The sequence below is a fragment of the Tachypleus tridentatus genome, chromosome 4 (assembly GCF_004210375.1).
Source record: "Tachypleus tridentatus isolate NWPU-2018 chromosome 4, ASM421037v1, whole genome shotgun sequence".
Taxonomy (NCBI): Eukaryota; Metazoa; Arthropoda; class Merostomata; order Xiphosura; family Limulidae; genus Tachypleus; species Tachypleus tridentatus.
In genome coordinates, this window is record NC_134828.1 from 58,964,624 (window position 1) to 59,086,519 (window position 121,896).

Genomic DNA, 121,896 nt, shown 5'->3' on the forward strand with positions numbered 1-121,896 from the left:
AAAGTCCTCGTGAAATGTCATTTCCAAATAATACAACGAAATATTTTTAAAGAAAAATATTTAATGAATATGATAAAAACCACGTTTGATTCTGAAATGGTTTTTACCACTTGCTGGTACTTAGTCCGTTTCGACATTTAGTATAATTGTAAGGCCTAATACGTAAATATGAGTTTTCAACTAGCCCTTTTAAATAATATATTTATATACATTTATCTATATTCAAGATAAAAATTAGTTCTAATCTTTCATTCATAATAATATGAGCAATTACTCCAAAATGCGAATTAAAAATGAGTTATCGCTTATACCGAAACGCTTTAACTTGTAAGTTAGTCAAATCAGGAGGAGGAGTATTTAAAGTTTGAACCTACATGCACCACCAGCTAATTATATGTTTAATTTATATAGAAAAATAACATTGTCTGAACGTTTTTCAACGCAGCAGTGTATAGTTTTGTATGCACATGTTTGCTATTCATGTACAAGTTATGTGAATATTTTTTACTTCTAATGGTAGTTAAGCATCTGTTACTGACAGTTAAACTCTTGTTTACTTCCTTGTTGTGAATACCAAGAAATATGTCCAACTTTATTACAATATGTTTTTGGTTCGTAAAGTTCAAATTACTGATCTTTACTTGGAGTATTAAGGTGTTGCTCCGGATTAGCTAGGAGTTTGGTTTTATAGAATGTCTTTTCACTTAGAGATTTGCGTCGCGAATTTTTTTTCGTTTTCCTGAGAAACAATGAAAGTTCTCGTCTTTAAAATGTTGCAATAATAACTATATACAAATGATAATCTTCAAGGAGATTATACTACATTCTCCAGACAAAATACGATCCATAGGACAATACCGGGTAGAATGGTCATGAAGCCAAGTATATCAGTGATAACAAATCACTACGAGAAACCGTGGCTTGCATTAGCAATATTAAGCCGTCAATTAACATTTATAAATCACTCTTGTCAAATACGATTAACCGTTTATATAAAAAAACAAATATATTTAACTAAAACCTATTAATAATGAAGCTTGTTAATGAAAAACATTAATGTTTAGAATGGCAAGATACTAAAGGTCACCCTTGTTGTCCTTTAATTAGTCAAGTCGTGAACACAATGTCTTAAAATAACCTAATGAAAGCAGAAGTTATTATACCAAAAGCAATATTTCTTAAATGCCAACAACTACGTATAACCTAATGAAGACAAACTGTAGGGTACCGAAACACTTTCTGTAAGTGTAAATAATATACAGAAAAGGTATTAAGAAGTTATGGTCAAAGAAGTATTATAAGCTTTTAACTATCTCACAAACATATATGCTTTTCTACAAATTGTCTGGGAAAGGTAAAGTACAAATGCTTGAATAAAACACATATTTAATGTGTTAAAGACATGCTTGCGCTATAAAAAATTGCACAAGGAAACAAAAATATTTTGCTCTTAAAACAAAAAATGAAGATTTTTAGAGTTCGGAAAACAATATTTATGATAATATAAAAACACAAGAGGAATAATTTAGCTTACTATCACAATTTTGTTATTGTATCGATGATTGTGAAACAATATCATTTGTTATTACTTTCCATTCAGTTTCTTAGTGCAACACTTTATTTGTAATGAATGGGTTAGAAATTATTTTGTGGTTTCCCAGTAATAAACACGAGGACTATTAACACAAAAATTTGGGAATCAGTCTATTATGCAGCTTTGCATTACAAATAAAATACACCTAAATTGTGTGCTGTTGTATGTTTTAACCCTCTTACTAGGTTAAACGTGTAAATTATGTAAAATGAACATATTATACATGATCCAAGACGGTTTGTCCTGTAATCTTAGATATGGTCTTAATTATAACTTTGGAATATGGTGCTAAGAGCAGTCCAAAAAAAAATATCTTGTGTATTATAATACCAAGTTATTAATATGTGAAATATGTAGCGCACTTTACAAAAAGATGAAGGATATTGATATAAAGATTATTAAATGTACTTTATTAACAAAAGATGTTCGGTGTAATTCAGAACAGAATATTCTTTGCTTTCCTTTACATTGTAATATGAAATATGTGACGATTAAGGCACATTGTATTATTTAGAGCAGTGTTTCTCAGCTACCGTTCTGTCACAACCATCTTGTCGGTTTGTGGAATTTCCCGAGAATAAACAAACAAAAATTGTCAGAATATTGATATTTAAACTGTTGTGGTTTTCTGTTGTACTTGCATTTTAATGGCTTGCAATAGTTTAGGAAAGCAGCAAATCTGTTCCTGGTACATAATAGGTTACCCCCATTGGAACAGCGGTAAATCTTTGGATTTACAACGCTAAAATCAGGGGCTAGATTTCCCTCTGTGGACACAGCAGATAGCCTAATGTGGATTTGCTATAAGAAAACACACACACATAATAATCTGAGAGATGCAGACGTAGAACTTTGTGTGCTAATTAGAAAAAGTAATTTAAGTCTGTGCCGTCCACATGAAGCGGTTGCTTTTGCAATATTGTGTTCTGCAATAAACAATGATCCAATACGTAAACTTTTATTCTATATGTATACTCGAGGGTAGGGTAAGATTGATACTTTAGTGTAGAGTGTACATGATAAAGTAATATTCGCACTGTAGTGCACTATAGGCTACAAAATACTGCATATTACTAATAGATTCTAATCAAAAGAAGTTAACTATGAAGGTCAGAAAAATAATTAAGCCAATAAAGAGCATAAATAATCCAACAGATCGTTCTTGTTAGAAGTATGAAAAGTCATACATCATATGTATATATATATTTACATAAAGATTAAAATGTATTGTGTCCTCAATTGAGTGATGATATTTTCGATTGTAATCCCAAAAATGGTCCAGAAGTTTCCGTCATCTTGGGAGTTTTAGCCTAGATTTGAATTTAAACTCTTAGCTAGCAATTCAAGATAATGATTAAAGTAAGAAATATAAATTATGCTTATATACAGATAATGATAAAAATGGACATAAGATATATGTTTTAAACATTTTAATCAATACTAACAAAACATATTACATAGGACATAGAAATCACTTGTCTCACGCAGTATTTTAGGTTTCCTGTCTCACGACACCAGTTTAAGTTAAAACTGTATATAATAATCTTCTCTAAAAATACCTTTTGACTAATAAAAAACACATTCAATTACTCCAACAGTCTAAGTTTAGAGTATCTTAACCACTGAACTAATTACTGTAGTTCATGTTACTTTTTAATTATATAGTTGAGAGATAGGTTGGTACAAACAGTAAGGAAGAAATATGACCGGTAGTTTAATATTAAATGTAACAATATTATTTAAGAAACACTAGATATATAATGAAATGCCAAATGAAAATACTAAGTTAATTGTAATTAACAAATTTATTTACTAGATATAATAAAGGATCTGTCTAATCAAACAAACCATCTGCTACATACATAGTCAATTTGTTAAAAACATAGCCGGAATGTAAAAGCCGTAAAACAGTAGAGAGATCACATTAACTACAGGACTTAACCAGAGAACTAACAACAAGTGTTTAAAAGGCGTGATTTTTATAAATTTCTCAATCTCATAATTGGTAGGAATACCGTTGTTAAATATACCGCAAAAATGGAATAAATCGGGTGTTTAAAATGTGATAAGACAAACTTCGATTCTGTAAAATGAGTTCTTTGCACGAAATCTTGTAACGCTGAATGAATTCTATTGTATTTAATAAGCTGCGAGTAGTAAAGTATATAGAGAAGTGTATTTGGGATATTTTTATACAGAAATTGGAAATTCTTAGCTTCAGACTTAAAAGTGTTTGCTTTATTGGAGATGTTTGTCTTCAACGATGTTATTTCTAAATCAGATAATACTTTGTAACAAAAAAAACATGTTTCTCAGAATCAGTTCTTGTGGATAAATTTGATTCACAGTAGCAAAAAAAACATTAATAATTCGGTAAAACGATATCATCAATGTAATTACAAGAGTAATTCGGTAAAACGATATCATCAATGTAATTACAAGAGTAATTCGGTAAAACGATATCATCGATGTAATTACAAGAGTAATTCGATGAAACGATATCACCAATGTAATTACCAGAGTTATAAATAAAAATTCAAGTGGGTTAAGGATGACACCTGTAAGTATTCCTTGTATTTATTAAAGATGGTTGCATTGCGTAATATGTTTTCAGGTAAGATTTCGTTAATTATAAGATGTTAATAATTTTTATAAATAACATTAGCCAGAGAAATATTCTGTATGTGTCGCATTACAAAATTCTTTACACCTCAAACATAAACATCTGACATTAATGTGTTCTCCACACTTGAAAATAAGATGTTCTTTTTATGTTATTTAATAGTGCCTACCAAAGTAAACTATTATTTATGTTTGATATTAGAATATTCTTTATGCTTCAGGATAAGATGTTCTTTTTATGTTATTTAAGAGTGCTTACCAAAGTAGACTATTCTGTATGTTTGATACTAGAATGTTCTTTATGCTTCAGAATAAGATGTTCTTTTTATGTTATGTAAGAGTGCTTACCAAAGTAGACTATTCTATACATTCAGTTCCAAAGCGTTCTTTACACCCCAAGATAAGATGTTCTTTGTATGTTATTTCAGGATAAACACAAGAGTATGATATTATATATATTCGATACTGGACTGTTTTGCTTATTCTAGGCTTGAATATACCTTATATTTAAAGATAGATTAATTTACGTACTCTGCGGTAGGATATACCTTATATATTTAAATACGTTATTCTTTGTTTTTCTAACAAAAAATTTTTATTTGTAGGAACACATTTAGCTTTCATTTATTCTAGTGTAGAATATTTTACGCATGTACCTATATCTCAGTCTACATTGAATTTCATTTAGAGGTATGATGTTATGTACACTCAGGTTTGGATATATTATGTATTTGATGATTCTTAGTTTAATCCTGATGAAGAAAGACTCACTTTTTGAAAGCATTCGGGTTATATGGAGGGTTTTATAATTTATGCATTATGATAGAATACCCAATTTACTTTAGAGTAAAATTCTCTAACTATATTGTTGTATTTCTCATAATAGAAGAGATATAATTTTCTACCCTCTAAAATAGGTTAGCCTCTGTTCTGTACTTGAAGATGTAGTATTCATAACATTCTATGCTAAACTGATCTATACATCCAGATTATGATAGAATCCATATTTAAGCTTAAACGTTTGTACATCCTACGTCAACATTTAGTGCGTATTTCAAAACAGAATATTTTTGTAAATCAGAACAGAATGTTTTCTACGTGTGAAGGTATATTTTGTGATTTCTAAGCTAAAAATGTACACAAATTGAATAATATAGTAAACTGCAATCTTTAGGGAAGAATGACTTGTGCATTTTTTCAAATAGGAATCTGCACAAGAAACATTACGGTCTATAGATGTCTAAAAAAAAAACAACTCTATTTCACTTAGTTACATCATCCCATATGTTTTAAGCTAGTGTATTAGTACGTAGTCATGATTTCCGTTCGTTCTTGTTGGGAGAAATTTATACGTTTTGATATTGTACTTAATCTATGGTTCGTTGTTATCTATACCACATAATTTTGTGTTTTATGTACTTCAAAGTGAAATATTTGTAAATCCCGCCATAGGGTATTTATGTTCGTTAGAGTATAGTATCAATCTCTGCCAGAAGTAAAGGAAGTTTTCAAGTTTGTGCTAGAATGTGTTTGTTTATTTCAAGTTAAGCACAAAGCTACACAATAAGCTATCTGTATTCTGTTCACCATGAGTATTGAAATCCGATTTATAACGTTGCAACTCTTCAGACATACCGATGGGTCAAGGGTGGGCTTGTACTAGCTTGTATTTGGTTATTGCACAGTAATGTATTTGTTAGTTTACATATTTTTTTCTCCATAGTAGAATTTTAAATAACTCAAATGCTAACTAAAATTTAACAAAAAGCCAATTTTTATTTCTAGAAATGAGAATATTTATTTAATATGTAAATACTACAAGCAAAATTCCAGACGTAACTACGTGCAATGTAGTGATATCAGTCACGTGCTTATAGCCTTAAGGGTTTGATTGTTTGCTTTCGAATTTCGAGCAAAGCTACATGACGTCTATCTGCGCTAGCCGTCCCTAATTTAACAGTGTAAGACTAGAGGGAAGCCAGCTAGTCATCACCCCCCACCGCCAATTTCTTGGGCTACTCTTTTACCAACGAATAGTGAGAATGAACGTCACATTATAACACCCTCACGGCTGAAAGAACGAGCGTGTTTGGTGTGAAGGGCTTTTGAACCCGCGGGAAACGAGTCGAGTACCTAAGCCACCTGGCTATGCTGGGCCACCTTAAGAAGGACAAAGTAGATGATTAAGTTGAACGCAAAACAACACAAAAATGTTTAAAATTCTACCCTTCCAAGAGAGTTCAAGCATCGTTTCTAAATAACGTCAGGTTTTCATTTTTTTGTAGCATACAGTAACTGTTTTGTGTATTATTCATTATTTTAAAAAATCTTTTCAACAATTTAATATTTGTATTTTGCATTTATGGTAACGTTAATAAGGCTATCTGCTGCCGTCTCTAATTTTGACCTACTTACCAGGTAGAAGGTTGCCAGCTGTAGCAATCTAGCAACCACCATTCACAATAAGGGACTGACTGCCACTCTGGTAACGTACAGGCAACTTAAAATGGATGAAATATTTTGTGGTAGTACACGGATTCGAACCCAGCTCAGCAGCTCCGAAATACATAGTTCTAATCATAGGATTTATCTAGTGCTCTAAGCCATAAAGTATTCACATAATATGTACCAAAGCAGGAATTAGTTGTGTAATATATTAGTCAAAATTTAACTAAATGAGAACTTTTGTAGAGTAGTAAGAATGTTCCTTTGCAATTAATAATAATGAAAATTTTACGTGTTTTTTTTTTTCAAACTAATGGGAATAAGTTTATTATATAGGTATGTGTTATTAATTAACAAACTCCCTTTAAAAGTGTAAAAGTGTAGAGTTATGAGAGTTTTCACTTTTACAATAGCTTGTGATATATTAGTTTTAAGAGTTTGAAACGCTTGACAGTTTGGAAATTTTTTGTTTAATATTTCAGCGAAGAAAGCAGAATTTAGGGTTTTCAACTATTCATATATATGACAACCAACTCGCATTGAATTTAGTACAAAGTTCCAAGCAATGATAAAGACAGATTTCAATTTTTCGGTGTTTTTCACGATTTTCTTGTTTCAAAATTGGCCACGTTGGAATTGCGTGGTGGAGACAAATTGCTATTCGCCCGCGAATGTTGGCTTCGTTAAGAGTTAATCCAAATTTCTAATAGCTATGTGCTCACACCTCTTATATTATAAATCACTATTGTTACAGTGCCCTGGTAAAATTACTGTTTAAGATCTTTATCAATAGCATAAAAAATCGAGAGAAAATAAGTTTAGAGGAAAAATTTAATTGGACACAATTATTTGTGAAAAAATTAAAACTCACATAAAGTCAAAGGAATAATCTTTAAGGTACCTGTTTATTATTAAATGCTAATTGTGCTGTTTAATCCAAGCTAAAATTGGAATAAATCTGCCGCTAAGTGTTTGAAAAGGATATCGTAAATTTTATTTGCTAAAATAGTTGTAGTTAATGCTTTGAAAACACAGTTATTCACGTTTAATATCTTACTTTATTAATACTAACGAGTATTATAATGTTTAAGGAGTCGAATTTTTTTGTGTATTTTAATTAGTCTTCGTAATTACATAAGCCGAAATTTCTCTTGGAAATCACAGAACGGTTTCACTTGTTAAACAATAACGTTTTCGTACAATGCTTGCAAAAAGAAAATAATAAATCATTTTCAAACTAGTTGTATTTGTGTAACGTGTTACAGAAGTAAGTGGAAAGTGCTACATATATGAAATGTGCTACATTAAGTAAAAACTGGTACATATGAGCAGAAAACATCTTGTCTCTTGTTGTTGGTAATGGGTCGTTTTCCGACCAGCCTTTCTAACTAGAAGACACAAATTCGAATCCTAGCCACTGTCAGCACAACAGGCTTTCTTCATTAGACAACAAATTAGCAGGAAAAATGTAAGGTATAAAAATTATTAATTAGTAACTAGTGTAAAGTTGAAACTAATTAATAATTATATTTAGATGATCGTATAGCGTTCTAACAATTAAAATGATTGGAAACCGATCGCCCCAAATTTATCATAAGTATTTTATAACTGTAATCAGTTTTGTGTAATACCGTATTAATTTTTGCTGCTTTTTGGTTGTATGTATTTATATTTTTAACTTCAAAACTTAAAATTCGACAAGTTAGGATATTAAATCCTGAAAAAAAATAGCGTGCTTTAAATGTTTCATGTGAAAAGGATGTATAAAATTAGTTGATAAATTTATCCCAAACACCTCTTGATACGACATTGAATTATTCTTGGTTGTAAGACAACAATACATCTTAATACAATGTTAAATTATTCTTGGTTGTAAGACAACAATATATCTTAATACAATGCTAAATTATTCTTGGTTATAAGACACAAATAAATCTTGGTAAAATATTTGTGCCTAGTTCATACTATATCTTTATTCCATTTTGCCACATGCAATCATAAATCATATACCGATAGTAGAGAGTGATTTCGTTTCATGAATCATGACTTATCCTTTTCTTCTGTAACATAGGACCATAACTTTAGTTTGCTTAAAATAATATAATAAAGACATCTTATTCTTGAAATGTACCTTGCTAATGTAGATGTTTTGAAATATCAAGTATAGAAGTTTTACTTTAAATTTTAGTCTTTTTAACTTGTATTACATGAGAAAGAAGTTTCTTCTTTTCATAAACTATTTCACTACAATCGTTACGAGATTGCAACTCAAAGTTTCATGTAAATTTTGTTACTATATAAGTCCCTACAGGAAGCCGTTAGATCACTCTTTTTAAGACTAGTGCTTGTGTTTAAAAAGCTATGTAGTCAAATTCTAAAGTAAAAAAAAGAAATCCATTATGTGACAGGATTTATTTTTATGTACAAGTTGTTTATTAAGCTGAATTTACTTTATTTTGTTTCTGTTAAGGTCACAGTGAATTTCAGAATGACAGCTTCTACAACATAAAACGCGCTGTGTTTTCCTTGCCTTATTGCGTATCTAAATTTAAATCATTATGGTGTTATTTATTTCCAGTTAGATGTCTCTCTCAAAGCAACCTTTAAGATCTTCTTTCACCAGTAACTTTCTTTGTGCATAATTGACTAAACTAGACAAACTGTACGCTTGTTTATTTGCTTTTGAGTAAAGCCATACTGTGTCATCTATTGTGTCTATCGAGGGTAACCGAACCCCGAATTTTAGCGTTATAAAACCTTTAAACTTATCGCTGTCCCACCGTATGATTTAAGTATGTATCCTTTGGTGATAAGCGGCTGTATTAGGAGTACGAGTTTTGATAATAAATGCACATATTTTGGTGACAAGTAGCTAAAACTAGGTGTGCGTGCTTTAGTAAAAAGTGGTTATGTTAGACATTACATGCTTGGTAACAAATGGTTAAATTAGGTGTGCGTACCATGGTAACAAGTGGCTAATGTTAGGTGTGTGTTGCAGATAGATTTATTAGTTTGTCTTTATTGTAATCTGAATAGCTATTTATACTTTATCGTTAGTTCTTTAATTATTGTATTTATTTAAACAACGTTATGGGTCATATTATATTAATAGCTGTTTATAATTTATCGTTAGTTCTTTAATTATTGTCTTTATTTAAACAACGTTATGGGTCACATTATATTAATAGCTGTTTATAATTTATCGTTAGTTCTTTAGATTTTCTTTTCTTAAACAACGTTATGGGTCACATTATTTTAATAACTTTATGGGACCTGGCATGACCTAGCGCGTAAGGCGTGCGACTGGTAATCCGAGGGTCGCTGGTTCGCGCCCGCATCGCGCCAAACATGCTCGCCCTCCCAGCCGTGGGGGCGTTATAATGTGACGGTTAATCTTACTATTCGTTGGTAAAAGAGTAGCCCAAGAGTTGGCGGTGGGTGGTGATGACTAGCTGCCTTCCCTCTAGTCTTACACTGCTAAATTAGGGACGGCTAGCACAGATAGCCCTCGAGTAGCTTTGTGAGAAATTCCAAAACAATAACTTTATATTTTATCGTTAGTGCTTTTGATGTTGTCTTTATTTAAACGGCTTTATGACTCACATTATTTTAATTTCAGTTTATGAAAACTTTATATTTTTATGGTGTATTTTTAAGAAATGGTGATTTCCTACTTCGTAATCTTTTATTTTCAAAAATAGTATTTAAGACTGTTGTTAACAATGGATTACTTCAGAATCATGTCTCTCAGCGCTTTCATTTGGTAGTTTGTTTGTTTGTTTGTCTTTAATTTCGCGCAAAGCTACATGAGGGCTATCTGCACTATCCGTCCCTAATTTTGCAATGTAAGACTAGAGGGAAGGCAGCTAGTAATCACCACCCACCTCCAACTCTTGGGCTACTCTTTTACCAACGAATAGCGGTATTGACCGTCACATTATAATGCCCCCACGGCTAAAAGGGCGAGCATGTTTGGTGCGACCGGGATTCGCACCCTCGACCCTCGGATTACAAATCGAACGCCTTAACACATTTGGCCATGCCGGGCCTCATTTGGTAGTGAAATACTTGGTGAAGATTGCGTGTACTTGTTTCTAAGCAGAAAATATTGTTGATAGTTGTTTCTAGAAATAAAATGAGTTTCAACAATATTATTTAAAATCCAACCATATTTGTTTTATAGAGTCCAAAAACTTGTTCGATCTAAGCATTTCTATAATATCGTTTTTCAACACAAGTTATTCTCTGTTGCCATTCTTCAAGAAACAAAAAATTATTTTGCTTATCTTGCTACAATAGTTTGACTAAAAATGTGTGATAATTTGTGTGCATCTTGTAGTTTTGTAAACAGAAATGTTTTCGGATCGGTTCACACTATCTTCAGGATACACTTGAATGAAGGTGTTACGAGTGACTACACATCCTTTTTCGCCCTGAGCATGCAGACACATGCGATGACGCTTATACACTTTCTTGCGCTATAAAATTACTCAGTCTACAATTATAAACAATTTACTATAGAACTAATACATGATAACATGTTTGATGAACGTTTTACATATTCACCACATTTCTATAGTAAATGCAAGACAATAATTAGAAGTAATAACTTTGATGCAGAATGTGAATCTTCTACCACCATAAACCTACATACGTGCGCAAAGGACGAAGCAGAATGGGTTATAACCGTTAAATGAACTTTGATATAGCCTCACAACAAAATAAAAAAAAAATGTAAATATACTGATGTAGGTAACGAGAAGGAGCGAAAATAGGCTTAAAACGACAGAAGTTGATTTTTTATTTAAGCTAAAAGAGATTTGTTTGTAATAAGATTCTAATTCGTCAGAAGTTCCAAATATGTGTGGCCCGGCAGATAAAATTTTGAAACACGTTGATGGGTTTTGTAGTTTGACTGTGAGTGTAGATGGCAAAAGTACAGGGAGATGATAAAAACTGAACAGTTCTTTATGAAATCGCCATATGTTTTTGAACACTTTCAGTTATACAGCGGCAAGGCATGACCAAGTGGGTTAAGGCGTTCCACTCGTAATCTGAGGGTCGGGTGTTCCAGTCCCTGTTCTGAAAAAACATGCTCACCATTTCAGCCGTTGGGGCGTTTTAGTCCAGTAATTCCTTGCTATGAGAGTTAAGTTAACTATCATTTATACCTTTCTAAACATAATCGCAACTTATTGCAACCAACTGCGTATGCTAATACAGTGACAAGTAGCCGAGTAGCGGACAATAGCGAAAAGCTTGAAAATAAAAAGGAATCGATATAGTAAAGCGTTCATTTAGTCCATTAGTATGTAGAATATGGAATTTTACCCTAATATACTGAATGAGCTCATATTCTTTGAGCAATATTTAAGTTATAGGTGTTTAATTTAATTATTCATATTTCTAGATCTAATTTGTCAAATTTATGCTAATTAATTTGATTTAGCATAATTTTGCTATTTTAAACAATAAACTCAACCAGAGTTATTATGGTGTGAACGCCTTCTCTAAGCGGATAAGACATCATTATAATTCATTATACTTGGATAAAAAATTTAGTGAGAAATGTAATATGTTTAATACTAATGTCTAATTACAAGTATAATTAATAGTAAACTTTACAGAACTGAAAAAAAAATACAATTGATGATGTCTTTACTAGCGATACTGTGGTCGAGATTAAGTGATGTATTTGTGAAACGTACATTTGTTTTTCTTAGTCCTGTAATTAAAACGTTTCACCAAGTACCGACGGTTTCAAATATAAATTAAACATTTAGATTAGCTATTAGCTAAGTTCGTACATAATTTGGTATTACTGAATTTTACTACTGTGTTTGTATATATATCTATTGTTGTATGTATTGCTGTACTGAATTCACTGAAATGTAGAACATCAAGACTCTCATGACCTTCGTGACGTAACAGGCCATTGTTATTTCTGTACCTTAATTATATGATATATCTGATAAAATAGTAAACAACGTTAAACTTCAGAAGAAAGTAATGCTTTAGTTAACGTACCAACACTTATACTTCCCTCTTTATCATGATATAAGATACGAGAAAGAAACAAACTTGAGTACAAGTAATACAGTTTGTTTGTTTGTTTCTGAATTTCGCGCTAAGCTACAAAAGAACTATCTGCGCAAGCCATTTCTAATTTAGCAGTGTAAAGCTACAGGAAAAGCAACTAGCCATCAACACTCGTGGCCAACGAATAGTGGGATTGACCGTCACATTATAACTCACCCACGGCTGAAAGGGCGAGCATGGTTGGTGTGATGGGGCTTCGAACCCGCTATCCTTAGATTACGAGTCAAGCGCCTTGCAAGGCCAAGCGATTAAGAATTAGACTTATTTACAAGTAAAACTGGAAAGAACTGCACTGAGTGTCTCACATCATACCAGATGAGAAATAGCCAAGAAATATTTCATAGGAAGAAAACGTATAAGTTGAAATGTCACGTTCAGATATAGAATTCTTATTAACACATGTTCAAATTACCTTCAAACAATATTTCTTAAGTTAGATTATGCAGTGTAAATGATAATACAAACATTTTCAAGCTGCATTACTAGATCGTAAGGAAAATAAAATTTGATGAGAAATAGATGCATTTAAAAATAGCGTGCAAGTATTAGCTTAAATGTTAAAAATTCGGTGTTGTGCGTTGAGTAAATACTCAAGAAAATAAAATCAAATACGAACGTATGTTATATAAGGCAATGTCAACGAATTCGATGATAAATTATAAAACCAATGAATTACTACATCTTATACTGGCATGGTCAGGTGGTTAGGGCTCTCGACTCGTAATCTAAGGGTTGCGGGTTTGAGTCCCCGTTACACCAAAACATGCTTGCCGTTTCAGACGTGGCATAACGGACAAGAAACCATACAGTATTTATGGATAATAAGGCAGAATTTTACCTAGAACACGTTTCTAAGTGTTAAAGAAGCGACACCGTGGAGACCTGGAACAAAACAATTATTGTAGGTAAAAGTAGCATCATAGGACCTAGAACAAAAGAGTAATTAATCGTGAAGGAGCACCATGGTACCTGGAACAAGATAACAGTAACGGTTGATAAACTGGCTGCATAGGTCTCTAAAACAAGACAGTAATTGTTAACAAGTATGGCGGTACAAGGACTTGTCAGTAACTGTTTACAAATTGACAGCATGGGACTTGGAACTGCTCAGTAATTGTTGATAAAGTGATAGCATGAAACCTGAATAAGACAGTGTTGTTGACAAAGTTATATTTCTTCAAGATGTTATTATCAACTCTGATTCTAGTTAGGCATGCCGAATTAAAACTAATCTATTTTTAACACTAAAATTAGAAGAAGCTGGTGTCCACACAATATGTGTCTGTGCTCAACACTGGTTCTTTGAGGGCCATACTGTTATACAATGGTACTGACTCGACTGATCTGAACTTGATACAGGAAGCTGGTGTCCACACGGCGTCAGTCTGATCCCAGCTCTGATTCATTACAAACTGTACTGTTATACAGCAAGGTAAGTCTGATTTTATTCTGCGATGTGCCATAACACATAAGAAAACGAATCGGAATATATTTTTAGTAAGTGTGTTCAATCAGTGTGATGTTGCTACTGTGTTTGTTTTTCATTTTCCATCAAAAAAGTAAAAATGTTTATTCTTTTAAGTTCATCTTCCTGTTGTAGACAAAAATAGCTTATAAATGTTGTGTGTTTTTTTGACAAATATCTGTATTTAAAACAAATTTGGAAACACGTATATTTCCTACCTTCATATATATTTATTATTATTTTTCTCTTTTGATCTTTTGGTTGTGTTTGTTGTTCAGGTCACATTCATTTAATGTGTAATATAAACAATAAGTACTGAATTTTATTGTAATCAGAGTTAAATAAAAGCCGCTCAACACTTGCTACAGGCGAACAGTAACACAGTCTAATAATATCACAACATTCAATCCACAATAAAATATTGGATTATCGTTGTTATAAGCCGTATAATTATTATGAGATCATAATTATCAGTTAACTTACACCCTATGTTTCAGAGTGAATCCCTCACCTTCCGATGATGGCAGCAGGTGAGAGCCGAAACATAGGATAGACATTTATACAATTTATATCAAATAATAATAAAGCAAGAAACCAATTAAAACTTAGAGTTATGCGATCGTATAAACTGTTAACAACATCAGTTTGCATCCGGTCGCCACAACTTTAGTGTAAGTTTCTAACATGCAACATTGTCATAAAAGTAAGAGCTCACTAGATGAAAATTATTTTAACAAACATTAGACTTATATATATAAAGTTCATATGATTCTCTCGACTACAGAAAAATTGTAATCCAAGATGCAAAACTAGAACAAAACAAGACCGAACAATTCAGAAAATAACTATAAATGTTCCTTACTAAAGCTGAAATAAACTTTTTTGGAAAACACTGGTTTTACGCTGAGCACTAAGATCCAAAAAGCAAAACTGCATAACTTCAGAAGAAAAAGTATACAGGTTTAATTTGCAAAATATGAAAACTAAACCATTTTACGTACACCTGTTAAGCCACCTTAGGACACCTGTAGTGTATTGTTTTTTGTGCTGTTTATTCGTGAACTGATGTATAGTGCAACTAATAATTGTATAATCAATCAAAGTTATGCTCAGCCATTTGCAATAATACACGACTTCTATTCTATAATCATAGCATGTATTACTAAGTTATTGTGTAAAATAACTGACTTCATTATATAAAACCTGTATTCATGTTCGCTTTCAGCCACATATGTAGGAACGTTCAACAGTTGCAGTCGTAAGCCCTTAAAGCATGCAAGGAATGAAGATTTAACGCGGTAAAAATATTAAATCACTTAATTTTATCAATATGCTTTTGTTCAGTTGTTAATGTATTTTATTTTCCGAAACTTTAATTTCAAAGAAAAAGAGATGATGCAGGGACGTATTCCATTCTTTGATTAGCTATAGCAGAATAGTTTAGTTGAATGCACAGTCAGTGCTGTTTGGAAGAGGAAAGCAAATAAACAACATCGGACAAGAGAAGTGAAATGTGACTTGTTTGGTCAATGAATTTAAGATTCACAATATACCTTATTTTAGACTCAAAAATGTAGCCTTTGTACCTTGTACTGATGTATCTACTTGTGTTCATTTTAATATAGATAAGGTTCACATTTTTTGTGAGTTGCAGAACTCTATTGAGTAAAATATAATGTACAGAATATACTGATGCATGATGTTCATTTCTGAATTTCGCGCAAAGCTACACTAGGGCTATCTACGCTAGCCTTTCCTAATTTAGCAGTGTAGGACTAGAGGGAAGGCAGCTAGTCATCACCACTCACCGCCAACTCTTGGGCTGCTCTTTTACCAATGAATAGTGGAAATGACCATCATATTATAACGCCCTCGCAGCTGAGAGGGCGAGCATGCTTGATGTGAGGAGAATTCGAATCTATGACCCTAAAGTTACGAGTCGAACACTCTATCCATCTGGCCATGCCAGGCCACTGATACGTTAGGTTATTAATATTATTGTTAATAATTTATTTATATAATATGATGTCCACCGATGTTAAACTTTTCTCTCAAACAAATTACAGTCTGTTGCATTATGTGTTGAAAGTGTGATATGTGTGTGTGTGTGTATATATATATACATACTGTAATATTCTTTTCTTTTTAACTTTCTAGTAATGTACAACTTCTTGTTGAATACCTTGGATAAAAAGAACGTTTGTATGAGAAGAGCACTTGTTGTTTTATGTGCTTCACTTACAAGTATTGAAGAAAGCGTAGTGAAAGTAAAAACTGTCATATTCGAAAGTAAGATAGGGCTTACAAATATATACCGCATTCCCAGGCTTCAACTTCTCAGATAAGTTCACACAAAGACAATCGTTTATTTATTCCTGTTATGAAAAGCTCAGTGGAAATTACTTATAACTAATGGACCATTCATTAACACTGGATATATCAAATACTTTTTCAATAAGGACATATTGAAACCAGTGTTGTCCTATTAAACATCCATACAGGCAAATTGCACACCAGGAAGTCTTTTGAGACCAAGTTCTGCGTGTGTTTTGCCAAATTCATCTGTGTAAAAGGGAAACAGAAACCACAAGATTCAATCCCCATGAACCAAGCTTTACAAACGCTTCGAGTCCGGTGTTAACAGCTGTTTGAAACACTGGAAAACTAAGTGCGTAAGCGTTGAACGATTCTTACATTTACTGTTATTTTAGTGAAATTAAACAATGGTCAACATGTATGTTACACGGCTATATAAAATCATAAGTAACTAAAGATAACAGGAGAAAAACAAAGACTGATGTATTTTATAAATTACAATCGGTATTACGTAAATATTCAGTAAATACTTTCTATTATCTTCATATTTCTTTAATAAAAACAGATAGTGTGTATTCAGCGGAATTTATAAAGTAGTGATTTAAATGCTGTTTACTGATCGACTGTGGTGTTCAAGTTCATAAAAACATATTTCGAACTGGAAGTAAATAACTGTCCTGTGTGGAAGTCAGCCAGTATGAATTTTTTCATCAATCTTTCCCTTATAAAATTAATCTAACACTACAGAAGAGTCCAAAATCATGCAGTAGAAATTACTTCGTTGAACTTAAAAATTTTAAATTCTATAAACTATAAAACCCTTGATATTTACTACGTTTATTGTGTGTTTGTTTGTTTGTTGTAAATTGCAAAATTGTTAAATGGGCTAACTATGTTGAATTTATAACAGGAATTGAACTCTAAATTTTAGCATTATAAACCCCTCAAGCTTATCGGTAGGTCACAGTGGCAGAGGCGATACTTAATAAACCCTGACTGACCATGTGGCTAGGACAATTAACTTGCAACCTGATAGTTGCGGGTTTGAATCCCGTCCCACCAAACATGCTCGTCCTTTCAGAGTAGCCGAAAAGTTGGGGATGGGTGGCGATGACTAGACTCCTTGCCTTTATTATTACACTGCTAAATTATGGCCGGTAGCGTAGATAGCCCTCGTCTAGCTAAAATTTAAAATGGTAAACAGTTGATCACATGATCTTCTTATTAATTATTCGGGTGTAATAAAACTTAAATCATTTTATTAATCATCTCGGTGATAACCGATAGTCTGCGAATGAAAAAAGACACTTAAGTGCAAATTTTACCCATTCACATTTTATAACATTAATATCAGTAGTGAAGGTAAAGTTTAATTGGAAGAAGAAAAGAAAGAACAATCGGTTTCGAGATCATCTATTATAACCTAATGATAACTTGGAAGTGACTAACAAATAATTATAAATAACGGACTTCATATTGATTAACATAATAATACCTAGATGGATTCACTCCATTACAGCTTTGCATGCATTTTGTACAAGCGTTAAAACTTATCAATATACTTGTATTATTAGTAATACATGCTTTTCACAAACTCATCAAATGGTCGTTACAAAAACAAACAATCCAAGAACCTAGTTAAGCTCACCGAAATTTTTCTCTGTAGTTTGTGTTGCCTTTGTTATTTGCAAATATTTGTCTTTGTAAGACTATTCAGTGTAGACTTCGTGTTAGAACAAGTCCCTACATAAACATACCCATACCCTGAATTGAAATATTTTTTGGACAATCTAGCTTTCCAGTTAAAATTATCTTGGGTTGTGGTGAATATTTTACGTAATATTTGCTCATAAGTGATAAGACATTTTGTATTATGATTTCTGGGAACTAAGGGTTGAAGCTATAACTGTTAGAAACAAATATAAATCATATTGTAGTCTATTATAGATCGAAACTTGTTTAAAATGTAATAACTTTACTTATAGATTAAAAAGTACGTAACATTTTAAAAAGCTTGTTACCTATTTTATATTTTTATAATATCACTGTACAATATAACAATCAACACGATTTAATTGTTTATAACAGACATTAAGAAAGTGAGAATCGTTTTTTTCACAAATATAGTAAGCTGGAATATACTAAACTGGCCAGAAACCGTAGCTTTTGTAATCAGAGTTAACTAGAGTTAACTAACCCATGGTTTTAATATAATTTTGTCTTGAAATATAACTAAACTAAGTTGTTTGCAAATGATTCCTAAACTATAATGTTTATTTGTAGTCCTGCCTTATAAATCAGGTGCTACTTCAACTTTCTCCTACAGTAAGATTTAAGAAATTTAAAGAAATTGTTATTTAAGTACATGATTATCCACAATCAAAATTATTCTGGAATATTGAAATCGTACATTTTTGTTGCTGTCTATTCGGATTACAGTTTGGCGTATTTTTTTACCAGGTTCAAATATAAGACCTTTTAATTCATTACATATATATTCTAGAACTTGCTTCGCACGTTTGGATAATAAATCATGGTAAACTATAGGAGCACATCTCCCATTTCTATTGGCTGAAAGGCCAGAAAGATTGCAAGATATGAGCCCGCCTCTTTCTCCTATACGGCCCGGGAGTCGGCATACTGATAGTGACGGAGAAGGTTCGTGCATTCCACTAGAAAGACGTCAACATTTTAAAATCTAGCTTGACACCAAACTTATTCTGCAGTACTACTTAGTGTACAAATAAATTTGAAAATCTGCAGTCAGATAACATTTGAGAAGTGTTAATTTGACTAATCTTTAAACGTTTAATCTTTGCGCAACGTTCTGAGAAAGCATGTTCGGTAAATGGCAGATGTCCTATCACCCATACAAAGGACTAGGTAGAAGTCTGTCCCATTTACAGCTATGGTGCATTGCAGTAAAGACAATCTATCGACATCCCATTTCGTCAGATCACAAGTGTTCAGCTTTGTCCTGTTGTCCACTCTGACAACTGCGGTATCTCTCGATACCGGCTCATTTAAGACGTGAAGTAGTATTTGCTTAGTCAAAGCTACTGCTTAAAATTGATACTGAGACCATCCACCTAAACCGAAACCGCCTGGAATTCTTAAGGCAAAGGGAAAATTTTCAAACTTATCTTTATGTTTTGGGCTAGTGGTAAGTTGAAATCGTTCACTAATTTTAAGTTATCAAAGAAAACAGAACACCCCACGACTAATACGCCCTAACACTGTCTCTCTTTGACTCCAGTTTTATCTGACTTCCAGTCACTGAAATATTTCGTCCCATATGTAAAAATCAGTACTTATATGTACTCTGTAATATATCATTGCATATTAAAAATATAGCACATTAGAAAATAACATTAAACATGGGCTGCTTTGACTTTTATTTTTTTTGTGTAAGATATGTATATTGAACTGTTTAAAATTGTTCTATAATGGTTGATAAATTTGAATATATAGGTCGTTCTCGTTCTGACTTATTTTAAAAACTAGGTTATGATAAAGGCAAATGGAGACAAACGACTTCGAATGCTGATCATTGGTTCTTTGATTAAGGAATTTTACTTAAAGTTTTAAATTACAATTAATTTAAGGTCGTATATAATTACAAAGCTTGATATAACTGGTCCCCCAGTGGAACAGTAGTAAGTCTTCGGATTTACAACGCTAAAATTAAAGGTTCGATTCCCTTCGGCGAACACAGCAGATAGCACGATGTGACTTTGTTATAAGAAAACACACTGATATAATTGATAGGTTGATTAGTATTTTTCAACAAGTTTGTGCCAAGTGCGTTGCTTTAGTACATTAAGACAGGAAGTTGTGGTTCATACAGCTAAACCTTCTTTATTTATACAAGAGTCGAGCTTATTAGCATGTGTTTTAAAAATTTACAAGCAACAGAGAATACGTAGTAATATGTTAACCACATTATCTCTGCCGTATATACTGCCCACGAATCTTTCGTTCAATATAAGGGCTAATTAGGCTGGCTTGGACACGAGAGACAAAACAATAATCTAAGCGTTATTTATACCATCAATTGCGCGTGATGCCAAAATTAGAACTTCTGCAAAATATGCTTAATATGTAATGAGAATTTATAATACTATACTGGTATTGTATGTACCAACTCCTATATAGAAAAATGCTTGTGCAATGATTGGCCATCGTAAACACATTTTTGTAGAGCACCTGGGTTTTCTATTTTTTAAAAATAGACTACTCATGAGATATGTCAAATAATAGCTTGAACAGTATACATGCAAAGACATACTTTAATCATGTGTAGTTTACAAGACAATAAGTAAGAGCAGGAATACCGGACTTTCAGAGAAGCATGATAATTGGTGTCCGTCTAGTGGGAAAGCTGTTATTGCAATAAACGTTCTTTTGGCAACTTTCCAAAGACTTGTGACATCAAAATCGATCAATAGTGGTATTAAACAAAAAATATACCTGCTACTTGGAAAACTGACCCAACACCACTTTTAACTGATCAAGAAAAGTTGTTAGAGTTAAGGTGTAATTGACGTCACATCGTGTCTCAGTTTACAGAATCCATCAGCAGTGGCCAAGATTCAGTTAATTTTAACCAACCACATGAAAAAACAACAACAATATGGCAACCAATAACCAAGCAACAGACAATAAATGAATTAGTGCGTATGTTATAGTTTAATGCGTTGTCTATCACCTTGGCTGTGCTAACGATACAGTAGTAATATCGGGAAGCTACGAGAGGCATGTTCTGGAATTGGAAGCTGGCGGAAGTGACGTGATAGTATAGGAAAAGAACATACTTGAACGTTTTTGCAGAGTATCTCCATCCAAACATTTGTGTTTTCATCCTTATAGAACTGAGCTTTTCCAAGATGATAATGCAACAACTTTATCGTGTATTCTCCATGATTGGCTCGAAAAGCTTGACGGTGACTTCAGCGAGCTTCAGTTATCAACGCATTCTTCAGACCTGAATCCGACAGAATTTGAAACGTGCATTTTCAACCATAGAGTTCTGTTGACATCTTTGAACAAACGTTAAGACTACTTCTCACCAAACGCCAACAATCGAGTGAGATACATTCCAACATTTTGTGGAACCAAAAACTATATACACCCCAAGTCAAAGATGAATGCATTTAAAACAATAATATGTTGGAATCCTGATCAAGAGAACAATTAGTGTACGTTAGAGAAAGGATTTTAGGTTATAATGCAAACGGTTGAAATTTACGAACGTTAGAGGACTAGTAAATGTTATTTCAAATTATAAAGTAATATTTTTTTATAAAAAGAGAAGTCGTTTTTTTCTTTATTTGCTTACTTCATATGAGTAGGTAAGACGCAAAACCTTATTATATAAATATATAGTAGGAATTAGTTTCAGATCTTTTGACTTGGTAGTTTTGCGTATAATAAAAGCCATAAGTTAACCAAAGTTAACTGGTATGAGTTATACAAAGACTTACTGAAACTGAGGGTGATAAAACCTTTCGTTTTAAATATACGAGAATTTGAAATCAATAACTCGTAAACATTGTTAAGAATATCATTCAAAGTGATATATGTGGAAGTCACATCTTAAAAAGTAAATATATTTTATGAAGTTGTGTGTGTGTTCAGAGAAGTATGATTGACTGTTGCATGCCACCAGTTTCAGATAATTATATTTATTCGTCACTATATCTAGTATTGCTCTTTTCATATGCATAGTTTACAAATCAATTTTATTTATTTCATCTAGATAGATTATTATAATAAATTTCAATTTAATGAATTTCCTCCTTTAAACTAAAAGTTGTTGATTTATGAAGCAGAAGATAAACAAGTATAGTCATGTTAAATATGGGTATTGTATGTAATTCATTGTAAAATACTGCTGTGAAAACAACAGCAACGTTGGACAGGATGGGTTGCCTCTTGGGTTTAGCTTACGTTGTAAAAAGAAAAGTAGGGAAGAAGAAATGAAGCTCAATTGTTCATACTTCCGTCCTACGGGATCAGAATTTTATATACATTCACAAGAATGAATGTGTAACTTGTTTTACACTTGTGACTCACACTAGCCGAGTAGTGAGTAAGTAAGTTTGTTTTTTTTACAGAAGGCTAATTAAAAGAAATGTAATGTTACGTAAAGAACAATATATATTGAAAGGTATATTTGTACGGAGTCCATGCACTTATCCATCGTAAACAACGAACAACTATTGTTGTTCCACCATATTGTCCTGCTTTGTGTTTACCGTAAACACTTATTTCTATTAACTTTCGAAGATCTTTAACTTAAACATCGATTGTAAATTCTCGCTTTAGAAGATCTTTAAATTAATCTTTAACCACACATTCGACTAACTTTGACTTTCAAAGGTCCTTGAACTAAACGTTGATCATTCATTCCATTCATCTCGTGATCATTTTCGTCTTATGTTGCGTAAGTACAGTTAAACGTTCTGTAGAGACAAAATGTTTAGTTATTAAAAAGTTTGCATCATTCTAGGTACGGGATAATTTTACATATTAAAGCAATAGCAGAAGTTTGTGTGTGAAAAGCTGATTTCACTATACTTTTTGTTTCTACTCCATAGTTCGTCTTAAACTTATAAATCCACTGTTTCTGTCCATATTTTTGGTTTCTATATCTTAAGTTTAAAGTTACATTATAAGCTATCTTCTCTGTGTCCACCGCACAGATATTTTAACGTTGTAGGCCTCCTTCAGGCTTACCGCTAATCCACGGGTTAGACACTGTTTTCAAAATAATTTAAAAATGAAATGTTCACTATACTAAGCGACTCTGTTTTTAGTTTGATTCTACCTTCGGAATGAAGCCAATAAGAGGGTGAAATGAAAATAGCTATCAACTGCCATCAACTGATATCTTCTATTCTTGGTGAAAGTTCCCGAACTAGAGAAAACAACTTATGCCAGAGTCATGCTAGACCAGGAACGTTTGTGAAAGATGAAAGGTAGAAAATTCATAACTACGGAAGATATACAATGAGAGCTAAAGAGAATCTGTAAGTATTATACATCTTGCCCCTTCTCCCCACACGCACAATAAAAAAGTTTTATTTGAAGATCTAGTAAAATTTAAAATCGTTTAAAAATGTGAGAACGAAAATATATTAAAGTTCAATCATTATGAAGACAATTGATAAACGTAAAAAGAATGTTAATGAAACTTTTTCAAAAGCAAAATAACATCTTAAAATGTTGTTTAAACTACTTTAGAGGAATTATTAAAAACCCTATTTTGGAAAAATAAGATTATTAACTCTCTTCTTATTTTCAGTACTTAATCAATAGATTTTTTATTGCTTTAAACTAGAGGTAAACTAAATCATTAAAATAAGTCCAAGTTCAATGCCTATTTATTTAATATAAGAAATAGAGCACAACGTTAAATAGGCATTTTAAACCTTCTATTAAATTTACTGTTTTCTTAAATTTTAGAAACCAAACGTATTTGGAATACTTTGAGAAATATTCTTATTTTTATATACTTATAAACGAAAACTGATTTTAATTCATATACATTTCGTAGATTACGTCCATTTTGTTTGTTGTTTTATTATAAATCGACACACTAGGCTACCTGTGCCGTATTCACAAAAGGTAACAACCCCAAATTTTAGTGTTTGAAATTTAAATATACAGAGTGGCCCGTAAGTCCCTACCCATCCATATATCTTATGTATTCAGTGTATCTGTGTACTGTCCCTCATTCTCGCTGCATAATATTATGCGACGCCATGTTCTGTGAAACATTTTCCTCAACATAGCAGGGATTATTGTTCCAAATGCCGCGGTAACAGCTGCCTTCAACTCATCATTAGTATTATTGAATATAACATAATAACATATGGATGGGTAGAGACTTACGGGACACCCTGTATATTGTCTGAAGTTATTGGTAAAAACAATTTTATTAATGAGTCGATTACTCGATTAAATTCCCAGTATCTTCAAGTACGGCAAACAGTGCCCACTGAGACTAGGAAGTTATTTGTACGTCTATATTATTCTTTGGAAACCAAATATTATTCAGGTTAAGGCGTTCGACTCGTAATTTCAGGGCTGCGGGTTCGAATCCCCATCACACCAAACGTGCTTGTCCTTTCAACCATGGGGACGTTATAATGTTATGGTCAATCCCACTATTCGTTGGTAAAAGAGTAGCTAAATTAGGGACGGCTATCGCAGGTAGCCCTCGTGTAGCTTTGCGCGAAATTCAAAAAAGACACAAACAAACCAGAATAATAATTATAGTTACATGTTGTAGAGATTTACTAACATATCAATTCCTATTAAGATTTTTACTTTTATACACATATATACTAAATGAGTTCATCTATTTAGTCTCATATAAACATGTTAAATAACATTTTAATAATCTTTGATGATGAGAAAACCCACTTGTAGAGAAAATTATATATTTAAAAACAACTGGTATGGGTAGAGACAGCACTAGTAAAAAATCAAACAACGTTTCGACCTTCTTCGGTCATCGAAGAAAGTCGAAACGTTGTTCGTTCCTCTACTAGTGCTTTCGCTACCCATACCAGCCGTTTTTAAACATATATTTTAATAAGTTGAAAAGGTGCTACGTGCAAAAGTAGCTGTGAATACTTAAATTATTAATGTTTAACTTAACAGATGCCCGTTTAATGTAGTATTAGGGATTATATTTGAAATAATCTGGATCACCTCATTAGCTATAACATTACGCAATAGACGACAGCTATCTGCGCTAGCTCTCGTGTAGCTATGCGCGAAATTCCAAAAAACAAACAAACACGTCATACTTATTGTTTAAAACTGGACTAAGGTACATCCAATGTTCCCTGTTAAAGTGTCAAAACACTTACAGCAGAACGTTCTAAACAATCCGAAGCAAGATTACAGTTGGCAAAGTGAAGGCTGTGTTTAGGAATGAGAACCTCTTGTCCCCAAAAAGTCATTGAAATGAACTTAGATGAATGTCCTGAGATAGTTAACCAGACAATGAGAAAGAATGTAAAACAAACCGATGAAGATTAACGGGCCAAACGTTCATAGAAAAATGGTCGAAGAATCTGAAACTACAGCAATTACAGTCAAATCACCTGACACAGCTCTGAAAACATTTGTACTTTAGCTCTGCTAAACCGTGATATTTAGAAGCTGACTCCACGTTTATGGCCTAATATTGACTTTTCCGTCCTTCCACAAAACTTTGAAACCACAATAATTGCTACTTCAGCCAGTAATGGATAACCACGACCTTCAGATGCAGAACACTCGACGATGGAAGTAGTTTTAATGGTATAAGAGACAAGAAACCAAACAGTAATTATTGATAAAAAGGCAGAATTTTACCTGAAACAAGTTTCTAAGTGTTGAAGAAGAGGCACCATGGAGACCTGGAACAAAACAATTGTAGGTAAAAGTAGCATCATAGGACCTAGAAAAAAAGAGTAATTAATCAGGAAGGGGCAGCATGGTATCTGGAACAAGATAACAGTAACGGTTGATAAACTGGCTGCATAGGTCTCTAAAACAAGACAGTAATTGCTGACAAATATGGCGGTATAAGGACTTTAAACTTGTCAGTAACTGTTTACAAAATGACAGCATGGGACTTGGAACTGGTCAGTAATTGTTGATAAAGTGGTAGCATGAAACCTGAATAAGACAGTGTTGTTGACAAAGTTACATTTTTTCAAGATGTTATTACGAACTTCTGATCCTAGTTAAACATGCCGAATTAAAACTGGTCTGTTTTTAACACCAAAATTAGAAGAAGCTAGTGTCCATACAATATGTGTCTGAGCTCAACACTGGTTCTTTGAGGGCCATACTGTTATACAATGGTACTGACTCGGCTGATCTGAAGTGAGACGTATACATAAATTCAAATTAATTCCTTATTCTGGCTTAGCAACAATTGACATTGAAGTCAAAATACCTGATATACAGTAGTGGTAATAATTATTGAAATAACGAGAAAAAATATTAAAAATAAATATAAAATAATTCCATTGTAGGTTTGTCTCATGTTGATATTTTACACTGTCATTAGTTATCCAATCAATCAAAAAGCTCCCATACCAGTACAACACCTATAAAAGTACTGGGCTTTCATACAATCCCCAGTAGAAATAGTGGTATTAAGTGTAACCGCTAGTTCTAAACTACCTCATTTCAAGGATGTATAAATTAAACTTTTTGGTTGAGTGTACGTGAAACTAACAGTGTTTATAATATAAGTTGTGGAATAAGAAAACTGAAACTTTTCAAAAGTTAAGTATTTTATGCGAGAAAAACAAAGACCTAGTATAAAACATGTCATCAATCTTGCTCTAAATACAGGTGTGAGTGTTAACCAAATAAATACTTTCAAAAATTTTCCACTGAGAAGAGGTAAACATTCTAAACTGTTTAAATATGTGTCAGTTTGTTTGTTTTAATTTCGAGGGCTATCTGCGCTATCTGTCCCTAATTAAGCAGTGTGAGACCAGAGGGAGGTCAGCTAGTCATCACCACCCACCGCCAACTCTTGAGCTACTATTTCACCAACAAATAGTGAATTTGACCATCACATGATAATGCCCTTACGCCTGAAACGGCGAGCATGTTTGGTGTGATGGGTATTCGAACGCGCGGGTTACGAGTCGAGTGCCTTAACCATTTGGCTATAATAGGCCCGATGTGCATCAGACACACAAACAGTTGAATAAGCAAAACAAGACATTTTTGAACTGTAAGTCAAAAACCAACTACCTGAGGAAAGATGTTTGCATAAAACTTCATGTTTCAATTAATTTCATTACTTTATTTTCAGTGCAATATATTACACGTTTTTTGAATTTTTTTTCAAACTAATCTCTGTAACCTTAAAGTTTTCCATAAGTTTATTTACTTACGAGACATCAAAGTGGAGTAAACATTTACGTTAGATTTCTCCTATCCTTATTTTCTTTCAACTGTATTAAATACAAAGGAGAGAAAGAAGATAAGTTACAACAGTTCAATTACAGAATATCCCAACATTTGTATTAAAACATATCACATTTGATATACAGTAAATGTATTAGCAGTTGTTGGCTGAAATTAGTTGGAGAGGAAAATATTTACAGCTATAGAAAATTTTCATTTTATATCAAGAAACCAAAATCTTGCAGCTTTAAAAAGAGATCATTTTGTACTGGAAACTTGGGATCGGATTGAAGTCCCCATCATTGCAGATTATTAATCTGAAAATCCATTCTATTTGTTCTTCAAAACGTAAAGTTAGTTAATTTGCTATGAGTTTTTAGCACCTTGTTCTGTTATAATTGTTCTACCCATTCCGACGAGATTTATCATGATTGGGTTTCATTGATATGAAAACACTATCTGTAAAACACTTTTATAAAAACAGTCACGAAGTCTGAAATCTTTACAATGCGTAATTTAATGAAGTGTTTTGTTAGTTAATCTGTTAAATTATTCCCAACTTATTTCATTCCTGACTTTACATTTAATAAAGTGAAATTTCCTACCAGATGCACATCACTAACATTTAAAAATATTTTGACTTAAATTATTTAAAAACCTTTACATGTCACAGAAAACTATGCGATAGTTAAAGAAGAAGCAATTTAAACTAACACCAAAAGTTTCATGTCTCGCACAAATACAACACGTACTTGAAAGTGTATTTTTAAGTAATCTTATATGTAAGGACGAAATATACGGTATCCAGTTCATGATAAGAACTAAGTAACTTTTTAATATTGAAGATGAAAAGTTTAAGTTACATCTTACAAATTAAACTCATTTCTAAACATTTGTAGTACAAATATTTTCATACCTAGCTTTGGAAGATTAACAAATTAAATAAACTATGTTTTGTAATCAATATGTTAAGATTTGATGCAATGTTCAGAAGTAAGGAACTTGTTTGTTTTGTTTTATTTAGGTGAACAAAACGATAGAGAATTGAATCTGTTTCGGAAAAAAAGAAGTTTTATACTGATGGTGATTTAAGTATAGATAAATGTCTATTGGTATAAAGAAATGATAGTATTATGTAACACAAATTTTGTTCCTGGATAGTATGTGTTATTTCTTAATTGCTTATGTTGTAACAGTACAGAAAATGGCCATTATTCCCTTCAAATGTTGCTTTTGTGTCTTAGATAATGAAATTTAGAAATTAATCTATTTTCTATATAAAAACGGGGCAAATTTGCAAATTTTCATTTACATAAGGTCTGAATAAAACAACATATGGACCAAGATTTACATGTATTTATACTAAAGTTGTACAAAAATATTTAGAAGTGAGTAGTTTTTCGAGATTTGCGACTGTAATGTGAATCAGTTTCACGTATCAGCCCCCAAATTCAGTCTCCCATCATGTTTTCGTTATACGCTTCTTGGTAGCGATTTTAAAGTCCAGTATATCTTGATGGAAGCACTCGCCTTGCTCCTCTGAGTATGCTCCCTTGTTCTCCTTGAATTTATCAAGATGAGCGTCAAGGATATGGACTTTCAGGAACATCCTGCAGCCCATTTTGCCGTATTTCTTCACCACAGCCTCAACAAGTTCCACATAATTTTCGGCCTCGTGGTTGCCCAAAAATCCCCGAACTACTGCGACGTAGCTGCCCCAAGCTTCTTTTTTCTTCCTACTGAGCTTTTTGGGGAATTCTGTGCACTCTAGGATCTTCTTTATTTGTGGTCCAACGAAGACACCAGCTTTGACTTTTGCCTCAGACAGCTTAGGAAAGAAGTCTCGAAGGTACTTGAAGGCGGCAGAATCCTTATCAAGAGCTGTGACAAATTGTTTCATCAGATCCAATTTTATGTGCAATGGTGGAAACTACACCTTCTGGAGGTCCACTAGTGGCTCACACTTGATATTGCACCTCCACACAGAGAATTCAGTCCGTTGTGGCCAGTGCTTCCTGTTGTGGTGTGCTGCAATGTCCTTGCTGACCCAGAGGCAAAGGTAACAGGAATACTTGGTAAAGCCTCCTTGGAGACCAATCAGGAATGCCACCGTTTTCAAGTCGCCGATAATCTCCCAGCCATACTCATCATACTTCAAGGCTTCTAGCAAGATCTTGACGCTGTTGTATTCCTCTTTGAGGTGCACCGAATGAGCCAGGGGAAGAGACAAATACTTATTCCCGTTATGGAGCATCACAGCTTTGAGGCTTCTAGATGAGCTATCATTGAAGAGGCGCCACTCGTTCGGGTTACAGGCAATTCCAATTGCCTCGCACAGATCGGATACATTGTGGCGAAAACAGAACCCATCTTGACAAGAGAAGTTCTACAACATTCTAGAAAGTTCTTGAAAATTCTTATAAGTTCGAGAAGATTTTCTATCAGCTACGCAGCACCGAATCTACCTGTAATGTTCTGTAAAATGGGTAGATTTGAAAATTTCATTACCCAGGTCACAAAAGCAAAGTTTAGAGAAAAAATAGGTTTTCTCCATTTACTTTAAGCACAAGCAATTGAAAGATAACACTTTCTGTCCAGGAATAAGAAAAAGTAAAATTTTCGTTACATAATGCAGGTAATGGTATAAGTTAAATGCAGCAACGTTCACGTGGTCTAAGCTACCTGACAACACAAAAAAAAAACCAGAGTAAAACCTATTCTGAGTTAATACATATAGCTCATTAATACTTATTATTTAAAAAAAAACTGTTATCATAGTTCATGAATAGTAACTGCTCAAACCTGGAAATTTTGTCATTAAACGAGGAACTCCAGATAATATCACTGATATTCATTTAGATACAGTATCTAATTATTCATAAAAAGTTTTAAGCAGTCAATAGAATCCCTTTATTCTACGTTTTTAGAAATAGGTCAAGTTATGATATGATCTGAATTAATATACACAAATTATATTCTCAATTGTTCATAAGCAATAACAATTTTAATTTGCGAGGATTTCATTAAACATTTATATTTAACTTTCAACTGCATATTTCTACATGCAGAATGACTCTTCCAGACAGTTAATTTCCTTCCATTGTTTATGACTTTACAGTTTAAACCTGCCTACGTTTTATGGCTTAAAGTGAAACTCAGAAACAGTCTAAGAAATTTTGCTCATCAAAATAAAAAACAAAACGTAAAAAAGTTAGCACTAGAAGTGGCAGGCTTCTTTTTTAAAGTGAAATTTGTGGCAACAAATTTCAAATAGTTTAAAGTAAAACAAACATGTAACAATAACAATGTTTTTGGAGATAGTTTGAAGAAAGTTGGCAGGGTTATCCTAAAGGTTTAATAAGATATATAGATACTAGTCAGCTTAGTAATTTTAGTTGCAAATAAAACGGCAGATCATGATTTTAGTACCAGTTTTAAATGTTAGTTTACAGTTACAGTTTAGAGTTATGATAGAAGGATAAAATTCAAAGGTTAAATGTAAACATTTATGTGCTAATTCCTTAGACTAAGTTGTATGTATAGATCTTACATTTTATATAGATATAATGTGATTATATTAAACTTAATATTAATATAAATTACTCATGTGTTTTTTAAATTGTTCATTACATTTATTTTTAAAAAAGGGAGAAATGAGTTTTATATGAGCTCTTTATATACTAAACTAAAAGTTGTAATCATGCTTCATGAGTTAGTTTTTTTTTTCACGTTTTCACATCTAGAACCAGCATTAATCACTTTGGAAACTTATATCTGCAGAATAGTTGTTCTAATGTTGTCACTACAGGCAAAATTGTTGTTCTAATGTTATTTATGTTCAGAAATAACTGTTTTATTTACCCCACCTGGGAAACTTATCACTGATTGCTAGGTATCTTCTAATGTTAGTTCGGATTCACCAACAATTGATGATAACTATGGTAATTTATCTCTGAATAATTTGGACCTTCTTGTGTTAGCTCCGATGCAGCAACAATTGGTGACAGCTAGTTGGATAACTTATCACTGAATATTTGGAATCTTCTATTGTTAGTTTACATGTAGCAACAACCGTTGATAGCTAAATGATTAACTTATTACCAGGTATCTTCTAGTGTTAGATCAAATTCACTAACAACTGGCGGTAACTAACTGGGTAACTTATCACTGAATGGTGAACAGTTTATAGTATTATCTCACATTTAAAAATTAACAGTGTTGTCCATTTAGATAACTTTTCCTTTTCGCTAGTTATTGGGGATCTTTTAGTGTTAGTCAAAGCTAAGATTGGTTAACTGTTAATGTCAGAATAACTCTAACTTTTCAAGCGATAATTAGAAATGTATTTTTTATTTAACTTCCTTCAAAACTTGTCTGTAACAGTCGAACCAAACAATATATAATGATTCAATACACTTTAACCATTAAATCCTTTTTCTTTCTTGTGAACTGTTTTATAATATTAAATACTCCTTGTTAGTTTGTTGTATACCATAAGTTTCATTCATAATAATTTTGTATTTTAATTATTTTTTACCAGACATTCTTGATATTATTGAATTGCTTGAGCTAAACATTGTTTGTTTTTAAGTGCAAAACTAAACAACGGTTTATTTTCAATGTGCCAGTCATGGATATCTAACCCCTATGATTAATGTTATATTAGATTGTCCAGAAATAAATGTCATTTTTGAACAGCGAAGTTTGAAAAAGAATAAACCAGTGTTATAAAAAATGCTTTAACCAAAGTAAGCACCATTTGCTTCAATACACTTTTGCTGAAATGTAACGATTCTGTTTATACCCCTGCTATAGAAATCAGAGCTTCTAAGGTCAGTGAACTCCCTGAAAACTTCTTCTGTAGCTGCCTAATTTTGAAAGCATTTGTTGTTCCAAAAATTGTCAAAGTATTTGAAAAACTGGAAATCTGTTGGGGAAAAGTCTGGGGAATAAGGTGGATGAGGTAAAACCTCGATTCCCAATTCGTACAATTGTTGGAGCATCATCCTTGACAAGTCTCATAACGCCGATTTTGTTGATCTTCAATCAACTAAAGCGGAACCCAATTATGCAACTTTTTCGTCTTTCCAGTCACACTCAGATGGTTGGCAATGCTTGATTTGCTTGTGCCTAGCTCTTTTCTGCAAGCTCACGTACTATTGTGCGAGGGTCTGTCTTAAATGTTTCCCATAATATGTTTTCATCTAAGGATAGCTTCCTTCCACAACCTTCGTGGTCGTCAAGACTTTCGTCTCCATGTCAAAACATTTGGAACAAACGCTGAACTGTACGTCCAATAAGTGGTTTATGGCCGAATGCCTGGTTGATGTTCCGTGTACTTTCGGTAGCTTTTCGTCCAAGTTTGAAATCGTAAAGGAAAATCTTGTCCATGTTGCCTTGAGGGTTGCAAAACTTACTTTTAGTAGATTTGAAACAGCAGACAATTAAGACGCCTCGTAAGCGACAAACGTTGGATTAAACCAACCAACCAACAATAAATTACTTAATATTCAGCTTCTAAATATCATCGTGAGAATTCTGACATTTGATTCTGGATTACCTAATATAAGCCCCAACCTATTTGCTATGCAACAGCAGAGCTAAGCGAACCAAAAGTTTTCTATTTTTAGTGATCGGGAATACAGTCTTGGCCAATATGTTTGCACACTTTTCTATGTTAATCTTATTGTCTACATCCATTTAATTGTTATTAAGAAAGTGCCCGTAAGGTAGCGTACCATGTACAAATTGTTATTCTCTGTTTGTAAAAATTATTTAGATCATTTGTTCGTCAAAACATACATACCTGTTTTGTATAAAGGAGTGTATTTTTGATATAACCTTTTACGAAACAGATCAACGCTTTGCTCAGGCAGTTTCTCTATAGTTGGTATAGAGTCATGCCTTGGCACGTGCCAGAAGTTATAACATGTTAAATTTTTCTCCTGTCCAGAAATGTTACGAGGCAGATGTATACTCCCAAAACAGTAGAGCACCCCCATGTACTGTATTTAAAATCCTGAAACGTTATTAGGCCACAAGAAACGTTGTTCCAGAAAATTATTTTAATAAACGTCGAGAAACTACTGCCAGAGATGATCATGTTTTTATCAGGTTAAGACTTTAACGTCAAAAACGTCTTGCAACACCTTAGTACAGAAATAACATGGACACATTCATTCCAGGTTATTCAAAAAGACAGTGACCAAACATAGTTCTTTTACAAGAGGGGCGCTATCTGCAAACTGATATAAACTATAATTCATCGCTGTTACCGTATTATTTGGATAAGACAGCATGCCAACTTATTAAAAAGTGACATGTCATTTTTGCAGATGAGTCATCTTTTCGGCTTGTTAAAGTTGTTGATTGAATTCGTGTTCGTCGTTTGCATGAAGAACAGATGAAGAAAGAATGCCTTTCTCACAAGAAACCTATAGGAAGTAGTGTACTAAATGACTATTCGTCATGGTGTAAAACCGGTTTTCATATCATCCAGGGAAACGTCAGTGGCGTCTCTTACAGATATCACATGGAAACGATATTTCGGTCATATGTTAAGCCAAGATTTGGCAATACCTTTGTGTTCCAGGATAGCAATGCCACTGTTCACAGTGTTTGTATTGTACAGGATTATTGTAAGTATGTTCCAAGATTGACATTGCCAATAAAGTCTCCACATTGTAATCCCAATGGGAACAGAAATGAGCCGGAAAATTCCTAATCATGTCCATAAACCAGTTACCGTAGCTTAGTCTCAGCTCCTTCTAGTGACTTAACAAATATTACACTTCCAAGTATTCAGACAACCATGATCATTTATACAGAGGTAATTTTCTGAATTTATTTTTAACTTGGTTTATAGTGCAGTAAAACCCTCTGAAATAAGATAACTTCAAAATCAGTTCAATTAATAAAGGTATTGTACCTGAAGTAATTACCTATTTAGTTATGGATAGTGAGAAAATTAGTTCATAAACCTGTTAATTTTTCAACATGCTAGTCAACAAACAAGGATATTTAAGTGATTGATTGAATTGTAGAAAAACACCATTTTGTTAGAGCACTAAATTACTAATCTTTCTTTTGAATTTTTTTTGTAATTATAGGTTACACAGGCCTGCGATGGTTTTATTATCTTGAAAATGTATTAATGTTCTGCAATTGTTCCTGTACACTGAATCCAAAAGTGATAACAGTTTTTCTCTGACATTTGTTTCGCAAAATGTTAGATGACTTTTACACAAATGAATTATTTTCATCGAAATCGAATCATATGTTGTTATGCTTAAAATATTGACAACCATTGGCTATATATCTCCCTTAACCAATTACAACGTGAGAGTCTTATCGAGCATTCTAAAGCACACGAGAAATCTGCCACAAATATATGAACGGTTAACAGGAAGTATGACGTGTCATTTCTGGATAGTATTTGTTTGATCGTGCACTTTCACATTATATTTTTTTCATTATTTTTATTCGTTGCTATGGCAGCAAGAGGTTGTGCAAATAGCTCGAATATATTCTGTTACATTTGTGATAAATTTGATTTAAGTGAGAGGTTTTCTTTTTTCCTTCCCGATTTGTATATATATATATATATATATATCCTTACATGACAAAAAATATATAGATATTATATTCGAGTTCTCCGTAGTTGAATTATGGAAAATCTATTATTAAAATCAAAACAGCTTTCATGAAGTTTAAGTTCGCTGGCCTGTGTTATCAAAGCCAGTTTGGAAGGGTTATAACATACTGGTAGTAATGTATGCCCACACTCTCGAGTGACTTTGCTTAAATAAATAAATTTCTCACACATACACCAAATAAACTCCAAACAGCTACTTATTTTAACATAAGTAGCTTTAAGACTCTGAATTGGTGAGACAAGGAATTAAACTGTTCAATGTTTTATTCTCTTGCTCAGTTATCTAAGAGCTAAGTTAACATTTATTTCCCTGTCAGAGCAAGTCACTTAAAAACAATCCCCTAAACAAATCATTGGTTTTCACATTCCAGTTATAACTTATCTCTTATCAATTATTCATGAATACGATACCAGTAATATTTGGCAAAACCAAATTTACGCTTTTAACGCAACAACTGTTTGGATACAGGAAATACTTTGTGAAAACAATATTCAAATGTTGCAAACTAAATATATTTGTTCCTAACAAATGAATCTTTGCTAGTTTTACAACTCTATAATGTTGTACTTTAACCTGTACCGTAACTAGCTGAGAAATGTAGTTTTGAGTGACTGTATCAATTTTTATCATCCCAGCTTCGAGGAAATGTGAAGTATATTTATCTTGTTTAGTTGTTATTATGAAATAATATAGCTATCGGTGTATAAAAAAACTTTCTCAGCCTATGTTTACACAAATACTATTGAACTATATCCTCCATTACTGATTTATCTTGATTGCATAGTTCTGATGTTGCTCAACGCAGCATTTCTCAGCTTGTCATGCATGAGATAGACCTTTAACAAATACGGCATTGGAAGACTGAAAAAAACTATGAATATTGAAACTTACTGAGTAACTGCAATTTCTCTTTCCAGGAACAAAAGAGTGCAAAGGTTATATCTATAAATTACATGTTGTGCAGATTCATTTTTATATTATGTTTTTCATACATAAATAATGAACATTTTACTCCTAAAAATTAATGTGTTTTTTTCAAATTTGTTTAACAGATGAATTTTAGTTTATCAGAGGATCTATAGTTGGCGTTAAAACAGTTCCACAGTCCTAGATATAAAAAAAAATGAGGGATCCTTTCGCTGTGAGATATGTTTGATATTCTTGGTTGTGACACTTATTCCAACCAGGAGTCAGACATATACTTATAGAAAAGGGAAATTCTGCTAAAAACTTCTGTGAGCTTCGTTTGAAAATACTAATACAGAAATTGTGGATGTTCGGTTAAAACGCCAATTTCTAAGTAAATGTTTATGACTGAAATGGAATTAAAAGGTTTACGTTGTTTTGCTGTAAACTTACTTGGTATTTTAACTGTATAATCACCCTTTTTACAAAGATTAGCTCAAAACCTCTAATCTCAAATCATTAAAACGTTAGAAGACACAAGCAATCATGAATACTGTCGCGTGAATTTATAATATGATAAAATAATGCAGTTGCTCTTTCTTTAAACAAGGTTTGATATTTTATATTTCATGAGAAACTAACAGTTAGATAACCAAACTAATCTGTAACGTGATAGAGAAATAATCGTAAGAAAAACAATTCATGAAATATTTTGTTTTAATGATAGATCTCATTGTTTAAAACTTAACAGGTAGGATCTGAAATTGTAAGTTTGTATTTTATCATTCATTTTCTTTATTTTTTGTTGATATAACTTTTTAGTGTTTTAAAAGTTTTAATAATTAGTTATGAAACATGGAAACAGATAATTATATCATTACTACTATTTGGTCCTCAACTTTTAATTTTCAATCATTTATTTATTGTAAAAACTTTCATGTACTGTATTTTGATCAACATTTCAAAGTCTAATATTTTCTAGGTTGTAACCTGAATTGTCTTTTCTATTAGTAGACAGTAAAAAACAACTATCGTCTTATTTCTATTAATAAGTTCAAGTTTTTTAACCTTGAAAATATCAGACTTTAAACCAATGATGAAAAAAATTAATGATTATATATATAAATTCATATAATTGAGTTTATATCTGTTATTATATATTGAAATCGTTATTCGCGTTTCTTAATAATGGTTGATATACTGTTTATATATCTTAGAAATATCAGAATAACTCAGTATTCAAAACTTTAACTGGGTGTTGTTTGTTTGCGGAACTCTTTGAAATTTTATACTTTACTGAGTTGGAAATTAATGTTCCTAAAATATTGAAAATGACTTTCTTAAGAAGTACAATATATCATGAAATACCTATATTCAAAGTATGATGCGTAGAGAATTGTTTTTAACATTTATTGCAATTATTAAAGCCAATTCATCTTTAAATAACCCAAATGTATTCTACTGTCCGTCTCCCGCTGGGCTAGCGGTAAGTCTTCGGATTTACAACGCTAAAATCAGAGGTTCAATTCTCCTCGGTTACCACAATAGATAGCCCGATGTGGCTTTGCTATAAGAGAAATATATGTGCACGCTCCATCGTCCAATTCTGAAATTAGGGGCAGAGAAGCCTTTCATATCTAAAGTGCATAAAAACCATTCAATTTTGTTAAGCAGACAACCATTAGCACTTGAAATTGTATCTCACTCTATTTTTTTCTTCACTTGGCCAATAAAGAAAAACATATTTTATTAACTAATCCTAGAAGTAACAGAATATCTTGTAGCTACTGTATGTGAAAGCTGTTTTTATAAAATGAGTTTTTTTCCATTTAGTAGATAAGGATTTCCACATTTACCTTTGTATCAACATATAAAAGAAGTATAAACAAATTTCAGGGTTAGCTTTATACGTTTCGTTAAAATTTGTTATACTGTGATTTATCTAGTAGTACAGAAGTTTGGTTTGTTTTGAACTTCGCGCAAAGCTACACGAGGACTATCAGCGCTAGTCGTTCCTAATTTTGTAGTGTAAGACTAGAGGGAAGGTAGCTTGTCATCACCATCCACCGACAGTTTTTGGATTACTCTTTTACTAGTGAATAGTGGATTGACCGTCACATTATAACGCCCCATGGCTGAAAGGACGAGCATGTTTGGTGTGACGGGGATTGGAAACCGCAACCCTCGGATTGTGTGTCGAGTGCCTTAACCACCTGGCCGTACCGGGCCCAATACAGAAGTAACAGTGTGTGAGATGTCTAATGAGTCTGAATGTCAAAAGCATCTCTTTACACTTCTATTACCAAGTTTAATAAAACTATTATAATATATAAAAAATATATACGGGTATACAAAGTTTATCATAACAAGTACGTATTCTAAGCTACTTTCTGGGTTTAATTTGTAACAATGCTTTTAAAATTTCTGGAAATAACTATCATTATCTTTGTCAACAATACAGGCCCACTCACTTATTACAAAATAAAATATACTAGAATAACATAACTCTCTAATAATTATTAAAAGTATTTTGTGTGTGTGTGTGGATAAGTCACTATATGCACAAAATGGTAAAATTATATTTCGAGTTCACTTGTTTACGTTAAGGATCTGTTCTTGTTATTTTTTTGAAGATGCTTCTTTATCCTGCTAGTACTTCAATATTATTAAAGCAACTCATCCTCTTACACAGTTATGTAATGAGATTACAAGGGTCACATTTTATCTGCTTGATATCAATAAAGATTAAACCATATCCTGAATTCCACTCTTTCTCCAGATGAAATGGATTGTGTCTATAAAAATATTTTTTCAACAATTTTGAAGTATATCAATTTGTGTTACAATTGCAAAACTTAAAGACCAAGTAATATGAACAAAAACTTCAGAAAGAAAATTTGAAAACAATAAATCAGACACGATATTGTTAATGCAGATGATGTAACATGACACTACTTCAAGTTTTCAGCAGTCAATTCATCAAGCATTGTACAAATTAACCTTGAAATTATCAAGTTGTCTTCATAACTTTCACTACCTTTAGGGTCTACAATATTGCCTCATATTCATACATTTTATACTTTTATCTCTTACAACAAATAGTGTAAAGAACTGTTAAAAACATGCGGTGTAATTATTTTTTCCGAGTAAAATGCACAAGAAGTGTCTGCAGTAATTTTTAGTAACAAAATCGATGATATTTCTTTTAAAATTTGTTTGTGTAACCCATCTGTTCTTAGGGATTAGAAAACCTTATGGACAAATAACTAATTTGGTGCATGGATAGTTTAGAAAAATCTGTTTATGAAGAGTAAATGTTGGTTAAAATAAATAACTCGGTTATTAGTAAATTGAAATAGAAAAAGTAAACCTATATGAGTTTAATTTGGAAAAGCAGCTAATTAACGTTAATGTAATTTGTATTTCGGCTGGTTTTACTCACTACAAATCTATAACGAAAGAAAACATAAATTTTGTTAGGCCTTACTAATTATACATAATATTTTAGAATGTACTTGTAATTGAATATTGATTTGCTCTTTCACAATGAAGGAATCGCCATAGAAAATATTATAGATAATTGTTTTCATAATTTGTACAATTCATTAGAGAAGGAATAAAGGCACGTAAGCATTTACCTTTATTGTTTATCATGTTATTTTAAGAGAAGGGTTGTGCTAAAAATGGAGCTAGAGGAAGCAAGAGAACGATTAGCATCACTGATTATAGAGTAAATAATGTGAGCCATTCGACTATCCTAAATGTGGCTCTTCACGAAAAGTAGTCCAGTGATCAGTAAAGAAAAGAAAGTGTGCTTATAGCAACAGATCTACCTATCTACGTTATTATGTGACTGTCAATTCCACTATTCTTTTCTAAAAGAGTGGCTCCAAGAGTTAACGATGGGACGTGATGACTAGTTGCCTTCCCTCTAGTCTTATATTGCGAAATTAGGGACTGTTGTGCAAACAATCCTCGTGTAGCTTTACGCGGAAATTCAAAACGACGATGACCGAAGAAGGTCGAAACGTTGTTCGCTCTTCTATGTAAAATATTTTCTCAACCCAAACGAGCCGTTTTTGCATATAAATAACAAACTAATATCTCCAAGCCCGTTCCCCTGGCTATGGTTTCGCTAGATAGTAGATAGGAACAGTTGGAATCTCGTTAATCCATTTATGCAGTAGCAGTGACGCACCATTAGCACGAATTAGAAGTGTCATTTTAACATGTGTTACCTGTAAGCTGTTTTCCCTTAAACGTCTAAGTCAAAGAAATAATTCTGAGCACCCCACTAAGCGAAGAGCCGTTGACTGAGAGTGATGCTAAAGCTGTGAAAACGCCACCAACATAATGAAACCGAAAATATTGTATAAAAATATAGGATGTTTGGAACCTGGTGGCGCTTGAAATATTTTTGTATATTTATTAAGCTCAGAAAGATCATACTCTTACTTTAGATAGATATATATTAGCACTTATAAGGAAAGAATTTCTTGTACCACTAACACAAATGAAAAAGTGTAATTGTAAAATTTATCTGTGAATTATCTTTTAACAAGATTCTAGCCCCGGCATGGCCAGGAGGGTTAAAGCGTGCGACTCGTAATCTGATGGTCGCGGATTCGCATCAACGTCGCACCAAACATGCTCGCCTTTTCAGCTGTGGGGACGTTATAGTGTGTCGTTAGCCGTCCCTAATTTAATTGTGTAATGCTAAAGGGAAGGCAGCGAGTCATCATCACCCACCGCCAACTCTTGGGCTACTCTTTTACCAGCCAATAATGGTAATGACCGTAGCATTATAACGCCACCATGGCTGAAAGGACGAGCATGTTTCGTATGTTGGAGGTGTGAAGCATTAAGGTTTTCCTATACAGTCCTTAGTATTATTAGTATCGAAAATGGTTTATTTTTTGTGGCACCAGTCTTTATTAGGATATAATAAGTTATTAAATATTGTTATTAAATACAGTGATTTTTTTAGCATTCATAATTATATTTTATTTTACTTTCATCAATATTTTAAGACAGTATTACAGTGTATGTATAATTACATATGAGATTTTTAATACAATATTCTTATCTGCAAATGTTTATGTCTTTTTAATCATAATAGTTTCAACAAATAAGAAGTAATGAAGTTATAAAGTAGAAAGAAAATATATAATGGATAAGCTATATTTAAGACTAAAAAAAAACCTTTAAGAAATATATATGTATTTAATACCTATCGAAACGCTGTATATTTCTAAACTACGCAAATAAATAAAAGTAATTCGTTTACCGGTGAAAGTTGTTAGTGGCCCAGTATGGCCAGGTGGGTTGAGGCGTTCAACTTGTTATCTGAGGGTCGCAGGTTCGAATCCCCGTCGAACCAAACATGCTTGCCCTATCAGCCGTAGGGGCGTTATAATGTTATGGTCAATCCCACTATTCATTAGTAAAAAGTAGCCCAAGAGTTCAAGAGTTGGCGGTGAGTGGTGATGACTGGCTGCCTTCCCTCTAGTCTTACACTGTTAAATTAGGGACGGCTAGCGTAAATAACTCTCGTGTAGCTTTGCGCGAAATTAAAAACAAAACAAAAAGAAAGTTGTTAATATCATCCCATAACCATGAAAGTTTCATGACAAACACTACTTTGTTTAGACACTAAGATAGCTGCCATCTTTTACACTTTTTCTTTTCAATTACTGCAAATGTAAGCATAAAATAGCATTAAGTGTAGTGCCGGTTTTATTAACTATTTTTTCTTGCGTTTTTATCGTCAGTATAACTATATAAGTTGATAATGAGCATAACAATTAATTTCATGTCCATTACAAAATATGGAGTTTACATACTCGTATTTTTAATATGGATGTATAACGTTTTGTATACGCATGCTAGAAGTACTGGAGAAGAAATTAAACAAGTGTATTCACATATTGATCACTTGTTCATTTAAAAGTTATGATACTTCAAAAATAAAATTTAATCCAATTAAAAATATTCCTTTTAGCTATCAAGTACGCATTTCAATAGTCTGATCGAACAGCCCCCCAAGTGGTACAGCGGTATGTTTACAGACTTAGAACGCTAGAATCCGGGTTTCAATACCCGTGATGGGCACAGCACAGATAGCCCATCGCGGAGCTTTGTGCTTAACTTCCCTCAAATCAATCAAACTGATAGAAGAGAAATATATGGACGCGACGGAAAGTAACTTCCTTGTGGTAAAACATAAATACCAGTTCAATTTGCAGCTACTTGAGACATGCGACGGTTCAACATGTCCCTCATTAAAACACTAGCCATTCTTAATTATGAAGTAACATACTAGTGAAAGGTTGTTAGTTAATACCACCAAGAGATGGTTAGCTACTCTAATCGAATAATGAGATTTGACAACCACGATCCTAACGTACTCACGTTCCAAAAGCAGGGGTGTGGTTGCTTTTGGTGATAAACGAATGCAAACCCTGGATCCTCAGATCCACAGACCAACACGCTAACCACTGGGACGTACTCATCCCGTTTTCAAACAGAGGTCCTTCTTGACTATGTCACTGGGACACATAAATGCATTTTCCCATTGACTTTTATGTTCGTAGATTTACACCTGTTACGAAACGTTGCAAGTTCCTTACTATTGTTGAATACGACACTTTTCAAGTCCATTTGTGAGATGGTTCTGGTTCCAAACTTGATCCATATACCTTTGTTTTCCAAAGCAACTAAGTAAATGGCAAACCTACGAATTAAAAACATTTTACTGAGTATATGAATATTTTGCATCAGAATGAACTGTTACATACCCTCTCCAAAAGTTATCATTTTTCTTTGACATTGCATTACCTACGAAACTCTAAGTAATGTAAACATATAGTTTTGATACACACCGTGCACTGCTAATTTATATCAATTGTGGCTGTCAAGTAACTTCATAAAACTGCATTTTCAAAAATCGATTTCATATAACAAAGCCAACCTCTATATATGTTCAAAACTTTGACTTGTTTGATGTAACTATTTCTTCGAAATGGTTACTTTTATTGAAGTGCTTGCAATTATATCTAAATAGCAGCTGCCGCTAGAAAGAAATGAAGCAATTTTTATACTAATAATACTAATATTTTAAGACTCTTTCTAGTATAGAAATACAATATTTTTTTCTTAAACTTGAAAATGTTTTTATTTCAATTCATCATTTATAATTAGGTTGCTATGACTCAGTAGCACCACTTTAGAATACAAAAATTTTTAATTCAGGTTTTAAATAATAAAACCCTTACAAAATTCTACATTTTCAACTTCTTCGGTTTCTTACAATTTGAAAAGCAAACTAAGTCGTGTTTATTTTGATATCAGCATTCTATCATAACAATTAAATTCGGTTCTCTCTCCTTTGAGCAATATTTATGTATTGGTATTGTTTTAATCCAAATAAAATTGTATGATATTTCTAAATCTTTATATAAGAGCTCTGAGATCTTCCACATCATATTGATGCAAATACCTTAGCTCATTATTTTCGTGCTTTAAATCAGTATTTCAATACTATTGCGCAGGATAAACAGTTTAAAAATAATCGCTATTAGCTTTGCACATGTTTAACTGTTTTAAGTGCTAGTTACATTCTACAAGTGATTGATAAAGTTTCCTTGAACTTTCTTGGTTACCTGTATTCCATGTTGACTAAGTAATAAACTCCCCAGTACCAAATTATGAGCCTGGTGAAAATTTTAAACGCATATATTTCTCAAGGTTAACTGTCAAGATAAAACATGTGGCTGTACAGATTAAAAATGGTGCAAAATAATTACCTGATCTCTTAAATTGTTGTTCTTGTTGTTGTGTTATTACATCTTTACACATACCCACACACACCCAAAATACTAGTTCTGCATGAATTGTCTTCAACTATAGAAGTGTTAATAATATTATTATGAAAACATAACCCGTAGGCAATGTTAAAAAATAACGAAAAGGTTATTGTTTTTTCAATACACGAGAGTAAACTACCATAAATAGTTTGTTTATATAAGCTGCAAATAAAGAATGTATGTAATGAAATTGGTCACATGCAATTGAACTGTATTTTCTAATACACTGCAGGTCTGTGACAAAACCTATTTTGGAGAAAAGTGGAGATTCTTGTTTCTTCCTTGTCATCTGTGCCCCGATGAAACACAAGTTTACTGATTTACAACTCTAAAATGTAAGGTTCGATTCCCCGAGGTAAATATAGTATGGCTTTACTCTAAAAGAAACAGACTTCACTGTTATTAAGATAACTTTATTGAACAAAATTCTCCAGAAGAAGGATAGGTAATATTTACCAAAATAAAGATCTCACCTTCGTGCATTTACAGATATTTACTAATAATCTTTAGAAAACATGAATCTTTAAAACTAACACACACTTATGTCATTGATTAAAAACTTAATGACAGAGAAAACATTGTTTCTTATGTTGTAAATAAATTGCAAATAGAAACATGTACGTTAGTACATGAAAAGAATACAGATGACTTACTTTGGAAACAGGTTTTGCATCAAGAGATTCCTAATGGGAAAAGTGTGTCAAATGTATATATCTAAAGTGGGTAAATTGTTCTATAGATAAGTTGTGGATAAAGAAAAAGGGTGAGTGTGACTAGGTCAACATAACTCAACAGGGACGGTTGACATATATGAAGCTAAGAGGAACATATTCTTGTAGTAAGGGCAAGCTGCAATGTCAGATTGTATATTTATTGTAAAAACTCGATGCTTAAGGATATGCTACTAAGGCAAATGTTGTGTTATTACGTCTTTTCACATACACATACACCCAAAATACCAGTTCTGCATGAGTTGTCTCCAACTATAGAATTTTTAAAAAAGTCTATTAAGAAAACATAATCAGTAGGTAATATTGAAAGATAACGTCATTGTTTTTCATTACACTACTAAAAATAATGTTTATGTAGGCTTTATATTTGAAACATATATAATGTAGGAATAATAAATGTATACAAACACACAACAGGTATTATTACTAACTTATTTTAGACTGTATATCGAATATATGACATAATATTTTTTATTCAACAGACCGTTTGGTTCGTTCCTCGCTCTTACTAAAAGGAAACTCCAAGAAAACACAGACACTATTGGACGTGCTACTTGAAATCGACATGAACACTTTGCTGATAGTCACACGCATGTAACAATACGCCGTCCTTTATGAATACTTTGTAGTATTTGGATGTGTTGATCACAAAATTATATATTTGAAAGAAAGCTCTTTTGAATATTTCTTTTGGAGTAAATAGCTAGCCGCCCCTAAGTTTTTAGTGTAAGACTAGAGGGAAGGAAGCTAGTCATCACCATCTACCGCCAACTCTTGGGCTACTCTTTTCACCAACGAAGAGTTAGACTGAATGTCACATTATAACACTCCCACGGCTGATAGGGCGAGCATTTTTGGTGTGACGGGGATTCGAACCCACGACCCTCATATTAGAAGTCAAGTGCCTTAACCACCTGGTTATACTTTGTTATACTATCATGCCTTTTGTCTTCTTGTTGTATTGTCTTCGCACATGATATAATAAATAATTGTGCTTGTTTGTAATTACGTACAAAGCTACACAATGAGTTATTTACGCTCTGCCCACCACAGGATTCGAAACCCGGTTTTTAGCGGTGTGAGTCCGCAGACATGTCGCTGTGCCACATAAGAAATATCAAAACCTGAAATATACTTTAGCAAACTTCTGCAAGTCTTAAATTATTGGCTAAACAACACTTCACTTCTATTTGTAAAAATATTGCATTGATTACATTTTCATGTAAATATCTCTTAAAATATACGGCTTGAAAACTTCTAATCGAAAGAAAAGCAATCCCATTAAAATATATACATCTTATTAAATCTAAAGAGGGATGTTGTATTAGAAGTTTAGAATATAATTAATTATTAAAACACATTCAAATCATGTTTTGTTTCTAAAACTCAATGTACGTAAAGAGATTTTTCAAGTTGTTAAAAATGTTAATGCTATCATCTCATTTTGACTTCTAGCATTCTTTGTTAATTTTGCTGGAAAAAATACTCACCAACAATAAACCTCTAATTTAAGTTCGACGTTATTCTAATAACTATTATAGCATTGAGCTGTAACTGGTGGAACTAAACTTATTGCTACTTTCATAAAGACACACCCGCCCAGTGGTAAATGTGAGGGATTCTAATAAGGTTTAGATACTTGTGGTGGACAAAATATAAATTGTTCATTCTGGATAATATGAAATCAATTAACAGATACGTTTTACCCAATGTCGATGAATAATATTCCCAACAGAAACAATGAATTTATATCATGTCCGACGCAACAATTTATGGGAACCGTATTCACTTTTAATTTATTTGGTTACTTATTTGTTGAAATTTAAAAGATTGTGAAAAAGGAATTAGTGTTACCCAGATATTTTCAATGCATATGAAACGTGCTTCACTGAATAGTGCATAGAAAGCATTGTATTAAATTTCTACTAATGAAGATCATTTTATAAACAAAATAAGATAATTCTATATGTATCAAAATCTTTGAAACATTTGCGTAGTAATTAGATTTCAATTGATTTTTAAATAAAATTTACTATTCTCTATCAGTCTTCATGTTCAAAACACTTTAACTTCATAATTTCAAACTCTTCCCTTAAACGACAAAATTAAATTCCAAATGCTTTGGTAAAATTTTACTTTGATTTGATGCCATTGGTTATTTCTGTAGTAAATATATATCGAATACATTTTATTTCAATAGGTGGTAGACAATCGATATAACAAGTGGAATATCCGCCTTCCCCTTACCTGGAATTAGATGTATTTAATCGATATTAGAAATTAGTTCACAAATGTATGTTTGTTTGTTTTTGAATTTCGCACAAAGCTACTCAAGGTCTATCTGTGCTAGCCGTCCCTGATTTAGCAGTGTAGGACTAGAGGGAAGGCAGCTAGTCATCACCACCCACCGCCAACTCTTAAGCTACTCTTTTACCAACGAGTAGTGGGATTGATTGTCACACTATAACGCCTCCACGGCTGAAAGGGCGAGCATGTTTGGCATGACGGGGATGCGAACCCGCGATCCTCAGATTACGAGTCGCACGCCTTAACACGCTTGGCCATGCCGGGCCTTCACAAATGTAAGCTTGGTGATTTGAAGCAATAAAACGATAGTCAATAGCACTGAAAGCGCCAGTGGTAGTACGTGTGTGACAAAACGTGGATTATTCGAGTAAGATACGGTTAAACGTTTGTTTTTCTAGTTTTTGTTGAAGGTGTTTAAGATTGTAAATTACTTTAATATTGAATTCCACGTAATGTCTAAACACAACTTTGATTGCTAATTCTTTAAAATTGAATACAGAATTTAATGTAAATAATCCAAAAATCTTATCTAAGCTTAAATAAAAGGGGAGTCCACAGTGATGGAATGTTTATACTATTAAATCAGTTTTTCTAAAATAACTGATAAAACTTAATGTAAACCGTAAGTTTTACTTTATATGTATAATAAAATTAATCGACATACAGAGGGCTTACTGCATTATATCAAAACGATTTTAAGCATATAAATCAGCAAGTCTCTCACTTCCATAAGCAATATAAAGTCGCCGTGAAATGACATTCATCACTTTTGTTTTGTCTATATTTTTTTCAAAGCAAAACCATATTGACCTATTTGCTGTGTCCACCACATAGAATCTATACCCCTATTTTAGCATTGTAAGTGCGTACACTTACTGCTGTCTCACCAATGAGACCCGTCATAGTCAGATGATTCGGGCGTTTGACTCGCAATCTGAGGCTCGAAGGTTCGAATCTCCGTCCCACCAGCGTGCTTGCCCTTTTAGCTGTGGGAGTGTTATAATATAACGATCAGTCTCACTATTCATTGGTAACAGAGTAACCCAAGACTTGGCGGTGAGTAATGATGATTTGCTGCCTTTTCTCTACTCTTTCATTGCCAAATTTGGGACGGCTGACGCAGATAACCCTTGTAGTTTTGTGCGAAATTTAAAAGAAACAAATAAATTCATCAACATTAGCACAAACACAAATCCACAAGAACGAACCGCACAAACAAATTAAGCAAAGAGAAGCACAAGCCACAGTAAACATAACACACCACCTACAACAACAAAACAGTCAAGAACACACACTAAACCCAATCACCCAAGAAATAAAAAATATTACGACTTTGCTATTTAACATCGAAACACACAAGAAGACTGCATCACACTAATCATAAACATAGTCAAACAGTATCTCAGGACAGCTGTTATGGGTATTAACACTTTTATAAATAAGCAGAGACAACATTTCGACCTTCCTTGGTCACCTTCAGGTTTTTGTAATTTTTTTTTTATTTCAAGTGGGTTTCTTGTCATCAAGAATAGTCAAACAGTACTTTATACTCCTAATCCCATACATAAATCAACAGTTCATAAACTCTACAACACAAAAAGTATAAAACACAACAATACAAGAAATAAAATAATGCCTGCGCAATAAACACAATAAAAACTAGATAAAATATATGGAGATGGCGCTGAAAAAGAGATAAATAACAATAAGTGTTTTCTTATAGCAAAGCCACATCGGGCTACTTGTTGTGTCCTCTGAGGAGAATCCAGTCCTTCATTTTAACTTTGTAAATTCGAAGACTTACCACTATTCAAGGAGGTGACATAATAAATAAGCATACGACAGAAAATACAATAGCTCACGCATTAAATCAATAAGAAAAACAAACTGCAATATGAAAGGTGGAAAGGAGAGGTCACTTCTAGACCTAAATCTCAATTTTGAGAGAAAAAAGCGGATGATAGTTATCAGAAACAGATTTTAATATTGTTTAATATTGTATAGGTAGTGTGGTGCCACCAAACATCGATCACTTTTGAGAATGGTGTGTAAAAGATCATTAAGATGAGTTTAAATGAGATATTTTGAGTATTTAAGACGAGAATATTCCTGGTGCCTGAATGCAATGGAAAACAAAAGATTGTGGATCAGCTTCCGCCTATAAGCCATTAAGAAAAAGACCTGCAACAAGTCAAACTACATCTATATATACAGCGTCTTCTAACGGGTTGTAAATCTACAATCACAAAAGTCAGTAACAAATGACGTTCATGTGTCTCAGGCAACAGTGCCCAACATTATAAAGTATATCTGCCTGGAAATGCTTTGAGCGCAATCCATTGGTTGGCGTACCAGACTGTGGATTCGAAGTTCAGTGGTTTCTGTACCATTAACGTAAGATATGTATACACACACACATATTACATCACGTTTTGATAGTAGGTGCTGTTGATTATTTGCCTTTTCTCTAGTTTACCTATTCAAAGTACGTGTAACTTAAACAATCCAGAGTTTATGAGAAAAACGTGAGCTCCTGGCAATAAGCTATTCTTCTAATTAAATCGTCTTTAAGTTCACACGTTTTGTTTTGCAAAATATGGCTTCTTAATTATCATTTAGAACTTTATGAACTTTAAAGTGATATCAACACAATGAACAACCTACCCTCTAATTAGATTGTGATAACATTTCCAAAAATAAGAAATCATTTAACTAACTCTGAGAAAAATAAATTTTGGTTACTGTTTAAATTAAATAATCTTGATGTCGCTCTCTCGGTCGTAGCTAAAATGGAAATTTATTTTTTATAAGTTTTCATAAAGGATTTTAAAAACAATACTCATATTTGTTATGCCATCCAGTGGAAAAAAAAAACTGTTGAAAATGCCAAACACAATCTCTAATTCATTAGTAAACTAAAATTGTCAGTTATTTATTTATTGATGTTCATGTTGTTTACAAATTCATTCGAACACAATGGCATAATTTCACGTCTACAAACAAAATTCAGGAATAAAATTATAACGAATCATTTTATATTAATTACCAAATAACATTCATATTTACAAGTACTTTCACAACAAAAAACTCAGTATCAGTAAAAATTAATCTAAAATAACATATTATAACTGAAAACGTAACTGTAAGAAATAAATCTATTTTAGGGTAAAAAATCAACAAAATAATGCTAATAGCCTTTGAAACAATTAACATGAAAGGGAGAACTTGTTTCTTTTTCATTCATATTCATTAAAGTTTGAACAAAAAATATTTTTACGTGAAAAATATGTGGTGATTTTAATAACAAAAACATAATGTATTTGAAAATATTGAGCTCATTTAAAAAAAAAATATATTATTTGAGAGTTAATCGACAGCTAATAGGAAAAAGTCTAATGAATACTCATAATAGTATCAAAATACAAAAACATTTAACATGCGTATCCGTAAACTAATTTAGTTTGATAATATTTTATTTTCGAATATAAAAAGAACTGGTTGACCCAATTGTTTTATACATTACATTGAATATGTTTTACATTTCTTTTTACAGACACAGAAATTTTACACTAGGTGTTCAATATATATATATAAATGTGAAGATTTGTAAATGCAATTTTTACTGTAATTTCAGTCTCATTGTACAAATTATAAAGCATATTATAGACATCTTTGGAGCTTTGTCATGAAACACGGTTTAATTTTGTACTTATGAAACCTTTCATTAATACAGCTAGAATGGTTACAGATATATGTTTATTTATTTTTTACACATAAGTGTTCCCTTTTATTTCTCGAAAGTTCCAGATAAGATTTTACGACCCTATTCATAATTATTAACCTTTAACCTCAAATAGGTTTCGCAACAAAAAAGACAATAAAAGTTAATTTCATAATTTTATTAAAGCCGTCAAACATAAGAAATGCGCGCTTTCTATAATAACAACTCGTTAAGAAAGGTTTTGATAAATACGAATTAAACGCTACAGTACTGAAATATCATGACTGCAAAAGAGGGAATAATTAATGTATCTTACAAATACTCAAGATTGTAAATTGAAGAATTTACAATATAAGTTAGATTTGAAAACTCTTCTAACATGTAATCAACTAAAAGATGAGTATCTGTTCTTCAGTGGCAACTAGAAATATTTTTCATTATCATTATCTCAAAACAGCTAACTCCTGCCAACTCTTCATAAAGCTGATAATTGTTTAGCATTCAACTTGTTTTTGTGCTTTCACATTAGTGAAATAAAAACTCTTCAAACTCACTGTATAAAAAATATGGTTTCGACTATTCGAATATTGCTAATTTATTCAACGTCAATACAAAACGCTCAGTTAAACTGTTTAATATAGAAATGTTAGAGACCTTTAAATGTAGCTAGAAATATTTTAGAAAGAACAAATACCGAGTTTCCTCGCAAAGAAAATTTTAATTCGAGTTTATATTCTAAATATATCTACAAAATATAAGAATTAAAATCTTAACATTTGATTAAATTGTAAATTAATTTTTAACCATTTTCTACCTTTTAGTTAATTAATCCCAGATAATAGAATAAAAAACTATTAATTCATGTGAGTGCTATAATATTCTGTACAAGATAATACAATATCAGATGATAAAAAATATATAAGCATTCTATGAATCTTATGATTGATAATCTCATTTTGCCTGATAATTATGTATAAACCTTAATGAAAAATAAAACTTCAAATAACCACGAAAAACTCATAACATTTTACACTCACTTCATTAATGTAAAACACATCTTAACGCTACAGCCAAAATTTTCCTTGTAATTGCAACAAAATATAAGCTATACCTACGTCAGTAGTAAAACTCGTTGGACATTCAACTGAAACATGCAGTTACACAACCGGCTCCCTGGAAAATTAGCAAAGATGTACATATTAGGTAATGCGTTATAATTTTACAGTCTTGTGCTGTTTAACAAAAAGAAATAAAATTCTGTCAAGTCCTTACAACCTTGAAATATGCATCACCTTCTAAAGGAGATAATACTGTCAAATCCTTACAATATTCAAATAAACACCTTCTGAATGAGTTAATCTTGTCAAGTCTTCACAGCCTTGAAATATACATTACCTTCTGAATGAGGTAGTACTGTCAAACACTTACAACCGTGAAATATACATTACCTTCTGAATGAGGTAATACTGTCAAACACTTACAACCGTGAAATATACATTATCTTCTGAATGAAGTAATATTGTCAAATCCTTACAACCTTGAAATATACATTTCCTTCTGAATGAGGTAATACTGTCAAATTCTTACAACCTTAAAATATACATTACCTTCTGAATGAGGTAATACTGTCAAGTCCTTACAACCTTGAAATATACATTACCTTTTGAATAAGGTAATCATGTCAAGTTTTACAACCTTGAAATATACATTATTTTCTGAATGAGGTAATACTATCAAGTCCTTACAACCTTGAAATATACATTACCTTTTGAATAAGGTAATCATGTCAAGTTTTACAACCTTGAAATATACATTATTTTCTGAATGAGGTAATACTATCAAGTCCTTACAACCTTGAAATATACATTACCTTCTGAATGAGTTAATCCTGTCAAGTCTTCACAGCCTTGAAATATACATTACCTTCTGAATGAGTTAATCCTGTCAAGTCTTCACAGCCTTGAAATATACATTACCTTCTGAATGAGTTAATTCTGTCAAGTCTTCACAGCCTTGAAATATACATTACCTTCTGAATGAGGTAATACTGTCAAGCCCTTACAACCTTAAAATATACATTACATTTGAATGAGGTAATACTGTCAAGTCTTCACAGCCTTGAAATATACATTACCTTCTGAATGAGGTAATACTGTCAAACCCTTACAACCTTAAAATATACATTACATTTGAATGAGGTAATACTGTCAAGCCCTTACAACCTTGAAATATACATTACATTTGAATGAGGTAATACTGTCAAGTCTTCACAGCCTTGAAATATACATTACCTTCTGAATGAGGTAATACTGTCAAACCCTTACAACCTTAAAATATACATTACATTTGAATGAGGTAATACTGTCAAGCCCTTACAACCTTGAAATATGCATAACCTTCTGAATGAAGTTTAAGAAACATTTGGCAGCCTTTTCTCAGTTCCTTATCTTGACAAAACACTTTTGATTATTTTACTATCGTATTAAAGTTGTTTTTTTTTTACTTTCAAGTTTCATATTGGTTAAACAGAAGCAATTTGATATTGGTTAAACAGAAAAATATCAGCATATATTTATTAAGTATAACTCTTTAATGGAATGAAAGAATACAAAATTGTTCTATCATTTTAGTTCTTTGAGAATGTTCGGTAGTGTTATGCATATAATTTAGTTGAAAACGTGACCAGTTCCGGATATTATGGTTTTCATGACATATATGGATAAGGTGTTAATAAAAACTTGTCTTTCAAATTATTTTGTTCATGTCATTGCCAGTTGAATCCACATCGTATGAAGTAATTTTGTGTTTTTACTGCTGCTACATTGTCCATATAGGACAGACTAAAATATTGGATGAAATCACTTATTTTCTATTTCAAGTACATAGGAAACCTCAGTAATATTTACTGAAATATTAAGTATGATTTTTAAACGATTTAATATATCACTTATCTTATTATAAACTCTAAAGTAAATAAAATCATAAAATCATAAGCAGTTATAAAACAGAAAATAAAAAAGTATAAAATGTACTTTATGAGCTTCAAAAAATTACTCAATCACTATATAATTCATATTACTTTAAGTCTAAGCCAAGCTAACATCAGAACAGTCGTTCTTCAACAAACGCCCCCAAGTAACACAGCGGCATGTCTGCGGACTCACATCGCTAAAAACCGGGTTTCAATACCCGTGGTGGGCAGAGCACAGACACCCCAATGTGTAGCTTTGTGCTTAATTCCAAATAAACAAAATCTTCAAAATATTACCACTAAACGTTTATATAACCTGTCAAAATGTAAATAAATTGCGTGAACGTTTGAAAATTATCTTTTAATTTAAATACCCATAAATTTGAGAAAGGCACAACAAATTTGTTTAAAGGCTTAAACTTTAAAATGAAACAAGGACAGAATATTAAGTTTGAAAAAATAGAAAATAAATAAAGTTTACTTTTACGTTTTCGGAGATCTTTTTCCCAGAGGATGTTTGTCACAGTTACAGTATGTTCCACCTTCTGGAGGGTTTTTTGTACACAAGTAAGAGCAGAGCTCACTACGGAAACTGTCGTCTTCAGCTGCTTCAATAGGTAACCCTTTGACATATACCATTAAAACTAGAATCACCAGAACCGAGACCACCAGGTTGCGAGAAATCATCATTAAATATTTCTGTTAAATGAGAAAATACCTAAGAAGTTATATATATATATGTGTGTGTGTGTGTTTTACAGGTCAATATAACTAGCCCAAATACAGTGAAAAATAAGAAATACAAAGCATCAGACATACACGATCTTTGCATTAAAATATCTCAGCGGTCTTATAAAACAGGTAAAAAATTGTAGTTTTTTTTTCTGTGTGATTGTTTGCTGTTAAAGCCAAAGCAACGCAATGGGATATGTATGTTGTGCCAACCGCAAATATTAAAACCCTATTTTTAAGATTAAGTGCCTACAAAGTTACCATTGGTACAATTTTAGGGCGATAAATATTTTACTACATAATTAAGATATGCAGGAAATAAAACTCTAATTATGTAGTTATCATATTCCATAAACAGTATTAGACATACCCAACCCTATCTGCCTAAATCCTAGGACTCAATAGTTAATTTGCTAAAATTTAAGATTAGATTACCACGGTGAACACACTATAGATACTTCATACCGTACTTTTTCATTTAGACAAGCAACTACATATTTTGATAAATAAAATATATATTATTACCAAATAGTTGTTCCTTTCTGTTTGGTTATCATATTTTAACAATAATTTATTATATATTTTCACTGATTTATCTCAAAATAATACAATGTGTTTTACACGTAGTAAATAAATATTTATACTAAAGCGTGTTATGGTTAAAATACCATATAATTTTTAGTTGAACGTATGAATTGTTTATAATTAAATAGCTAAATAATTCAAAGAAAATAATAAAGCTCATTAGTTACAAGAGAATTACAGAAACTTTGTGACTAACCTGTTTACTCCCATATATTCCAATAAAATTCTATTAGTAATGTCTTAGTGCCTTTTGAACACTTAGTTATTCACAGTCCTTTAAAGGTATAAACAACTTGAACTGAAATTGTCTACTGTTTGTACTTGAAGCATCGATTCTATTGTGTTATTATTTGCTCTTTGTGCTATGTTTCGCTTTAATATTTATAGGAATCAAGTTCTTTATTATTATTATTATTACAAATAGCTCTCATATTGGTTAAATTTTACCACTCGATCTTTATTATCTCTTATGATAACAAATTTGAGTGTTCAGAGACGAAGGTTCTGAAAGCTCTTACAAACTTATCATTTTTGATGAAGGCACAAAATGTCTTCGTTTTGATGTATATATGTATGTAAGACTAAGAGACGCCACAAAGTGAAAGATCAATTGTCCGTCTTATCTTACCGGAAATTCTTTATCTTAGGTGACACGATGAATACTTTCGATTTTGAAGAATGGTCCTCATGGAGAAACATAGATACTGTGTTATAAATAAATGTGAACATAAGCCGACTGGTTTTGGCCTTCCATGACTTGTAATTTAATTTTTTTTTTCACTGGTTAAACACTTCAAACATTAAATTATGAGACAGCAATGTTACTCCTGATCGTTTGACCTATAAAGATAATAAAATATTGCTATTTGAGCAGAAGTCAGTTAATAACAATGTTTGTTTAATTGAACTAAAACTCTGATTATTAAAAACGTGAAAGTTTTAAGTTATTAAAATAAAGTTAAAATAAAGTTTCGTAAACACTAACATTCTCATATAATATTTTTATTTTATGTGAAAAAGTTAAAAAGAAATCGAAAGTTATATTTCCGTGCCATTGATCCACATTTTCCCATCAAGGTTTTTTGCTCTGAATTGATAACAAGTTTTGCACACTGTTTGAAAATACAATTATTTTTCATAATTATAATGTTTTAAATACATTATAAGATATTGTTCAGGACTTATTTATTTCAGTGTGTTATTTATGTTCAAAAATGTGTTTTTATTTATAGCACAGTAAACTATACTTACGTTTCATAGCTTTAACGACATTAATTGTGTTTTGGTAAACTAATTTAAAAAACTTGCCTTTCACTCATTGGATTTTATTCTATGTCTGAGATTCTACTAATTCTATGTCTGAGATTCTACTAATTCTATGTCTGAGATTCTACTAATTCTATGTCTGAGATTCTACTTATTCTATGTCTGAGATTCTACTTATTCTATGTCTGAGATTCTACCCTACTACGTGTGGTCGTTCTTGAGCTTGTAATCGAACGTTTGAGGAATCGAATTTAAGCAAAATTTATAAATAAAAATAATTACCTTATAAATTTCACTCGCGATCAGTAGTTAAAAAACAAAATTAAGCTTCCTAAAGAAATAAAATACTCTGTATGTTACAATTTAGGTCTTACAGAATTATTATCACATATATTCAATATACAAGAACTAAAATACACGTGATAAAGCGTTGTAATCTCTTAAGTGATACCCATAAACTATTACACATTCATCAATAGTTGATTCAGTCACAACTTATCCACAAAAATAAAGCAAGAATAAATCTTTGACGAACAAACGAGAAACATAAGTGTTGATTTGGGGTAATAGAGCACGACAGATTTTATCTTTATTGTCTTTTAATGGAAAAGTTTTTACCATTCTAGATGATTAAGTTTTAATATTTTCTAACTTCTTATTTTCTTTTATGAACCTAAACTATAAATATTGAAAATTTAAGCATCTTATTTATATAGCAAATCAATAAAAAATTTCAATAACTATAAGACATTCATAAAAATTATCTATCTAAAGTTTTACAGATTAAAAATTCTTTGTTAATTGATAAAATTGCTATAATTTGAATATTTTCCAGAATTTTGCTACATTTCTTGAACATTTATGCAATGAAATTGTCCTAATATAAAAATAGCTTTTGTTTATTACAAATTCTTATACACGTTATATGTTGAAGCCAGATACCCCAAATATATTTTGAATCTTACCTTCTTTAATATGTTTTCCTATCATAATAATCCATTATTATTCAAAATAATTCAGTAAGAAAATTATGTTTAAATTACACAATTTATGTTATTTAAATTTAACTCTTACGTATATCCATAGTACGAACTTCTCTAGTACACATTTGACAGTCCCCAGAACACGCAGGCAGAACAGAAACCCTCCTCTAAATACTGAGCTCTTGTGCCACTGCACAAGTTATTTAATTTTTAATATAAATAAGTATTATCAACACTTAAAAAACTGATTTATTTTGTAGCAGATATATTTTTCAGTACTTAGATCTGTCGTTAAGCATTCATGAACTTGTAATTTAAAAGAAATGAGTTTAAATTGTATTTGAAACGTATTTCGAATAAAAACATTATCTTTAAAAAAGAGATATTTCTAAAAGTTTTGCACATGTCTCGAAAGTGTAGATCATGTATTAGCTTTCGTGTTACCCGGCAGTTTTTTTTTTAACTGGTAATGAAATGTTTTAAGCGTTTTAGAGTGCTCCCTTGCAATTTGCGGGTTACGAAATCCAACCCTATCACCAAACCTGCACGACTTTTCAGCCGTGGTAACATTGTAATGTTATAATCAATCCCACTATTCTTTGCTAAAAAATTCCAAAAGTTGGCGGTGGATAATGTTGACAAGTTCTCTTCCCTCTCATATATTACTTCAAAATTTCTCGTGTACCCATTGAGATAAATAGTCAGACAAGAAGAAGTCTGAATAGAACTTTAACTCCCAAGTCAAGCACAGACAAAAATGTCTATCCAGGCAAGACTCTTACAAAGGTTTTGTTTTTTAATAAATATGTGAAATAAGCACAGATTATTATTCATCATGTACGCAAAAAGAAATAAAGTGCAAATAATCAAATTTTTCCACTTGAAATCCTTACAAAGATTACATTTTATATTCAACAATTTGATAATTACTAAGTATATGCTATTTATGAAATAGTTTATTCAACACTCCATAGACGTTATAACGTTCCCCAGTGGTACAGCGGTATATCTATAGACTCACATCGCTAAAAACCGGGTTTCGATACGTGTGGTCGGCATAGCACAGATAGTCCATTGTGCAGCTTTGTGCTTAATTCTAAACAAATAAACATGTTATAAAATTACATATTAATTTCTTTTAAATAAAACTAAATCAATCAAACTAGCCAACTGTTAGGTGCTAAATAAAAATACATAAAGAAATATTACTGTAAACTTAATTGAAAATAAAAATAAAAAAAGACAAGTAATCATATACAAAGCAAAATTATGATCCTACTATAAACCAAAATAATTTTTCTATTCTTAACGATCCACAATTGCATAGTAGTATATCTCTGTACTTACAACGCTAGAAACCTGGTTTCGATACTCGTAGTTAGCAAAGCACAGATAGCTTATCGTGTAGCTTTATAGTGAATTCAAAACAACAACCATTACTAATGCATTTGCCACAAACGCTTTTGGAACTAAAAACTAGTGGTTACCCATATTTTTTTTTTTACCTTGTTAACAACCCTGGTGACAGCAAAAAGCATATTTTTCGAAAACCGGTTACCGTATTTCGCTCTAGTGTTTTGATTTTTAAGACTGGTTACTCCAAACAGATATTTAAAGAGCATGGTCAAACGTAAAAGGTGAAGATGTAATACTCTTATAAGAAAGGTTGTTTTATTTCAAGTAAATTAAAGGTGATTATCATAAAAAGAAGAGTTGTTTCATTATGAAACGAAGAATTTACAAAACGTATAAAATATATTTCAACGTCAACTAGTTCAACTTCTGCAAGTATATTTTTTTTTAAATGTAAAGAAATTAGCGATACCGTGTATAGCTTACCAGTAGAACTTCATTTTTCTTGCAGTAAGAGTACATACACAGTTTTTTGGTTTTCGCTGTAGGTAAGTGAGAGGTATTGCATAACTTGCGATATATCGAAAAATGCAAAACGAGTTTTGGTTTTTTTTGAACGAATAATGGTTAGATTAGAAACAATATTCTTTCGTTGTGATAGCATTTTTATTATTTTTTACTTTAGTCGAAGCGCTGCAAACTCGTATATCTAATGTGGTGTATTTTACGATTGTACGTCAGTTGTAGTAATAAACTAGTATTACTGTTATTACAACAACATCATTCGATTGAAACGAGGATTGTATGGAAAGATGCTTATTTTTATAACTTGAAAATGAAATTTAGGGTCAGAATAATGCTTTGTAACCATAATAATACTATTATTAATAGTAATGGATAAAGAATGTGACTTGAGTACTAATATTATTGGTAGTAATAATTAAGTTGTAGTTTTGGATAGTTTGATATCTGTAGTAGTACACAGCACAAACAGTCCATTGTGTAGCTTTGCACTTAACAGCAAACAAACCAAGAGTGACATAACATCTTTTTATTGGTTATTCATATGCTGGCTGAAGAAACTGAATTGTGTATATTTAACTATTTAAAGGCTATAAAAAAATAGCAATAATGTAGGCCCAGTTGTTTTTTTTTGTCAGTAAATAACATTCATATAATTAACTTGAAAACATAATTAAGAACAAAGAAAATTTGTTTGGTATGAAAAACTGCTTTGTTGGTATATTGACACTGTATTTCTTCATGTCAAATGATGCTTTGGTTTGTTAGTTAATGGATATCTGGTATATGCTATCTCACAAAATGTAGTTGATGGTTTAAATTATATAATATTATTTTATGTAACATTTTCATTCTGTAACTGAAAAGATAAGTACACTTTCTTCAGATAATCTTGAAAAGCTAAATTCTGAAGAAAATAGATCACATCTGCATGTAAACATGACTGATATGAAGATGAATTCGTGGGATATCCTTGTGGTGTGTCTGTACTTTGTGATGGTGATGGCTACTGGCCTTTTTGTAAGTTACTTTTCTTAATGTTTATTATCACAAATTTCACTTTAATATATACTAAATTGAATTTTCATTTATTTTATTTTATTTCAAATAAGTATTCCTTGCTTCATTTGATAATTTTATGTGCACATAATTAAGACTGAATGTATATATATTCAAAAGTTAATTCAATACATAAATAACATTAACTAGGAACTTTGCTGTATTCATTTGAAAAAATTCTCTATCATCACTTAAATATTCACAAAAGAATCTCAACTTAAAGATTTAGCTTAAAACAAATATATAATATATCAATACAACTGAAAGTTAGTTGTTCACATATTTATTAAACATTTAAATCTCTAGGAATATGGTATAGTAGTAGATTTTAAATATATGGTATTTTGTGGTTGCTTTTATGCTTAAAACTCCTATATTTCAGTTTTTACAAACTTCATTCTACAGTCTTGAACTAGTTGAAAGGGCTATGTTAACCAAAGCTTTACAGTAAAACCATATATAAAACATGTATAACTATTTTATGCTTAGCTCTTATTATTTTTACCTAGTAATTGTTAAAGATCCAAACTTGTATTGGCTAGTTTCAAACAACAGGTACAACAATGTTGAATTCTGTTGGACAGAAATTTAATCTTGGAAATATGCATCCCAGCCACAATGAAAGAGTTAAAACTTCAAAATATATACAGTACTGTATTTAATCCTAATTAAAAATATTTAATCCCACTAAAAATAATATTCAAAATTTCAAATATCAGTTATTTTTTATAGACTTTGAACTCCTGTAAAATAAAAAAGTTGCATGATAAAATACTGGACTTATGTAAAGTAACATTGTAAATTTGAAGTACATCAGTCACTATATTTTGATGTTACTTATGTATTTTGTTTTATTCATTGTTTTTATTTTGTAAGAGTATTTTGTCCATTGATACTTTGTATAAATTTGTTATTGCTTTTCTGTTTTTTTCTAGTCTATGTGCAGATCTAATAGGGGAACAGTTAGTGGATATTTTCTTGCTGGACGATTTATGTTTTGGCTTCCAGTAAGTTTTCTGTTTTTGATCTTATTACTTTGATGGTATTGTTGTAAGCTATATTTTCAATGCTATAATTTAATTGTTTGCTAGCATTTGCAGGTTATTATGGTTTAAAAAATTACTGTTATGAGTAGGGGTAGGTAAAGTTTAAGTACAAGTATTGTGGAGTGGTAAATCAGTAAGAAATATTTGAAAAATTACTGAATTATTTAGTGAGTGATACAGATTAGTGTTAGTAGCATGTGTTATCATATATGTTTCATCACTCCATTAATTAATCATGGAATTGTACAGAAAAGTTGTTCTGTAAGCTAGAAGAAATACCATTAGTGAGAATTCTTGTGAAAATGAACATAGCCTGTAGAGACATTATAAAAGAAATAAACTCATTTGTTATTGATTTGTTGACTGGACTTAGTATTATTTTTATTAAATAATCCAAAAGAACCAACCTAATGGTAAAATGCACAACAACAGTATTAAGGTAAGTGGCATAAACAATCATTCTCTTTAATACTATGATATTCCTTATGAACAAATATAAACAACTTGGATAATAAAAAAAAAACATTGATTGATAGCAACAATTTTCTTAAATAGTGTAAGTGTATATGCACTAAAATCAAACTAAATTAAGCTTGGAGATAAATGGGTAATGAAGAGAACTTTATTAGAAACTTAAGATAGTAGTCAATTTTTAATAATGTTTCATCATAATCAGTTTTCTTCCTTATGAACGTAATTCATTTCCAAATCCCATTAGTCTTAATGTTGGTTCCTAGCAATAAAATTTGACAGTATAAATTTGTGTGTATTGCACTGTGTATTTCCAGTTTCATTGTATAGCAATGTTAGTGTCATTATTTCAATTAACAAAGTTTGCAAACTACACAATTATTGAGAGGTTTATTCTTACCTCTTTCATTACACAGTTGCTCTTCATTTACAGGATACTGGACCAAAACACTTGACCTTAAAGAAGTTTTAATTATTCTGCTTTAAATGCAGACTTTTAACAATTAGATCTAACTGTAGAAGCATTAAAGCTGACCTGATCTGGCATGAAAGGAAATTCATTATCTGTACTCAAAACATGACAAACAACCCTAGCAGAAAATTAAAACATGGGAAAGCTCTTTTTCCATTTTCAACAAAAACTGAATTTCAGCTCTAATACTGAGAAAGTTTAAAAACTGATCATAAAATGATTGTCTGTTTGGCTTAGTAGAAAAGTGTCTAGGTTTATACACAAAATATGAAAAACAAGCTTGACAGAAAATTAAGATGTGATTAAAAACCATTTGCACCTCTTTGATTTTTTTTGGCATATCAAGTTTGAGAAATACACATCAATAAATAACGAAGTTGGATTCAAGTCTAAAATTCATACTTGGCTTGAAATTAGCCAAGCACATACTTGGCTGTGCTATTGGCTGTGAATATATTCCTTTCACATAAATAAAGAGCAAAAGTGAACCAATCTACAAATTCTGAGATAAATATCAGCTTCAGTCTACAGTCTTGAATGAGTTGAAAGGGCAGTTCGATCATACTTTGTCCACATGGTAATCATTAAAGTTATACACTTCTAATTATAGAACAGCTTAATGGTTAATTTCTTACAATAAGTACAATATGTTTAACTGCATTTAACACAAACTTTATTAATACTAGATATAAACCCCATTTTTTGAAATTAAGTTGTTAATACTACTTTAGATAACAATCAAATTTTTAAGTAAACTTTTAAATAGTCAGTATAGAGTTAATTAACAGTCTACACCTGGTCTATTAATTAATCAGGATCTGGGAATGGGTCAGTGGTTAACATGTGAATCGAAGGTTCCATGGTTTGAGATGTGAGGGAATTTTAGATGTGAATACTTTATAATATAAGTGATGGTCAATTTTATTATTCAATTCAAAAAACCACAGAAACCTTTTGTAGCAACAGGTGCTGCTAGTTGGCTGTATTCTCTCTTTCAACATTTCAATATTGGGAATAATTATACCTGACCCCTAGGGGCTCTCTGACCTGCCTGTTTACCTCAACTGTATCTAAGGTGCTATTGTGGTTGGAAATACAAAATCCAGAATTTCTCTTCTCAGTTAAGAGAATAATAAATTGTGTGTACTTTTAGTTAATACAATTTTTTGTACTATGTAAGGACAGAATTTGTAGTTTTCAACAAATATTTCATTCTACAATAAGAATAACTGAAATATTAATACCAGCATTTTTGAAATCAATACTGAGTAGTTATTGGATGTTTGAAAAGTAAAACAAGATATATTCCCACTTAAGAAATACCTGAACTGAATTTTTCACAAGCACCAAAACTTCAAAGCACTTTTTAAACAGTATTTCACTATGATACCTCTTCTTACATAATAGGTTTCCTAGATTTGTGATGTCTTATATTTGTTCAACATTCTTCTCCAATGTTACCTACCTACTTCTCCCCTCCTTCATGTTGAATCTTCCTAATAACTTCATTCATACTGACTATTTCAGTCATGGTTTACTCTGTTGCACCTTCCACTGTCCCTACTGCTTCAGCCTCACTCCTCCCACTCCCATCCATCAGTATCCTTACTCTGACATCAAGTGCAGGTTTTATATGGTCTCTTGCAAATTGTTCTATATTCCTTATGAGTAACCTTTTTTCTTGTTCAGTTTGTTCTTTTTCCTTCCTTGTCTATCATGAAAGGTGTGCAAATTCTGTATTTTGTCTTTGCATCATGTTTTATTCTATTCCCTTCCTTTTGTCCTCCATCTTTCCAAATGTTTTCATGCTGCTCAGATAAGGCTTGTTTTTATCATGGCTGGTTGCTGAGTAGCACTACTTACTGGTTCTCTTATTGTTTTCACATATTATTTTCTCCTGTCCTTTTTGTGTTTTTTTTTTGTTACTTTCATTTTTATCTTGCAGTCCTTCCTGATTTGAACCTGAATACTGTTCCACATTTCCTTAACCTTTCTCTTTTTATCCCTTTAGTCTCTTGTTCTTTGTACTATCCCTTGCTTAGGTCTTACTTTTTACTTTTTTGTGGTCATAGGAGATATGTCACTCATGTATACTATGAGAATAACAAATTGTGTACTTTTAATTAATACAGTTTCTTGTATCATGTAAAGAGAGAATTTGTAGTTTTCAACATATTCTTTATTTTACACTAAGAATAACTGAAATATTAAAGTACAATGCTGTTTCTCTTTTTTGTTTTTTCTGTTGTCTCTTAATATTGTTCTGTTCAAGCCATGTGGTTTATTGTCCTTTGGCCCACATTGCTCCTTTTAATGGTTCATATTCCCATCTATTTATTCTTTGAAACTCTTGATATTTCTCCTATTACTCTTAAGGGATGGCTACAGCTCCTCATTCATTTAGTCCATTCTTTATTGGATGTATGTTCACATGGACTCTCTCTCCTCTTACCAAATTTGAGCCTTTACTATCTGTTTGGCTCTTCACTTCTATAATTCATTGGAGGAGTTCATGCGACTGAGCACATGACTACCCCACTTACTTTTGTTGCACATTTCCTTCATCTTCTGGCCTTCTCTTGTTCTTCCAGATTTAAACTTCGTGTTACCATTCTATATACCTCTTATCAATTCTGAATGAGTACATTCTCTTTTTATATATTTCATCTTTACAGTGGTTTATTTTTACATCTCTTGATGCTGCTCAGTGGCAAGTTGTGCTCCTCTAGATATACTTACCTTTAAATCCCCACCATGGAATGTTTAAAGGTCTGTAACACTCACTAATGAAATAGGGTATTTCACAAGACTGCTCAAGGGTTTTTCACTATACATGGCTTCATAAGTTAGTTCCTTTCCAGTCCATATCAACATAAGTAAAGCAGTGTTAGGATTTCTACCAATCCCTCCAGTCCTAGTTCAATAAACTGGGAACAACCTGCTTTACAAAATTGGATTTTCATGGTCATTTGCTCAGTCTTAAGGTGTTGTGTGTTTCTGGACTCCCTACTGGATTAGATTCTCTTTCTCATCATGTGTAGTGTGGGTGTCTTTGGTCTTTGCAACTTACCAGTTCCTTGCTGCTGCAATGGTAGACCATGAAGGCTCTTGAGTGTGACCACTTCCACTCAGTTGAGAGGTGGGCAGTGGTTTTCTTTTGGTGTAGAAGGTGAGTATTTTCCTTTTACTATGGCCCAGAAGACAAATACCCAATGCCACCTGGTTTTGGACTAGATGAATCCTCCAAATACATTTTACTCTTTTGGCTAACTTTACCCCCATTTTACCACTGTTTGGAAGTTAGTTCTCAGGTGGTCTGGTGTTGAATTAGTGTGGGACCAGCCAAAATGAGTCCTCAAACATGTGGTTGGTAGGGTCATTCTTTCTACTGCAGACCAGATAAAAATTCCCAATGTCACCAGGTTTGATATTCCAGGTGACCTCTCACATTTGCATTTTCCCTTTTACTGGATAGTCTAATGCTGGCTGTGTATTGGGTATGCACACATATACCCTGTCTGGGTTGTTGGATAAAAAATGCTTTTCCTTTCTGCTTCTTAATCATGAGGAGAAAATGAATGGGACCTTGCTACTGTAGACTGGAAGACACATTACTGATGCTGCCTGGTTTTGGACTGAAGTTTACCCACCAAATACAGTCTGACATGCTATAGCCACTCTACATCATACGGTACATCCATTTACTGACTGACTTGCATCTTTCCTGCTTGAATTAGCTACACATATCTTTACAGTGCTCAGAGAGTATATCCTGATACAGATGTGATGTGATCTCTCATGAATGTGACGTTATATCTCAGGGTATTACATTCCATGAGTTCTCTTTAGATGCTTTTTGAAGGGTGCACATCCAGATAACTTTTTCATATGTCCATCCATCATTTCAGTGTGGGATTTTAGTTATTATGTGATAGGAGGTAAGGTATTGTACTGGTAGTTATCATTTTCCAACACTGAAAATGTATTTTTGGTATATACTAACCTCACTAACTATTCTCATCCATTCTTCCCACTTCTAGTACTTTTTTTTTTTTCCCAAACCTTAAAGTGGTGATTGTGCTGTACAGTATAAAGGGTGGCAACTATGCTTGGAAGGTATGTTGCACTCCTATTGGTAAAAGGTTGTCATGTGATCATTTGTGTGCTACAATGCAGCTGTATTACATGTTATTATGATATTAGGGAACTTCAAGTTTAGTGGTGAGCCAAACAATGTGTTTATAGAGGGCAGCATAAATTTAGGAAAGCTATTATGTGAGAGAGGTAAGTAGCTATTGGAAATATATTTTCAATATTATAAAATGTTACCATCTGAAACAACTGAAAAACTTTTAATTTTGGCTCTTTGTTTTAAATTTAAAAAAATCCTAAAAATATGTTAGATAACACATTTTTGATCAAGTTTTGGGTAATATGCAGTCTTTCTAATCTTACATTCTTGATCACTTAACATTTTAATTACAAGTTTCCTTTTCTTTTTTACTTCATTTTGACATAAGGTAACAAAACTACAAATCAATTTGTTTACATAGAGACGTGCGAAATTACTTACAGTCGTGTAACTGTGTGAAAAAGGGGGATCATGGAGCACATTTTTATGAAACCTTAATATGTTGCATACAGCTGTACTTGTGCTGTTTTATCATTTATATAGCTACATTTCTCTCTGTGTTGTATCCATGTTTTTAAGTTTTAAACTGTTTTAGTATATATTTTAACAACAATGGATTATTGATCAATAAAAGTATTTTTTTAAGTTTACTTGATTCATCTTAAGGACTAAACTTGAACATGTTTTTTTTTGTGTGTGTGCATACTGAAATAAAAGTAGAGAGATTAATGGAAATACTTTGACTATCTTACGTTTGTGTCATATACATATATTCATGACAGTGCTTGTAGTTTCTCAGATTTATAACTGCCCTTTGTTTTTATAAAATTGCATTAATATCATTGTAATAATGCTGAAAAACATTTTTTTAGACCTTCGCTAACTTAAAGAAACAAGTTATAAATGTGTTGACAAAACCCACTGAGAAACACCAGACTGTGTGTCTTACCTGCATTGAGTGATAACTGCAAAAAATTTTATTTTCCCCATTTTGCAAAGTGAACTACTGGGTAAGTCCCAAAACTTGGCAGGATGAGCTTGATTTTTTTAATCTTCTTTATAAATGTGACTACTTTTCAAGAGACAGTTGTAGCTCTGTTCCTTTTTTTTTTTTTTTGACCTACTTGTGAAAATGATACATGTATTTTGCATGTTCTTTTCTCAACTTGTACATTAAATAAACCTAGAAATAACATGGGTTTTGATGAACACATATTTACTTAGAATCTGGGTCATTATATTAAAATGGGGATATGAAGTTTGAATCTTATAATATACTGTATTGAAATATCTCTGAAATCTGCCTTCATGATTTGATATAGTCCAAGTATTCTAAATTAGAGTAATAGAGGGAAGAAGACAAAACTGAAGTTATTTTGAATATTAAACTTATCTATCCCTTAGTAGCATTACACAGTTTTGAGATTCACTTCAATGTGTTGTGAAACTAAGAATAAGTACATTAATGACCCAGAAAGGAAGAAGATGAAATTATTATAATTCTGTCTGAATGCTGTTATGACAAGTAATAGCAAAATGTTCATTGTAATTTTAAGTCTTTAACTCAGAAACTTTGTTTTACATTTGAAATTATGCTTAATCAGGGACCACTTTCTGAGACAGATAACTTTGAGGGACATTGCTCTCTTATTAAACACAGCCCAGAAATTAATGTTATCTTAACATATTAACTAAAGCAATCCATTGAGAAACTTTTATCTGTATGTGTTAAATGTGTCACAGTTTCACAAACATTCCCATGCCCTGTATAATAGACATTAATTTTGAACATTAGTGTGACCTTATCACATGTTGGCAAGACTCTTAAGTTTATATAAACATTATTTTTTTAAGTGAAAACTTGTGTAAACAAATGTTATCTATATGAAATATATAACTGACACTTAAATCTAATTATAAAGGAGTATTTTTATAAAAAATCTTTGGATTAATGTGATTTAACACTTAAGTGTAGTAATGACCAGTCACCATATGCATATTCATTACAATAGTGTAAAATTGAAAAAAAACTATATATAGTGAACTATATTAGATATGCATTTCTACAGGTAAAAGACTTTCTGAAAACTATTTTATGGTTTTCACACTTATTTTTCTGACTCAGCTTTCCCTATGCATGCACCCATACTGTGACTCAGAATTATAAGCTCTTAGTTCAGCACTAAGCCTGAGGACTTAGTGTTAAGAACTGATTTTTGATACAGTTCTCTAATTTGTTTTAACAACAAAGTTATTCAGTTGTTCAGTATTTCATATTGTGTAATGAGAGACAATATGCATGCATATAATGATGTAATAAAGCTATGTTTACTTAAGAGGAATACATTTACACTAAAATATGTAGGATTACATTGTGTTGAATGTTTTTTTCTGATAAAATTCGTTTTTTTAAACTAGCTTGGATTTTTTTTACTGTTTCGTTTATATAATTCAATAACAAAAATCAGGAATAGGATTCCTTTTAACCTGAAGCTAATTTGTGCATGTATACAACCAGTCCACAAAGTTAAAGAAGCTGCAATGTATTTGACGCTTATTTGACAAGTATATGTAGTTGTCATAAAACATGTCTTATCACACTGTAAGTCCATATTTAAGTCCACCACATGCATGTGAACACTTAGGCTCCAACATTTAGAGTTAAAAAAGTGGAGTATTGAAGCTTTAAAAAAATCGATACAGTTTAGGCTGAGATATTTTGATGAAAGGGTAGTAATAATTTTCAGGTGAGCACACATAACCTTTTTTTTTTTTCTGTTTTCTGAATTATCCAGGTTTTGATTATTCTTACAACTATAGAGATACTTCTGGTATCCTTGAAATTCTATAGTTAACTGGCTATAGCAACCTGCTGATACAATTGTTATGATTTAAACATTTATTTTATTTTTTACTTAAAATTTCTGGAAAGATGATACTTAACAAGAAACTTATTACCAACTACTATAAATATTCAGTTTTATACACTTTAGGAATAAGACCTGTAGTGAAAATATTATATCAAAGATTTTATGTCCCACAAAAAGAGTTTGTTGTTGTTTTGTTTTTTGTTTTTTGGTGGGGGGAGAATTATGATAGCTAAGTTGGTCTCAAAACTGAGTTTCTGGCTTAAAACATCTGGAGAAGATTATTTTCTTTGTATGCTTTAAATTATTTTAGTTGGTGACCTCAGAATGATAATTAAAGCACATGTGCTGTTAACTAAGTCACCATACTTCAACTCCAAAACAAGTAACTGTGCATCAGGTTTATTTGAAACCACTTTGTAAGCATAAAGTAAGTTTGCATATATTTACTGTAATAAATATCCCAAAGTAAGTAATTTGAAGCTTTGACACAATGGTCAAATTTATTGCTATCAGCTTGCACATGCTATTGAAATGTGAAATTCATTATAGAGCTTAGAAGTTCACTTATGTATATGCTTCATAAATAGATAATACATGTATGATATATTTGTTCAGTAATCTACATAAATATGTATATTTATATAATTAAGTCATGTTAATTTGATGAAATAATGCATGTGAATTAAATGGAATAAAGTTATGAGAATGTTAGAAGAAATAAGTTTAAATACACTGTTCTAACATATACAAAAAATCTGAAACATATGACATTAAGTTGATATCTATGTGTGTACTTTTGAAGACATTTATCCAGTTATTCTTACAGATTCATAAATTGTTTTTACTTGCTGTTATTTTGTCATATATTTGTTTATATTTACATTTCCTTTCTCAAATCATTAAGATAACTGATTTTGAACAGATATTTTTCAAGAAGAGTTTCTGTTTACACAACAGCTTTTGTTGCAAACATAGGTAGGAGCATCACTTTTTGCCAGCAACATTGGGAGTGAGCATTTTATTGGTTTGGCTGGATCAGGTGCAGCTGCTGGGATTGGAGTTGGAGCATTTGAAATTAATGTAAATATCACTTAGTAAAATTATTAGTTTAAGGTCTTTTTGTTAATACTTTTTTAAAAAACAGAGACTGATTGTGTGTGTAAAAAAGAGCAGTTGTTATGAGTATTTAGTAATTTCATGTTCTGTGTAACTGCCTAAAGTAAGGTTAAATGATTTAACTCCAACATACACATTAAACCACACATAATGTTACAAAAGTATGTAGGTTCAACAAATAAAGACAAAAAATCAAAACACTTTAACCCATTGCTTTCAAAAGGTGTACGTTTATTTATAAGTTTTGACTTAATTAGGCTTCTTATTATAATTACCATACTGTGTTATAGTTATCCGATTATTGGGTCAGTATACTAACACTCAATCAAATTATACAGTCTCAGTCTTACACTTATTTTTAATTTATTTCCATTTGATTCCTTATAGAATTACAAAATATCAACACTTAAACATCTTATTTAATCTAAACATCATTATTAGTAATGTTTCATCATTTTTTCAGACTTGTTCTGCAAACTAATATTTAAAGAACTATTTACATTTTACTTTTTTAACACTTAAAAAGAGCAAAAAGATATTCTGATTAATTAATTCATAATGTTTTCTTATTACTTCAGTATGAAAACATCAGAAGCTTAAGTTCCCAAGAAAATTGAGCAGGTTACTAGTGATAATTAAAATAAAGATGCTATCTGATGGTTATTTTTGTTTTGATTTATGTTTTTTGTGGCAATTTATCCATAAATGTGGATTAAGGATTATTCAGAATTGTGCCTCGCCATTCACAGTACATAAAAATATAATACCTGTAAAAAAAAAAAAAAGTATGCTTGTAGATATGTGAACATGACTGTAGGCAATCATATTTCAAAATTCTACTATGAGAAAGTTATTTTTCATATTTAACAAAAGAAAGTATACCAAAGAATAATGGCTGAAAAGAAGCAAAAACCTAAACTGAAAACAATTTGAAATAGTGAAGTTTTATTTATGTTAGGATTTAAGAAACTTTCTAATGGCAGAAAAAAAAAGAACTTAATCAAGAAAATGTTTTAAGTATTACAAATAGTTTTTTGCATAAAAATACTTAAAACTTGCCAAAGTTGAAAGGAAGCTAAAAAGAAAATATTTTTCCAAAACTTTTGGAGAGTATAAAATGGCAACAACTTTTATGCTGCATGCAATTACTACATATATAATTTTATTCTTGAAACTGGTAGTAAGGTGACATTACAGTAAGACTATGACCTTCACTTAGCTATATCCTTCTAGCTTATACAGTTGCAGATAGTTTAACATCAGTTTTACCCAAAACATTACATAGAAAACGTTTTGTTAAAAGAAATTAAGCTTAATGTTTATAGTAATTACCTGTATGTAATTATGAACTCTAATATACAAATACTCAACAGAGTACTAAGAAGTAGTCTAGAAAAGCTTGTTAAGTCTGAAAAATAATTGATTTATTTTTATGTTCATTGGAAAGTATGAAATAAGGTCTTATAAAGTGTTAAATCTGAAGACTCATGAAATGTCTGCTGCTTTATTTGTTCCATTTTTTATTTGACAATAAGAAAATGATGTAATATAAAAGGAAAACTAGCTTTCTAGCATTGTAACATTTTATTGAATTAATTGAAATTAAATAGTCACATTAGTTATATTGTGCAGATTACTTTTAAGTTAAACTACTTATTTTCATTAAAACAAAGTAGGAAATTTAATGTTTTAAGAATAAATTCATAACTATTTTTAGATTTGTTACATTATAATAGTGATTATAATTATTTATGTTTAGACATGAAAATGTGAAAGTGCTGTGTTGCACTGAAATTCCCTTTTAAAAAAAGTAACATCTAAAACAGGGTTTTTTAATTCTTTACAGGCTCTTATTATTCTGCAGTTCACAGGGTGGATATTCCTACCTGTTTTCATTGCATCTCGGGTATGACCTAAAATAGATTTTTTTTAAAGTCATGTGGATATAGTAAATTCAATTAAATGAGTTGTCTTTATTTTAAATATTTTTATTTATTCTTATACTCATTGGTTACTGTGGTAGATTTTTCAGAAAACAAATAATACAAGAGTGTGTCCTAACTGATCTGAAAGAAAATGGTTTCAGGTTTTTTTTTAGTAGTTTGATGATCATCTATGATTTTTACAGACTTCAGAGTTGTAGAACTTATTCCATTTTCAGTTTTAAAATTCTCTTCATTTTGTAGTATAGATTTTGATTTATATTATTTGAGAAATATTAAGAAATTATAGTTATTCTGTCACGTAACAGTTCATGACATAGTCTAACACTTGTCAATACACTGTATGTACTGCATTGTTTCTTAATTTATCAAAACTCAAAAAGTTGTATCATTATTTTATTACTTTGTCTTTATGACAGTGACGTAAGAAACCTGATATATTACTATAAAAGTAAAAACTATCATCAATGAAAGGATCTGCGATTAAAAGATATAAAAAAAACAATTTTGAAATTATACAGGATTAAATTATCTTTAAAGACATTAATTTGTTCACATTGATAGTTGATAGTAGAAATAAAACCATCTTGTGTTTTCTAAAAAAAATCAGTTTATAATTAATATCATATTTTTGACTTAGTTTTTCATTAACAAACTGAATTCAGGAATTTCAAGGGAAATAATACCCTAAAACATTTTGTATCATGTATGGTGACATGTAATTGACTTAAATAATCATGATAAGTTTGTTACATAAGAGACTTGTGTGGATGAAGCCTATTGGCTGGGATCCTTAATTGTGAATCCTAGGTGTTGTGATTTACATGTTTCTTCCATAAACTTATGCTTGATCATTTTGACTCTGGGTGGTATAACAGTGGTGGTGATCAAACCTTACTAATTGTCTTGATAAAAGTAACCCAAGAGTTTCTAGTGGAAACTATAGACTAGTTGCTTTCCTCTGGCCTACCAACTCAGCTGTGTTCAGATATTTTTTAGTATAACTGTGAATGAAAATTCTTATACAAACAAATATGTTTATCGTACTACTTGTGAAGTAGATATTGCATTTCATGCTTATTAGAAATTAGCCTGTCATTTAAGAAAACCAAACTTTTTAATAATTTAAGATTATGTACAGTTGCTCAAATTAAAATTTAAGTAAAAAGTAAAAGTTTTCTACTGTTTTATCTTTATTGTAGGTATGTACGTTGCCTGAATTTATGTCTAAAAGATTTGGTGGACAAAGGATTCGAACTTTCCTTGCAGTTTTATCTCTTATCTTGTACATCTTCACTAAGATATCAGTAAGTGAAGAAGTGTTAGTTTTTTTAGTTTTTTTTTATAAGATTTTGTTTTATCTTACTTAAATAGTCTATTTTGTCATATTCTGGATTTGTACAAAGTGAGACTTGTTTTTAACAATAATTTGAAATTATAAAAATAAGTCTATAATATTTTTATTGTAAAATACCTATACATCAGGGAAAAAAGAGGATACCTGTAAAAATAAAAAAAAAATTATTATGATAAAAGCATTTATTAGAATAATTTTCAAAGCTATAAAAGTTTTGAAATGTATGATTTTTGCTGAAACATTTTAATTAAAAAAATTACCATGAAATGTTTGGCAAATAAACATGAAGCTTCATGTAAGTGGATTGGGCAGACCTAGATGATTGGAAATTGAATAATTTTTTCTCAACTTACGAAAGCTTAGTCTGCTAGACTAAAGATTTTGAGTTAAGAGTAAACATATTGTAATTTTTAAGTTAGATATGCAGTAAACATATCTAAATACTGAGAATATTTAATTCTTTCACTTCGGGCTTGGTATAATATACATGACTTTATCTATACATTTGCACACATTAAGTATTTGCACTATAACTTTTGATACAGCATGTGTATCTTCACAAAATTTGGTAGACTTTTAGTAAAGATTACAGTATTTTATTAAAAAAACAAAAAAACAGATTTTTAGTGACATATTTTTATTAAAGATTTGTTTTTGAAAATAGATTCTCTGTTTTGTTACTAGTTTGAGTGCAAAGTGATTTCATGTTGCAATTAAAAAACTATTCTTTTTCACAAATATCTTAAATATTATTTATGTAATATCTAAACACCTAAATCCAAAATTCCAAATGTTTGTTTTCAATAAGACTTTATATTTTATGTTATTTTCTATACTCTTAACTGTGTGGAGTCTGTCACTAAACCAACCACATAATTACCATAAAAAATTAAGAAATAAATACAAATTATGTTTTTTTTCCATGCTAGAATGACTATATATTATACTATGAAAATACAAATGTTTAGTCTAAGTAGCTTAAGTCTCATAATAACATTCCAGCCAGCCTTCTGCAAATGCTTATATGCCAAAGCAAATGTTTGCAGTTATTTGCAATGATGACTGTGCAACTCACTACTGAGACTTCTTGTTGGGCATTTCCTTCTCTGTTTAGGACTTCTTTTCGGTATGGTCTTAAACTTTTAACTGGCTAGTATTTAGGCTAAATTTCATAGTGTTCACATTTTCGCCATTAAATGCTAAAAACGTTTTTTATTTTTATTTTCCTTTTTTTTATCTTTTGAAGCTTTACTCAAATAAGTGGTTGAGTCTAACAACACAAAATGCATATTTGTTCTTTATGTTCATTGGCCTAAAGATTTTGCCCAGCAGTGTATTTATATATATTATTATAATGACCTTCCAGTCATACCTAGCTAACATTACATAACTTGCATTGGTGCATTGCACATGTGCTCATGCTATGTATCCAGTGGTATAAAACTGACCTTTGGTCTTCCCTGTCTTGGCTGGGTTTTAGTTAACTAGTATTTTATAACATACAGTAATGTTTCAATTATTACACATTATACATATATATATATGTATATAGATAATTACTGTTTAGAAATAAATTATTAAACTTATTTTTCTGAAAATATAGAACAATAAATCATGAAATAAAACAAACAGTTATCTCTTCTCCCTATGACCTTTGTACTTGGTTTTTGCTGGACATAGGTTACTAAACCTTTTAACTTTTGTATGTGGAGGATATCAAACAATTTATTTTTTTTAGATTTTATATATGCAGTTGAATTACCAATAAAAATCATAAATAACTACATTGATACAATAGAGTTTCACTTTAATTTATTAAGCTTAGTAACTAAGATGTAGTAATTAGATTGTAAAAAATATGAAACTTCGAGCAGGCTAAAGACACAACCTGCCTGCTTGAAATCTTGGACAGGAGGAACATGGTAGCCTTTTCACAAATTAAAATGGCTGAGAAAACACTCTGGGGATATTCTAAGATGTTGATTGGTTATTCACATGCCATTTACTGTAGTAAGAGTATATAAAGGACCATTTCAAAAAATGTGTTTGATTCAGTACATGAGCCATATCTCAGCAAAATAAAAAGATACCAGGTTCTTATTTTGTATTATTACTTGGTAATATTCATAGTCTGAGTTCCTAATTTCTACAAAACTATAAACTTGGTATTTTGACATCACAACTATCTAATTTTAAACAGTGCTGCATTCAACATACCACATGATTTGCAAACATTTGTATTTAGATGTGTTATTTTAATGTTTACTTTTAAATTAATAAATTAACTTCTGTATAGTATTAAAGTTTGAATTATAATTTACAATTTGAATCTGAACTTACTGACATAAATTCATAAAATAGCAGCTCAAAATGTTGCATGGGCTTTGACCCATGACTCATTGCAAAAGGGTTAAATGAAAAATCTATAGTTTATTCAACTTTAAAGTACTTGGTATAGTAAATTTAAAAGGGTTTTAGAAAGTCTTGTATTATTGCAGATGCAATTTCCAGGGTCTGAAAAAAGATAAAAAATGTTGATTCTGATCCATCAAATGCTGATACTTAGATTTCAGGCTTCATAATATCCACAGTGCCTTTCAATTTGGCTTTAGTAGTGTTGATTGGGATATTAGATATTTATTAAAATATACACACACACATACACACTCTTTAAAGACACACGAGTTATGAGAAATGACTATGAAGAGATCACTAAGGTGAAGGTTTACCATTTGAAGTATTGTCCAACACATTCTGTAGAAAATGTTTGTGGCAAATTGTGGCATACCCCCATTTAAAGTTGTGTGCAGATATGATTGAAAAATATTCTGTCCTTTTTAATTGTTAAAGCATCTATTTAAAGCCCACTTACCATTCCAAAATCGTTATTCTTTCTGTCATTTGCAAAAGTGTTTACCCCTTTTCTGACAGCATACCAAACATGTAAGTCAGTGTTACCATTCTTATGTTGTGATGGGTGTATAGACAGATGTTCTCTAAAAGGCAGTCTGTGTGTCAATACTATTGAATATTGATGTTTCAAAAGCTAATGTTCAGAAATGTGCTAAGCATATTGATGTAGGGTTCTATGTTACCAATAAACTTTAAAAAGTAACAACCTTGAAAAAAATATTGCAACATAAAGAAATAGAATTTTGAATGGATACATACAAGATAATGATAAAGTAAATGTGAATTTGTTTGACAGAAGTACACTGAATTACTCTCACATTGAAACATTGCATGTCTCTCTCCATATAAGATGGCAGATGTTTCAGGGAACTATAGGAAGTTGAGAAATGAAGAAATTTGGTTTATCTCAGTAAGTCAAACAACTTTAAAAAATAAGCAGTGTGAAATTAAGGAATTAGATGTGGAAATTGAAAAACTGAAAAAGGCTCTAAAATTGGGTAGAATTATGTGTGAACATTATTCTATAGAGAACAACATGGTGAGTTAAAGAAATAATTTTTTTTTTATTTGATATCATCTTACTGACTGACTTTTCTCATTTAGTATGGTTATGAAAAATACCAAATAAAGGCTTTGGAAAATTTTGAAAAGGTCGTGGAATTTTATTCCGACTTAGGTGTATGAACCCTGATATAATATCATGGAGAATTTTATGAATACCCATAATGATTTGATTGTCTATTTGTTCTTATTACTGCTATGTTTCTATTCACAAGCACAGCTGCAAGAGTCATAGTTTATTTCAACCTGCAGTTTAGTAACAGATTAGATACTCGTATATTCTCATATGGAATATATAAAGTATGCACAGAAAGTTTAATAAATTTACTGTTGTTTTTCCCTATTCTGTCTCAGGTTTTCTTTATAAGTTCAACAGCAAAGGCCATTAAAAAGTAGTTCTGTAGTTTTCTGTACAAAAGCATCGCTAGTGAGATTGGGTGTTAGAATTGTGTTATTTAAATTTTCATGTCAGATCACTACAAAAATCTCAAAAATATTCTTTACATTATTCAGAAATAGATTTACAAGTTTTTATATTTGCAAATATTACAAGCATTTTTTTCTGACAACGTTTTAAATGCCAAAAGCTAAATCATTAGATATCTAAATTTATTCTTATTTACTTTTAAAAATCAAAATAATGTTTTTAAAAGTCCTGTCAGAATTGATACTCCAACTGTTTGTTGCTATATATTCAAAATTTTGTGAATGTCTCTTTGTGTGTTAATAAACTTCGTACAGTTGTATCAACAAGTTTTATTAATGTTTTTTAATATATTATTTTCATGTAAGAAATTAAAGTAAATTATCCTTTTCATTCCAAATATGACTTTGCATGTTGTATATTAAAGGGAAATTAAAATACATATGCAAATAAATATTTTGACCACATTATTATCAGTTTTCATATTGTTAGGGTATAAGATATATTGTTAGGTGATTCTTTAACTTTTTCTGTGAAAATGCAAGTTTTAGTCAGGGGTTGTAAGAGAACAGATCATAGAACTTTATGGTCACTTTCTTTTAAGGTCAATAACTATAGAAACAACAATCTGTGATAAAAGCTTATAGTATATTGCCAGATATAAGAAGTTTATCAAAAATCATTATATAAGTGAACAGTGATCATTACTAATTAATATTAACTTCCAATCATGATAAGCTATGTTTTTAGGGTAATACTAAATATCAAATTAGCCACTAATATAGCTAATTAAATATACTTCTCTTAAGTTTCTAACTGTAAAGTTTGGAATGCATGGTTATTATTTAGATATCTTCCCTGTAAATAGTTTCCAGCTGTATGTGCAGTAATATTTCATGAGGTCTTACCTGCTTTGGAGATTTAGGTTAGTTTTAAGTACTAATATTAAACTAACGTTGCACAACAGTCTTTAAAATAAAAGTATAATGATAAATAATAAAACACAAAGTAATAGCATATGATATACCAGCCAGTATAGCCAATCCTGTTAATAAAACTATTAGTAAAAAATATAGTACTTATTCATGGAACACAAATACTAATTATTGTTTGAACTATCTACAGAGTGTTTTATAACTTATGAAACTATCTTCACTGACTTGTATTGTTAATATTTAAAGGTAAATCTCTATTCTGGTGCAGTCTTTATTCAGCAAGCCCTCAGGTGGAACTTGTATCTCTCTGTACTTCTACTGTTGCTAATGACATCAGTCTGCACTGTTTCAGGTAGATGTTCTGCTTAGTATTTTTGAATGTTTGCAAACACACCACACAAACATTCTTAAAAGATATTTAAGAAGGTATACATAACTAATATTTAATTAGTCTTACAGTTAATTTTTTCAAGTTGTTAGTTGTTTTCTTGTTTTCTATGTACACGTGTTAGATGACTGGACCTAACTTAATCCTTTCCTTAAAACTTCAGTTTCATAAATAGATTGATCAAAATTCATGTCAGGTAGTATTTTTACAGACTTGAACAAGTTTTTTTATGTTTATAAACTCCTGTTTGGTATATTACTATCTATGTCGTAATGAAATATGTTACCAGTGCTAGCCACAAGGTAATAATATTAAAATACTTTTATTGAGAAAAAGTATTTTCTTGAAAATGTTCTCTATTATTGTGTGTCCTACTGATGTAATAGAATCAAATAATACTGTGTCACAACATCATTTATGTTTGGTTTTGATTCATAATAATACATATTAACTGTGTATTTATATATTTGAAAAATAAGATGTTCATTCTATTCATTTATATAAGCAAACACAAATTCACTTTAGATATCAAAATTAGTATGTAGTAATCCTTCCCCTCCACAGTTACTTCAGCAGTAAGTCTGAGATCTTCTCACAATAAAACACTATATTGTAATCCACACAATAAGTAGAGCAGAAATAACCCATTTTTTGACTTTGTGCTTAACCCCAAATAAACAATTAAAATAACTCACTTAAAAATGTTGCTTTTAAAATATAAATTCATATATTAAGAATAATTAAAATACACCAAGACAATTTTGAGAAAACATGATTGAAAAATTTTGATTACAAATACCAATAAAACAAAAAGTGAAACATGCTTATGTATGACAAAATGAATGGATGAGTGATAAAAAAGCAAAAAATTAAAGAATAGCACACACAAAAACATTTGTGTGACATTTAAAAATTATAATAAACATTTACTGCTGATGATAACATAGAAAAACAATTTAACCTTGTAGCTTTGAAAGTTTGTCAAGTTGAAATATTTGAGATGGGTTTTGTAGTTAATTAGTAATATATATTAATACATGGAGTCGACTTTTCTAATATATACCGATAATTCTGTTGTATTTCATATAAATTTTTTTATATACATGACTGATCAAGTCTAGATGAAAAACTTTCATAATTTTACACTCAGTTAATGATTATGAAAGTACTGTTTAATCATGAAGAAATTGTTTTTGTTATTTGCACTTTGTTGTTTTTTTATTGGAGTGTTTTCACTATGGCCAACACTGTGTGTATGTTAATGTGTTTGTTTTGAAGTTGAGAACTTTACACTTTTGTTATATAACTGTTGTGTAGTCTATGAAGTTATAATAATGTTTATATATTTATAAGTACATATGTATAAACAAATTTTTAATCATCTTAAGATACTTTTTATCATTTATATGCAAAAACGGTTCGTTTGGGTTGAAAAAATATTTTACATAGAAGGTCGAAACGTTGTTCGCTCTTCTATGTAAAATATTTTCTCAACCCAAACGAGCCGTTTTTGCATATACATTTCTCAACAAGTGGGTTTCTCGACATCACTGACTTTTTATCATTGCCATTGGTTTCAACTCTTCTTGGATAGTAGTACTGTTTGTTGTTTTGTTTTAGTTATTTGGCATAAATGTATATTTATTTCATGTGAAACTGGTGCATTTCTTAATGACTTTCCTGATTTAAACTTTACACCAGTGAAACTTTATAATTTATGATATATACAGGGTGTTTGGAAAGTATATGTGCATTTATATATTTATTAACAGACATGTTTCAATATAGAATACAGGAGGTAAATATGAATGACAATTATAAACAATACAGGCCTGGATCCTTCTTATTTGTTTCTAAACACCACTATCAGTAGCTGGCTTGAAATAGACTGAACAGTGACTTTCCGAACACCCTGTATAATGCAATATTCATTGATTTTAAATACTCTAACATGCATATTATATAGGAAGAAGTTACATTTTGTGGCCAACTTGAAGTCTGGATGTTTATAATTTTCAACTTGGAGAATAATGTAACACTTGGTTTCTTTCAAAATGCAACACACTATGAAAAAAAATCTTTTTTTAAATTTCAGTCTTATGTGGTAAGATAAAGTGCTATGAATTAAACATTTGATTTTTTTATGTAAATATAATTTGGTTTAGTGGAAAAGAGGATTATAATGCTTTATTAGGATTTGAATAACTCATCGAGAAACTTCATGCAAAATTTCAGAGCAGTTTTAGTTTTTACATTGACATTACGAGTTAGTCATATTTCAATTACTACAGAATTAGTTTTTTTAACATAGTAGTATATTTATTAATTCATTTTGCTAGGTATATATCAAATTTTTAAATAATCTTTTACAAGTGCATTTTTCTCTGACAAAATCATTTATTTTCAGGTGGTTTAGCAGCTGTGATATATACAGATACCCTGCAGTTCTTTATTATGCTTGTTGGAGCTGGTATAGTTGCTGTGAGAGGTAGTTTATTATTTCAAATGAAAGGTTGACATATTTATACATGTATATGTAAAAACCTTTTTTTTTTTAGCATTTTATAGCATAACTTTTAACTAGTAAACATACAGTCATGTGAAAAAATTAGGACACCTAATGAAAGCCTGTGTATTTTTGTAAAAATTGTGGATAAATGAATATTTAATCTCAGTTGTAACAATACTGAGAGATTAAAGTAATATAACTAAACAATTAAAACTGAAGAAAAGACTTTTCAAGATCTTCTGTAAAATGTAATTCTACAAAAATACATATTCTAACTGAGAAAAAAGTTAGGACACCCCCACATTTATACCCACTTAAAATGGCTCAACTCATACACAGGTGTATCACACCAGGTGCACGTGATTAGAAGATTGTTACTCGGCATTTTGAATGAAGCTTGCCCTATTTAAGCCTCAGATATTTAGTTTGGTGTGCTCCTGACTGTTGAAGTGAGAGTGAGCACCATGGTGAGAGCAAAAGAGCTGTTTGAGGCCTTCAGAAAGAAAATTGTAGCAGCTTATGAGTCTGGTAAGGGATTTAAAAAAGATTTAAAAAGATTTTGAAATCGGCAATTCCACTGTCTGGAAAATAGTCAACAAGTGGAGGGCTTTCGAAACAACTGCCAACATGTCTAGATCTGGTCAGCCATGCAAGTTAACCCCGAGAGCAGACTGCAAGATGCTAAAAGAAGTCTCCAAAAACCCTAACATGTCATCATGGGACCTACAGCAGGCTCTGGCTACTGTTGATGTGAATGTGCATGCCTCTACAATAAGAAAGAGACTGCACAAGTGTACCTTGCATGGGAGGTGTGCAAGGAGGAAACCTTTTGCTCTCTGAGAGAAACATCAAGGCCAGACTGAAGATTGCCAGAGAGAATGTAAACAAATACCAGGACTTCTGGAATAATATTCTTTGGACACCAGAACAGAGGACATGTTTGGTGTAAACCAAATACAGCACTCCAGGAAAAGAATCTCGAACCAACTGTGAAGCATGGAGGTGGATGTGTCATGGTTTGGGGCTGCTTTGCTGCAGCAGGACCTGGACAGCTCACAATCATAGAATCCACTATGAATTCTACTGTGTATCAGAGGATGCTTGTGGAACATGTGAATCCATCTGTAAGAAAATTAAAGCTGAAGTGTAACTGGACCCTGCAACATGACAATGACCCGAAATATACCAGTAAATTCACCAAGGACTGGCTGAAAACTAAGAAATGGAGAGTTCTGGAATGGCCGAGTCAAAGCCCAGATCTTAAACCCATTGAGATGCTGTGGGGTGACTTTAAACAGGCTGTACATGCAAGAAACCCCTCAAACATCTCACAGCTGAAGGAATTCTGCATTGAGGAGTGGGGCAAACTTTCTTCAGACCGATGTCAGAGACTGGTAGATGGCTACAAGAAGCATCTCACTGCAGTTATTTCAGCCAAAGGGGGGTAACACTAGTTATTAGGGGGTAGGATGTCCTTTTTCCTCAGTTCGAATATGAATTTTTGTAGCATTACATTTACAGAAGATCTTGAAAAGTCTTTTCTTCAGTTTTAAATTGTTTAGTTATATTCCTAAAATCTCTCAGTATTGTTAAAATTGACATTAAATATCTATATATCCAAAATTGTTACAAAAATACACAGGTTTTCATGGGGGTGTCCTAATTTTTTCACATGACTGTACATCTTAAATATTAAATGCTTTCTTATTGGAAAACATTTTCAAAATTTATTTTAGTCATTTATACGTGGTTATAAGCAAAATAGATGTGAAATTCGTGAAAATAATTTTAAAAAATATTAACATTATCAGAACTTGAACAGTTAATTAAGATATTAAACACAGGAAAAGCAGTGCATATTTAAAATAATATGGGTCGATTCAGACATAAAAAAAGGAAACAAGTGCTAATTTCCATAAGGGATAGAAAAAGCTGACATATACAGGGGGTGGACAGAAAAGTGGCTCCCCTTGAAAATGTTAATTTGCTATTTCTTTTATTAGATAACAAAAAATATGTAAAACTTTGTTTTTAGGATGCACTCAATGAGATCTGTTCAAATGAGATCTCAAATTCCAATTTTAACACTGGCTTTTATAGATACCTGACATTTTCATGATTTTAGCTACATATTTACATCAAACATGTTGTGAATCTGTAGTTTCTTATATTTTCTTATTCTAATTAGTCTACAAAATGATTAAACAAGTTTCTTTTTGATAATCAAACATAAAAATGAAACTCTAAATAACACAAATTTAGACCCAATAACTTACTAACCTCAAGATATTTTTCTATTCTCACTTCAGTCATACAAGATCTTGATAGTGTAGGAACCAAAGTCTGCATCTCTCCTTCCCCTTCTGTGTGGGATGTTCTCTTTCTCTTAGGGGCTACTGCTTCTTGGAACTTCTCATTCCACTTGTCCTTCCATATATTTGCACTCTCCAGGGATCTCTTGTCCTCATTAATATCCTGAATGATCTTGCCTGATGGCTGAACTTCCTGAACACAATCACAGGCATTCCATTACTTCCTTTCAAGTGTGACCTACATCTTTTCACCAATGCATCTCTCATTAGGTGGGAAGCATCCTTGAATGACTTTCTCACATTAGGTGCCTGAACCTCTCCACATCAACATCCTGGAACTGCTTGGAATCCAGTGGTGATGTTCCCAATTTTTTCCCCTTTTAGTGAATTATTTAATAACAGTCCATTTAGATGATTCCAGGGGAGCATCTTGCAAAACCATTGAAGGAAACCCATTTCAGAACCCTCTACTTTCAGGCATTAGACTTCTTCTATTAGGCCCATACCAACCAGGTGAGCCTAATTACTTTCCATGTTCTGAGTACTCTGAACATCACAGCAAACTGTCTTTCTTGATGAAACTACATCCTACCCTTTAAATCTTCATTGAGTCAGTTAATGGAAGGTGATCATACCATCTATCCCGGATCAATGAGTGCCAACTGGGAGATGGGATATGGAATAGTCCATTCACCCTCAGATTTTTAATGGGTTTATTCCGAACTTGGTACTCTTTAAATAGACACATTTGTCTAACTTCCCAATGCCAAATTACTTCTGTTTTGGTTTGCAGTTCCTCTCCCATCAGTCCTGGCAGCAGATGCTCTCAGTCAGGAGTGATCTCATTTCTTCCTTTATGGACATATTCTCAGAACACCCATTCATGAATACTGTTAGTCTCCTTCTACTTGCATGCCCAGCCATAGTTTCCTCTTCTATATCTACTCTCATCCAAGCTATTCTTGCATTTCCTACTGTTTCAACCCTTCATCTACAACCTTTCACATCTCTTTCTTCCATCACGTCAGCCCTCATCTTTCCTGCGTGATATTTGTTTAGTCCATTATCCACCGTGTTAGTTTTTCCAAATGTGTAACCTTCTTTCTCTTCCACTTCTTGTGTGTACCAACAGAAATGGTGGACTTATTGCATTGATCTCTTTTGCTTTATCATTTCCCCTCACCTCCATTTTACCTGGCTTTTCAACTGTGGCTTGTTTCTATTATTGCAGGGACTCTTTTTTTCCACTATTTGTATATTCTTATTTACCCTGACTACTCCTTTCTGCCTTAAACTTCAGCTACTAAGGGAGATGGTCCAGTATTTTATTCAATTTCCCTTCCATTTATCTTCCATTTTTAAAGATGTTCTTTCTAGACAGACTCCTGTGTCAGATCTGGCTGGTTTGCTATGTCTCTCTCTCTTGCTTTCTGTGTACAGGGATTCCTGACACCATTCCTTCATTCATTGGGATCTTTGTTATAGTGGAGAGCTTTCTTTCTCCACCCATATGAAAAGGATTTGCAACTTATTTGGATTACTTACTCTTCCTTGAGGTGGATAGTCGGGGACTTTTTCAAGTATCTTCTCACCAAATTTATCACTTTACACATTCACTGACTGCTTGAAGAAATTCTCTAGGCTTGCACGTGGACTTATAAACACATTCATTTCCCACTATATTCACTATCTGAATATAAACTTCCACCAATTACCATTCTTCAATTAACCCTGCACATTTAACCCATGAGAGAAATATTTACTTATTCCTTTTTCTTCTGTATTCTACTTTTGGATCTCACTAGGCAATTAATGTTACCTCCCAGGGTATGCTTACCAGAAATCTTCATTGAGTCAGTTAATGGAAGGTGATCATACCATCTATCCTGGATCAATGAGTGCCCACTGCATGGGGTATTCTGCAAGACACTGAAATTTCATTTGTAGTAATTCTGTATAGCACGCATATCTGATTCAGACTACATCCATTCCATGTACTATAATGTTCAAAATCAGCACAAGAGTTGTACATCTGCCTGGTTCTCTGGCTGTTGTTTATTTGCTTTTGAATATAGGGTCTTCTGGTAATCAATTTCACTGTCTCCAGTAAAAGACCTTTCCAGACAGATTTTTCAGGTCTCACCTGAATGAATTCCCCTTACTCCATTTAACTGGACTATAGAAGACTTTTTGTACTTCTTGGCTCTTAACCACTTGGATGGTAATTCATTGAGAATTCTCATAAATGGGGACTTGAGTGCTGTGACTAGAAAAAGGGACCCATCTACTGTAAAAAGTGGACAAATGATGTCTCTGGAGTATTTTATGGATCATCCCATTTAACATTGGTATATCATGATTTGCAGGTGAAATTTGAATGCAGTTTGTCATATAAGAATTGATGTGTACTCATAGTGGAAAGTCACAGTTGCTAATTTTGTCAACACTTTATATGCAGATAAACATCAGCAGTGTTCAGATGGGTCTGTGGTTGTTACATGTTTATTTATAACAACCTCAATGTGATAAGGTACCCACATATAGATATATAATATGAAAAACTAGAAAAATGCATAGGTGATAAAGTAAAGAAATTAGACTTTTCAATATTTAAGATTTAAATTCCAAAGCTACTTATGTGTAAACACATACTTTATGAATATGTTCTTATTATAAGTATTAAGTTAAGGTATCCATTTTGTTTCATATATATGTATATAGTTTAAATATGATAATATAGCTTTATCAGAAGTTTAATGTAATATATTTTTATCCACTTAACAGCATTTGTTGAAGTAGGTGGCTTCCAAGCACTCCAATTCAAATACATGCAGGCTGTGCCTTCTATTTTGAAAGAAAATGTAACATGTGGATTGCCTAAAGAAAATTCATTACAAATGCTACGTGCAATTAATGATCCAGATTTACCTTGGCTTGGGTTTTTTCTTGGACAGACTCCTGCTTCAATTTGGTATTGGTGTGCTGATCAGGTACGTATGATTTTTTTTTTTTTCAAGAACAAAAACTGCCAAGCTAAAACAATGAAAACTTCAATTTCAATAGTGATTGTGACCTTCCATTTCATCAAAATATTTATATTGAAAAATAATCTCAATATAAATAATATTTTCAAACCAACAATGTAAAGAGGTTCAGTTGATGGTGATTTTTCAGAACCAAAGAATAAAAATAACTCAGTACGATAATCTTGGATTTCAGAATCTATCTTTAATTTTTCTTTATGTGAAGTTTTGTAACCCTGGAATATGTTTGTTCAAAGAATGAGAGAAATTTTCATTCTTACTTTAAAATTTGAAATTAATAAGCTATGCTCATATGATGCATAGCAACAAATATCAAGGTCTATGTTGTACCAAATTTCAGAATCAAATTTGAAATTATGATTTAATTGAACATAAAGTATAAACAAAAATAAATGTAATGGAAGATCTACAGACTTTTGCTAATAAAGGTGCAATAGAACATGTATAGCAAATAAGAAGCATTGTTAATACATTATTATACTCTGTTGAAAAAAAATGCATATGTTCATACTGTCTTATTGTTTTAGGAAAAGATATCAGGACAAGACACTCACTTCAGTGTGTGTGTGTGTGTGTGTGTGTATATATTTCTTTCTTTCTAATTTAGTGAAACTAAATGTCTTTATTTCACTGGTAACATAAATTGTTATACTTTTTAGGGTATAATTGAACAATTAATAGTTAAATTTCAAATTTTTCATTTCAAAATGGTATTACCTCCTTTCACTGAAAACTATCTTGATTTATCCCAGGCAGATTATTTGGCCTTCACTACTATTTCCTTACCTACCATTTCCAACCTATTTGGTCTTATACAAACTTCTTTGTCTGGTGTGTTCCCTGAGATGTTGTGTAGCTTGTACTGCTTCTTTTCGTGTTATTGTTCCCATCAAGGATTCTCTCTATGTCCCAGAATCTGTCCCCTCTTTATCTTACTGATTGGGTGTATCAACTTATTTATGGAAGGTTGCTTTCTACAAAATGTTTCTTTACATTTAATGTGTTATTTAGCTATGTCTTAGCTGGTCTTCAGAGGAAATCATTGAGGCTGGGATATGGACAACTTTCAATACATTTGTTACACATTATTTAGACAGCCTGGCTATATCTTCCTCCTCTGGCAATTGTACATGTGTCTGTTCACCTTTGACTGGGATAAGTTGACATTTGCTTTCATATATATTTTTGTTGTTACATATCATACCTCTGAATCCCATCTAATTGCAGGTGTTGTCTGATCAGGTATGCTTCATATTTGCACTAGATCTGAATAATTATATAATGCTCACTGTTGAGATGGGGTGTTTCTCAAAGACTGTCTCGAGCTTGTCCAGTGGTATGTGGATCTATGTTGTTATTTTTACTAAACGTTACTGGTTTTATTTACAAATGACCCTGTGAGTGATGCGATGAGGATTTCTGCCCATCTGTACTGACTTTTGGTTCCTACATTTGGGGTTTACCTGATTTTCAAAGTATGGAATTGCTGACATTCATTCCAATGCCTCTGGTGTATCATTTCTCCAGACTTCCAAAGTGTACTTCCCCTTTTCTTAAAGTGGATCACAGGATCCCTCACTAATTCCCTGTTTCTGAAGTTTGAGACCAGGGAGGTTTCCTTCTGAGTGGGTTTTAGAAAACAAAATAAAATGTTTCTAGCCTATGTCTACCCACTCAGCAAGATAAGGACTGTGTTTATTATAATAATTATAGGATTGAAAATGCATTATACACTAATTTTCACCAGATATGTTTGCTTGGGTGGACTGCTCTTGTTCATCATATATTTCTCATGCAAGGTGATTCCACTGGATGTGTTTTTCCCAGATGGACTGCACCTATGATAATCTGATGTATTCCAAGGCAGTTTCCTTGGATGTTTTCTTGCTCAGATGGATCACATTTGGCTTATTAAAATACATTTCACAGTCCTCAAAGCTTTGCTACATATTGTTATTTTGTTTTTTTCTCTAGCTTATTTACTGGCACCATACTGTGATTAACTATCGCTATGTTTGATCTTATATCTTGTTTCTCACAATGACTCGTTTTGACATGGAGGTGGACAGAGGGCTAATTATGATGACCCTAATGATCACACTCATAACAGTAGTTTGTATTTTTCATAATCCTATGTATACAAGTTACTTTTATCTAGATGTTTTTGCTTTGGCATACTATACTTGTTGATTATTATATGTTTGGCCTGGATGGACTGCACTTAGTGTAATCTAATGTAACAGACACTTCCTTTGGCACAAACATATAAGGGGAATTGGTTACATATGCATGAGTGTTTCCATGTTTGTCCACTCCATACCAAACCATGTCATTGTTATCCAGCATTTTCTGTCATATGTCTCTTTATTGACTTCAGTTGTGCCTGCTACTTCAGTTCAACCCTAACTGTATTACTATATTGATTGTTGGGCAAAGAACAAACCTGTGTCAGAAATAGTACTGTGCTCCACTATTGTGCTTCTTTTTCACATTGTAGCACACCATTTTTTTCAGTATGGTCATTTTTCACATCATTTGAAATTGATGTGTCTTTGCCAGAACCTCCACCTTGGCAGTGTGCAATTCTAGCTTTGGATGAGAGGAAGTAGTACTGTTTTGGAAGTTAACATTTTCTTGATCTCAGAATGTATTTCTAATATGTACTTACTTCCTATCATGCACCTTTCCTCCCCATTGTGATGTCAATGTTTGTGGCTTGTGCCTGTCAATTCTTGAAAGTTAGGATTGTTCCAAAATAGTAGAGGGAGCTAGCTGTGCCAATACAGAAGGTGCAGTACAATTATCACAGAGAAGTCATATGATGATCACATGCTCTGAAATGGCATGAAACTGATGGGGTATAAAAGCTTGTACCCTGTAGCAAAATTTGTTTTACCAATGTTTAGAGTGCAGACCAGGATTGAGATTGCTTTGAGTGAAATGAGGTAATTATCTATCATAATTACATTTTCAGTGTAATAAAATGTTAACTTTCACATGCTTTTACATTTTTACTGTTGAATTGTAACAAATAACAGATACATAAATGCCTTGTTATCAGAATATAAAGTAAACAAAGATCAAAATAATAAAAGCTCCAAACAGTATATGCAGTCCAAATCAAGAGCCTTGTACTTCAAGAAATGTACTGATCTTTCATAACTCAGAAGTGTTGATGGATTGGGTAAAACATGAATAGTGGTTTTTTTTATACACTTTGTAATCATGTTTATCAGACAATTGCTCAAAATGTCAGACAGATGGAAAAATTAATAAACACACTGCCTAAAAGTGGTCTTACACAATGCCAAAAGGTATTAAAACATAAAATAATCTAAGAATAAAGTGTTATCAACAGTACTTAAACACATTCTTTAATGAATATTGCCCAGTTACTGTTTGTTTTATTTTTTATTGTAGCTTAAGTTTACTGTCAAGCAACTTTCTAACATTGTACTTCTATGTTTATATTAGTACGCAATATTTGTGTGAAAGGTAAAAGTTAATGTTGATTTTATTACATATGTCCAAAGGACACCCATTTTTGCATTACATATCAATATCCTTTCTAGATGATGGTTCAGCGATTACTAGCAGCAAAATCATTGTCTCATGCTCAAGGAGCAACTGTTTTTGCTGGTTTTATGAAAGTTTTTCCATTATTTTTCATTGTCCTTCCAGGAATGATAAGTCGTGTCCTTTTTACAGGTGAGTTTACAGAATTAAGTGGACTGAGACAGAGTTTACAGTTAATCAAGAATATTTATTGGTCTATGAACATTTCTTGCTCACAAACAAGTGATTTTAAGATTTTAAAGTAAAATTTTTATTGCTTGTTTAGTAATAATATTACCTGTAATGCTAAGAGGTATTGGATTTTCATTTCCTGTATATTATATTTTGCTAATGTGTTGTACTGAACATTCTTATTAAAAAAATTATATCATAAAACATATGAATTGGTGTGTCGATTTTGTACAGCACTATTCAAAGGAAGTTATGTGGGTAAAAGTGTTGGGGTAAAATATAGATAAAAGCACATTTCATATTGCTCAGTAACAGACATGAGACCACATTCGATGCCAACACAACAGTTTTGTCTACTTGCAAGTCTTCTCACATATGGTATTTTTTTGTACCTCTATCTTGTGAATGAAATAAACTCAATACTCACAGAACTGAAGAAACTGATTAACTTGTTGTTAGTAATTAAAACTTACTACCCAGTAATAAATTGTCATATACTTCAACTAGCAGAAACTCCAACATACAGGTGGCTATTCGGTCAGTGTCTTAGCAAGCTGAACAGTGTGCTTTTCTGTCACAAAACTGCTCTTGACTTTTTCTAATTCCATGATGTAAAATTTCTATTTGGTGAAACATCAGTACAAAGTCCAAGTTGAAACATATCCTACAATATGACCTATGGTTAGGTGCTCACTGTGAATTTGAGAGGTTATGGTTTTTGGCTGCTGCTGTGGAAACAAGTTCCTGTCCACACTTTGGCCTATGAATGTACTATGTTCCAATCACATTATTCAGTCAGGCAAGAATAGACAATGGTTGTTGTTGACTTGCTGCTTTCCCTCTGGTCTCTTAGTTTTAAAAGAGCAATGAATATGCACACATAACCCTTTTTTGTAACTTTTTTCAGAAAATATTATTTGAGTTTAATCTATTGTTTTACATGGACACTAGAAACAAAACTTGCATGGCAAAAAAATCAATGTTCATATTGTAATTAAGCAATTTTGACACAACTAAAATAACTGAATTATTTAAACATATCTATATTGATTATATAAATACTGTTCAAACTAACATTAAGAAGTACCTAGGATATGTTGAAGCATGTAATGTTCTAAGATTAAAACAATTGCATTATTTTTTCTGTACGATAAGTATCCATTTGTTATTTTCTGTATGTTATTCCTAATTTCTTATAGATCAGGTAGCTTGTGTTACAGCAGAAGAGTGCTATAAATATTGTGAAAATGAAGTTGGATGCACCAATATAGCTTATCCACTTTTGGTTTTGGAACTCATGCCTTCTGGTGAGATCTTCTAACATGATTGCTCTAAACTGACTGATTAAATATTAGTGTAGCTAGACAAGCTGAAGGGAAATGTATATTATTCATTTGAAAAAAGATTAATTAATATTATTATATACTTCTGTTTAATTCCATTATTACTACTAGAATTTATTTCTCTTGATAACAGCATAAATATTAATTGACACTGTAAGTGAGGTCTGAAAGATCTGTAATGCTAAAGAAAAATATTTGACAAAATTCACTAAGTAGTGCAAAGTAAGATTATACATGTTTCTGAGTTTTCAGCTTTTTTGTACACACTTATTATAAGTTCACAAATATGAAAAAGAACATCCAGAAATATTTTGCAAAAACAAGGCATATTAACCTTAAAACAAATACGAATACATTCTCCATATCTGGTTAACTCTTGCAAGAAAAAAAAGGAGTGTTGCACTAAAGATGCAGGAGTGGGGAATAAATATACAATAAAAATGTTATTTATAAAGAAATCTGTAAACTATACAGTGAATTGTGCATCAGAAAAATGACTTGTGCAGTAAACAATAGATTTGTTGAACACATAAGAGACCTAAATTTGCTATAAAAATATGCTAATACTATAGTGGATCACTTTGTAGAAATATCTGTTATACCATAATCTGATACTCCTTTACAAATAGAATATTTATCATAGTTAATGAATTTATTACACTAAATATAAAGAAGCTTTACTTTTTTTAAAATTTAAGTCACAGATTAACAAAAACACGTTGGGAATTGTGACCATAGATCTTTATCTATTCTTCTCTAATTAACTTCACTCGTCAAATAAATTTTACATCTTGTAATTGTAATGTATATTACTTGTATTTATTTTGTTCTGTATATCACTTCTGTTAATATTCAAAAGGGTTTTCACTGTAACATTATGGTGAACACACAGATTTATGTTAGACATTGATATTGCTGTATATGTTTTTGTTTCAATGTAAACATTATTATCCATGTGACTTTGTTCTACACTCTCCGTTGATTGATAGAACAAATTTAAAAATGTGCATTGTGATGCTAGCAATGTGGACAGTAAGTTGTTTCTAATAATGAGTAAAGTAAAATAACCTTATTCTGCAATTTATGCCCTTTTTTTTTCCTCATTAAAAAAAAAACTCTTAAGCTTCTCCAATCAGCACTTCATTGTATTTGGATTTTCTTGGTGAGTTTTTAAAACAAACTTGTTTTTGTTTATTCATAATTTAAAATGTTAAAATGAATTTATTAGATGAACTGTCTCCAAAAGTTCAGTTTCTTTACCATCTTTGCATTTTCTTCATATATAAAACATGGTGGGTTAAAAGCTATTTTTCAATTGCTACTAAAGAAGATATGCTGAAGAGAGTTCAATTCAATTATTGTATGTTTCAGTATAATAGTTCAAACAAGCAAATCATTTTATTTTATATTTTAAGACTTCTCATTTCACTGTATGTTAATGACTACAGTTAGGATAAAACCTTTTATTGTCATTTACTAGTTTCTAGAGGTTATGCAACTGAAATATGAAATATTTGAAGTAAAAAGAATTATTGCTATTCCTAGCATGATAATAACTTTTTCTCAGATTGACTTGGGTTTTGTAAATTTATAGACAAATCAGTAGTAGACATATTTTATTTAAAAAAAAAATTTTTTTGTATAACAGACTTTTAATGTGTACTAAAAGATTGGAAAACTGGTGAAAATACACCAAGTTTATAGTTGTTATAAAGACTTGAACCCTTGAAAAAATTTAAAATCTGTTATATGTAAGTTGTCAAAAGATGTCACAGTCACATGTGCATTTATAATCAGTCAACACTTCAGATATTATTATTTCAGTGATTACATAAAATGAAGCTCAACCCTTTTGCAATAGGCTTGGTATAATACACATGCATTTGTCCTCACATTTTCACTATAACTTTTGACACAGCATGTGCATTTTCACAAAATTTGGTAGACATTTAGTAAAAATTGCAAATATTTTGCATACAAAAAATCGAAATTTTTAATGAAATATTTTCATTGAAGATTTGTTTGTGAAAATAGTGTGTTTTGCTACAAGTCTAAGTGAAAAGTGATTTAATGTTATGATTAAAAAAACTATTCTTCATCCCAAAGATCTCAAGTATTATTTGTGTTATTTTCAAAACTTCCTAAATCCATTTCAAAAATGTGTTCAGTGAGACTATATTTTGTTATTTTCTATACTCTATCAGTGTGGGGTCTGTCACTTGAACAACCTCATAAACATCATAAAAGAAATTATAAGTTATGCGTTTTTCATGCTAAAATCACAACATAATATAACATGAAAATAAAGATGTCAAGTCTAAATAGCTTAAATCTCATAACACTGTATATTTTTACATGTATATTTATTATTTTTTATTACATTCTATCTAATGTTACAGTCATGCCTAGCTAACATTTATTATGTGGTACACATGTAATCAGGTCACTTACCCAGTAATATAAGACTGACTTTTAGTCTTTCCTGTCTTGGCTGTGCTTTAGTGAACTAGTATTTTGTAATATACAGTCACATTTCAATTATTATACATTATATGTATATGTATACAGATTATTACTGTTTAGAAATTAATAAACTTTTTTTTTAAATACAGAACAATAAATCAAGAAGTAAAGCAAACACTTAGATCTCTACAATCTTTGTTGATGATCATAGGTTGCTAAGTCTTTTAGAATTTTGCAAGTGTAGGATATCAAACAAATTTTCTTTACATTATATACAGTAAAACCTGTCTAAGGCAGAATCGCACAGGACCGAGTAAAATTTCTGGCATAGACAGTGAACATGCATTTCCTTAATTATATATAATTTTTTAGCAGAATGTTATACTTGCTTGACTCAAGGGAAGTAAGACATTTGTGAATAGTTATTATACTGTTTATGCAATATTTATTAGAATAAGAATATAAATAGACATTCAAAATATACATAAGTACACTAAATCTTCATCAAATTTATTTCAAGAAAGTGTCCAATTTCAACTGTTTCCTTTTTTAATGGGATTTTTCATTAGGTTAAAAGAGAACTACAACTCTACAGACTTTTCATGAAGTTCATTTTCCCCCCTTCATTATTGCATACAATTTGATAGCATTAATATAACTTAACAGTTGCAATGAAGTAGGAATTTCTGTATACTCACTATCTTTTCCATTTTGTTCATCTTCTGAATCTTTCAAACTGTTACTATCTTGTAATTCTATTATAGATTTTAAATCAATTTCATCAGTTTGTATTAAAACATTCTTGTCAATGTTCACAAAACTTTCTGCATTCATAGAATCATCTGCATCAATCTTCTCAATCACAGTTTGGATTTCACTATAATTGTTATGACAAACAACTTTTTAAAAAAGGGAGGGTATTTAGTAGCTGTTTTTAAAAATGAGGGTATTGAGTAAATTTTCCCTAAATTTTAAATTTAGGGAAGATAGGAATTTATTATTTTCATGAGAATTAGTTAAAGAGTAGAATTTTGCACTTAAGACAAATATATTTCTGCAAATCATGAATCTAATTTAACTGAAAAAATAATGATACCAGAAAAAAGAACAGAAAATATTTAACCAATACTTACTGTAACAAAATGTTTGAGAATTTATTAATATTTAAACAAATTGTTAATTATATAAGTAATTAATATTTATTCAAAATCATTTTTTACACCTTACTCAGGTTCTAATCCTACTTATTGATAGATGAGGTAAGTGAAATATAGTTTTCCATCTGCATTATGCAGGTTCCACCATATAGAGGGCCTTTTATAAGAGAAATCTTAAGATGATGCTACAAAATATTGATATTTCTGGCTTGTACAGGTTTCCATGCTATGCAGTTTGCAGCTTAAACATTTTTTACTGTATAAATATACAGTTGAACAACCACAAAATCATAACTAACTACACTGACACTACATAATTCAACTATAATTTATTACCCTTAGTTACTAAGATCTATTTATATCTTTAAAAAAATCATTGAAATCTTTGGTTGAAAGAATGTCGTATCATTTTCAAAGATTAAAATGGTGGAGAAAACAACTCTGCAGGTGTTCTAAGCTGTTGATTGGTTAATCACATATCATCTTTTGAAGTAAGTGTATATATCTAAGGGATAGTTTCAAAAATGGAAATAGGTGAATTGGTCCACTGTGTATGATTCAGTACATATGCCATTTCTCAGCAAAATAAAAATATATGAGGTACGTATTTTATATTTTAGCCTGATAATATTAGTATTTTGAGTTCTTTCTTTGTACAAAACTATAGACTTGGTATTTTGTTATCACAAACATCTAATTTTAAACAGTGCTGCAGTTAACATACCATGTGACTCACTAAAATCTACATTTAGATATGTTATTTTAATACATGCTTTTAAATTAAGAAATTAACTGATATATAATATTAAAGTTTGAATTATAATCTACAATTTGATTTCAAACTTGTGGACATCAATTCATAAGATAGTAGCTGAGTAAAATTTTACAAACATGATGACATGGGCTTTGACCAGTGATCTGATGCAAATCTATTATGTTTATTATGTTTGTTATATATTTTGCTTTCATTTATTTGGATGTTTGGAGGGCAGAGAGGTGCTGTGACCCACCCCATATATGTATGTATATAATACTAGTTTTTTAATCATTTTATCTTATATTTCATGTATATATCTGAAGATTATAAATAAATCTCATAGGAAAGATGATTGTATCTTTGAAACTGCTTTTTCTTGGAATTAATATTTTACCAAGGGTACATTGGAAATTACATGCTTTATTCAGGAATGGTTAGACATTGCTTAAAAATCATGTCATATTTAGTATTTACATCCTTTTAAATAAAGTAGCATTGCTTTTGTTTCTCATTTTACTTTTGAATAATATGAGATTTGCAACTGGAATGAATTGTGTGTTAGTTTGCAGTTTTTTGCAACTGTTGCTCAACTTCACTATCAAGATAATAATGGCTTTATTTGATCACATGGCAATCTCAAGGACGTTAAAAATTAATTCATTGGCTTTAGACAGCTGGGTCCATTAAATATGTTACTGGTATTTGGTTGCTATGTCTATCTATGGGAACCATAATGGAGGTTTCTCGTTGTACAACCTCTAAGGCCAAGCTTAGAAACATCCCTTTGGTGGTATTTAAGAAATTCAATTACAACAAAGTATGGTGAGGAAAGTAACAGAAAAACATTAAAGCTCAGTTCTTGTTATTTTATGTTACATTGACAGGAATACACTTTTTAAATTCCATTTTACACATTGGATTTTATCCAGATTGATAATTAGTGGGGTTTCATTAGAGGACATGTCTTTCAAAATAGCTAATGAAATTTGGGCGATCTCAAAACATCAATTAAAAATGAAATTCCAAGAACCAATGAACACTGTCTGAACTTGAGATTGTTTGAAACAGCTTTATTTGGTAATAGGTGTCATGTGCTAATTAAGAATGGTAGAAAGTATATAGAACACCTTTGGTCACAGTTTTTGAAACAGCTTGCATCAGTTTTTTAATTTTCTGAGTAAATGTATTGATTCTCAAAGTTAATTCCCTTAGGACAAGTTGTTTTTATGATAAAGTCATTTTGAATATGGGGTTCTTTTGTTATCCGATGAGGTCTCTTTGGTAGGCTTATATTTAACATTTATTCAACTGTTCTTAACTATAAACAATCACACACTCCAGCAAAAGAGTAAAAAATATTCCAAATATTTTAATATGTATAAACTATAAAAGTTTGTTTATTGTACTTTATAGGTAATTTAGATTTTACAATTGAAGGTGTGTGTGCACAGTATTATTTTGTATATTAAACTCTATTTACATGGTGTTTGTAAAAAAAAAAAAAATTGTGTTAATCATAAGTAATTCCGTTTATTCTAAAATACTGAAAATGCTTTCATGTTTTAGGTCTGAGAGGATTAATGATGGCAGTTATGTTAGCAGCACTGATGAGTGACCTGACCTCCATATTTAATAGTGCAAGTACCCTCTTTACCATTGACATCTGGCCACAGGTCCGGAAGAAAGCATCTGTTAAAGAGCTAATGATTGTTGGAAGGTGATAATTGACTTATACAAAACATATATTATTATTTCTGTTTAATTGTTGACTTTAATGAGAAAATATATTTAATTTGGTATTTGAAATGTATGTACACTTTATTCATAAAAATGCATTCTCCTTACACCTTTGAGGCCTCCCAGTAAGTTTACACTTTTTTTATTTTCAATTTAAAACTGTGTTTCTTAAGGCTCCTGTATTTTTTCCATGCTTTAATAAGTAGATTCTAAGATGTATTTATATACTCATATATAAGAAGAAGTCAAGTTAAAAAATGATAGAGACCAGGTTTCACCTAGCATTGACATGTTGGAATGTACTTGTTGTGTCAGCTGTATGGAATGAGTCAATGGTGAGTTTTGTATGCTACTTAGTTTTTGCTTACTCTTTGAAATGAATTTAACCTACAGAAAGTTCTCTGTTTTATTTTTCAAATCTATTCTTTTCTATAATATTTTGTGTAATAATGGCTGTAGCATACTAAAAAAAATCCTGAATTTGATCACATATATAGGCAACTGATAGAAATGTTTAACTCTTTAAACAGTAGAAATACTGTAGGTAGCAGCTCACCACAGACATAAGATTTAGAGAAAAAAGTTCTTAAACAATCTTTAGCATTTTTTTATGAATTTTGAAAGAAAATGAAAAGAGACTCATCATAAAGACTTATTTATTAAAAATTCAAATATTTTTAGGGTATAAAAATCATGAAAACATTCTCCAATGTACAATGTTACTGTACATTTTTTTACACCAGGTAGTCACTGTCTTTTGCTTCTTTTCTTTTGATGTTGTATGCATACATATGTTGTCTTTGTTAACTTTTTCTAACTTCTGAGGATTGAATGCTTTCTAAAAAGTGCTGAGAAGGTGCTTCTTTTCAAATTAGTCTATCAGGAACAGTAAGGCAATGTATTCTTGGGAAAGGTCTTGTCACTGTTTCTATACCTTTACAATAATTGGTAAATTACATTGCAACTTAACTGTCTCAGTGATGGCTTCTTGCTGGTTTTTAATAGATAAATGTTATAAGAATTCAAATTTGAATATCAATAAGGTGAAAAAAGAGATTCTTGTACCACTTCCCACATTTACAAAGGCAATCATTTTCTCCAGTTTGTATATCACTTTTGTCAACTAACTTCATGTTGATAGTATAATCTAAAACCATATCAGGTTTGGTTATTGATTGTTTAGTTTTGTAATCATCCTTTCCACTGTATTTTATTTAACCTTCATGTACTGTACTAAATAAAGTAACAGTATGTTTATTTTTCCATTGAAGTGCTAAAGTATTCCCTTGCTTCTTGGTCTCAACATCTCCCTTCTTCAGAGGTGCAAATTTAGGCATGTTCTTCTGAGTAGTTCTGACTGTTCTACAAAAACCAGCCTTATTTTCAAAGAGAAAGTTGCATAATTCCAGACTTGTAGAATAGTTATCAGCATATAATATATTACCTTTTCCAAAGTAGTCTTGATCAACTGCTTGACAACTGATCCTGAAAATCCTAATTGGGGATTTTTGGGGACCTCTACATCATTTGCAGAATAGATAATCATATCTGTCACAATTCCTGTCTCACAATTACATAATACAAAGATTTTTATTTCAAATTTATGGTGCTTGCTTGTAGTGTATTGCTAGAAAACAGTGCAACTCTTGAAAAGAATCAAAGATTCATTGATAACTACTTTTTGAAATGTAGAAAAAGATTCATTAGCTTTATTCTTTGCGATTGTAAACACTTCTCAAACTTTTCATAATCGATAATTTGCATTCAGTTCTTCATTATTTGCAAAGTGCAAATACCTAAGAATCTCCCTGAATCAATCTTAAGTAATGTATTTTGGAAAATTGGATTGGAGATCATTCTTCCAGTAATAAGCCAACACATACTTGAAAAGAATCAAAGATTCATTGATAGCATTTGGAACTATTTCACATAACCTTTCCATAAACTGAAGTAGCATATTTAAATAATTGGCAAATAGCTAGCTAGGTTAAGAACCAGTTTATCAATTTTGTAGTAAAACCCTGTAAAGGAAAATTCACAAAGGTGTAGTTTGGAAATCCTGTAGAAATTAAGGGTGGCTTAGTTCTACTACAAGAATATTATATTATCATTACCGTATTTTCCGCCTAATAAGCCGAATTTCTGGCCCTAAATTTTGGACCTGATTTTTGGGGGTCGGCTTATTGGCCGATCACTCCTTTCGGAAATTTCTTCTTCTTAGGAAATGTTTTTCTTTTGAAAATTACCATAGGCAGTAATTTTGTCCCATCAGCAAAGCACGTTAAGACTACAGTGAAACGTTGTTTCTGGAATTTCATTGGTTACCTAATTACAGTGAGTGGAGCCAATAACGAATGACATATTGATTCCATCTCTGTCTCAATACGACACGTTCTGCTTTACTACAGAACGCCAATAATCACACACAACATGCATGCTGACGCTGAAACGAGACTAAGAAATGATTTTGAAGAAACTTGTCACTTCTTAAAAATGGCTTCAGCTTATTGGGCGGTAATAAGTAAAAACCCTCATTTTCAGAGCTGAAAATTGGCCTCGGTTTATTCGGCGATTCGGCTTATTAACCGGAAAATACGGTATTTATAACATCAGTTAAAGGGGTAGAGGTAGGAAGTTTTACTTTCTAGAATTCTTATAAAGTTGACCCCTCAGTGTGGATTCCTGTACAAGGTGAGAGGACCTTTCAGGGAAGGTTCTGTTCATTCAGTTTACCTCCTCTGGAGTCAAAACATCCACCCACATAATTGCCATGTGTGGTGACTCGTGAAGGGGAGGAGAGGATCCTGGTGGCTGAGGGGTCCAACCCTAACACACCACTTGACCTTGAATTCCTGTAGACAGGTGGCCTTGGAGTGGCATCCCTTGGGTCAGTCTGCTGGTCCACTTGGGCTAGGGTCAACCAAGTACCAGTGTTGTGGACATTGTATCTGATGCTGGAGTTTGGGTATAGTGCTCTCAAAACTCTGTCATTGCTGCAGTGTCCTTGTTTGGCATTGTAGTGCATTCCCCTCACAAGGCTCCATGGTGGGGGAGGGGTCAGTGGGCACCGAAATATTCTTTTTTTTAATATGGCTCTGCAAAATAAAACAGTGAAAAACAGTCCATAGGTAAATAATCACATCTTGAAGATTGTGAGCAGCAATTTTCAACATCTGTAACACCTGTTGTACCTCATTTTCTTATACTATATTCTCTTTCGGACAAACCTTTAGGGCAGATGTTTCCCTTTTTCATTCAGAAGGAACTAAAGGGACTTGTTGGCTCTCCAAAGTCAGTAAAGAAGCTTCAATCTGGTGACATGTTGGTGGAAACATTCACATCTCAACACAGTGAACTTCTTGTATTCAAAGGCAAGTGGGGATATACCTATTGAGGTTACACCTCGTGCTACTTTGAATTCATCATGACGAGTTATTGTTGAAAGGGATTTGAAGAACATCCCCAAGTCAGAGTTGAAAGATGGATTTGAAGAACGACATTTACATCACTATGTCCAACTGCCACCATCAAGAACCAAGTCAGAGATTCTCACTGGTTTAACTACCCAAGAAGTTTCTGCAGTGAGGAGTATCTCCACTCAAACAGATGGAATTATGATACCGATCAGTGTCCTCATTCTGACATTTACATCACTATGTCCAACTGCCACCATCAAGACAGGTTATCTTAATTGCTGGGTATGGCCATACATTCCAAACCCTCTCAGATGTTTCCAGTGTCAGCGGTTTGGTCACTCTAGGATGTCATGTCTTTGTTCCTTGACGTGAACTTGATGTGGTGACAAGGACAATGATGTTTATGAGTGTGAAACGGACCCTCATTGTGTCAATTGCAATGGCTCTCACCTGTCCTACTTTTATTCTTGCCCTAAATGGTTTGAAGAAAAAGAGGTACAGCATTTGAAAACAATTCCCAATATTACATATATATGCTGCACTTCATTCCAATACTACAGTGGGAGTGCAGATGGATCTCTTGCCTCCAAAAGAATCGTTCTCAAACCAAATGAAAAGTATTTTGACCTCCATGGTTAAAAAAGTTGATGAATCAATGTCAACACCCATCTCTGTCCCTAACATACATTCCAGCAAATCCCAAGATCCACTTCCTTTGGTTCCAGTTTGCTCCCCTTCACTATTCTCCCACTTTTCATGGAGAGTTGACAATAATCCATGAGGTAATGATCATTTCCCTATAATTTTAAGAGAGACTGGCCATGGTCGATGTCACTTATTCAGCATGCCCTGGTGGAAGCTGGATCAAGCAAATTGGCCTTCTTTCACTGCTCTCACAGAACCTGATTCTGCCATCATCTGTAAGCCATCAATAGACGACTGTGTGGCAGCAGTAACTAACTGTATTATACAGGCAGCTGCTCAATGTATTCCTAAAATCTCAACATGTTTTTTACAACATCCTCCTCCATGGTGGAATCCTATCTGCTACATGGTATGGAATACTCAAAAATGGGCCTGGGATACATTTTGTAGGTATTTCATACTCTCGCACTGCATCACTTTCCAGCAGGCCAATGCACATGCTAGGTGGGTAAGATGTCAAAGCCTCAATGAATCTTGGATTAAGTTTATAACCAGCATATCTTCTACCACCACTTCCAAAGTCATATGGGACAAGATTTGAAATATCAGGGGGCGATATAATTCTGTCCCCCTCTCGATTTTGCTCTCTGATGGCCAGGTAGTAGCTGATATCTGGAGCATTGCCAATATTCTAGATGAAAGCTTTTGCTGTTACCTAGCACTTCTGCTTCTTCCTCCACCTTCTTAGCCATCAAGACTCGGGCAGAGTGATCACATCTTTTCTTTTGAGCTGATTGTCTCTATGACTATAACTGTCCCTTTATCCTGGTAGAATTCAAACTGGCCTCATCGGTATGGCAGTACATTGGTCCGACCTGATGATGTGCACTATGAAATGCTGTGCCATCTATCTCCTGCTTCTCTTACTATTCTTCTGATTGTTTTTAACCAGATCTGGCAGGAGAATATTTTTCCTGATGCGAGGTGCCAGGCATTGTCCTGCCTTTTTCTAAGCCTGGGATGGATCTCAAGGTTCCTTAAAACTATCATCCAATTGCTTTGACAAGCTGTAAGACATTAGAGAGGATGGTTAATGCTCATCTTGTGTGGTTCATCAAAACCTCCTCTTGCCCACCCAGTGTGGATTCCAATGACAGTGCTCCACCATGGACTACCTGACTCGACTTGAAACGTCAATAAGAGAAACATTTGCCAAATAACAACATCTTGTATCAAGATTGAGAAGGCTTATGATATAACATGGAGGTATGGCATTTTGCGAGACTTCCATATATATGGGTTACATGACCATTTGCCCATTTTTATTGAAAAATTTTTAATGGGCAGGCAATTCCAAGTTTATATGGTTCAACATTTTCCTGTTCTATTCTACAGGAACTTGGAGTCCCTCATGGCTGTGGTTTGAGTGTCACACTTTTCAGTATAAAGATTAATGGCATCACTGAACAACTTACTGTTGCAAAAGGGCTCTATGTCATTGACTTTCACATCTCATGTCAGTCATCGAACGTAAGGTATATTGAGCGGCAGCTACAGACTGCCCTCAATTGTTTACTAAAGTGGACCACAGCAAACACCTTTAACTTCTCACTCTCTAAAACCATTTGCATGCACTTTTGCCACCAGTGTGATATTCACCCTGATCCTGAACTCCATAATGGTGAATTTGTGCTGCCTGTGGTCCATGAGACAAAGTTATTGGGGCTTATCTTTGACCGTAAGCTGACCTTTATACCACACATCAAGCAGCTGTGGGTCAAAAGTACAAGAACACTGAACATCCCACATGTTCTCTCTTCCATCACTTGGGGAGTGGATCGATGTTTTATGCTAAAGATATATCGTGCTCTTTTTTTTGGTCAAAACTTGACTATGGATGACTGGTCTATGGCTCTTCCAGGGCCTTGGCCTTAAAGATGCTAGACCCATTCATCATCAAGGACTTTGGTTTTGCACAGGGGCTTTCCACACTTCCCCAGTTCAGAGCTTATAGATAATCTTATGAACCTTCTTTGCATCTCTGCTGTTTGCAATTGTCTTTACTATATGCTTTGAAACTTCATTTCTTACCAAAGCATCCCACCTGGGGTTGTGTTTTCCTTTCACGGTGGGTAATACTTTTTCAGAACAGATGATCTACCATTGCTCCTTTCAGCCTTCATATCCAGGCACAGTTGGATGAATTGGGTCAGTCCTTGAATAACATTGCTGTATACACCAGTTAACCCATCCCACCATGTCTTTTTACAGTCCCCAAGTGTAATAAATTTTTAAATCATCTGAAAAAGCAGACACTCCTGATTGGAAATTCGGTCTGTTATTTGCTGAACATCTTTCAAACCATCCTTCCATTCCTATTTATACAGATGACTCCAAATCAGGTGACTATGTGGTCTCTGCCATGGTTTGTTGTGGTTCATTGGTTGCATGCAGAATCCCCTCTACAGCTTCTGTGTTCACTGCTGAACTGTACACCATTTCTTTTGCCCTGGATCACATAGAAACTAAACAGTACTCAAATTTCACTATTTTTACTAACTCGTTTAGTTCTTTATTGGCCCTGAAATCGCTTCATGTTAGTTCAAAACTAACTGGTCCATTTCTCTTTAATATCTACTTCTATGTATTTTTTCTTGATACCAGGCCACGTTGGTATTTGCAGGAACGAGCTCGCTGACACCATAGCTCAATCTATCTGCTCTGGCACTGTCACTGCTGTGCTTATTTCATACATGGATTATGGTCCTGTATTCAAGGCTCAATTCTGTGCCAGTTGGCAGTTGACTTGGAATGAGCAATGTGAAAACAAGCTTTTCCAAATAAAACCCTATATTGGACCCCATTTTGGTACCGTAAGGATCGGAAAGAGGAAGTTCTTGTAACTAGACTCCATATTGGTCACGGTTTTTTAACTTATTGGTTTATTTTATCTGGGACTGATGCACCAATGTGTTGTCTGTGTGACACTCAGGTTACAATAAGCCACATTTTATTGTCTTGCCGCAGTTATTGACTCTGAAGGACGGCACCATTTTAAACATGTTCTGTCCCAAGGTTTATCTATAACATTATACAGTGTTATTGGCGATGGTGACACTGTCCACCTTGGAAATGTTTTAGTATTTTAAAGGCCATTAATCTTTTCAATGCTATTTAAGTTTTTTAATTTATACATTAGACCTTTCTTAATGTGATTCCCTTTTAAGAGTCAAGGTACATCTAGTTTGATTTGAAATTAGAAAATGGCCGTAACATCAAATAACTCAAAACTAAGAATAGAAAGGCCAACTTCAGGTGACTAACAGTGGTTTTTGAACTCTTCTGTTTGTCTTCCTGACAAGTTATGATAATTACGATTATACTACAGAAAGTCCTTTACAACTTGTATTACTCTGGTTTTTCTCCTACTGCTGTAGACTGTTTAAAAATTGGTTTTAATGTTATTTATATTTGTTTTTATACACTTTGTTTTGTTTTACCTTAATTTACTTTAATAAATTTTACTAATTTTAATTTAATTTTAACTTTTTACCAGATGTTTGGCACAAATAACCTAGTTGCTTTGTGCCATAAAACACCAAACCAACCAACCAACCAACCTTATCAAGTTGTTTTAATTCTGTATTAAAGTTATTTCTAAATATTACAGGCTATTGCGTTCCTGCAACTGGCTGCAGACAGCAAAAGGCAGTTGAAGTTTAAATGTTGTGTTTAAATCTTCTAACCCTTAACTGATTCATCTTACTTGCTGGCAACTTTTCACTAACATTTTGATTTTAACTGATAGGTGGAATAGATGGTGCAACATGGGTGACATTATCCTTTATGACTTAAGGACGACATCAGGAAATGGTAGTGAAACCACTGTTTTGCTTTTAATTTTATTATGTTTATGTGTGTGTTTGTGTATCTGTAATAAATGTATGGACATTAATTGGGACACGAGAGAAAAAAATGGTTAAGTACAAAAAAGTGAAAGCAAGTAGTTAAGCTTAGCCTCAGAAAGAAAAGAAGAAAAATTATTGGTGAAGTTCAAAAACTGTGCTTTCAACTTCAAAATACAAGTTATGCATGTGATGGATTTCAGCGAACATGGTCTTGAATTGAATTCAGTTACACCCAGAAGTATCAATATGAGTGATATTCTTTTGCAGGTGCAAGTATCTATTGTTTTATAATACAGAAAAATGCCTACTATATGACGAGTTACAAGTAATCAAAACTGTACAAAACATGGTCAGTTTGAGAATTTAAGTAAAATAAATGTATGAGGATGAAACCTGATGTGTTCAAATATCTGTATTATTATTTTTAGGTCATTTGTGATTTTTATGGTAGCTGTGAGCATAGCTTGGATTCCAGCTATACAGAACATGCAGAGTGGCCAACTTTTCATTTACATCCAAGCAATATCTGCAAATCTTGCTCCTCCTGTTGCATCTGTCTACATCTTTGCAATTCTGTGGAAGAGAATGAATGAGAATGTGTGTATATATTACTGATATTTCACATTGTGCTAATGATTTAAATATTTAATTTATGATTAAGATATTTAACAGTACAACTTTTTTAAGATTTTAAGGTACTTAAACCTATCAATTAGGTTGTAGTATCAGAAATTGCTTTTATTTAACATGTGGTTTATTAGTAAACATCTATAAACAAGTATTTCAGAAAAAAAACCTTCTTCTAAAACTCCCTTAAGGAAAGAATAATTTTTACCTATACTTTATGGTTTGTTGATGCTGTTAATGTATACCCTTTAATTTTTCAGGGAGCTTTTTGGGGATTGATAACAGGATTTTTGACTGGTTTAATTAGACTAGTGTTGGATTTTGCATATCCTGAATTATTCTGTGGAGAAGAAGACACACGACCAGTTATTTTGTCTGGCTTACATTATATGTATTTTGCTTTAATTTTGTTTTGGTTAACTGGATTTGTGGCTGTGGCTGTCAGTATGTTGACAAAGCCTCCTGAGGATTTTAGGGTAAGAATATTTTTATTATTGGAAGACATGTAGCTTTGGTTTGAAAAGTTATTCTTGGACAAAAACTTAAAACATCCATTTGACTGAATGTACATCGTATGTCAGAACATTAGCCTAAGAGTATACAGAGTTCACCTTGACATTTTCTTAAATCACTGGATGCTTAAATTATCATTATAGTTAGAGCTGATAATGACATATCACTTATTAATTTAAGGGTGTATTCAAGCAATAATTAATGCATGCAATTCACAGTATAAAGGTCATTATCACAAGGTTCCTTAGCAGTTTCAAGAAAGACCAGTATAATTCATTAGTTGAAGAATGATACCATTACTGAAAAATATATCTATATAACTATTGATTACATGTACTGAATAGGATTTGGATCTACTGGTGTCTTCCTGACACAAATGAGTGATAATGGTCTTCCATAGATAGTACTAAACTCAGAGCTATATCCAGTTATTTTTGCATCCTGGACAGTTTCAGTAACTACACCTCTCCACTCATTTTCTTCTTGGCCCATGCACATTGGTCAGTCTGCAGAGGTTATATATAGTGCATTGTACTTTAGGTCTGCCTAACATTTTTTATGGCATACATTCTTGCAGAACAGATTTGTTATTTATGGTGGCTATTCAATCAAAACAAATGCTTTCATATCACAAGATAGTTAATAAATGTATTTTAAAGGTAATTAATAGAACATTGATAAATTACCAAATAAATGAATTTTTTGTATTTAATTGTGATAAATCTCAGTTTTTACTTTACTTTATAGCAATAACAGATACATTAAAAAACTAATTACCCTGTTGAGTATGCATTCTTTAGTATTTGGTAGCCAGCATAATTTTAGGATGTTCCAGAACATTGGATATGCTATAAAAAGATACAGATATTACGAAAGGAGCATGTAGAGATGGTAAGCACTACAACACTAGAAAATCTAAAAATAATTATGATATATATACATGTTATATCTATAAGTTAAATAATGAACGCAGGAACTTAAGTACCATACTACACTAAATAGAGCAAGTTATCTTGCTTAATTGAGATGATAATGCTCAAATGGTAAGTTTCTCTATCTGCCTTCCATCTGCACAGTTATGTATAGATTATTGAGTAACAGGCATAACAATCAATCTGTGCCCTCTACCAGCTGAACCTTGGGCAGTTGCCCCTTTCACTGTACTGTAGCTATGGATTTAATTAAACACTTTGGTTACAATAGTAACTTTATTATTTTATTGTGGTCTGTTAGTTTGTAATGATTCCCTCCTCATCCTTTTCTTTTTATTTATTATTACTGAGGAAAATTTTAGTTGTCGTCTTCACTGTTTATTACATCTAATGAATTTTACCTGGATCTGCTGGTTGATAATGATATGAATAGTAGTCTTCCTTGAGTATTACTGATGAACATTTTGGTAGAGGTCTTAATTGTTTATTATACATTTGAATTTTAAGACCATTTCAAAAAGGATGTGTTATATCAGTGATGTGTACATGAAACTCCCTATGCATATGTATTTTCTTCATGAGGGCACTCAGTACATTCCTAGTTTGTATGGAACTTGTTTTTGCTGTTATTTGTTAAGGAGTTTGGATTTTTGTATCTCTTCATTATTTTGCAATTGCTTTTGATGCAATATGTTTCTACTGCTGTTGTGTATTTTATTCTACATAGCAGCTGAGAAAGGCAATTTAAGACTATTTAATTGTAAAATATTCTTCATAGACAATAAGGACAACATACTGGACACGATTTGATTCTCGTCCTCGTAAAGACGATCTTGAAAACTTAGAATTGAAGAGAGCTGAAAATCTGAAAGATAAAACTGAGAAACAACACACTGAAGTTGCAGATGAAGGTCAGTTTCATCGCTTTTTAAACTGCAAAATTCAGTCTCATTCTTTATTATTTCAAAGATTAGATTTGTGAATATCTAAGGAATTTTTAGTTATTGTAGCTTTCTAAGTAAGACAAAATAAAATTCGTATTTTGAAAAACTTTTGAAAAAATTATTGTTTTAAGAAATTTCAACTGATGCCATTTGTACTTAACTCTGTGCACAACCATCATAACATAAAGTATTTCAGTACTATCTTCCTTAACCTGGTGTAGCCAGGTGGTTAGGGTGCTCAACTCATAAGCTGAGGGTCATAGATTTAAATCTCCATCAGACCAAACACACTCACCCTTTCAGCTGTAGGGATGCTATAATGTTATGATCAATCCCACTATTCATTGGTAAAAGAGTAGCCCAAGAGTTGGTAGTGGGTGGTGATGATTAGCTGCTTTCCCTCTAGTCTTGCATTGCTAAATTATGGAAAGCTAGCACAGATGGCCCTGGCATAGCTTTGTGCAAAATTCAAAAATGAAAAGCTATTTTTCTTTTCAATAATAAAGAATGAAACTATTCTGAAAAAGCTTTGGGAAGCTTATAGTGTTAGAGTTTTCATTACACTAGAAGATTTTCTAGCTGGAATTGCATGCTATTTGTAAACTGCATCATATTTGTTGCTCAAAAATTTTTTATTTCCAATACGGTAAATTACTTCTGCTCACATAAATAGCTATTCTGAGTCAGTGTTGCCCTCTATATTTAAATAAATTTTTTTTTTATTCTTGCCTCGAGCCTTTTATCTCCTCTCAGTTAAAATTAACTGATTCTAGTGTTTCCTCATGCAACTCACCAATAAGAGTAGGAGATACACTTTTGATGCATTGACAGTACTCATATTCTAAAGTTTAGTTTGTGCTTCAAATGTTTTAATTTTTTTTTGTAACTTTATGTTAATTTTTCTCAACGAGTTTACTGTTTATTATACAACAGTGATATTTATAACTTATTCAGTTATTCCAAAGTAAAATTATATTTCTACCCAGTTACAGAACTTAATACTTCATTCAAAAAATAGTTATTGCTTCTGTCAACACAGTTGTGTGATTATTCATTTTGCATTGACTTTTACATTACCAATAATATGTTCTAAGTTTTATTAGATAAGTTGAATTTTTTCTACTATACCATTCCTTTATGTTTAACATGGTCTTTATTTCACTGTATTGTTTTTCTTTCATTCATCAGATCTCGTACATAGTTTTTGTTACAACAAACATTCTTATTTTATATAATGATGTCTCTTCCATTTCTGTTAATTTTTCTCTTTTACCTTCTTTTTATTCAATTGGTTTGTGTGGAACCCTTGAGTCAGGGTCCACACAAACTTATTCCAATATTGTACATACTTATTATTCAGTTAATTTTTTTAATAGTTGGTGATATTTTTTGTTATGCATTGCTCATTTAGGCTTCACAAGTGTTTATTTTTGGTTTACCTATGGTTCTGTTTCTGGGTTAATTGGTAATTAGGTTTATATATCTTTTTTTGTTTAGGTTTCATAAGTATCTGTTTGTTTAGGCTTATCTGTGAGTTTATTTGCAGGTTCATCAATATTTAAGTGAATTATCTTTATCAATACATAACATCACCTTCATATGATTATTTCTCTACACAGTTTCTGAACATTTCTGCTGTATTGACTATTTTATTTTCATTTTTTTTATACTTTTTACCATTAATTTCATTTGTGAGGGCCCCACCTTTACCTTCTTCCTGTATTGGCTAAACCCATTTGTATGTGAATTTGATTTTGTAAGTTTTCCTCTACCTTCTCATGGAGTGTCTTTAGGCCTCTACTGTAGTCACTCAGTCACTTTGTGGGTCTTTTCTGTTTTAATATGCTATATTTGATTACATTTGAGTAGGTCTTTCTGTAGGACTGAGAATGGCCACAGTATACCTCCTTATTTTTGATTTTGTCTCCATGTACTAATGATCATGTATCAGTTTTGTGCCTTCACCTTTGGACTTGTTTTGGTTGTATAGGTCTTTTGTGGGATAGTCTGCATTTTACTTGACTTACAGATTTGGGGTTTTTTATTAACAGTGTTCATTTATGTCTGCTTCAGTTAGTTCATTTCAAATGGTGTCAGTCATTTCATGCTCTTCTGCTCCTTCCATAGTTGGATTTTTCAGTCGTACAAGTATTTTCTGTTACATTCCTCACATTCTTGTCTATTTGAGTTGGGCTTTTTTTAACACCACTTCCATCAGGAACATCCATTTTTCTCCTTAAATGCATTTAAAAGTGTTTTTTATTATCTTTGCATTTGGAGTTTTCTCTTCATTTTCTTTGTTTCTTTGTGTAAATATGCATTGATAGCTCAGCATATCCCCCATGGCTTTGGGCTCACCACTTCCTCCCCCTTTTCGGGATTGATTCTCTTTTCTAATGCTTATCTCAAAAATGGGGGTATGGTTCTGTCGTAGGAGGCTTCAGGATGATGGTCTTTATTCGAAAGGTCTTATCTCATTCACACCTAGACACTTCCACCATTTCAAAATGTTTTAAATCACACTCATTTTCCTCTTTAATTTGATTTGTTGATATCAGTGGCTTGTATCACTCACTGAGGAGACATTTCTTCTTGTTTTCTTTGGGGTAAACAAGGGATTCTTATTTGAACTCTCATATTTAACATATATCTCCAGATCCTTTGTCCTCATTACTAATTTAATTTTCAATTCTGATGCTTTCTCTCACAGAGTGACTTCTTAATCTTTCTAAATTTTAGTGGGTTATCTCCTCTAGAGTACTCTTTCACATGACATTTTTTAATGTCTTCTCACTTCCAATTTGGCTCCAGCATAACTAGATGGTTATAGTGCTTGATTCACAAACTAGCATCACTGGTTTGAATTCACATCCTGCCAAACATGCTCACCCTTTCAGTTGTGGAGGCATTATAATGTTACGTTCAATCCCACTATTCATCCATAGAGTAGGCAGTGGATGGTGATGACTACAATGCCTTCCATTTAGCCTTTCACTACCATGTTAAGGAGAGCTAGCAAAGATAGCCCTTGCATAGGTATGTGTGAAATTCAAAACAAACACTTCCCACTTAAATACCTAGTTATTTTGGTCTCTGGTTCACCATCCTCTTGCTCTGATTATCAAGTTCACACAAGTTTACATTAGTTTTTTCATATTCTATTAGTCTTCCCTGCTAATTATCTTCCCCCCAATCTGTTGTCCAAGATTTTGTGTTTACCCATTGCACTACCTAAGATGATGATGTTCTTCTGGACTCTACACTGCATCCCCCACCCTTTTCTTCTAGTGGAATTTAAAAGTCCTTGCTTCTTTCCAGTTCCAAGCTGCTGGGGTGATGGACCATGGAGGCATCAGTTAATAAAGTACAAAAAAAAAAATATTATAAAATAATTCAGTTGAGAGTAGGGCAGTGTTGTTCTTCTGGTCTAGATACTGTAATATCCTCCAGTATGACAAACAAAAACAGGAGTAAGCTGTCAAAATTGCAGCTCATCCTTTCAGTTGGGATCTCTCATACTGTTCCACATGAATGTGGGTTCCCAGTGGCTAGATTTTGGATTTAGAGTAGAACCAATTGATGTAAATCCTCACAAGTGTATTACAGATGTCTATATTCTTCCGTCATTTCTACTTCATCAGTGTTGTGGGTCATGGTGGAGGTACTTGCAGATCTGTTGCAATTCTTCCCCTTCCACTATCCTTTACACCTGGGGGTACATCCTTTTAATTTTACCCACTTTTATATATTTTTTGATTAAGTTCATAAATATTGCATGGTTCAGATCACTATCTGACTATAACTCTCTCTCGCTTGGATGTACTCCTCTGTTCTTCTGCCCATATATGCAATATCTTTCTGTGATGGACAAAGAGCATACCTGTTTCAGAAGTGGTGTGATTTCCTGCATCAGATCTTAAAAAATGAGTATCTTATCATAAGGGGTGTCCTTTGAATACTTTTGAATAATGCTTCTTTTTTCTATTCAGTGTAGGATTCTAGCTATTGGTGTGAGAAGAGGTAATATATCATATTAGAAGTTGTAATTTTCCCATACTGAAAATGTATTTATGATAAGTACTTACCTCCTCTCATCTTCCAAACTTTCGTCTCCACTGAAAACTGGTACTTCTATTTTCTGCCAAAACTCAGTGATAGTTTGAAAGAACTGAATAGTTACATGCATATAAAGAGTCATATTATTATTGGCAGAGGGCTGTTACCTGATAAATACATTGGAATCAGTCACTTCCAAGTGAGAAGAGATAAGGCTAGTGGCATCATAAACAAATATTTTTGAAAATAGAGGGCAGCACTGAAAGATAACAGCTATTTTATGTAAGTAGGAGTAAGTACCTATTGGAAATGCATTTTTCAGTATAGGAAAACTATAATTTTTCAGGCAGAAGCCAAAATATACAGTGTCTTGGTGTAAAACTTATGCGAGTTTGTTTGAAATGTTAATATTTTATTTGCTTTTTATAAATTGTATAAGTTATTTTTTCCATTTTATATTTTCAGAAGTCCAACAGCAAAATAAAGAAAAGACAATATTATCATATCTCATGCAGTTTTACAACTGGTTTTGTGGATTTGAACACTCTACAAAAGGAGAGGAAAAGGAAATAGAACTTTATAAGCATCTGGAGGATGTAGCTTCCCTAAAACAAGGGTTTTGTGAAAAAATTACGCTAAATTTCTTTTCGGCTTTTATAGTAGGGTTTGCTATATTTATTTTTGGGTTTTTTTCAGTACCAACAACTATTGAATGATTGCATATATATTTTTTTAAAATTCTTATTAGTTTTTATAATTATGCATTATACTACTAAAATATTTTCACAAAACAAGATAAATGAAGAACTTTGTTTTAAGTTTGAATCTTGGTACCAGCTCATATAAAAAATAAAATAATAGTATATTTTATGATACTACCACATTACCAGTTTATTTTTTCATGTATAAAAAATCTTGAAAACAAAACAACTTAGAATATCCATGGGCTCCAAGCATTTTCTAGTTGTCAAATTATTAGTCAAATTCAACTGTTCAGTTAAGGGTAACATGAGAGTTGATGATCAGTTGTGCTATTTTCCCTCTAAAATATTACTTCTTTATTTTAATTTGATGTATATAAGAGGGTGTATTATTTAAGGTGATTTATTTCTTAAACTTGGTTACTATACCCTTGGTGGGAAGGGAAGTATACATGTGCTCCATTGTATGGTTATATACTTGACAAAAGTACAAACATAGCTCCTTCTTGATTCAACAGTAAGCATGATGGCTTATAATTCTAAAATTTTGAGTGCGACTCATGTGGTGTGCACAGCACAGTTGGTCCATTTGTTTAACAGAAAACATATTTGGAAAAAAGAGAAAAATATAGCAAAACTGTATTTTATTATAGCCTGAATCTGAATATTTCTTTTATTATACTTGAAACTATATTATTTTTAAAGTAATATTTAGCACAATTTAATATCAACATAATGAATATACCTGTAAACTTGTTTTTGAAATATCAATTAACTAAACATAAGAGTGAGTTGTTTTATTAAATACTGCACAAGAGAACATGTTTTGGTTTATATGCTTACTCAAAAATCCAAAGTTATTAGTTTCATATTCAACTTATTCCTTTTTTTGAGTTAAAATTAAATCACCTTTTAACTATTGGTAAAGTTAATTATTCAATATGTCACTTGAAAAATATACAGTTGAGATGACATAATGAGAGATATAATGATTTCCTGACAATATGTTTTAGAGCCAGGTGAAACTTTGATTCAGAGAAGTAATATATTTTGTATCTTAATAATTTTCAATCAAAATGGTCAAAATGCTAGAACTTTCGATGTTAAAAATAAATCAAGTCATTCAAACTTTGCCATAAATACATAATTTCATTGGCTTCCTAATCTTTGAGCAGTGTATTCTTTTATATTGCCAGTTATAAGCCAGTTTCGTTATTTCAGGTAACTTTTAATAAGAAATCTAAGGAAAGTAATGCAGTTTTAATGAAAGTCTTTAATTGCTGATAGAAAACAAAGGAGTCTAACTTAATGTTAAACTGGTGGGTTACTGTGTATTTTGAGCGCAATCTCAGGGGCTATAACATTGATGTTTGACGAAAAAACTTGTCATGGTTTTCAGTGATGTCAAGAAAACCCACTTGTAGAGAAAATGTATATATGTAAAAATGGCTCGTTTGGGTTGAGAAAATATTTTACGTAGAGGAGTGAACAACGTTCAACATGTTAAACAACTACAACTATATACAAACAAATGGCCTAAGCATAGGCAACCCACTATCACCAGTTCTATCCAATATTTTTATGACAAGTTGAAACACAAGCAATTAACACAGCATTACATCCACCACTATACTGGTACAGATATGTAGATGACACAGTTGCAGGATTCAGATCTACAGAACACAGACTTAATTTTTTCAATCACATTAACTCTATACATCCCAACATTAACTTGACATGTGAACAGGAAGAAAGCAATCAAATATCATTTCTTAACCTCAAAATTACAAGAACCGATACACAATTTAAAACAGAAATTCACCGAAATATCACCCATACTGGTCTATACATTCCTTGGGACTCAGCACATAAAGCAAAACAAAAACTCAACATATTAAGAAACCAAATAAACACAGCCATAAAACTATGCTTACCAGATAAAATTAACGATGAATTATACAAAATAAAACAATACTTCTTCAACATCAATAAGTTTCCTCCACAAACTATAGAAAACATTATATGCACACACCTAGACAAAAAGCAAAATCAACCAACAAAAGTAAATATATTTCACGAATCAAAAAATCACGAAACCATATACTGCTGCATTTCATATATTCCCGACATCAGCTGAAAAATAACCAGCATTTGGCAAAAACTAATAACAAAATATGACATTCCAGTTAATACCAAATTTATTCAAAAACCAGGCACAAAACTGAGGTCTATACTATGTAAAAATACACTGACAAACACCACACCAACATTACTTATAAAATACAATGTGATAACTACCACAACTTCTATATTGGAGAAACAGGTAGAAAAATGGAAACCAAATTCAAAAAACATAAGTCACCTTCACACGTTTTCAAACACTGTCAAACCAAGTCAAATAAACATAACATTACCATAGAAAACACTCAAATACTCAATTAAGAAACAAACATCAACAAATGCAAAATTAAAGAAGCCTTACTTATACAACAACTTAAACTCAAAATAAACCAATACAAAGGAACACCTTCATGCCTATATTAAAAATAATAAAGTAAATAATAGAAAATTATATATTCAAACATCTAACACCGCCCTCTACATTCTGACACTCAGTTACACAACCCCTTTCAAACATGTGGTCAGCTTCCGGTCAGTTACCTCTTTCTTTCTTTGTGAACCTGATGATGACCAGAGAAGGTCGAAACGTTGTTCGCTCCTCTATGTAAAATATTTTCTCAACCCAAATGAGCCATTTTTACATGTATATTTTTGTCAGGTTTATTAGCATTAAATGATAGAGTAATATAGTAACAAGTAAAAAACATTAAGCAACTAAACCTCAATGTCAAAAGAAGTAAAAGTAAGTTTTCTTTAGTATGGTAACTTCTTAAATTATTTAAAGGGATTTTATGATTACCAGTATGCATGACACCAGATGACATAAGAATGATAATTTAGTATCATGTCACCTCATATTGAGACGTTTGTCAATGATGTGCTTGTTATTTTGTTGTTTTTAGGGTGAATAGTTAGTAATCTTCACCTGTTACTGGAGGCATATTGTGCAAATGAGAAATTTTATCATTTTTAAGTTGCAAAAATTTCTGTTGTCATAACCCATTTCATATACAGCTTTCACATTTTACTACTTTTTTTAATAAAATTTTAGTATTACTTGTTGTAAGCAAATAAATTACAAGAATCTGATAATGGTAGTTTCTTTCCTATTTGTAAGTGTCAAGAAAAATATCAGACTGATATAACCAAATGTAAGATTATATGTTCCATGATGTCATACACCAAACAATCTTGGAAATGCAACTGCCAGTGTGTTGTACCATACTTGTGGTTTTCAGGATAATCCCTGTTTTAGTATATCTGTGTTTATCGTAATTAATATGTTGTTAAAACAGAATAAAATTGACAAGAGGGTCGGATTAAAATATTTAAACTTCCAAGTGTTTAGGTCATTTGGAGATGGTATACTTGTCTTCTGATATAGGTGTAATGTTTATTTTAAAAAGAGTTGACAGACATAACTGAATAAAAAGTTGAATCCTTCTATGAATAAAAGATAAATTTATAATTCTTATATTAAGAGATTTAAGGAGGTGTAATGTAATCCACTCTGAGTCAATGGACAAAGGTTTTATGACAGAAACTAAGTGATTTGAAAGCATTAGTGAAGTAAAACTTGTGGAATGAGTTAATTCTATAATTCCCACTGCCATAAATTCTCCATTTTATAATACTGAATGAAATTTATGCATGCTAATTTTATGAAATTTTTGAATTGTCATTTTATGTACTGAACCACTTGTTTATATGCATTTATCAGTTTAATTGCAGTAATTGATACAGCTTTCACTATACGACATAGACGTGTTTTAGTGGTAGGTGTCTTTGTAGTATCCTTTCGATCAGCACTTTTAGTATGTTATTTCCTGTAGATGTGTTCAATACTTACATAAAAGTGTTTTGTTGTTATAAAAAGCTTTCATTCTAGCACTGGATTGGGATTTAAAACATTTTTTGTTTTACTTTTGTAACAAAAATTAATTCAAGCAAATTATGCTTTTAAAATCACTTTGTGATAAAACTTGTATACAGTATGTTATATATATTTGGATAATAGAAACTATATAAATAAGTGTAAGATGTACACATATAAACTAATATAGATGTAATTAATGTCTAGAAAAGTAGCATGGTTTTTGTTTTCAACTATATGCAAAGTTTTGTTGAATTTGTTTTCATCTCTAACAAGTTTCATGTATACACAAAATAATGTACTCAATTACTGTATTGTTCACCCCCCACCCCAAGAAAAGGTTTGTTTCAAAAAGATAACTCATTTGATTTGAAAATTATCCATTTCTATGAAAGAAAAGCTAGTTTGTTGTATGTATTTGTTTAAAAAAGAACGTGGCATCATCCATAATAAGAAATTGTCATTTCGTATAGTACTATGATTGGTACTAATATCTAGGTTATTTTTCAAATCTTAATACTAAATTTTGTTGAACAAATAAGTACTGTTAATAGTTTTAACTATTGAATTAAAGTTAATTTTTTAAATTTGTAATCTGATATGTAAGACAAGACACAAAGGGTCTGATGATTAGTGCACTGGATCAGAGGATCACAAGTTCAAATCCTGTCTCTGAACATGTTTACCCTTTTATCATTGGGGTGTCATAATGTGATGGTCATTGGTAAGAGAGTTGGTGGTGGGCAGTATATACTAAATGCCTTCCACCTACTTTATCACTTCACTATTAAGGATGGCTAGTGCAGTTAGCCCTGGAGTAGCTTTTTATGAATTTCATAAACAAACTAAGGGTGTACATAAACATCACATGCTCATATTGTTATTACAGTTGCTAACTTAAAATTATCCTAATATTTTACATTGTTATGACCAGATGCACATGATTCTGTAATTTTATGTTTTATCTTTTGTTGCAAAAATGTCTGTTGTGACTCAGGTTAAAGTCACTATTTATTTTTTAATGTAATATGTGTGGAGAGTACAAACAATTAAATTAATGTACAAATTGACTAAGTTCAGTAGAGTTTTTATTTTCAATATTTTGCTTATGAGGTTATTTTGCAAATAAGCATTTTAAATAGTGGTTGAGCTGAAACATGGAACATAACAGAAAAAGGACTTTAAATTTGGACTGATATTTGTGAAATAAAACATGTTCAACTGTAGACGTTTTTCACACTTAATGTGATTAACCTCTTGTGCACTTCAAATAAGAAGTGTATTAAAACATTTCAGGTCTGTCTTTTTTCTATCTTAAGCTACTGTTGAATAGGACTTTCATTAAAAACCATAATTGCAGTTATATGTCTATATGAAATAACATTCACATGCAGCATGAGTAGACTAATATTATAGTTTCTTGGCTTTTAGGCATATTCTTAAACTCTTTATTAGGACAAAATTTTCCTACCTTTCCCACTGTAAAATCTTATTCGCTAGCTTTAACAATGCAATGTCCTATTATCTATTCCAACTGAGGAGCATAATAATATCATAAATTAACATGTAAAAGTGATACAGTTTTAGCAAACATTTTCATTGCTACTTTGCAATAAGTGTTAGAGTTTGTGCTACATTTTAATACAGTTTACTTTCACACTATCTGCAACAGGGGATAGCCTTGGGCAAGATAGGAGGTAAAGGAGTTAGCTGATATAAAGCAATATCAGTAATCGGTACAGGCATAGTGATGGCATATGTTTGAGTGTGAAGTTATGGGTTGGAAAACTGTTACAAATTTGTAAATTTTTCCACTTGCACATCCTTCCATAAAATTTACATTGGAACATTTCCAAGGAACTAACAAATTAAACTACTTATATACCATAGTAACAGTTACTTAGACTGCTTACAGACTTTGTTATATTAACATTATGTTAGTCTTGTTATTATAAACTTTATATTGTATCATCTAAGTAATAGTCAAGAAAGGAGATTTTTTTCATTTGATAAATTTGAGGGCTGAACATGAAGTTCTGTTGATATTAAAACATGGATGGATTCAAGATAAAAATGCATTAATACTAATTAGAGCTGGATGATTGATATATGCTAGTACCTATGAGTATTGATTACATCAGTTAATATTACATAAAATAATCATGTAATTGAAATTATAAATAAACTGACCAGTGTCATGCAAGTAATTAACTAATTGAACTTAGTGTGTCCAGTTATTGCCTTCTTTTTTTATTATTCCAGTTATCCAAGTAAACAAAATATTGCCTTTATGATCTGTGATTATTATTTTCAATTAATTATAGTTTGATCAGCTTAACTGATTAATATTACTCCTTACAAAGTTGATTGACTAATCAAAATCTGTGTTTCCAGTTATTACTGTTTTCAGTTGTTTCAGCTATTCAAGTCTTATGTGAAAATAATAAATTAATTGAATGACCATAATTCATTAGTGAGCTTGATGATTAATCAGTTATCAGCTTCCACTAATCACCCAGCTCTAAAACTGGTAATGTATCCAGTATCTAAGAAAAAAATGTAAAATCCAAATTAATTTTCTTTGCTCTTAAGCTAATTGACCTTGTAGCCACAAATGCTTGTTTAAATTCACAACTAGTTTCTACTATAGTATAGCAATCACAAGGTATTCTTTAGAGAAAAGATGTGAACTACAGTTCAGAACCACCATAAAGTATGATAGCAGTGAAGTAAAACAACTCCCAGTCCAGTGCAAAACGAAACACTAACACATGGTTTACCCACAAAAACAGAGATTCTAAATATAGAATACCAAACAGTTGTTAAAACCTTTTATTAAGAAATAAAACTGACTTTTGCTAAAATACAGTTGGCTGATGTATCAACCATTATCTTCACCCTGTTGTTTTGTCTCGTCTATAAATTATTTGCACAAATGCAAAAAAAAACAAAAAACGAAAAGCTTTTTGACATTATACCACTTAAATTTGTTAATATTAATTTTCTTCCAAATATTTTTAAAATTATACTGATTCCAATTGTATCTCACTGTTGTTGCTTTAATATTGTTGTGGCACATTCTTTAATTAACAAGAAAACTTTCTAAGTGGCTCAGGAGTAAGCATGAAGGCTTATACACTAAAAATCTGGTTCAATACTCATGGTTGGCACAGTGTAGGTATTCCTTTGTGTAGGTTTGCATTTAAAAATAAACAACTTAGCAACATTATTATATAATATTACTTGATCTCATGGAATATTTTTATACATTTCCCTCTTGAGGCTTTTTACTTGCACGAGAAGTCCCATAACCCATAAGCAAAACATTGAAAATAAAAACATGTATTATCGTTGATTGAGTTTCATATTTTTTAATATGACAGAAGAAGGTGTCATATTATTTTGGAATGTTGGACTGAAACTAGCAAAAAACATTTGCTTTAGCAGCTGGAGCAAACACTTGGCACATTAATACAGAATGTTGTTCTTATTATATCTTACCGACTTGGTGAATAAGTTTATACAATAACTCCTGTTATTAATATATTTAGAAAACATTTATTAAAACTTGTATTTTTGTTAAGACTGTACTTACAGATAAAAGTTATTAGTGTAGTTGCATGTGTAGAACTATGAAGGTGATTTGTATATATACAGTGATTCATTGACTGGTAAATAAGTAGTAATAAATTATGCTATTTGGGCATTAAATAGGAAGTCAAGTATAAGAAAAACAACATGAAAGTACTTTAATAAATGGGATTGGTAACTCACTTTTTACAGCCTGAATGTAAACATGGTATCATTAATTGTCATTTCAGACACTGACTATAGTTGTTAATCCTGGTGAACAGTCCAGTTTAATAATGTTTGTTTTTAGGTTAAGGACATGCAATAAATATCCAAGAGTAAAAGATCAGCCTGTAACATGGGATTGTATTGTTAACGAAAAATAAATGTTTTACAACCAGTTCTGTGTATTATGAAACTTTTTCTTATCAGAAAAAACATCATCATTAATTAGATTACGTTTTAACAAAGAACTAATATTGGCACAAAATACAATAACAAGAAACTGTAATTACTTAATTTTTTATAAACAGTCGGGTGGTAATATATGTCTGGATAACTCTTAAAAAACATGGTTTCAATAAAATATCTAAATTAAAAGTAGGAATTTTATTTTTTATGTTAAAATATATCAGATTTGAACTTAAATATTGATTCATGTTTATGTGTAAGCTAACAACAAAATCAGTATGGCACTTATATTCAGAAGCATCTAAAAACTTCATTATTTATAAAACCACAGAATGGTATAATGTATGTTAAAT

The 121,896-nt window shown here is 31.8% G+C and overlaps 1 protein-coding gene and 2 long non-coding RNA genes across 15 annotated transcripts; 2 read left to right on the plus strand and 1 right to left on the minus strand.

Moving 5' to 3' along the window:
• Window positions 1–19,291: 19,291 nt before the first annotated feature.
• On the plus strand, window positions 19,292–47,195 carry LOC143249206 (uncharacterized). 2 transcript variants are annotated; one of them, XR_013027626.1, is made up of 4 exons: window positions 19,292–19,704; window positions 23,360–23,572; window positions 44,132–44,254; window positions 45,113–47,195. It is a non-coding gene; the product is annotated as an uncharacterized LOC143249206 (long non-coding RNA). The 2 variants fall into 2 exon arrangements; XR_013027627.1 differs by having other exon boundaries at window positions 44,132–44,234.
• Window positions 47,196–51,509: 4,314 nt separating this feature from the next.
• Window positions 51,510–58,662, minus strand: LOC143249209 (uncharacterized). 3 transcript variants are annotated; one of them, XR_013027630.1, is made up of 4 exons: window positions 58,543–58,662; window positions 55,575–55,786; window positions 54,117–54,328; window positions 51,510–51,831 (listed from the first exon to the last, which is right to left on the minus strand). It is a non-coding gene; the product is annotated as an uncharacterized LOC143249209 (long non-coding RNA). The 3 variants fall into 3 exon arrangements; XR_013027629.1 differs by lacking the exons at window positions 55,575–55,786; window positions 58,543–58,662 and adding an exon at window positions 55,143–55,433; XR_013027631.1 differs by lacking the exons at window positions 55,575–55,786; window positions 58,543–58,662 and adding an exon at window positions 55,143–55,416 and having other exon boundaries at window positions 54,111–54,328.
• Window positions 58,663–58,723: 61 nt separating this feature from the next.
• LOC143249207 (sodium/mannose cotransporter SLC5A10-like) lies at window positions 58,724–121,532 on the plus strand. 10 transcript variants are annotated; one of them, XM_076498680.1, is made up of 17 exons: window positions 58,724–58,832; window positions 59,957–60,090; window positions 61,065–61,136; window positions 70,096–70,200; window positions 72,083–72,142; window positions 73,382–73,486; window positions 78,616–78,721; window positions 81,165–81,245; window positions 86,363–86,568; window positions 90,195–90,330; window positions 91,569–91,676; window positions 96,325–96,351; window positions 97,656–97,806; window positions 106,224–106,392; window positions 106,683–106,898; window positions 108,646–108,778; window positions 113,333–121,532. In XM_076498680.1, the coding sequence occupies exons 2-17, from the start codon at window positions 60,010–60,012 to the stop codon at window positions 113,581–113,583; spliced, it is 2,007 nt and encodes a 668-aa protein (XP_076354795.1). In that variant the 5' UTR covers window positions 58,724–58,832; window positions 59,957–60,009; the 3' UTR covers window positions 113,584–121,532. The 10 variants fall into 10 exon arrangements, with proteins under 10 accessions (XP_076354795.1, XP_076354796.1, XP_076354802.1 ...); XM_076498681.1 differs by having other exon boundaries at window positions 58,746–58,886; XM_076498679.1 differs by having other exon boundaries at window positions 58,786–59,096.
• Window positions 121,533–121,896: the final 364 nt, after the last annotated feature.

What these genes read in the sequence shown, in the direction of transcription:
- LOC143249207 (XM_076498680.1), top strand. Translation starts at nt 60,010, where the DNA reads ATGACTGATATGAAGATGAATTCGTGGGATATCCTTGTGGTGTGTCTG. An exon ending in TGATGGCTACTGGCCTTTTT is followed by an intron (nt 60,091 to 61,064) that starts GTAAGTTACTTT and finishes GTTTTTTTCTAG; the next exon opens with TCTATGTGCAGATCTAATAG. An exon ending in ACATCTTCACTAAGATATCA is followed by an intron (nt 73,487 to 78,615) that starts GTAAGTGAAGAA and finishes TAATATTTAAAG; the next exon opens with GTAAATCTCTATTCTGGTGC.